This window comes from Bos indicus x Bos taurus, chromosome 13, assembly GCF_003369695.1.
Source record: "Bos indicus x Bos taurus breed Angus x Brahman F1 hybrid chromosome 13, Bos_hybrid_MaternalHap_v2.0, whole genome shotgun sequence".
NCBI lineage: Eukaryota > Metazoa > Chordata > Mammalia > Artiodactyla > Bovidae > Bos > Bos indicus x Bos taurus.
In genome coordinates this window covers 59,044,697-59,151,098 of record NC_040088.1, presented here as the reverse complement: position 1 = coordinate 59,151,098, position 106,402 = coordinate 59,044,697, and the positions used below count along the sequence as shown (strand labels likewise).

At 41.4% G+C, this 106,402-nt stretch overlaps 1 protein-coding gene across 1 annotated transcript; it reads right to left on the bottom strand.

Moving 5' to 3' along the window:
* Nucleotides 1–4,392: 4,392 nt before the first annotated feature.
* Nucleotides 4,393–105,362, bottom strand: C13H10orf67 (chromosome 13 C10orf67 homolog). Its single transcript, XM_027558127.1, has 17 exons — nucleotides 105,196–105,362; nucleotides 90,977–91,097; nucleotides 87,643–87,786; nucleotides 84,129–84,203; nucleotides 68,865–69,020; nucleotides 60,956–61,103; nucleotides 59,785–59,843; nucleotides 50,356–50,421; nucleotides 41,533–41,592; nucleotides 40,690–40,860; nucleotides 32,115–32,174; nucleotides 31,371–31,453; nucleotides 31,223–31,288; nucleotides 27,898–27,985; nucleotides 24,675–24,758; nucleotides 24,528–24,588; nucleotides 4,393–4,528 (listed from the first exon to the last, which is right to left on the bottom strand). Exons 1-17 carry the CDS (start codon nucleotides 105,360–105,362, stop codon nucleotides 4,437–4,439), a joined length of 1,701 nt encoding a protein of 566 aa, XP_027413928.1. The 3' UTR covers nucleotides 4,393–4,436.
* Nucleotides 105,363–106,402: the final 1,040 nt, after the last annotated feature.

Here is a 106,402-nt window from a genome sequence, read left to right as displayed (position 1 = left end):
TGAGAGGCACCCTTTCCCTGCCTCTCGTGGCACGCGGTGTGCTTCACCCCTGCCTTTGCCCCGGAAACCAAGGCGTCCCTGGGCACTTCTGCATTTGGCCACTCTGGGGACTTCTGTATCTCTTTTTACTTTGAGTGTAAGGACTAGACAAAGGTCTGGATTAGGAACACACCACGGACTCATTGAACCCTCCCTTGTTTTCTTCTCGTCCCCCAACCCATTGCCGCCAGAGAGGACTCTTTAGTCCCCCACCCCACTCCCAAGTGCTCCTAGAGAACGGTAGTTTCTTTCCCACTCCTATCATGGAGGAGCTGGCGCCTGAAACATTCTCCCCTTGAGAGTGAATTTTCCTGAATTATTTCTGGTTTTATCGATTTCTTTTCAGCAATTGCACAGGATCCCCTTTAGCTCCTCTCTTGTTTGGGCCACAGAATGTCCCCCAAATAGCTAGGTAATCACCTATCTTTGGAGTGCCAGCCTATGGAATTGGCTTCCTGGGAGAAGGCTAGCTAGTGGATGTTTCTAGAAGGAGTTTTATTATGAAACCCAGTTGGGCAAGCGTTGTGAAATGGATAGCAACAGTGTGTTGGCACTTGGATTTTCAAAAAGTGATGTGGACTCGAATTGGGACAGTCCTGGGGGTAAAAAATTATCTCCTGACCTTGGTCAGTGACATGCTAACTCCGAGTAAAATTTGTAAAAGAACCACTTCTCAAGGAAGGACTCTGGGCTGCACCACCACCCCCCCCCCAACACATGGCTAACACTGGTGCATAAATCTAAATATTGGGGTTCAACAGCATGTGTGGAAATAACAAATGTGAGATGCCTTTAAGCAATTATTTGGAAGTTTTTCCATACTTTTGAAAACATCCTTGATGCCTTGTTTCTTTGACGGCTGCTCAATAGACACTACGAGGGGCTGGCTGAGCTGTCCCCTCCCCAGCCTTCCTCTTGCGTGCAGTGCTTTCATCCAGCGCTTGAATTGTGTTGTCAAAATTTAGTAGAGGAAAGAGGAGGGGGGCATGAGAACTGGGGAGGGGTTCCTTGAAAAGTCTTGGAAATCGGTATTTTTGCAGGTGTAGAATGTGCCTAATAACCATAGCTAGTGCGTGCTCCCCAATGGCGAGGGTGTGACAGGGACAGCTGGCTCAGTTTTCAGCGTGAAAACACCCCCTCGGTGGACCAAACACAACGACACTGACCTTTCTGCAGGGGGAGCGGAGATGTGCCTTTGACTGAATTGGCCATAAAGACGTCTTGCTATGACTTTTGTTCCCCACGAAAGCAAAGAAATATTGCGTTTAATATGAGAAGTACTGTTCACAGCTTTTCTGTGCCCCTTAAGAAATATTACAGTGCTGATTTACTGGCCTTCTTCCTCTGAGTTGGCCTCAAGGCTGGAGGGTGGAGGGGTAGGGTTGGGGGGTGGGGGCGAGGACCGAGGAGGAGGCTGCAGAGGGAGTGCAGTAAATTGCCTGTTTCCAAAGTTCTCCCTTCGCAGCAGCAAATTTATCAATCTTTTCATCTGACAATACTTTGAAATATATCATTGTCATCCACAGTTGTTTGATAGATTATCTGCAGGCACACAGCCTTTTTCAAGGTCAAGTTGAAGATTCTTGTTTGCTGTTTAACTGGGTTGTTTAAAAACTCAGAACAATGCCTGCCTGTTAAATTTTCACTTGTTCTCATGGGGCATTCCAAAGCAAGTTTTCCTATTGACCGGATGTCGGGATATTTCATCCCTTTGAGCTTCTAAATTCAGCAACCAGGGCTTGGCAACGAAATCAACAGGAGAAGAAATAAAATTTAACCTTAGAATTTGCAGACACCAAGGAGATTGAACCATCTTTCACATCTCCTCAAAGTGTGTACTAATTTTGCTCTGCATGTTGCGGGCTGGTTATAGCCACACATCTATTCAACTTTCTGCCTTTATTCCAGTGGAAGCTGCACATACACTCCCCTAAAGTAGAAGCACAAAGAAATGGCGGCCACTCTGTCAGCACATAACCTGTTGCTCTAAGGACATTTTATAATAAAATCAGCCTCTAAATCATCATGTTTCATGGACATATTTATTTATGCTTTTAATGGAGACAGGCTTCACAGTTTCCACTATATCTGCGATGATTGATTTTTTTTTATTCAGCCAACTTTTATTTACCTTGCAAAAATGTTCTGGACCAATGTGATAAATTACAGATATGCAAATTTCTTTGAATGGTGTTGTAAGTGTGTCTAGCTGGAGCTGAATAACGCCTTGCAAGTCAGTCTGTGCGCGCTCAGGACCCCAGGGAGCTGATCAAAGCACCCATTCTCTTTCATCCCCGGTATTCTCCTCCAAACTATTTCGATACAATATGTTTCCATGATGCACTTAATGTGCTAGGGACATAGAACTCATTACAACCTAGCTAGTTCTGCCGACCTCTTTGTTCTGAGGCAGAAAGTCAAAGAAAAAAGGAAAAGCGCTGCCAGTTGCCAGCTTTCTGAAATGCTAAAGCATGCGTCATTTTTCACCAGGTCTCGTCTTAATATCCTCAGAAGACAAACTATGAAACCGGCCTCAGCCCTTTCTGGCATTAATTACGCTGCTGTCCAGCCGATCTGTTTTTCCTATTATATGCATTTCTCAGCAGGGATTTTTTTTTTTTTTTTTTTTGCAAGAGTAATGCAGCTGCAAGTTAAACTATGAATGCATTTTTATCACTGTGGAAAAAATAAGTGAAAAGGCTGCAGAACACACAACTGAAGTTTGTAAAAAGTTTCTGGTAGATAAGATTTAGGGTGGAACTTGGGAGGTTTGCACAACTTCTGTAAAACCTGAAATTGACTAAGAGCCTCACAAGCATTTACAATGTGCCCTCAGTGTTCTGTAGAGTCACTCATTGTGCCATGTGAAATTCCTCTTTGGTACCCAGATAAATCTTGAAGGTGAAACCTTTCGAGGTTTCTCTGAAAATTCTAAAGTGAAATAGTCCATCCTACACCCAAGCAGGAGGCTGCTTCCAAGGAATTTCCGTCCAGGATAACAGCCCAGAGAATATAAATTCTATTTCACTTCCTCCGCTTCTTGTAGGGTTGATTGGTTGGTGGAAATGGCTGGCAGCCAGTTCTGGGAAAGCTTCCAGACCTGACTCCGATTAACCCTCTCTGGTGAAACTCTGCTGGAAACCAACTCACCAGCAATTGCCATTAATCTACTTACTAATTAAGCCAATTCATTTCTAAAGGAGAAAAATTCCTTTCTTTAGCCAAACTGATGGGAGGAAATTTGAAAGAAGCGCCAAACTGTGTAACTGTAATTCAGCCAAGGACTGCTAAAACAAGGTGTTGATATATAGCAGCAGATTAAAACAAGTTTCTAGGGCAACACTCCTTTGGAGACGGTGGCATATAGTGCATAGTAGATGAAGCTCGAATAATGCTTCAGGGCGCTATGCCACCCTGTGTCCTCGCGTTGAAAATACCACGTCTCTCTCCAATTAAATCTGGTGCCTTTTACGCACAAATAAATCGCCTCTGTAGCTTTCTTTTGCACCAGAGTACATCAGCTTTATGTGATAGCCACCATAAATATATTTCTTGAGATTTAATAAACGTCTTTATAAATCTGTAAGCCAGAGCTTACGATCTTGAAACTGGGCTGCAGACCGGGCCTGACTTGTAGACAAGGGAACTGAAAGGGCTGGTTTGACCATTACGCACGGATGAAAAGCAAACCGGTCTTTCAGAAAATGGTGCCTGACATTCGGAAAGAAGAGATGCATGAATTTTCATCTTGATACTTACCAGGAAACACAACCCCAAAGAGTTTCCACAATTACTAAAGAATTGTTTACAGCGTTTAAGATATGTCTGGGAGCCCCGCGCCTATGTAAGAGTGGACCTCCTTGGAAGACATTTAAAATCTCCTTCGAGGTTTTCTGGTACGCCTTTATGGATCAGTTGGTGGATGAGTAGACAGCAAATCAGTTTGACTTAGCGTTACAGGGATTTCAGGTAGATTAGAGAGTGAATGACACAGGGTTAGTGCCTCAAGCTTTTAAGTTTTAATCAAAGTTCGTTCCTTCCCACCCTAAGGCGCTGGGGCGACCCGCTGAGCCCAGGGAGTGCCCGGATGGATGCGGCGGCGGCTCAGAGTCTGTGCGCCCCGCTCACCACGCACCAGCCAGCGGTTTCTTGAAGGGTTTGGAAAGGTGCGCACAAAGCGCGCACAGAGAGCGCACTTCGCGTTCTCTTCAAGTGCGATGCGCCAATGAGTATGCGGCATCTGAAGACGGAACAGTTAGGTTAGAAACACCTTGAAGACAGTGTCCCTCGTCAGGGAGGCAGGCCTTACGCCAGGGTGGTAAGGGCCCTCTTTCTGCGCCCCGCCCCCCCCCCCCCCCCCCCCGACCCCGCTCTGAGCAGCGCAGTGTTCTTTGCCGCTACTCGGGAGCATCCGTGTCGCTCTCTGTGGTGTTCTGGGGCGTCGACTGCTTCTCCTCCTGAGATTCTTCCTCCAGATTTTCTGACCTCACTAAACAGAGGGAGAGATGAAGAGAAGTGTAATTTGCTTTACTTACTGTATGTAAACCACTCCCCACACACTTTCACTCTTTGCCTCACTTTTAGTGGGTTCTCCAAGGCCTGGCCCCGGCTGGGGGCCCTTCTCAGTAAATTGGAGGGGAGGGTGGGACAGGTCATTCTGGCCGTCAGCTCCTCCAAGGCTTTTAAAGGAGCATGTGCCGGTGAAGTCTCCCCTGAGATAGTGTTCCTGCTGTCCCAGACTGAAGAAATGGTCTGAGGTGCCTGTGACCAGGGCCAGTAAATGATCTTCCCGGAGTTACCGCCCTAGAATTAGGAGCCGTTGTAAGAGAATAAAACAAGGCAAGGGGGGACTTGTGTTTGGGTTCAAGGCCTAGCTCAGGTTTACATTTCCATTTGTGTTTTCAATCTTTCCTTCTTATGAAATAGAAAATTTTGAGTAAGAAGGAAAGAAAATCAACTTGGGGGGGGTGGTTCTAAAGTTGGGGATGGGGAGGTTTTGCCCTCCCCAGCCCTCACCCCAGGCTGGGCTCTCTGCTCCCTAGGGAGGGACATTTACCTGGTGTGTAAATTGTGAGGAAAGCGTTGGGGGTCTGAGACAGGAAAGCCACAACATGGGATGTGATGTTCCAGCTTTGAAGGGGAACAAAGGCCCTGAGCTAATCCCAGTGAAAGCCAGGAGCGTGGAGAAGGCAACAAAGGCTTGCAGCCTGCGGTCACCGGTAGGTGTCAATGTGGACACTTACGGCCGGCGGGGCAGTGGGAGAGGGGAGCACAGAGCCGGGCTGTCATTCCAACGCTTAACATGAACAAAGATAAAAACGTGACAAGCTCAGCTTTCAATGGTTGGGAGGTTCAAAGTGGAGTGCTAGCGAGTGTATCTGGGTCAAGTCTTTTCTGAAGCAGGGCTCCTCTTTCTCTCCTCCCATTATCAGCCAGGGAAGTTCTGAGGCCTTTTTCCTGATAACTTTTCTTACTGATAGAATTCTTCAAAATAATGTCCGATTCTACCCACTGCCTAAGGTGAAGAGATGGAGTTTTCAAGACTTCCAGACCTCAGAAACCCAAGTGGCTGTATAAAGATTTATGAACTTGAACATCCTACCTTAACTTTCAGGATAAAGTTCATGGACTCTTGTATGCATTTCATGAAAAGAAATAACATTTTCTTTTGTGAAACTGTTCATACATGTAGATGAATCGACAGGTAACATAATTTAGAAAGTATTCATCCAACGAAGAAGTTTCATTAGTAAACCATTGAAGGGATAATGGAGACCTGGGAGAATTAAATATGCCTGCGGTTTCAGATTCCCTATTAGAAATCCAGCAGATAAGACATCAACCAGCAAATGAATCTCCTCTAGAATCTGGGAAAGATAATTGGGAATCCTCCACTAATGCAACTGATTAGCAAAGATCATCTTACAGAATGAATAAGTGGAAATGACAATTACAATAAACAAATTATGTTTATCCTAAGAACATGGACACATTGTGTTCCTTAAATTCTGGTACTAGAACCAAAATGCAAGCTTAAAAAAATGATCATATAATAAAATTCTGATTTTCCTTAGTTGAAGTAAGTCTCCTAAATAATAATTTTAAAAAAGGATGTAAATATCCTTAAAAGACTAATGACATTTCACAGGTAATGCAATTTAGAAAGAAACACTTCCATGTTTTCTTTTCCAACAATGTGCATTTTTGTAAACTGCTATAAATTGCAATTCAAAAGCACTGCTCTCACCATCCCCAATCATTTTTTATACTGATCAAATGAATGCAGATACTCCCATTTGGGAGGGGCGACATGACATTTCACTTGGCAGTTCTAAACAGGTCACAGACCTTTCACAGACCCTAAGGCAGTGGGAGGGAGTGCTTTACTAAACCGTGTAACCAAATCAAACCAATGGTTACCCCTTTTCAAAACCATTGGAATGGTCTGCACAATGCTATTCACATAGCAGCACAGAAACTGAAAGGATGGTCATCCAATGGAAATTTCTTTCCTTTTGTTTACACTTACAGAGCTCAAAAAGTATACTAGGAGGAAAACAATTAGATTTGCTATGATAAAAGTCATAAACACTTAACATGCGTTCTGGCTGGTGTAACTGGCATAGATATGGCCATCCATTGGTATGTATATATATGCACATGTATGTATGTATATGCATGTATATTTATTGGAGATGTCCCTTTGTTTGAAACCTTAGGCACAAAGACACAACATGGCTGCCCTCAAGATGACCTATTGCTTTCAAGTTGCTTGAACACATCAGAATTTCCATTGTTAAGGTTGATTAATTGAAACTGATAAGTTACCATGAATAAAGATTGTTTTTCTGTTTAATGTGGTGGGCCTGATTTGGTAAATGCCTCATTCATGTAGCTTTGCAGTGCAGCATATGGGCAAGAGTCATTCAGTATCACAAACATATACAATTTATTATGCTTGTATGGGCACAACCAAAAGGCCTTCCTATTTTAACGACAAACTTTCAATGAAAAATTCCATTTAAAGAGTCACTAGGAACATGATGTGGGATTTTGTCATTTATTCTTAAGAGTTTACATCTCTGAGTTTCTCTGAGTAGTTTTAAAACTATTGTATTTAAATACAGTTTTTAAAAAGGATGCAAATGTCCAAATTATACCTTAGCACTGGTCATTGGGAATACAGCAGAATTTATGTTAAATGTTAACAGACATACGAAGAGAAAGCACCTTTTCATCTGACGCTGGCTTGTGTGCTATGTAATTGATAAAGTGATCTTAAATGTTTCATTGAGGTGCCATCAACAGAAGTTTCCAAGTTTACAAAGAAAATGTGAAGGGTGTTAGCTTCCTAAAGTCTTTTTTCCCTTTAATAAATCAGAAGACAACATTTAAAAATAATTAGGGACTATCACATGAAAATACAGTGGATTTATTAATTTGCCCACAATTTCATTACTGTTAGCATCCTTTCCTTGAAAGTTGATGTCACTTTTCAGACTACATTAAAAACTGTCATGAGTATTTACCAATAAAGGTAAGTTTTAAAATTTTTTCTAGTGATGTTGTACAGAAACATTCATTTTTCATTTCAGCTGCTCACATAATCACCCGAAGGATAATAATGACAACAAAAATCTACGAGAGACTTGCTAATGAACTAAAGAAATGACTGTATCAAACCATCAAAGAGAGAGTTACCATATTCAGCCTTTAATGTCTTATCAAATAAATTCTCTGGTCATTCATGTCCATGAAACAGTTCAAGTTCACCCAACATTTCTCAATTAAATTAGATGCGTAATCTCAGTTCAGCTCTTCGGGAGAGTAATAAACCACATTGGTCACAGTTGACCACAGCTAGTATGTGATTCATAAAGGACTGGATGTCCATTGGAAAGCTAATCAGTGCACCGTCACTTGTAAAATTCCCTCCTGCATTTTGAAGCGATAATCTGTATCTAATTTTTAAAGAAAAATTTACTCTCCTTTCACTCTTCTGAGGCCAATTTCTTTTCTGGACCTGAATAGAGATTATTGGTGAACAGTACCAAATAGCTTTGGTATGTGTACAACAAAAACCCACCTCTTTGTAGAACATAACAAATTATGCAATGTTCACAGATGTGCTTTGCATTGTGCCTTTTGTGAGAAAATGAAGGCCCAAGTCAATTCCCACCCTCCTCTTTATGAAAGCCTGGGCTCCCCATGCAATCTGTCCTAATCCTGGGGAAAAAAATCATTATACCTAATATGGAAGCTTCAGATAGTTATCTGAAAAGGGATTTTTTTCATTTGCACTTTTGGTCTCTGTAATTTGCAGAAATATGAGTTTGAAGTTGCAAGCAAATTTGTTCCTAGAAACAAGCAGGGAAGATTAAAATATTAACTGCTCCTCTAACCCACATCTGATGTTTAGAGGAAATGCTGTGTTCACATGATCTCATGCTTGAATTTATAGGCCACCAAAGAAATAGAGTCATTTTCCAATTACAGTTTGAAAAAATTTACACACTGAAAATATTTTAAATCTTGTTTCTGTATTTTGGCTTTTTATGATTTTTATGGAGGAAGAGGTTAATCCTATTATCATGAGGTAGCCATTGCTGCAGGAACGGTGACAAATGCGGAGGGGCATTCTCAGGTCTACCCTGCTTCATGGGACCTCTGTAAATACAGGTATTACTTTTACTGAATGTGCTGGTCTTTGGGAGTCAGTCTTTCAAGCACTGAGGAGATTCTCTGCATCCTCAGTACCTAGCCCAAGGCTTTGTTTGTAGTACATGCTCACAGTTCCTCTATGATCCAGCAATTCCACTCCCCGGCATATATCTGGACAAAATAACAATTCAAAAAGATACATGCACCCAAATGTTCATAGTAGCACTATTCACAATTAGCCAAGACATGGAAGCAACCTCAGTGTCCATCAGCAGACGAGTGGATAAAGAAGACGTGGCACATATATACAATGGAATATTACTCAGCTATAAAAAAGAAGAATGAAATAATGCCATTTTCAGCAACATAGAAGGACCTAGAGACTATCATACTAAGTCAGTCAGACAAAGAAAGACAAATACCTTATGATATCACTTATATGTGGAATCCAAAGTTTGAATTTATTTCTAAGACAGAAACAGACTCACAGACATAGAGTGGTTACCAGAGGGGAAAGGAGGTGGAGGAGGGATAAATAGGAGTTTGGGATTAGCAGATACAAACTACTATATATTGGGTTGGCCAAAAATTTTGAGTTTTTCCATAATATCTTATGGAAAAACTCAAACAAACCTTTTGGCCAACACAATATAAAACAGATAAGCAATAAGGTCCTACTGTATAGCGCAGGGAACTGTATTCAATTTCCTGTAATAAACCATAATGGAAAAGAATATACATATATATGTATACACACATATACCTATATATATCTGAATTACTTCGCTATACACGAGAAACAACACTGTAAATCAACAATACTTCAATTAAAAAAATATAGTAGGTGCTCATAAAGTCTAGGGAAGGAATGAATAAATGAATGTATTAACAAAAAGAAGGTGAAACCTAGGAGGTTAAGTAGTGTGGGCCCTTGGCATCCACAGCCTTTCCCGTTGCCTCCCACGTTGACTGGTCTTGGTCACGAGACTTGCTCTTATGGAGCAAATGTGCCATCAGATTCAACAGACCTGTGTGTGCATTGGCACTTGCTCTTTTTTGCTGCTTCTGAGAACCCTGACACCACCATGAAAGCAAGACTAGGTTTGTCTAATCAATATGAGAAATATAAGGTATGATTGCCTCTGTCATCTCAGCAGACACCCAGCCTGATGGCCAGCTAACTGTGGGATATGAGCGAGCCCCAGCAAGAGCAGGCAGAAGACCTATGACCTAGGTGCAGGCATGTATAAAGTCACAGAAGGGTACAAGAGCATGGAATAGCAGGGAATAGCTATTCCAAACAAACAGTTGGTGGTTTGTTATGACTAGATTAGGCAGCTCATGTAGGAGAGAGGCAGGGATTATGCATGGTTTTATAAGCTAAACTGAAGAATTTAGTTCTATCCTAAAAACCACAGACATCTATTGACGGATTAAGCAGAGGAATAACAAAAGCGAATCAAAGAATGAAATCCTTAGTGACTCCAACACTCACTACTCAGAGCTGGTGGCAGAACTGAGTAATCAGGAGAGACTAGAAGGATGCTCTGAGAAGTAGGGGAGAACAAGAACAGGTTGGTGTTTTGGAGTAAAGAGGAGAGCATTTCACAAGTTAAGTGAGGCTCGGGGACTTCCCCGGTGGTCCAAGTGGCTAAGACTCCATACTCCCAATGCGGGGGGCCTGGATTCAATTGAATAACAACAAATGGTGGATAAATTGACAACACACTTCAATGACCCTGAGCAGAGGCCTCAAAGGCAAAGGCATAGTAACAACACGTGGAGGAAAAAATCACTGCTAACCCTGAACATCATAGCTTGCTAAACTACCCTAAGACAAACAGAATTTACGAAATTACTGAAGTAATGATACTTTTTAGTATGCACATACCCTAAAATGTACACATGCTGCTGCTAAGTCACTTCAGTCGTGTCCGACTCTGTGCGACCCCATAGACAGCAGCCCACCAGGCTCCCCAGTCCCTGGGATTCTCCAGGCAAGAACACTGGAGTGGGCTGCCATTTCCTTCTCCAATGCATGAAAGTGAAAAGTGAAAGTGAAGTCGCTCAGTCGTATCCAATTCTTAGCGACCCCATGGACTGCAGTGCACTAGGCTCCTCCATCCATGGGATTTTCCAGGCAAGACTACGGGAGTGGGGTGCCATTGCCTTCCCCGAAATGTACACGTACACAGGGCGTATTCAGCTTGTAATTTTCTGTTGTCTGAATATTTGAAATATTTCATAGAAAAAAAGTTTCTAAATTAAATAAGCCTATAAGCCTTCCCTCAATGCATTCTTACTAATATGAGAACACAAGTAATGATTACTTTATAATTTTTTGTCACTCTAGTTTACATTTGTGTAGAATGCAATAGTACAAAACTTACTTCTTCCTATGACCTATTTTTTTTTTCATGTGATTTTTTCATTCAAGATGAGGAACGTGCATTAAAGATGCTGAACCAGCCAGGAATGGGACAGGCTGAGGACTAGAGTCCTGTGATGCTTCTTTACACTGACTTACAAATATCTGCTTTTAGTTCTCAGTTTATTCCCTCAAACTCCAAACCTGGAGTTCCTCCTGCTGAAAGGAATATTCATATGGTATCTTTTACATGGTATGGACCAACAGAAGTAGAAGATATTAAGAGGAGATGGCAAGAATACACAGAAGAACTGTACATAAAAGAGCTTCACGACCCAGATAATCACGATGGTGTGATCACTCACCTAGAGCCAGACATCCTGGAATGTGAAGTCAAGTGGGCCTTAGAAAGCATCACTACGAACAAAGCTAGTGGAGGTGATGGAATTCCAATTGAGCTATTCCAAATCCTGAAAGATGATGCTGTGAAAGTGCTGCACTCAATATGCCAGCACATTTGGAAAACTCAGCAGTGGCCACAGGACTGGAAAAGGTCAGTTTTCATTCCAATCCCAAAGAAAGGCAATGCCAAAGAATGCTCAAACTACCGCACAATTGCTCTCATCTCACACGCTAGTAAAGTAATGCTCAAAATTCTCCAAGCCAGGCTTCAGCAGTATGTGAACCGTGAACTTCCTGATGTTCAAGCTGGTTTTAGAAAAGGCAGAGGAACCAGAAACCAAATTGCCAACATCCGCTGGATCATGGAAAAAGCAAGAGAGTTCCAGAAAAACATCTATTTCTGCTTTATTGACTATGCCAAAGCCTTTGACTGTGTGGATCACAATAAACTGTGGAAAATTCTGAAAGAGATGGGAATACCAGACCACCTGATCTGCCTCGAGAAATTTGTATGCAGGTCAGAAAGCAACAGTTAGAACTGGAAATGGAACAACAGACTGGTTCCAAATAGGAAAAGGAGTACATCAAGGCTGTATATTGTCACCCTGCTTATTTAACTTATATGCAGAGTACATCATGAGAAACGCTGGACTGGAAGAAACACAAGCTGGAATCAAGATTGCCAGGAGAAATATCAATAACCTCAGATATGCAGATGACACCACCCTTATGGCAGAAAGTGAAGAGGAACTAAAAAGCCTCTTGATGAAAGTGAAAGTGGAGAGTGAAAAAGTTGGCTTAAAGCTCAACATTTAGAAAACGAAGATCATGGCATCCGGTCCCATCACTTCATGGGAAATAGATGGGGAAACAGTGGAAACAGTGTCAGACTTTATTTTTCTGGGCTCCAAAATCACTGTAGATGGTGACTGCAGCCATGAAATTAAAAGACACTCCTTGGAAGGAAAGTTATGACCAACCTAGATAGCATATTCAAAAGCAGAGACACTACTTTGCCAACAAAGGTTCGTCTAGTCAAGGCTATGGTTTTTTTCTGTGGTCATGTATGGACATGAGAGTTGGACTGTGAAGAAGGCTGAGCGCCAAAGAATTGATGCTTTTGAACTGTGGTGTTGGAGAAGACTCTTGAGAGTCCCTTGGACTGCAAGGAGATCCAGCCAGTCCATTCTGAAGGCGATCAGGCCTGGGATTTCTTTGGAAGGAATGATGCTAAAGCTGAAACTCCAGTACTTTGGCCACCTCATGTGAAGAGTTGACTCATTGGAAAAGACTCTGATGCTGGGAGGGATTGGGGGCAAGAGGAGAAGGGGATGACAGAGGATGAGATGGCTGGATGGCATCACCGACTTGATGGACATGAGTTTGAATGAACTCCAGGAGTTGGTGATGGACACAGAGGCCTGGCGTGCTGCGATTCATGGGGTTGCAGAGAGTCGGACACAACTGAGCGACTGATCTGATCTGATCTGATCTGATCTTTCACATACAAATGAGAGAGTCATTTCCTAGGCAGGTTGATAAAAAGTCTAGGGGTCCCCAAGGACAGAGGGCTCTGGAATTCTCAAGGAAGAAGAAAGGACAAACTTTTTCCTCTACATTCCTTAGGATTATATAACAATAATGTATCCTTCCTGAGGACAGTCTCTGGACTAGACCTTCTGGCTAATCCTGTTATCTTCAGTTCAGTTCAGTTCAGTGGCTCAGTCATGTCTGACTCTTGCGATCCCATGAATCACAGCACACCATGCCTCCCTGTCCATCACCAACTCCTGGAGTTCATTCAAACTCATGTCCATCGAGTCAGTGATGCCATCCAGACATCTCATCCTCTGTCATCCCCTTCTCTTCCTGCCCCCAATCCCTCCCAGCATCAGAGTCTTTTCCAGTGAGTCAACTCTTCGCATGAGATGGCCAAAGTACTGCAGTTTCAGCTTCAGCATCAGTCCTTCCAATGAACACCCAGGACTGATATCCTTTAGGATGGACTGGTTGGATCTCCTTGCAGTCCAAGGGACTCACAAGAGTCTTCTCCAACACCACAGTTCAAAAGCATCAATTCTTTGGTGCTCAGCTTTCTTCACAGTCCAACTCTCACATCCATACATGACCACAGGAAAAACTATAACCTTGACTAGATGCACCTTTGTTGGCAAAGTAATGTCTCTGCTTTTGAATATGCTATCTAGGTTGGTCGTAACTTTCCTTCCAAGGAGTAAGCGTCTTTTAATTTCATGGCTGCAATCACCATCTGCGCTGATTTTGGAGCCCCAGAAAATAAAGTCTGACACTGTTTCCACTGTTTCCCCATCTATTTCCCATGAAGTGATGGGACCAGATGCCATGATCTTTGTTTTCTGAATGTTGAGCTTTAAGCCAACTTTTTCACTCTCCTCTTTCACTTTCATCAAGAGGCTCTTTAGTTCCTGTTCACTTTCTGCCTATAAGGGTGGTGTCATCTGCATATCTGAGGTTATTGATATTTCTCCTGGCAATCTTGATTCCAGCTTGTGCTTCTTCCAGCCCAGCGTTTCTCATGATGCACTCTGAATATAAGTTAAATCTTAAAATGTAAATTATGGGAGTAGGTCTGCTGAGGTCTCTACAAACTCCAGACATTCTTTTGATTCATTGTAATGACTAACTGGAGTATATAACTCCATTGCTAACACTAGCGAGGGGGTACTCTTTCTGCCCCCTTCTGATGCCTCTGTCAGAAGCTTTCTATATCTCCTTTATACTTTAATAAAACTTTATTACACAAAAGCTCTGAGCAATCAAGCCTTGTCTGTGGCCTCAGATTGAATTCTTCTCCTCCGGAGGCCAAGAATCCTGGCGTCTTTTCATGGTTCAGCAACAACCTTTCACAAAGATGGCACTCCCAGTTCACTTAAGAGTGTACTTGATATGTCCATGAATTTGTGTGAATCCATACATAATATCTTGCAACATTTTGCCATTTCTCTAACAGAAACATTACTAAATTTAAAATTTAATACCCACTCTACACTACCTAAAACCTTTCTCAATATTTTGTTAACCACCATAAAAGGCTTATATGGTTTATAATGACTCTTAAGTAGCTGGGCAGCAATGAGTCTCTGGGGTTTGGGATGAAATCAGTGGCCACAGGATCCAGAGAGGCAGCTGGAATCCAATTCATGGCCCAATAAATGAATAACACACCAGAAAGTATTCTTGCCTTATGCTTCATGTTTTGGAGACCTCTGAGTACCAGTTTGGGGCATAATTAGGTATATGCTTTGTGGCATTTATTCAGTGAAATTCTGCCTGTGCTTAGTCACTCACTCGTGTCTGACTCTGTGACCCCTTGGACTGTAGCCCACCAGGCACCTCTGTCCATGGGGATTCTCCAGGCAAGAATACTGAAGTGGGTTGCCATGCTATCCTCCAGGGGATCTTCCCAACCCAGGGATCGAGCCCAGTCTCCTGCATTGCAGGCAGATTCTTTACTGTCTGAGGAAATTCTGTCTACATATACTTAAAAGCAGGCTTCCCAGGTGATGCAGTGGTAAAGAATTCGCCTGCCAATACAGGGACACACCAGAGACTTGGGTTTGATCCTTGGGTTGGGAAGATCCCCTGGAGGAGGAAATGGCGATCCACTCTAGTATTCTTGCCTGGACAGTTCCATGGACAGGGGAGCCTGGTGGGCTACAGTCCATACTGTTGCAGAGTTGCATACAACTGAGTGAGCACACATGTTCCCTTGATATCTCCAATTTTCTTGAAGAGATCTCTAGGCTTTCCCATTCTATTGTTTTCCTCTATTTCTTTGCATTGTTCACTTAAGAAGGTTTATCTCCCCTTGCTATTCTTTGAAACTCTGCATTCAGATGGATATATCTTTCCCTTTCTTCTTTGCCTTTTGCTTTCAAAGCATGGATTATCCATTTTAATTTTTCACATGTCGCAATCCCCTATTTGATCAGTCGACAAAGCTTCAGTTAGAAAGAAAACTTTGGATTTTTGTGATTAATTCTCAAATCCAATTAGTCATCTTGACTCTTCCCTATGCCATTGAAAATTCTCTGTATTTGGAAAGGTATGTTAAGAGACACACTGTTGGTCTTCCAGACTTCAATTTGTCATTCAATATCTTAAATCTCATGCCTCAAATAGAAAGTATCAAAAAGAACAAAGGCATAAAGAGCAAAGAAAATTCCCAGGAAAAATGTAGTGAAGAGTCAGCCCAAATCTAAAAGACAAGGATGACATATATAACCTAGAAATAGAACATCTGAATTATAAGTAATTGGTGACAATAAGGGAAGTAGTAGAAAAGTTGGTGGCAGTGACATCATAAACATTAATAGATAGGTTAAAACATTATATTTAGTAAATCAGGTTAGTCCCTTTTTAACATTTTTAATAGACATCAGTTACATGTGAAGTGATGTTACATACCATCAGCTATGTATATTGCTTGTGTAGGAATGTATGTATGTAGCAATATTATAAAATATGCATTTGAATATGAATACATTACTAAATTATATTAATTACAGCTGAAGTCTAGAAAGAATATGTAAAACAATGCTAACACTTATGCCTAAAATGCTTTCCTTTTTATCTTTTAAGTTACTTCTCTTGTGTGATTTTTAAAATTATTTTTGTGTTTAAAACAAAAACGGGGGAAGTGAACTCCACTTTTGGTGCATACCACAATTACTTAAGAATGAAACACTTTTCAGGTCTAAAGTTTCAAAGGATGAAAAGAAATATTTAAAAAACCTATCCAATGTACTACAATTATTCTACCATTCTTTAAAAACCTTTAAGATCATCTTTTCCATGTTTCTTCACTAAAAGTCTCAGAGAATTAACAATACAATGTAATCTAGGTTTAAATTTGGGTTTCTCCTGCGTTTCAGATATTTATGTTTGAGGTTTCTCTTACCGACAAGCCACTTAAAGGGTCACTGTTACTTTGAGGTTTTATCAATGAGATTCGTGTCTTTGGGGCCCATTAGGAACATTTTCGAAGATTACAATGTCAATAGCACCTAATTACTGGACTGTGAGAAAGGTCTTCTTAAGTACATAAAATCCGTGGCTGTGCACAGTACACAATGGACTGCTCAGATCCCAAATTTTATCACAGCTAAGTAGCAAACAAATTAATAATGTTACCTGGGATCTCCTGGGATAATTACTACTGTGTAAAAAAGACTGCTTTGAAATTCTGCCAATAGTATCGTACCTCATTTTTAAAAATTTCTTTATATTCATGAAGATTTCTTTATCTCTTAAATTTTCTTTCTTGCAAGAGCAACTCTCTGCTTCACACTAGAATTTTTTGGAGTAAAGCTTGCAACATAACAAAGAGTAAATTTCAATTTGCTTGGGAAGTATATATGCTCTGATGTGATTTTAAGTTATGTTTTATGTTTTATTTTGCCCTTTTCAAAATGTCTACAGTATGATTTGATACTAATGACAAACATTATTCTTTCTTATGCATGGTGGACATAAGAATTAAAAGAGACACCAGTTCTTTTAAATCACTAGCCTACTTCTGAGAACATTATAATTCTCATGTAATGGGTTAAAAAGCAGGTTTGCCAGACTTTATTTTCAGAACCCAGGGATTATATTATCCAGAGGTCAGGAGGAAAAGTAGGGATGGGGTTAGCTAGGCAAGTCACCTCATTTAATCTTCATAACAAAGCTAGGAGTTAGAGTCACCACCTCCATTTTACACAGCAGAAGGAGCTGAGATGAAGTCACCCAGGCAGTAAGCGGCCGGAATGAGATGGGAACCAAAGCCTGTCCACCTGCAAAGCCTTTCTGCTACATCACGTTTTCCCTTTGTGTGTTGTTGAAAATGAGACCACACACTGTCATGCATGTGTCTTGGAGTAAGTCAGTATAATTGACTGGTGACAAACCTGGCCCCTGGGGCCACATAGTCTGAGTCTGGACCCAGCCTTTTTTGTAGAAATAATAATCTATTTATTTGCAGTCATAACCTTGGCAGCCTACTAGGCCCCTCTGTATCCAACTGTCTCCTTTATAGACTTGAGAAGGCAAGAGTGCTGACCTTACAGGGTTTTTGTGAGGGTTAGAGCTAAAACCTGAAAAGCATTTAGAATAGTTGGTTGTTGTTTAGTTGCTAAGTCATGTCCAACTCTTCGCTACCCCAGACTATAGCCCACCAGGCTCCTCTGTCCATGGGATTTCCCAGGCAAGAATGCTGGAGTGGGTTGCCATTTCCTTCTCCAGGGGATCTTTCTAATCCAGGAATCAAACCTGTGTCTCCTGCATTGGCAGGTGGATTCTTTACCACTGAGCCACCAGGGAAGCTCATTAGAATAGTACCTACACCCATTAAATGTTAGTTATCCATAATTTTCAGAAGTATCTTACTGTATAAATATACAATATAAAAACCTCTATCTTTAAAGCAACACTGAGGATTCTGGTAACAGGGAGGATAAGTATTCCATAGGGTATTTAAAATATTAATTTTCCATTTACGTAATTTAAAATACGGACCTCAATAACACAGTGACTTTAAAGGGCTCAGTTTGGCTTCTGTCACCAGATAGGTTACAGTCACCCTCATGTTATAGAAAGTAATGATTTGTCTATTGGTTCACATGAGTCATGTAGCTAAACACCTCCTAGACAATGAATTTGTGAATTAGTGCTTGAAAACACTGATAATGTACTGAACTATTTCCTAGGGGCCTGGAGGGGTTTCTCCACCTTCTAAAGCACCTGAGAAGCTTGGAGTGCCTTGTTTTGTGAAGACTGTTTGGCCTTTTGAACAACTAGTGTGCATATTGTTCCATCCCCATAACCATGAAAGACAGCTTTCCAATGAAAAAAAATTCATTTACTTTTCGAATTAGTAAATTCATAATTCAATTTCCTCCTGGCATTTATGTGTTCAGCTGAAGAAGCTGAAGTTGAACGGTTCTATGAAGACCTACAATACTTTTTAGAACCAACACCCAAAAAAGATGTCCTTTTCATTATAGGGGACTGGAATGCAAAAGTAGGAAGTCAAGAAACACCTGGAGTAACAGGCAAATTTGGCCTTGGAATATGGAATGAAGCAGGGCAAAGGCTAATAGAGTTTTGCCAAGTGAACACACTGGTCATAGCAAACACCCTCTTCCAACAACACAAGAGAAGATTCTACACAAGGACATCACCAGATGGTCAACATGGAAAAGAGATTGATTATATTCTTTGCAGCCAAAGATGGAGAAGCTCTATACAGTCAGCAAAAACAAGACAGGGAGCTGACTGTGGCTCAGATCATGAACTCCTTATTGCCAAATTCAGACTGAAATTGAAGAAAGTAGGGAAAACTACTAGACCATTCAGGTATGACCTAAATCAAATCCCTTATGATTATACAGTGGAAGTGAGAAATAGATTTAAGGGACTAGATCTGATAGAGTGCCTGATGAACTCTGGATGGAGGTTTGTGACATTGTACAGGAGACAGGGATCAAGACCACCCTCATGGAAAAGAAATGCAAAAAAGCAAAATGGCTGTCTGGGGAGGCCTTACAAATAGCTGTGAAAAGAGGAGAAGTGAAAAGCAAAGGAGAAAAGGAAAGATATAAGCATCTGAATGCAGAGTTCCAAAGAATAGCAAGAAGAGATAAGAAAGCCTTCCTCAGCGATCAATGCAAAGAAATAGAGGAAAAAAACAGAATGGGAAAGACTAGAGATCTCTTCAAGAAAATCAGAGATACCAAAGGAACATTTCATGCAAAGATGAGCTCGATAAAGGACAGAAATGGTATGGACCTAACAGAAGCAGAAGATATTAAGAAGAAGTGGCAAGAATACACAGAAGAACTGTACAAAAAAGATCTTCATGACCAAGATAATCATGATGGTATGATCACTGACCTAGAGCCAGACATCCTGGAATGTGAAGTCAAGTGGGCCTTAGGAAGCATCACTACAAACAAAGCTAGTGGAGGTGACGGAATTCCAGTTGAGCTATTCCAAATCCTGAAAGATGATGCTGTGAAAGTGCTGCGCTCAATATGCCAGCAAATTTGGAAAACTCAGCAGTGGCCACAGGACTGGAAAAGGTCAGTTTTCATTCCAATCCCAAAGAAAGGCAATGCCAAAGAATGCTCAAACTACCACACAATTGCACTCATCTCACACACTAGTAATGTAATGCTCAAAATTCTCCAAGCCAGGCTTCAGCAATATGTGAACCGTGAACTTCCAGATGTTCAAGCTGGTTTTAGAAAAGGCAGAGGAACCAGAAACCAAATTGCCAACATCTGCTAGATCATGGAAAAAGCAAGAGAGTTCCAGAAAAACATCTATTTCTGCTTTATTGACTATGCCAAAGCCTTTGACTGTGTGGATCACAATAAACTGTGGAAAATTCTGAAAGAGATGGGAATACCAGACCACCTGATCTGCCTCTTGAGAAACCTATATGCAGGTCAGGAAGCAACAGTTAGAACTGGAAATGGAACAACAGACTGGTTCCAAATATGAAAAGGAGTATGCCAAGGCTGTATATTGTCACCCTGCTTATTTAACTTATATGCAGAGTACATCATGAGAAATGCTGGGCTGGAAGAAGCACAAGCGGGAATCAAGATTGCCGGGAGAAATATCAATAACCTCAGATATGCAGATGACACCACCCTTATGGCAGAAAGTGAAGAGGAACTAAAAAGCCTCTTGATGAAAGTCAAAGAGGAGAGTGAAAAAGTTGGCTTAAAGCTCAACATTCAGAAAACGAAGATCATGGCATCTGGTCCCATCACTTCATGGGAAATAGATGGGGAAACAGTGGAAACAGTGTCAGACTTTACTTTCTGGGGCTCCAAAATCAGTGCAGATGGTGATTGCAGCCATGAAATCAAAAGACACTTACCTCTTGGAAGGAAAGTTATGACCAACTTAGATAGCATATTCAAAAGCAGAGACATTACTTTGCCAACAAAGGTTCGTCTAGTCAAGGCTATGGTTTTCCCAGTGGTCATGTATGGATGTGAGTGTTGGACTGTGAAGAAAGCTGAGTGCTGAAGAATTGATGCTTTTGAACTGTGGTGTTGGAGAAGACTCTTGAGAGTCCCTTGGACTGCAAGGAGATCCAACCAGTCCATCCTAAAGGGGATCAGCCCTGGGATTTCTTTGGAAGGAATGATACTAAAGCTGAAACTCCAATACTTTGGCCACCTCATGTGAAGAGCTGACTCATTAGAAAAGACCCTGATGCTGGGAGGGATTGGGGGCAGGAGGAGAAGGGGATGACAGAGGATGAGATGTCTGGATGGCATCACCGACTCGATGGACATGAGTTTGAGTGAACTCCTGGAGTTGGTGATGGACAGGGAGGCCTGGTGTGCTGCAATTCATGGGGTCACAAAGAGTCAGACACAACTGAGCGACTGAACTGAACTGAACTGAAGGCTCTAATTAAAATGTCAGGTAGAACAAAGATTGCAAATTTAACAATTTACATTTTAATGATAAATCATGAAAGTCTCTCTTCCCCAGGCTTCCCTGTCCTTCACCATCTCTTGGAGCTTGCTCAAACTCACGTCCATTGAGTCGGTGATGCCATCCAACCATCTCATCCTCTGTCTTCCCCTTCCCCTACTGCCTTCAATCTTTCCCAGTATCAGGGTCTTTTCCATTGAGTCAGCTCTTTGCATCAGTTGGCCAAAGTATGGTAGCTTCCACTTCAGATCAGTCTTTCCAGTGAATATTCCGGGTTGATTTCCTTTAAGATTGACTGGTTTGATCTCTTTGCAGTCCAAGGGACTCTCAAGAGTCTTCTCCAGCCCCACAGTTTCAAGGCATCAGTTCTTCCATGCTCAGCCTTTGGTGCTCAGTCCATATGATCACATGGACCTAAACCTTGCCTAACTCAATGAAACTATGAACCATGCCAAGTAGGGCCACCCAAGATGGATGGGTCATGGTGGGGAGTTCTGACAAAACATGGTCCACTGGAGAAGGAAATGGCAAACCACTTCAGCATTCTTGCCTTGAGAACCCCATGAACAGTATGAAAAGGCAAAAAGATATGACACTGAAAGATGACCCCCCTCCCAGGTTGGTAGGTGCCCAATATGCTACTGGAGAAGAGTGGAAAAATAGCTCCAGAAGGAATGAAGAGGCTGAGCCAAAGCGGAAACAATGCCCTTTTGTGGATGTGACTGGTGGTGGAAGTAAAGTCTCATGCGGTAAAGAACAATAGTGCATAGGAACCTGGAAAGTTAGGTTCATGAATCAAAGTAAATTAGAAGTGGTCAAGCAGGAGATGGCAAGAGTGAACATCAACATTTTAGAAGTCAGTGAACTAAAATGGACAGGAATGGGTGAATTTAACTCAAATGACCATTATATCTACTACTGTGGGCAAGAATCCTTTACAAGAAATGGAGTAGTCCCATAGTCAACAAAAGAGCCTGAAATGCAGTACTTGGGTGTAGTTTCAAAAACAGTAGAATGATCTTCAGAGAAGGCAATGGCAACCCACTCCAGTACTCTTGCCTGGAAAATCCCATGGATGGAGGGGCCTGGTAGGCTGCAGTCCATGGGGTCGCTAAGAATTGGATACGACTGAGCGACTTCACTTTCACTTTTCACTTTCATGCATTGGAGAAGGAAATGGCAACCCACTCCAGTGATCTTGCCTGGAGAATCCCAGGGACGGGGAGCCTGGTGGGCTGCCGTCTATGGGGCCACACAGAGTTGGACACGACTGAAGCGACTTAGCAGCAGCAGAATGATCTTGGTTCATTTCCAAGGCAAACCATTCAATATCACAGTAATTCAAGCCTGCTCCAACCACTAATGCTGAAGAAGCTGAAGTTGAACAGTTCTATGAAGACCTACAAGACCTTCTAGAACTAACACACAAAAAAAGATGTCCTTTTCATCATAGGGGACTGGAATGCAAAAGCAGGAAATCAAGAAATACCTGGAGTAACAGGCAAGTTTGGCCTTGGAGTACAAAATGAAGCAGGGCAAAGGCTGACAGAGTTTTGCCAAGAGAATGCACTGGTCGTAGAAAACACCCTCTTCCAACAACAGAAGAGATGACCTTACATATGGACATCACCAGATGGTCAATACCAAAATCAGATTGAGTATATTCTTTCTTCCCCATTATGATATTTTAGAAATAACTTACTGTAGGGATTGGAATTTCCAACAGTCTACAGATCTAGCCCTTTATTTAAATGCTGACATCTTTAGGGACTTCTCTGGTGGTCCAGTGGTTAGGACTCTGCGTTTCCACAGCAGGGACCTGGGTCTGATCCCTGGTGAGGGAACTAAGATCTCCAAGCCATATGGTGTGGCAAAAAAAAAAAAAAAAAAAAATGCCGATATCTTTAAAAGGTTGCCATGCTTTAAGCCAGCAGCCACTATAGAATCCAGTCTGGGTGTCGTCATTGTTCAGTCACTCAGTCATGTCCAACTCTGCAACCCCATGGACTGCAGCATGCCAGGCTTCCCTGTCCTTCACCTTTTTCTGGAGTTTGCTCAAACTCATGTCCATTGAGTCAATGATGCCATCCGACCATTTTAACCTCTGTCGCCCCCTACTCCTCCTTCCCTCAATCTTTTCCAGCATCTTTTCCAATGAGTTGGTTCTTTACATCTGGTGGCCAAAGTATTGGAGCTTCAGCTTTAACATCAGTCCTTCCAATGAATATTTAGGGTTGATTTCCTTTAGGATTGACTGATTTGATCTCCTTGCTGTCCAAGGGACTCTCCATAGTCTTCTCCAGCATCACAGTTCGAAAGCATCAATTCTTCAGCACTCAGCCTTCTTTATGGTCCAACTCTCACATCCATACATGACTACTGGAAAACCCATAGCTTTCACTATATGGACCTTTGTCAGCAAAGTGATGTCTCTGCTTTTGAATAAACTGTCTAGGTCTGTCATAGCTTTTCTTCTAAGGAGCAAGTGCCTTTTAATTTCATGGTTGCAGTTACTGTCTGTAGTGATTCTGGAGCTCAAGAAAATAGAAACTGTCACTGTTTTCATTTTTTTTCCCCCTATCTATTTGCCATGAAGTGATGGGACTGGATACCATGATCATAGTTTTTTTAATGTTGAGTTTTAAGCCAGCTTTTTCACTCTCCTCTTTTACCTGCATCAAGATGCTCTTTAGGTTCTCTTCACCTTCTGCTATTAGGGTGGTGTCATATGCATATCTGGGTGTTACTATGATCAAAAATGTCAGTCCAGGAAGCAGAGAGGACTGTGGCTGCCAAAAGATTCCCAGCACCCAGGCAGGCACCTCTGGAAAAGATACTACCTACATCTGTAAACACTACAGAAGTCTCTCCATTGCGTGGAGGCCCAGGAGAGAGGTTCCTTTCTCAATCTTGTTTTCAAAAAGTAGATGATTTTAAAATTAGGGTCTAGGATTTAAACTCATTTCACACACTTCCTCCCTGTATAAATATTCATGATAAAACTTTACTTTTAAAGATTCCAAGAAATGAAAATCAGAAATTACTGAACCTCTTGATTACTATCTATAATTCAAATGAAGAACATTGCATTTTGTTAATACATGTTCATTAGAGAAAAGCAAGCCTCCTAAAGACGTATAGAAACTTGTGAACAAAATGTACCTCCACCTCCCAAACAGTCCAATTTGAGGCCCTGCAAGGACTGATGGGAGATAAAAGAATGCTAGAAATGGTCAGATTTTTCTTCTATTATTAAACTGGAAACTAAGAATTTAACAGGAGCCTCAGGTTTGTTGGCAGTTAAAAAAAAAAAAGAAACAGGATTCCAACCGAGACAGTTTCTAGTTTTGATGTATGACTCTCATTTTCAATGAACAGAGATCAATATTCAGAAATACATATTAACATTCTTTTATTCATCGTATCAATGCATTAGTCTTATAAAGTGGCTGGGAAAAAAGCCATGCATTCACCCAGAAACCAAACATCTCAGTACGACAAAGGAAAGTGCTGCTAATCTGGATTCATTGCCCATCCTGTGTGTGTGCACTGTTTCTCCAACAATAAGGATTCTTACCTTGTGGTGAAAGTGGGAGGGAAATCTGATTGCTGCCTACATCTTCATACTTGATGTCTACCTGTAGGTAAAACGAGACGTTTAATTACTGACGCTGAATAATACTGACTGATTAAATGTTAAATAGGAAAAAAGTAATCTACCTACCGAAGGCGAATGATCAACACTTGTAGCAGATGTCGTCACTGTTGCCAAGTTCGTTTTGGATTGCACAAATAAAGGTTTAACTTTCTGAAAGACACAAAGGGTACGTACCATTGTTATCCGGGGGAAATCAAGATCAACTCAAATGGAGGTAGAATGCTCTTCAGTCCTTAGTTAACTGAGATATGAAAATTATGCTTCTAACTTAATTGCTCAAATATCACTGGGGAAATAATTTCCTTTAAACCCAAGGAATGTCAGACTCTTTGTGACCCTATGGACTGATACCTTCCAGGCTCCTCTGTCCATGGGATTTCCCAGGCAAGAATACTGGAGAGGGTTGCCATTTCCTCCTCCAGGAGATCTTCCTGATCCAGGGATTGAACCTGAGTCTCCTGCAACTCCTGCATTGCAGGTGGATTTTTTCCCCACTGAACCACAAGGAATGGATCCCTTCCTAATTCAGGCTACTTTGTGAGAAAATTCAAGCAAAAATGTTTTCCTCAATGTCTCTTGTGACTCTACTTTCTTTTGATTCTCCCTAAGCCATTTGGGATTCACTCCTTGTAACTAGCCAGGTATCACAAGGTCATCCCCAGCACCACTCAGTTCCTGGAAGCTACACAGTAGTGGTCCTGGTTCCCAGGAACTAAAGAATGAAAACACAAAAGCATCTCTTCTAGGAGTTCAGAAGCAGCAGCACAGAAGCAGAACGGCCACCAACATCATATACTGCACGGTAAATCATGACTTTAAAAATATGCTGGTGAAAATGACCAAAAGCACACCACGCATTATTATAAAAAAGAGGTCTGAGGTCTGTGGGTGCACCTGGGAATTTAAGTGACGTTTTCCCTATTCAAGGCTTCTCTCTTGTTGGTTTGTATGTATGCACACATATTTGCATGCATTTTTCTATCCCTCTACAGCCTGCTCCCACTCCCTTTTTGTTCCCCTCGACAAATAAACCATTTAAACGTTTATATGAGGACTCCCTTGGTGGCCCAGTGGTTAAGACCCTGAGCTCTCAATGCAAGAGGCCTGGGTTTGATCCCTGGTCAGGGAACTAGATCCCATATGTTGCAACTAAAGATCCTGCATGCTGCAACTAAGACCCAGCACAGCCAGATAAATAAATAAAAAGAAATATCTTTAAAATCATAATCTTTGGTTGAGAAGAGAAAAAAACAGAAGGAGAAGAGACTATTGTATATATAGACCAGTTTTGGAACACTTTGGGGGAGTCAATTATTAAAAATCCTTAGCAAGTTTCTCACATGTGTGCATGCTAAGTCGCTTCAGTCACGTATGACTCTTTGTGACCCCATGGACTATAGCCCATTAGGCTCCTCTGTCCATGGGATTCTTGAGGCAAGAATACTGGACTGGGTTGCCATGCCCTCCTCCGGGAGATTTTACCAACCCAGGAATCAAACCCATGTCTCTTATGTCTCCTGTATTGGCAGGCAGGCTTTTTTTTTTTTTTTTTTTTTACTACTAGTGCTACTTGCGAAGCACAGCAAGGTTTATTTTGCTATGTAAATTTAGCTAAAAATTAGAAATAATATCATCTTGCCAATGTTCTTAAGTTCTTTGATGTCTTGCAGCAACTTGGATTTTAAAAATCATCCTAAAGTGAAAATTGTGGAAAAAAATTTAAAAAGAAAGTGATTTTGGATTGTAAGCCTTTTGAAGCATGAAACCAAAATTTATATTTCTTGTGAAATATCTTTAAATATCTTTCTCACAAACCTTATTTGTCCCCAAAACACTTAGCATCACAGCAGTTTCTAAATGACATTTATAGTATGTTGTTTATTTTGTCTATGATATCACTTATACATAGAATCTTAAAAAATGATACAAATGAACTTATTTACAAAACAAATATAGACTCAGACATAGAAAACAAACATGATTACTAAAGGCGAGAGGCGGGGAGAGATAAATTAGAAGTTTGGGATTAAACAGATACTCACTAGCACATGTAAAATAAACAATAAAGACCTACTTATATTACAGGGAACAACTATAGTCAATATCTTGTAATAACTTATAATGTAAAAGAACCTGAAAAAGAACAATATATATACACTGTGTATATGTTCAGTTATATATATGTGTGTGTATATACATATATATACACACACGTGTATATACATATACACGTGTGTGTGTGTGCTCAGTTGCAAGTCATGTCCATCTCTTTGCGACCCCATGGACTGTAGCCTGCCAGGCTCCTTTGTCCATGGGATTTGCCAGGCAAGAATACTGAAATGGGTTGTCATGCCCTCCTCCAGGGCATCTTCCCCACCCAGGGATAGAACTTGAGTCTCCTATGTCTCCTGCATTGACAGGTGGATTCTTTACCACTGAGTCACCTGGGAAGCACCCCCCCACCACCACATATGTATATAAATAATAACTGAATCACTTTGCTGTACACCAGAAATTAACACAACATTGTAAATCAACTATACTTCAATTTTTAAAAAGTCTATTTTAGAATTGGGCTTTGTCTATAGGTTACTTCTAGTATGAAAATGAATGACCTGGTACTAGGAACAGATTCTTTAACCTCCTTTTTCCATTTGGAAGTGACTAGATATTTGGAGAAGGCAATGGCACCCCACTCCAGTACTCTTGCCTGGAAAATCCCATGGATGGAGGAGCCTGGTGCTGCAGTCCCTGGGGTCGCTGCGAGTTGGACACGACTGAGCGGCTTCGCTTTCACTTTTCACTTTCATCATTGGAGAAGGAAATGGCAACCCACTCCAGTGTTCTTGCCTGGAGAATCCCAGGGACTGGGGAGCCTGGTGGGCTGCTGTCTATGGGGTCGCACAGAGTCAGACATGACTAAAGTGACTTAGCAGTAGCAGCAGATATTTGGATCTTCAGCTGTGATTGTTCCTATGTTCCATCCATGCCCACAGTGGTCAGGTTAATAGATTCCTCCCAGGAGGAATGAGTCACCCTCCTCTAAAATTTTCACTTGCCTCCACTGTAGCTCAACCATATCGCATGGGAGCATCTGTTTACACATCTATTTCTCATACTACATTGAGCTCTTTGGGTTCAAACACTGTCTTATGTTATCAGCATCTAGCAGAGTGCCTCCTATACTATCTCCAGGGCTAAGAGCAGAGATTCTAAAAAAGCTAATTCAAAAAGGCATGTTATGGCTGCATCAAAGAGACAAAGTGCATCTACCCCAACATGTACTTACAACATAATTGAAGGATGTGTCAGCCAGCACTGCAAACTGACGAAATAATGTGTGCCTAGTAAACATCTCATTCTTAAGGACATGAAAGCTGAAATAAAACATGCAATGGAATTAAAATGAGCAGAAATCATAGGAAAGAGCAAATTGGTATTATGTTCATGTGAAGAGAAACTAGAATTTTCAATATAAGAGCAAAGAAATGCAAGTAAAAAAATTTAAATATTAATATAAACTTATCACTCTTTGGTTTCTAGAATTATATATTTTCAAGCCGTGAAAAGCAAATAAGGAGGAATAGCCTTATTAATACCAGATATTAACATATATCACAAAATAATAGCATAATAATATCCTGGAAAGGAAAAATAAATGGAATAGAATAGGAACACTGAAACAGATTCAGTAATATACTAGAACATAGTATGTGACCAAAGTGGCACCACAACCCACTCCAGAAAGAACTGGAATAAAGACCTAAATATGAGAGGTAAGTCAAGAAGGCTTGTTTATAAAAGTGGGAGAATATCTTAGTGAAGATGGAGAAAGATTTTCTAAATACATCTAAGGAAAAAATATTGATGGATAAAGATTAAGAATTTCTGTACAATAAAGGGCAACATACACAAAGTTCATAGACTGGGAAAAGGTATTTGTAACATCTAAAATTGATAAGGAATTGAAAATAAGAATACACAAATTTCACAAGCTGAGAAGAAAGCAAAAAGATGAAAAGAGTTCACAAAAGAGGGACATCCTTTAAAGGGAAAACATCAGATCAATACAAGCTTTTGAAAGTCAAATACCACCAGATATTAGAACTCAATCCTTGTATCTCTCCATTTTTCTCCAACACTTATTCTTAGCTAATCTCATTTAATCCCATGACTTTAAATACCATCTATACTAATGCACCCCAAATGCATGCCCCCAGCCTCAACTTTCTTCTGAGTTCCAGACTCATATATTCATCTGCCACTAGACATCTACCCTTAGGTTACTAAGAGGCATCTTGAATTTCACATATCAAAACTGATTTCCTGACAAAATGCGCTTGCTTGTTGAAGTTGAAGGCAACTTCATTTTTCCTGTTGTAAAAAATCTTTGCAATCAAACGACTTCTTTCTTTCCCCCCTTACTGCCAATCTTTCAATATCTCCTACTTTTAAAACATGCTGCTGCTGCTGCTAAGTCACTTCAATCGTGTCCGACTGTGCGACCCCATAGAGGACTTTCAAAACATATCCCACATTTAATCATTTCTCAACACCTCCATGTCTCCCATCCCAGTCAAATCACCATCATGTTTTGCCTAAAAGAGGCTTATTCTTTCTGGAGCTCCTAACTTTTCTCCCTGCCTTTCCTTTGGTTTCCCTATGGCCTTGTATCAATACAGAAGTCAGAATTATTCTTTCAAGACATCAGATCATTTGGGTCTTTCCTTAGTTCAAGACTCTCCAATGAGGTTTCAGGATACCAACTCATTATTCTGAATATTGATAAATAAAAAGGATCAAGCATTTATCTTGCCTTATCTCATCTGAAACTATATTTCAGGGTAACCAGTTAAGGGGAATGTTTTTCTTTGATAGCACTTAGCTAAGAAATGCAGAAGGAAAGATAATATTGAAGTATTAACAATTTGCCATCTTAATGAAATCTTGACTCATGGTTTGTGATTATTAATGGATGTTAAGATTATTTGGAGAAAGGTCAATTGGTAAACCTTGAAATTCATGATTCAGGCTGATAACATGATAAATAACAAAGTCAGACACTAAAGTGCCCTATGATGGGATGCGTAAGAATTACCTAGTAGTTCGTGTGAAGTAGTCTTGCCTAAAATGTTGAATCGGAATCTAATCAACTCTCTAGATTTAAGATGAGTTTGTAGGACGTACAGACTGAAGAACATGCTAAAAGGCACCATACACACACACACACATGTGTGTAAACAATTAGCCAAATCCAGAATGGGGGACATTCTACATAAGAAATGAACACATTTCTCTAGCAAATCAATGGATTGGAAAGAAAGGGGCTTATGTGGGATCATTATAGAAAAAAAAAAAGATTTAAAGGATGTAACTCCCAAATGCAGTGATCTACTTATTCCGAATCCTGATTTAAACAAACAACTATAAAAGATGCCCTTGAGATAATCAAGAAATTTGAATATGACTTGGTTAATAAGAAATACTAAAGGATTTATATTTCTAGGTTTATTAAGTGTGGTAATGACCTAGTAGGCATGTAAAAGAGACTTTCTTATCAGTTAAAACCAAGAGCTCCTGGGTCGGTGAACGTGTGGAGGTGTGAGGAGAGCAGCATTGCCCAGGAGCAGGAGTTGTGAGAGCCCTCCCACAAACTTTGCCCTGTGTATCTCTTCCAGGTGGCTGTTTCTGAGTTATATCCTTTTTAAATAAACTGGTAATATGAAGTCCCAGAGTGGACTTCCCTCAAGGCCGGAATGTTGGAGAAATTTATTCAGGGGACGTGGGTTCGATCCTTGGTCCGGGAAGATTCCACATGCCATGGGGCAACTAACCCTGTGTGCCACGACTACTGAGCCCATGTGCTGCAACTACGGAAGCCCAGGTATCTAGAACCCATGTTCTGCAACAAGAGCAGCTCAAGGCGCACCGCAACTAAGGAGTGGCCCCTGCCTGCGTCAACTAGAGAAAGCCCGTGCACAGCAACGGAGACCCAGCGCAGGGGAAAAAACGCAAACGAAAAACGAAGCTTCTAGTGATTTCCCATTGAGCAAAACCTCAAATGTTCTTCTCCGAGCTCTTCTACCACTCGCCCCTGCTCACGTCATTCCAGCCATCTGGTGTCCTCCCTGTTCTTGAACACATGAACCAAAGCTCATCCCAGCACTTCTGCATGTGAGGCTTCTTTGGGGGGAGTGGGGGGTCTCTTCTAAGCAACCAGACCTCACTCCCCCTCACTCACTCAGATCTCTATATCTGAAGATAACTATTATCATGTGCCAATAAGCAGGAAAACGTTTTAATAGGCCTATGGGGGAAGATGACTGTGTGGGTCCAATTAAACCAGTTATCAAGAGAGTCTGTCCATCCTGTTGATTATTTACATTTAAACACTGAGATCAGGAATAAAACAGAGTTTGGAATTTAGTTTTTATTTGAAGTGACTTTGACTACTCTTCTACTTTAGGTCAGTTATTTTGCATTTCTTATTTGAAGCATGTGATGGCATTTTATATTACTTAATACACAAGAAAAATGCTAGGCTCCCAATTTCCTTAAAAGATGGTTAGTCACCTTTTTTACAAATAGACTTTGTATATATCACCACACTATACCTGTTCCTGAGAATTAAGAATTTCTTTTCCCAGTTTTTGTTGATATGTTCTGATTCCTTTTTAATCCTGTAATAAATTTATAGATGGTTATATATATATAGTATGTATTAGCTGCAAATGAACAATTATGAATTATTATTACCAGTACCTTTCTGACTTCTTTTTCTCTTTCTCTAACTTAGACTTTAATACTTGTATTTGCTCTTCCAAAACACGTTTCTCTTCTTCAATCTTTCAACAGAAAATACATCACAAAGTTAATGATATGAATCCTGTTTGTACTGTTTTATCCATAAATCTGAAATGTTATTTCTATTGAATAGCATACCATCAAAAATAATTTGAGAGAACAATGAGTTACATTTACTTGCAAATTCCCATAAATTGGAAGAATGTAAGATCCCATGCCTCCATTTCCTGTAAATGATTCACTTCAAAGCAGCCACTGTGAGACAACATTACAAAGCAACCAAAATTCTTCCTCATCACCCCTCCCCTACTAGGTATCGCGTTTTCTAATCTCTTCATTATAGCGGCAGCTGCCCCAGTTACTGTATTTCCTCTATCAAAACTATCCTCAGGAAAGGATCTGACCAACTCAATAACATTAGAGCTATATGTTATTTCTCAGTATTGTCTATATTTTACAAGGGGATGAAGTTTTGGAAAGGAATGAATCACGGTAGAGTTATAGGCATGTCATGAAGATTTCTTGGGATGTGGCAGGGAGATACCCCAGAATCATACTATAGAGGCAATCAGGTGCTCTGTTTCTTCATTCAATTGATTCTTGGTATAGCTTTCGAAGTCACTGCTACTTTCTCAGAATAGTCAGCATCCATATGAACAACATTTAGGTTAATAAGAATGGTCACATTAGTCATAACTATACCTTAGCCACTGATAGTTGCATCTTTTCCCCATGCATCACAGCAGGTCCTGCATGTGTAGCCTGGAGAGAAAATAAACTAAGGTAAATATAACATTTCAAATCAAGGCATAAAGATGTGGTTTTTCTGTAGTTTAGAGAAAGGCAAATGAGAAAAATTATGCCAACACTAGTTCCACAGGGGTCTTGACTGCCTCAATTAATTTACAGGACTCAGGGTTTACACACTGCATTTGCAACTGGACAGTTACAACTGATTAAAACCAATGTTCCCACTATTGCTTTTTAAAAAATTTGTTTTTTTAATGCATTACTCTGAAATTGTATATGGGTCAAATTGTAACACTATGTATATATTTTTAAATAAGCAGGCAGTTATCACCCAGTGAAGTCACAAGCTTTAAAAAAAATTATTTTCCTCAACTATCTTTTGGATTACATCAAACAAATCCCAGTTATAGATATAAAAATGCTGCATTTCAAAATACTTAAGTAAATCACTTGTACTTTTTTGTTTTTTTAGACTGTAATGCATTATTTGCTCATTTATTTACTAATAAACTTTATTTTTAAATTTATTTACTTATTTGGCTATGCCAGATCTTTTGATCTATTGCCTGTCTTGAGGGGGTCAGTTCAGCCAAACAGGGTCTGCAGCCAGGTCTGCTGAATAAAGTGAAAGGAATCCAGCACTGCCCTGAGCAATGAGAAGAGCTTTAAAAGGAGAGGATGGCCAGGCAGGACCCTGAGGCGAGAGGCGCTAGTGCATGGTGAAGGCACAAGGTGACATGTGCCCAGGGGTGATGCCCAACATTCAATGTGAAACGGTATCTGGGTGATGCAAACTGTCCCTGTCACTCACCTTCAGCAACCTTGTCCATCTAAAAGGTGTCCTGTGAGTGGGTGGTTTTAGTAGCAACTGAAGAATTGGGTTGAGTTCAGAATCTGATTCAACAAAATGTGAACTGGAATGAGACAGAGTGCCCTGAAACTCAGGAACTGACTTGTTTCAGTAGGAGGAGGGGCCTAAACACAGCAGTGGCCATGAGAAGATGCCATGGGCATCAGTGGGAACCAGTGGACACCCTTCTGGCTCCCATAAAGCGAAGAATGTAGGCTTGAGCCAACTTTACTTACATTTGAAGGGACAGTGAGAATGTAGCTGACATTAGTTACTACATATAAAAAATGACAAAATTTGTAATTAACAGTCATAAAAGTTATAATTTTTTTGAGTGCCTACTATATGCCAGTATGTCACACATATTGCCATTTATTCTACATACTAACATTAATTTCATCATCCCTGTTACTTTAGATATTTAACGTGGAGAAAGCATGCACATTTAAAAAATATGAACAGCAGATAGTATATATGAACATAAACTCTCACTTCCCAGAAGCCAAAGGTTTTGTTTTCAGTTTTTCTCATTGTTATAAATAAGTAGTGGCCTTTATTGCTTTGGGCTCTCCACAAATAAAGATTAAGATTTAGAGCATTTGTTTACTATGTAGCACAGGGAACTATATTCACTATCTTGAAATAACCTGCAATGGAAGAATAATCTGAAAAAATACAGCTGAATCATTTTGCCATTCACCTGAAACTAACACAATACTGTAGTGTTATACTTTAATTTTATCAATTTTACTTCACAAATATTATTTTATTTTACAGTTTTACTTTACAAATTTACTTTTAATCAATTATACTTTAATTTTTAAAAGTAAATAAAAATAAAACCAATGGAAAAAATTTTAATTAAAAAAAATAATTTAGAGCATTCGAATCACCTGCTGGCTCTCTCTTTCCTCACACGCTCTATTTTTTATTTGCAAATGTTTAGCTCTTACTGTGGTTGCCTTTATTATGATTTCAATATATGAACGTCTATATCATGATCAATGAACCCTCTTCTGATAATTTCTGATTATCCCCTGGCTGACAGGTGAATTCTCAGCAGGACTTAATCCTGAATTTGACCCTAACCCTCTGCTGTTATCTTAGTCACTAAACTCTAACTCCTATTCCATCAGTCCCCACATCCCGCAGAGCTTTCTGGTGGTCCTAGAACTACCGAAATTATTGTTCCCTTAGTTGTCTCCACACCTTCCTGGAGAAAACTACCACCTACCATCACCAGCATAGTGACTCAGTCTCCCCAAGGCCCATGTGGCAGGAAAGGAACCAAAAACAAAACCGGAGGCACAGCAACACTAATTTAACAAAACAGTGAGAGTCTTCATTCTCATCAGCCTTCCTTGGCTTCCAATATGTGGGAATCACTCAAGTTATGGAAGGCATGCACTTTGGGGTCTCCCTCCACCTACCTGTTCTCAAAGAGCACAATCCACTTGAAAAGCCTCTCTGACCACGGCATAAGGAGTACACACTGCATACAGTGCCATCGGTTAACAGGGGACTGAAGAAACCGTAGGAATAAGAGCCCCAAGCTTTGGAGGGGCTGTATGCAAACGGATCTGCCGGCCACTGCAGGAGACACAGGTTGAATCTCTGGTCCAGGAAGATTCCACATGCTGCAGGGCAATTAGCCCTTGTGCCACAACTACTGAGCCCATGAGCTTTAGAACCTGCGCTCACCAAGAGAAGCCACCGCAATGAGAAGCTCAAAACTATCAGGTAGCCCCCACTTCCAGCAACTAGCGAAAGCCCACGCACGGTAGCAAAGACCCAGTGTGGCCAATAGTAAAAATAACTGAATAAATTAATTAATTAAGTGAAATAAAAAGAACCCACAGAAAGGAAAACAAACTGGCAAAGCAAAATAAGTTTCCACTGAGAAGGACATTTATATTTATTTCACTCTATCTGAAGTCATATCAGTAGTTGAAAGTTTATTTTAAAATTTGATTCTGTGTTTAAATTCGTGTACAGTAAAAATTAGTTCCAATTTTCAAGGCTCCCTTTTCCTGACTCTCATATAATGATCAACTCTGTAATAACTAGAGATAAAACCCTGCTAAAGCATATCTTATGTAAAGCAAATAATTATTCAATCTCTCCCAAAGACAATACTCTTAGCATCACAAAGATAGCTTCTCTTTTCATTAAAAAAAAAAAAAAGTACCGTGTGTAGACTAGCGTGTTTGCTCTCCAGTTCGAGCTGAACTTTCAGCTCTGCTATAGCACGTTATATTGAATCCTGACTCTGTCCACATTAAACTGTCATTTTGTTTTGCCAGCTGCTGGCATTCCACTTTCACTGGAATACATGTGCTGGTCTTTATGTGGTTACTTCATTGACAGGTACAAACACCGGACTGCTAAACAATAGATAGAGGTGAAAGTGAGTGATAATAGAAAGTAGATAACTTAGTAAGTAGGAAAATGTACATTAAATTATTACAAAGAAAACCAAACATTGTGACTAGAAAGAACTCATTAAAAATATTTCTCATATTCTCTTGAATTTACTTCAGGGAGATTCTTTACCATCTGAGTCACCAGGGCTCTTTGTGTGTGTGTGTATATATATATATAATTTATATACATATATATCTCCAGGGGATCTTCCTGACCCAGGAATCAAACCGGGTCTCCCACATTGGAGGCAGACGCTTTAACCTCTGAGCCACAGGGAAGCCCCTTATATATATATAAAACTAAAATCCATAAAATTAAGAAATAAGTTTTATTCATAACAGAAATCATGATTCTTAAATGTTTCCCATATTTAAGGATTTACAACAGGTTAAAAACCAACATTCAATAAATATAATCTAAATCTGGAATCAGTAGCCAAGGTTTCTATTAATAAGAACAGAAACACAATTATGTTTATGAGCTGTCATAAGATCAACCATATTCCTTATCATACCCCCTTTCTCCTTTTGTTCTCAAAGAGTCATTACATTCTTTAATTTCTCCCAATTTCCACAAACATCCATCCTCCTAAACTTGGGCCCTTCATTCTGGATTTAATACCGCCTTGAATCTCTTCTTTAAACCATCAAATATATTATCATCAAAACGATGTTTCTAACTCAGGAAGAAAGATGATCTTCTGTCTCTAAAATTTCATTCATCTTGACTTTCATATTATCATTTCTTTCTAGTTATCTTCTAAGCAAGCTACTATTTTTGAACACTAGGAATGTGCCAGTGTGTGGTGGGCAGCGCAGTGGGGGCGGAGGGGCATGGAAGGGAGAATGACGCAAGCATAGGAAGAGAAGAGGAAGAGCCTCTGAATAGACACAGCACGTCAAATGCTCAGGGGGTGAGACCCAAGTCTGGGCAGTCTCAGGACTCTGACCAAATGACCTGGTGTTCGAGACTGGCCCCGACCTCCAGGGAGAACTGAGGAGAAACCCACAGCTAAAACCCAGGAAAGTGGAATAAAGCAACAAGATGCAGTGAGGAGTCAGAAGACTGCCCTGGGAGGTCCTGAGTGACATTTCCTGTTACTACCAGGTGATATTATTAATTAATATTATTAATAGTTAATATTATTAATACATGTCAGGACCTAGTGTCTGCCCCATGGTTCAGAGTGTCTACAGAAGAATAAAAATTGATACAAATCTCTTTTTTCCCTGGTTTCCATAGCAATATCTTAGGGCTTTAAATTAAATTACACTAAGATATCATAAATTTTACAAGTAAAATGTTATCATTGTTCCCCAATGAAAATAAACAAGAAGCAAAGCATAAAACATTTCAAGTGATTTTTTAACAAAAAATTTTTTCATTTGTGCAAGAGACGTTGGAGATTATTTTCACCAAAATATTTTCAGTTCCAAATATACTATAAGTACTTAATTATCATCAAGCTACTTAGAATAATATAACACAAAAGTCAAAGCCACCTTTCGGCTGAACTTTAAATATGATATTTCTCCAATTTTTCCATTTTGGTCTCTGACAGCGGAATCTAAAGATGCATTCACTTTAGTGGCAAATGACAAATGTGATTTTAAAATAAAAACAATTGTAGTGTATAATTTCAGTTATCTCTGCATTTGAAAGTTATTTCTATTTGGGACTTCCCTGGTGCTCCAGTGGTCAGGACTCGGCACTTTCACTGCCATGACCCCCAGGTTCGGTCCCTGGTGGGGGAATTGAGATCCTGCAAGCCTCTTGGCATGGCCAGAAAAAAAAAAAAAAAAAGGAGTTATTCCTATTAGGAAACAAAGATTCAATATGATTAGGAAACATAATCAATGGGCTTCCCAGGTGGCTCCAGTGGTAAAGAACCTGCCTGACAAGGCAGGAGACATAAGAGACACCGGTTTGATCCCTGGGTTGGGAAGATTCTCTGGAGGAGGGCATGGCAACCCACTGCATTCTTGCCTGGAGAATCCCATGGACAGAGGAGTCTTGTGGGCTATAGTCTATAGGTTTGCAAAGAGTCAGACACGACTAAAGTGACTTAGCATGTAATCTATCAAAATACAGTAAATTCCCTCTGACAGCCTCTGAAGACTGTATGCGTGTTCAGGATGGTCCCAGCTCTGCATTACTCCACCACCTTGCGGAGGGGTGGGGGTACAGATCAACAAGGAGCAAAAATGCCAGCTTTTTCACATAGCTCTGCAGAACTATGAACTGCCTGCTTTATCAAGCCAAGCCCAGAGGAAAAAAATAACAAAATAATGAAACAATGAACAGATTGTATGATTTTCTTCTCTGATGGAGTTTATTTTCCACTTCACATTCAATTCAATCCAGAAAAATGAATGTATAGGAGAAGAATAGGGGAAAGATCTTCCTTTCATCCACCTTACCTAGAATACTCTATACCCATAATAATTCCATATTCCATAATCATAATAATTTTTAAAAATTACTAGCTTGCAAGATGACTATGGTCATACTTATAAAACTATTGCAAAGTACTTCACCGTGCAGTTCTTGAATTGTTTAAAGAATAGTGTTCCAGAGTTTTTATGAAAGTTTTTTTTATGCTGTCCAAATTGTTTTGTATCTAGTGAAGTTTACGGACGGGAACACGACTGACGGTCCCCTGTCCCACTTCCCACACGGAAAGGTCCTAATGCTTTCTGCAGATCCAAGCACACGCCATATGTTCCATCAGCACAGACAGGTGACCCCGTGGAAGCTCAGAAGTCTTCCAGAGAAGCATTTACTGGGCACAGCCTTAACTCACTAATTACCCTGGAGCAGGGCTGAGGGGGGGAAGCGAGGAACCCAGTTTTAACCTTGTTCTGTGAAACCTCAGTATTTGAAATGTTTTACAGCTATCAAAAAATAAACTTTACACAAAAACGCTGTCCAAACACAAATTTCGCGTTGTGAAATCTTTCATAAACGGAAATCAGACAGCAATGTTCCTATCACACTTTTCAGACTGGCTAAATACTCCGTTTATCACCGTGTGCGCCACTGAGTGAAGCACGTGTGCTGTTCCCACAGAATGACACAGATTTCAAAAAATAAGTATGATTAATTAGATAAGGTAAATGACTGATGTAAAATGTTCCTGCAGCAAGCCCTCCGTTCGGTCATCTACACATGCTCAAGATGATAAAACCCTTTAGAGACAATTTTTAAGAAGTCCAACTACTTCAGTATTGACAAAATATTCAAGAGTTCTGAGAAACAGGAAAATGATAACCAGAGTACATATATGGAGAATTCATCTACAGTGAAGAATATATTGCATGGGGAGGTGATGGAAGGGAACACTCACTATAATAGGATTATCATTAACAAAAGTGTATATGAAAGTAATAACAGTGTGCTAGAAAAATATATTTCACATTAAAAATCAAGTCAATTCCTAGGAAAATGCTAAGTCCAGCTTACGTCATCTCTCCCCTCCCCCAGTCCAATTTTTACTTACTGTTACACATTAACTTCTGAGTCTCTGCAGCTGACAAAATGTACTGTTAAGCTTCAGAAACATCTAGATAACAATCATTACGGTCAGAAGGAAAGCCTGGGACACTTAAGAGAAAATCCTCATGACACTTTCTCAGATATCCTTTCTCCTCATTGTGGTATACTTTTTCTTTTTTTGTCTGCCCTTCATGATACATTTTCTTTGGGGGAGAATGGGCAGTATTTTTGCCCCTTGTAGCTGGGACTTTGGAAGCTCAGTTTTGATCCGTAACCTGGGGACACTGGAGTGTCTAGTCTGCAGTGCTAGGATTGAGTTAGAGCCCTGGGCTTGCTGCAGGGACCAGGCTGCTCTGTCTGGGTTTCTGACCCTGCTCTGCGATTCTCCCACCATCATCTCAGAGCCTCAGACCACAGAGCCCTGGCATGCATCCTGATTTCACGGCAGCTCAGAGGTTTCTGGAACAGGCTCCCTAAGTCTTAGGCTTGAACTAGAGCCCCTCACCCAGTAAGGCTGGGCCCCCACCCAGGTTAGCAGGCAGCACTGCAAACTCAAGCCCAGCACTTGCTTTTGGCCTTTCTGTTTTTTTTTTTTTCTTGTGTGTGTGGGCTTCCCCCTGTCCTGCCTCCCTCAACCCCCACTGCCCAAAATACTTCCCAGACCTGGATTCCAAAAAAATCTTACTTCTGGAACCTAGTCGCTGGTCAGGCATGCACCATATTCTCTAAGTGTCATTCTCCTCATTGGGAAATTACATTGGTTTCCGGTTGTTGATACTTCCTAACTCTCTGCAGAGTGGAAGTGCTTGTAGAGGAGAGGGTTTTTCTCAGCTCCCGGGCTTTCCTTCCAAATGGAGCGACTCCCCACTAAGCGTCACACCTGCCTCCCTCCACCTCTGCTCCACTGCCCTCGTTCCCCTCCGCTGGGTTCAAGGGGTGAGCCTCCTGCTGCTGAGCGATGGAGACAGGTTGATGCCTTTTCCTGCCCCGTCTGGAGCCAGAATGACACAGTGAGCAAGATTCTACTCTGTCCTCCTGCCCTGAGTGTTGGAGCGGTAGACTCTGCCCTCTGTGAGAGGAGGAGGAAGAATGTGGGGACACACAGCAACAAGAGTCTGGGAAACCAAAATGTGCTAGTGGACAGACTATCTCCAGGAAATGCTGTACCTTGCAAGTACGTGGCACCAATCAGCATCTAAGCTTCCAAATGGTGTGAAAAAGGAGTTATGACCGGGTGCACGATTCACAGTGCCCACAGGATAGATCAGTTGCTCAGAGAAATGCAACTATTCCCATAACTAGGGGAGTACCCTGGCAGTCCAGTGGTTAGGATTCTGCACTTTTGCTGCTGAGGATGTGGGGTCAATCCCTGGTTGGGAAACTAAGATCCTGCAAGCCTCTGATAAGATACTGGGCAGTCATGAGTTCGAGATTTTACACCTTGAAAGTGCTTGTAAGGTGGCTTCTCTTACTAATTTAACAGAGATCCACGAAGGCTTGGTGACTAAGCCAAATAAACCACCAAGCTAAGCACAGAGGTGGCGTCCTCCTGGGTAAGGTACGGGGCCTGGTGAGGACACGCTGGTGTGGAAAGAGCAGCCAGAGCCTCCTGTCCAGACGCCCACAGAGGGGACAAGGAGAATCGACTGTTTGAGACACTGGCCTTGCTGCTGGACCAGAGGAGCAACGCTGAGGTTGCAGCGGTGCTAACAGCGCCCTCTGCAGGTGAGGGTGTCACGGGTTGTGAACCAGTCTCACCGTGGGTGGCTCCTCCTTTAAAGTCTTCTTTGAACTCTTGACCCTCTTGATCTTAGAAGGCGATGAACCGACGGAGGAAGAACGTGGCCTCAGAGTACTTACACCTGCACTCTTAGTCTGTGAGGGCCACTGGGATGAAGGGATCTCTTTCCCCTTGGTGCTTCTGGGGCTCTGGCACAGAAGAAGAACCATTCTGTTATTAACCATAATGTCATTCTCATTATTCCTGTTTCAGATTCACCTCCCTCTCTTTTGCTCCCTTGCCCTCCTCTCTTGAGCTAGAACCACAGGGTGGAAGTCTTCAGTCCCAAGGGGCCTAGATCTATTTTTGCTCCCAGTGCCACCATCCCTTATCCCCCAAGCCCAAACCCTGACTGATTTAGTCTGCGGGTGGGGCCTGTTTTTCCATCCCTCCCACTGATGCTCAAGTACTGAGACAAACATACCAACAGACCATTGATTTCTGAAAGTTCCTGGGGAGGTGGGATCTTTGTGGGGTGGGATGAGGCGGTAGCTTGAGGAGTGTTTCATATTCCTAAGAAGGCAGTGGGGGCAGGACTGGCAGGTGGAAGCCATGGGACAGGCATCGGAAGGGCCAGGGCACCAAGCCTGGGGGTCAGGACACCAGCGATGCCTCCCGCTCTCACTCTGCCCTTACTGCTCTAACCCCCCAGGTCCTCGTCTCCTACTCACATGCCTTGCCTCACTTTTAAGCATTTTCTCCTTCAAACTCAGATGCAAGAAAGTGAAAAGCCTCTGGATGGTGTGTATAGGTTCTTCAACTCAGATGCCCAAATATGAGATGAACAGAATAAAAGGAAAGAAATAAACTTAAATGCCAACCTTGGCAACTATGGCGTCATACTTTCTTCTCATTTCAAGGTCCTCTTTCTGCTTATTAACCTGTGAAATTAAAGACCCGTGTCATTTGTTATCATTGGCAAAGATGAAAAAAGAGAATTTGCGGTAAACCTTCCTTAAGCAATGAAAGAGTAGCATTTTAAACCATTTTGCTGCCCAAACTATTATGGGAATATAAGTCACCATATTGAATATAAATAAATTAGGAGAGAAAATAAATTCGCTCCCAGAAGAAAAAGTACTTTGTAATAGAGCTTATAGGAAAACATGTAATTGTTTGCTTATGTGTTTTTATTAACATTACTGTGTACCAGGCACTGCACTGTGTTGCTATTCAGCCACACTGTATTAGGCTCTTAGAACAAATAATACAGAGGAGGCTTGCTGGCTACAGTCCAGGGGATTCTCAAAGAGTCAGACACAAATAAAGCGACTTAGCATACACACAAACCCTGCCTTCAAGCATTTAGGTTCTAGCAGAAAATGAGTTTCTAAAATGCTTCAATTAAAAAAAAATTATATATACCAAAAATGTATGCAGTGCAAATATAAGTTAGAAGTAAAATTAATATGACCATCTGACTTGAGAAAGAGAACAACAGCCATAGTGTTAAAGCTCCCTGTGTAACTGTCACGATCCTATAACCAACTCCAAACCAGGAAACCACTATTCTGAATTTTGTGCTTAGAATTCCCTTTTATTTTCTTGACTAATGTTTTGTCAGGTTTATAGACATCACTTCATCCCATTGGTATCCTTAAACAATACACACATTTAGTTTTGCTTACTTTTAAACTTTTTCAAAAAATCATAATTTATGTGTTCTCCCTTAATGTGTTCACTTCATAGTTTCTGAGATTAACCCATGTTGATACTGGAAGCAGTTTATTCATATTTGCTGCTGTATACTATTCAAGAGTACGAGTACAGCATAATGTATTTATCCATTCCCTGTCAATGAACATTTGGGAAATCTCAGGTTTCTTCTTTTCTATATAATATGGCTTTAAATATTCTTGAACCTGTTCCCCTAGGCACATGTGCTAGGATCTCCTTGGTGATGTTATATGCCTAGGAACAGAACTTTGGGGCATATGTTAAGAGAATGATCAGCTTCAGCAGATAACCCAAATTTGTTTTCCAAAGTTTCTGCAACAACATACATATTCCCCAGCAGTTTATGAGAATTCTTTACATACTTAACAACATTTGGTACTGTTATATTATTCATGAGACCAAGTACATTTTCAGTCAATGTTCATTGGTCACTGGGTTTCTTCTTCGGTGAAGGGCCTGTTAAAAACTTCAGCCCAGATTTCTATTGGGTGGTCTTTTCCTTATTGATTTGAAGGAGTTATTCACATATTCTTGAAAACAGCTTTGTGAATACATAAATGGTGTGAATATTTTTGCAAATTTGTGGCTAGATCTTTAAATTTTCTTTGAGACGTCTTCTGATGAAAAGGGGCCCTTAATTCTCATGGGGTCGATTTTTTTTTAATTAATCAATTTATTTGGCTGCACCAGGTCTTAATAGGGGCACATGAGATCTTTAGTTGTGGCATGTAGGGTCTAGTTCCCTGATTAGGGGTTGAACTCGGGTCCCTGCATTGGAAGTGTGGAGTCCTAGCCACTGGACTACCAGGGAAGTCCCTGAAACTTTTAATTTTCCATTTACACCTTGTTTATTTTGTGTCTTGTTTAGGCAATAATTTCTACTTTGAGATTACACAATTTTCCTCTAAAATTAAAAGAAAATTTCCCTTTATATTTGAATCCTTAATTCATACAAAATGGATATGCATGGTATGAGGTAGGGAGCCAATTTTATTTTAGGCAACTGTTTAATCAATTGTCAAGCATCTTTAGTGAAAATTCAACCCTATTTGCATTGATCTGCGGTACTGACAGATACTATTTATGCATGTCTGGTTCTGCTACTGGGTTCTCAATTTCCTCCCAAAGCTCTGTCCATGTCCCAGGACCATGACGTCTTAATTACCTTAAATTTATATTAATAACTCACAGAAGTCTCTCCCTACTCCATCATGTCATTATTTCACCTTGTTTCTTAGCTATTCTTGACCCTTGTTCTTCCATATTAATTTCATTGTTTAAAATTGTATTTATTATTTATTTTTGGCTATGCTAGGTCTTCATTGCTGCTTGAGGGCTTTCTCTAGTTGCGGCAAGTAGGAGCTAGCTGCAGTGCGTGGGTTTCTCTTGTGGTGGCTTCTCTTGTTGCAGAGTTCCGGCTCTAGGTGCGCAGGCTTCAGCAGTTGCAGCTCCTGGGCTCTCGAGTTGTGGTGCATGGGCCTAGTTGCTACATGGCATGTGGGACCTTCCTGGACCAGAGATTGAACCTATGTCCCCTGCACTGGCAGGTCGGGGAAGTCCCTTCCATACTAATTTTAAAATAGGCCTGTCAATTCCATGAAAAGCCTTATAGTAATTTTGGCTGGAATTTTATTGCATATAGAGATCAGTTTGGTGAAAACTATTGCTAAGATAATCCAACTCTGTAGCTCACCTTTTCTGTTTTCTTTCAATATTTGGAAGAACAAAAGTTTTTAATTTTGATAAAATGCAGCTTACAGTATTTAAAGAAATCTCTGCCAAATTTGATATCACTAAGAGAAGGCAATGGCACCCCACTCCAGTACTCTTGCCTGGAAAATCCCATGGACGGAGGAGCCTGGTAGGCTGCAGTCCATGGGGTTGCTAAGAGTCAGACACGACTGAGCAACTTCACTTTCACTTTCCACTTTCATGCATTGGAGAAGGAAATGGCAACCCACTCCAGTGTTCTTGCCTGGAGAATCCCAGGGACGGGGGAGCCTGGTGGGCTGCCGTCTATGGGGTCGCACAGAGTCGGACACGACTGAAGCGACTTAGGAGGACTTAGGAGGAGGAGGAGGAAGATCCCTACTTGGCCTTGTTCTATTAATTTGTGGCTTTAACTATTACATTTATGCTCATGAATCATCTCAAGTAGATTTTTATATGAGATGTGAGGCAAGCATTAAGGTTCATTTTTTGCCTAGAAGTATCCAATTATACCGGCATCACTTGTTGAAAAGATTATCCTTTCCTGCTTGAATTGTCTTGGTACTTTTGTTAGATATCAGTTCATCATATAGGACCCAAAGAGTCTATTTCTTGGCTTTCTATTCTATTCCATCAATCTATATGTTTATCTATATACTAGTAGTATGTTATCTTGACTAGTGTGTCTTTACAGTAAGTCTTAAAATCAGGTTATGGGAGTTCTTTCTCTAGCTGTGCTCTTTTTCAAAATCATTTTAGCTAACCAAGGTCTGTGAATTTCCATATACATTTTTCGGGAGATTGTTGATTTAAAAAAAAAAAGGCCTACTGGGATTTTGATTAGGCTTGTATATACAAACCAATTCAGAGATAAGTTAAACAACATGGATCTTCTGAATCATGAACATGGTATGTTTCTCCATCTATTTAAGTCTTTAACTTCAGTATTTCATATGGTTTTGTACATAATTAATAAAATTTATCCATAACTATTTCATATTTTTATGTTATTGTAAATCGAGTTTTTTAAAGTTTCAGTTTTTGATTGTTCTTTGCTAGTATATAGAAACACATTATTTTGATCTTTGCATTCTTGCTAAATTCACTTTATAATTTTAGTAGGTTTTTGTAGATTCCTTAGGACTTCCTATATAAATTATTGTGGTTATCTGGGAATAAAAACAGTTGTACTTTTTCCTTTCCAATCTGTATGCCATTTATTTCTTTTTCTTGAATATTGTACTAGCTAGGACCTAAATAACAATGTCTAATGGAAGTTATAAGAACAGAGTCTTGTCTCATTTCTCACCTTAGACTTAAAACATTGCCTTTCATGAAATATACTAACAGTTATGTTTCATAGGTATTCATGATCAGCTTTAGAAGGTTTCCTTCTACTCCCAGTTTGCTGAGAGCTTTTATCATAAATGTATATTGGACTTTCTCAAATGCTTTATATATATATATTTGCCCTCTGGCTCCAACATTTTCCATTTTTACCATATGCAAAATACATTCATCCTCATTCAAGGCCTCAAAAAATCTCATCCTCTGAGAGCATCTGCTTGAGGTCAAGATCTCATTAAATAAATTAGGTTCAAGTGTAGATGAAGCTCCTTGAGTAACTTTATCTTGATCAGAAGACCCAGCAATTAAAGAGACAAGTTATCTGACCCCACAATCAACATACCATGGTGGGACATAAGATAACCACTAAAGATCCTCCCCTTGGGTCAAGGACTCATCTATTTCCATTGGAAATCTGTGATGGCTCCTAGGCACAGAAAATCAAACATGTATTTTATGAGTAAATGATTGGGTTACCAAAACATGACTTTTCCAGCTTAATGGCCAAACACTGGCATGTTACATGTAACAGACAGATTTGAAGCATGTCTCAGAGGGAACTTGGGCAACAAGGAACCGAGTATGAGATCAAGGCCACTGCAGAGATAAGTCAGTGCTGTGCCCTGACATCATAATTCCTTTCTATCTGAAGTCTGGATGGTTTCCTAGAAATAAGGTGCACTGAGATGAAACAGATGGAAAATTAGTTAAGGGTAAGAGTTCAATTATGGTAGTTTTCTGATAGGGACCTTTTTTTGTTAGCTTCAGGATAAATGAAAATTCAATATACAAAATCTACATATAAAAATCAGTAGCATTTCTATTCATGAACAACGAATTATCTGTGAGAGTAAAAAGAAAGGCATCTCATTTATAATATCACCAAAGGCAGTACAATATTTAGGAATAAATGTAACCAAGGGAGTGAAAGCTTACAAGACATTGATGAAAGAAATCAAAGAGCATACAAGTAAAGGGAAAAAAACTTCATGTTCATGGACTATAAGAATTAATGTTGTTAAAATGTCCATACTACTCAAAGCCATCTACATATTCAATATAATCTCTATTAAGATTTCAATGGCACTTTTCACATAAGTATAAAAAACAATCATAAAATTTATATGGAGCCACAAAGTACCCCCCAAATCAAAGCAATCCTAAGAAAGAAGAGCAAATCTAGAGGAATTATACCTCCTGATTTCAAACTATATTATAAAGCTATAGAGTCAAAACAGTATGGTAGTAGGATTAAAAACAGAGACAGAATGGAACAGAATCAAGAATATGGTCAACTAATACTTGATGAGGCAGCCAAGAAATTCCATGGAGAAAAGGCAATCTCTTCAATAAATGGTGCTGGGAAAATTGAATAGTCACATATAAAAGGATAGAACTAGACTTCTATCTTATACCACTCACAAAATTAACCCAGAATGGATGAAGACTTAAATGTAAGACAGGAAAACATAAAACTAGAAGAAAATATAGGGGAAAAGCTTCTTGCCATAGCTCTTGGCAATGGTGTTTTTTAAAATATGACTTCTAAAGCACAAGTGAAAAAATAAGCAATTTGGGACTACATTGAACTAAAAAACTTCTGCGCAGCAAAAGAAACAACCAACAAAATGAAAAGGCAAACTACAGAATGGGAGAAAATATATCAAATCATATATGTGACAAGAAGTTAATATTCACCATATAAAATGATCTCATACAACTCAATAGCAAAAACCCAAATAATCTAATTAAAAAATGCGCAGAAGATCTGGGTAGATATTTTTCCAAAGAAGATATTCAAATAGTCAACAGATACATGAAAAGGTGCTCAGCATCAATCATCAAGAAAATATGAATTGAAACCACAATGAGAGATCATCTCCCTCTTATTAGAATGGTTGTCACCAAAATGACAAGAGATAACAAGTGTTGGCAAGGATGTGGAGAAAAGGGGACTCTTGTGCACTTGTTGGTGGAATGTAAATTACTGCAGCTGCTGTGTGAAACAATACAGAGGTGTTTCTCAAAACAATTAAAAATAGAACTACCATATGATCCAGCATTTCCACTTCTGTATATTTATCCAGAGGAATCAAAACACTATCTTAAAAAGATATATGCAGTCCACGTTCACTGTTATTTACAATAGCCAAGACACAGAAGCAACCTAAGAGTCTGTCAATGGATGAACACATAAAGAAGATACGGTATATTTACATAACAGAATATTATGCTGCCATAAAAAGAAAGCAATCTTGCCATTTGAGACACTATGGCTGGACCTGGAGGGGATTTTTCTGAGTGAAATAAATCAGAGAGAGAAAGACAAATACTGCATGATCTCACTTATATGTGGAACCTTAAAAAACATAGATAATAACAACAAAAAAAGCCAAACTCATAGAGAGAACAGATTGGTGGTTGCCTGAGGTGGAGGGGAAAATGAGTGAAGGAGCTCAAAAGGTGCAAACTTCCGGTTATAAGATAAATAAGTCCTGGGGATGTAATGTACAGCATGGTGATTCTAGTTAACAATACTATGTTGTATATTTGAAAGTTGCTAAGAGAATAAATTAAGTTCTCATCACAAGAAAAAAAATGGTATAAGTTTATGTGATGATGGATATTAACTAAATAGACTTCTGGTGCTGATGATTTTACAATATATGCATATATCAAATCATTATGCTGTATTCCTGAAACCAATATTATGTTAAATGGCAATTATATCTCTATTGGAACAAAACAAGGATAAATAAAAACCACAGAGCACAGGAATCATAGAAAGATTCAAAACTATTTCATATTCTTCTTCTAAAGCTAATCCAAGGGTACATCATCCATACTTTATTGCTTACCTATACTTACCGATCCTGCCTTTTTACTACAAGCTCCTTGACTTTTAAACTAGGCTCTTAAAAGGTCAGAACATACACTGTATTGAAAACAGTAACAGACCAGGGAGGGTGAAAGTCTTTTAATTTTTGCATAGTGACTCTGGTCAACTCTACCTTCTCCCACTCCTCCATCTGGCCCCCGTTGCAAATCTCCATTTCTGGGGGAGGGGTGTGGGGGAAGCATGGTAGCAACAAAGTTCAGATAGCCACAAAGCCAGTCTCCCTCCAAGTGAGTAACAGAATCCCTTGGTGCGGGGGAGGGAGCGTCAAATAGTGACCTTGCTGGGCCCAAAGGTACGCCATGGAAACCCAATCATGAGAAGTGCACTCACTCTACTGAAAAAAATGACCCTGCAGAGACCAGTTCTGAACATGCTGGAGGTTCGTGTGCTGTCCTGAGGTTTGCAGTGCAAGATCTTGCTGCTTGGCAACAAGCATGGTGCTCAACTTCTAAACTTGTAAACAACAAAATAAAACAGTTGGTTCCCCCGTGGGCAATATAATAGCACTGGTTAACCACTTACAGTTCAAATAAAGAGGCAAAATAATTCACAAACTGTTGGGTCTGTTCCTAGCATAGGCATGAACTCACTGATGAAGTAGTTCAGTTTCGTTTCTACTTCTGCTAACAGACTGACAGTTTAACATTTGCTTCTCATTTTCCATTTTAATGACAATGTACACATTTAGTTGGTTGTTTTCAGAAGCAACTCCGGAACTTGGGGTGGGGCGAATGACAGAAGAAGAAGAGGGTGAGACAGAAATTGACCAAGTATATTCAATTCATGAAGATGATTTTTATATACCAGGTATTTAAAAGCAAAGAGTTCACACTTCTATATTTTAAATGGATAAGCAACAAGGACCTACTGTAGAGCACATGGAACTCTGCTCAATGTTATATGGCAGCCTGGATGGAAGGAGGTTTCGGGGGAGAAAGGGTACAGGTATATGTAGGGCTGAGTCCCTTTGCTGTTCTCCTGAAACTATCACAGCATTATTTGTTAATCGGCTATACCCCAAAACAAAATAAAAATTTTAGAAAAACAGCAAAGAGTCCAAACCAACACACTTGTTAACACATGGTTTCTGTAGATTACTAGCCATAATTATTTTTTTCCTTGCCTGCATTCCCAAGTTGGTTTCATAGAAGGCTTTATTGTAATCCCAGAGCATTGTTTTGCATTAATTTCTATGACAAGGCACCCCAAACACATGGTGCTGAGAGCAACAAAACAGAGTTAGGGGAACAGTCATGACTTGGCACAAAGTGTGACAAGCTGTAGAAAAGGGAACGTTTCAATATCTGAAGTGGCGCTGATTTCCTATGAACAACCTTTTCTCTTCTAAACAGTATCATATTCTTTTCAAGCACATTTAGAACGCAAGTCAAGCTGTGTTTTATTTCTGATTATAATAAACACAGTCAGTTTACTGTAACAAAGGCAGAGTAGTGGTGATCAGTCTGAAAGCCAGAGTAAGACACCATAAGCTGGGGGGGGTGGTGAGGTGGGGGAGCCTGGGGGTGGGGGTGGGCAGTCAACTGATAAAATAAAAGACCAGCCGTCTGGAAAGTTCTCTTAAAAGAACATAAAAAGGCAGTGTTTTCTTATGAGACAAACACAGAATGCCAAAATATCTGGCTGGGCTGTTTTTTGTTGTCACTTATGGCAATTTGTAACTAAAAATAGCAAATCCTTCAAAATATTGGGCTCTCATATTTGTTTTTTTAATCCCTAAAATAAAATACAAAAATTCTGTACACTGCTTTAAATTGTAATACTGTTTCCTGTATAAGACTCTTCTACATAGTAAGCATATTTATTATAACACTATTGCAATTGTTTTCTACAAAACAATCATTAAAAATGTTTATAACTATGCATGCATTTAGACTGTTGATAAAAGTGAAATAAAATGTTCACAGCAAACAGTTAAAAATAAAGTTTATAAAACTTTCATGATCAAATTCCTGGATTCAAATTTATTAAGAAATAATGTAAATCCCCTTACCATATCTTGAACTAATGATTTTTCAAGCTCAAGCTCACTTATTAATCTGTCTCTGCCATCAATTAGCTGAAAGAGAAGAATATTACATTCTGATTAAAGATAACAAAACATCTGAGATTCCCCTTTCAAATTTAGTGAAAGATCTTGATTCCAAACGTGAGAAAAATGGATCCCAATATGATCAAAGCAAAAATTAAATGGCCACAGATTACCATGTAATAATAACATACTATTATATAATTATTTCTTAACTATATAAGCAGGCAAAACACAGACAGAGAATGCCAGTTCATTTATTTACAACCTTTCTCACCCTACTCCCCCCGCAAAATGTGACATCAATATATAATAAAGTAAGTCTGTCTATCAAAAAGAACAATTCTGCTTTACCCTTTATATGAACCATTTCTCTTATTTTAGGTTTTGGTGTTGTATTTATATACATATCAAGCCATATTCATATCAATTGAAAACAACCATCAAAGTATATACTGTAGGGCCTTTGGACCAACTTGACTTGCCTCAGTATTTTATATGACAGTGTGTGTGCGCTATATAACACTGACAAAATTCAACCCTTCATTCTGACATCCATTCAATTCAATTACTTCATATATTCACTAATCTAATAAACATGTATGGAACACCTTTGAGATGCCAGACATTTTGTTAGGCTGTGGAGGTACAGAAGTGAAGTAGAACAATTCCCTTCCCTAAAGTACCTACAGTATGCTAGGAGAACAATGTGAAAAAATGACTGTAATATGTAAGAAAAAAGTTAATACATAAACTCTTCAGAGTCAAAAAGCCTAAACATCCACATAACTTGGTAATCCTGTAATTATAAACAGATAAGTTCTCCCTGGTGTTAATGGCACAGAAGGGCTATTTGACAAAGGTCTTGAAGGATCTGTAGAAGTTCAACAAGTTGGAGAAAGAAAAAGGCCAAGAAAATGGTAATAAAGACAGCAAAGTAACCACAGCGAAGCCTGAAGTAATGTAGGAACCAGGGAAGGTTTGGTGTTTGTGGACCCAGGGTGCATACAGACAAGAATATCAGGAAATGAAGGGAGACAGAAATTCAGGGTGATATTACGAGGGGCCTAACCTTGATTAGGAAGGGAGGGCAGACTGGCGTAACGTACAGAATGAGAGTTGGTTCAAAAGAGAGCTCTGCTGCTTACGCTGTGTGGGTAAAGTAATTCTATGCTTCAGGTCTTTTTTCTTGCTTTTATGTAATTCTATGCTTCAAGTCTGTTTTCTCATCTAAAAATTAAGATAATAACACCTACTTAGAAGAGCTCTTCTGGAAAGAATTTGAGACAGCAAATGTGAAAGGGCCTAGTGGCTCCCAGCACATCAAAATCATGTAGAACACTTTGAGACAGTCTGATGTTATGTTAAAGACAACAGGAAAGCAAGCACTGAAGGTTGTAGCATGTAGGTGAGACAGGGTGTTAGATAACCATGGAGGCAGTGTGGAAGCTAGACTTGAAGGAGAAGAGAGTGGAGATAGGAAAATGAAGTAGGAGTCTATACAGATGAGCAAACAATGGGGTCGCAACCAACTCTGTGACAACGCTATTGTAGAGAAAAGGGACAAGAGGTAAATTTTGGGAAGAAAGTCTCTAGACCTAGTGACCAACAGTTTTAAGGTACAAAGCACAGAGTGGATGGAAATTACCTGGCAGTCCAGTGGTTAAGACTTGGCCCTCAGGTTCAAACCCTGGTCAGGAAAGTAGGATCCCTCCCACAAGTCACACAGAGCAGCCAAAAAAAAAAATGAAGAAGAAGAAAGCAGAGAAGGACCCTTGATCTGTCAGTGGGTCCTCTGGGACAGATGTCAATGTCATTCATTTAAGTGGGAAGCACAGCTGAGTCCAGATTTGAGGAGTAAGAAGATCAAGTTTTGACACTGACTTTGATGAACATGTAAGGATTATTTTTTTCCAGCAGACATTTTTGAGGGCTCATATAAAAGTAATAAAGGATAAGATGTAGTTCTTGACCTCAAGGATTGAGGGCAAGATGAATCTCACTGTGAACTTATCAACAGCAGCAGTGTGAAGAAGAGGCCAGTAGATACATAGACAAGTTTACTTTAGTTGACATTTGAAGAGTGAATGGTAATGGCTTCAGGGGTGACCAGAGTCAAGGAACACCACCCAGAATGATGGCTTGGCTGTGTATACAGGCTAGTGAGGGATGCTTAGAGGCATGAGAGAGGGAGAAAGAGAGAGAGTTTGATCGATGAAGAAAGGTCTCAGAAGAGAAGGAAGGAGAAGATGGAGTCAGGCAAGTAAGTGGAAGGATGGGTCAGGGCAAAGAGGAAGGTCCCCTCTTCGGATGAGAAGGAATAGAGGTTAGGCTAAGTGACAAGGTGAGCAAGAGAGTGCAAAGGTGAAAAAGTCCACATGTCTACTGTTTCTCTGTGAATTAGAGAATAGCATAGATGAATGGAACTAGGGAAAGTAGCAATGATGGGAAGAGAGGCACTGGGTGGTTAGAAAGGGTGCTGGTTACAGATATGAATGACTATATATAAAATGGATAGATATCTAGGTCCTACTGAATAGCACGGGAAACTATATTCCATATCCTGCAATAAACCACAATGGAAAAGAATATGAAAAAGAATATATATATGTATAGATGAATCACTTTGCTGTAGAGCAGAAACTAACATAACATTGCAATCCAACTGTACTTGAATAAATTAATAAAATGTGTTTTTGTCAAAGGGTGCTAATTAGATCCAAGTAAAAGGAAGAGTAGGAGGAGGGAGCAGTGAGTTAAAAATCTGAGTTAAAAATCCCATAACCATCGTGCAATGTCACCTAAAGGCAAGGATCTGTTTGTCTCCAATGGCAGGGTTGGGGAAAGTTGGGTCTGGGTACATGAGAGCCTCAGAAGGGGAGGTGGTGGTAGTGTTGAAGATGTGAAAGGCTGAACAGCAGGTTTAGAGAAAGTAAAGGAATGAGAAATGGAAGGAAAGGAAAAGATTTTTTGTTGAGTCATTATACCTTGGTCTGAAAAGAAGTGTCATTAAGTTTCCAACAGGCGTCAATAACTGGCAAACACCAAAGCCACTGGCCCCAAGCCTTCCTGCCTCCTTGGGTCTCTTATCAGTGATCTCTTCTCTCTATTGTATTTTTACCCACTCATTCTTCTTCCCACTGATGTCATTTAAAAATGCTCTAGCTTCATCTTTAAAAAAATTCCTTCCTTAACCCCACATCCCCCTCCAACCACTCTCTGACCTCTCTTTGGCCATCCACAATCAAACTTCTAGAAAGGTGCCCATGCACACTGTCTCCACGTCTGCATTCACTCCATTCCTCAGTTACTACCATGTTCCAGTAAAATGACCTCATTAATTACCAGGGTAACTGGAAAGGACCCTGATGCTGGGAGAGATTTAAGGCAGGAGAAGGGGACAACAGAGAACGAGATGGTTGGATGGCATCACTGACTCAATGGACATGAGTTTGAGCAAACTCTGGGAGTTGGTGATGGACAGGGAGGCCTGGCGTGCTGCAGTTCGTGGGGTTGTAAAGAGTTGGACACAACTGAGTGACTGAACGGAACTGAATTACCAGGGTTTTAATTGCCAAAGCTAATTGTCCAATCCTTCGTTTCTAGTCTTTTGCACACCTGGCCTCTGGGAAGTGCTGGAATGGATCCTCTCTTCTTGAGCCTTTTGCTTTGTTGTTGTTGTTCAGTCGCTAAGTTGTGTCCAGCTCTTTGCAACCCCCATGGACTGCACCAGGCCAGGCTTCCCTGTCCTTCACTATCTCCCAGAGTTTACTTAGTTTGCTCAAAGTCATGTCCACCAACTCCAACCATCTCATTCTCTGCCACCCTCTTCTCCTCCTGCCCTCAATCTTTCCCATTATCAGAGTCTTTTCCAATGAGTTGGCTCTTCACATCAGGTGGCCAAAGTATTGGCGCTTCAACTTCAGCATCAGTCCTTGCAATGAATATTCAGAGTTGATTTCCTTTAGGATTGACTGGTTGGATCTCCTTGCAGCCCAAGGGACTCTCAAGCCTCTTGCTTGGTTTCTGTGAAATCCACTCTCTGCTGCTCTACCACTGTACTCATTTTCGTCTGAGTGTCAGCCGTCCACTTCTCTTCCTTTATCTCTCCCACTTTCAATCTTATCAAAGACCATGGCTTTTATTGCCTAATCATCTCTTGAATTCATCTACCCCCTTCTTCATCCCCGTGTCACTGTCTTCTTCCTGTTTCAGGACTTTCTATTAAGTTATCCCGGTTTATGCAAGAAATCTTTTAATTGGTGTCTCTCTGGCCCTGGGTTTTCCTTTCTTCCATTCGTCCTTTCTCTGAAACACGAATCCCATCCTGCCCGAGTGTCCAAGATGCCCCTTTCACTCAGGAGGCAACTCACACTCCCCCCGAAATGCATAACAATCCTCAGCCACGTGCCCTGCTTCTAGCCACCCCTGTTCCCACACATCCTCCCGCCGTAATCAGTCACGTACCCATCCCATACACATGTTCTGGCTCTTCCCACTACTCTCCCTTTCATCCTTTCCTGGAAAACTCTAACCTTTCTTCTGAGGGCCAGTTTGGTGCCCTTCCTCTGAACTTCCCTGATCTCTTATGATCCAGGCTGGCTGTGCCCCCAACTATCCCTATAGCAACCAACACTGCCCTGTATCCTGACACTGCCACACCTGGGATATAATCTCTGACTGCTGGTCTGTCCCCTCTCAGAAGGAAATTCATCTTGTAGCCACAGCTGAAACAGATTCAGCTGTCATTCGACTACTAAAATTTAAACATAAAAGCTGCTGAATCTTAACAGTGTTTCAGTCCCATTTTCAACTCACTTTTAATTGTATCCAGGGATGAAAGTCTTCCCGGGTAGCTCAGTGGTAAAAGAATCTGCCTGCCAAGCAGGAGGCACAGGAGATGCCAGTTTGATCCTTGGGTTGGGAAGATTTCCTGGAGGAGGAAATGGCAATCCACTCTAGGATTATTGCCTGGAAAACCCCATGGACATAGGAGCTTGGTGGGCTACAGTCCATGGAGTCACAAAGAGTCAGACACGCTTGTAAGCAGAGAGAGGGCTGCACAGGCGAACATCTAGCTTATCCAAAGCCTTCTGAGCTGCTCCTTTACACTCTTCTGGTTTCTGTTTACTCCTTCCTCACACCCCAGACACCCCCCTCTTCCTGTACTCACACAAATCTCACCACGTAGTCTCACTAGATCCCACCTCCTACTCCAGCCACACCAGAGTTCCATGGGGGTAACTTACACTTTACGCATTCATAATCTGTATGCAGCCTTCCACCCTCCTGCATGTATGCATGCTAAGTTACTTCAGTCGTGTCCAACTCTTTGCAACCCCAAGGACTGTAGCCTATCAGGCTCCTCTGTCCATGGGATTCTCCAGGCAAGATTACTGGAGTGAGTAGCCATTCTCTTCTCCAGGGAATCTTCCTGACTCAGGGATCAAACCCAGGTCTCCTGCATTGCGGGCAGATTCTTTACCGTGTGAACCACCAGGGAAACCCTAAACACCTGGAATCAGTTCAAGAGAAGGAGTAGGAGATAGGTCTGGAAAAATTTGTGAAGTATTTCTAGAACCTTCCAGGTCGATTTTCAGTTCAGTCACTCAGGCATGTCCAACTCTTAGGGACCTCATGGACTGCAGCATGCCAGGCTTCCCTGTCCATCACCAACTCCCAGAGCATGCTCCAACTCATGTCCATCGAGTCAGTGATGCCATCCAACCATCTCATCCTCTAGTCCCCTTCTCCTCCCGCCTTCAATCTTTCCCAGCACCAGGGTCTTTTCCATTGAGTCAGTTCTTCACATCATGTGGCCAAAGTATTGGAGTTTTAGCTTCAGCATCAGTCCTTCCAATGAATATTCAGGACTGATTTCCTTTAGGATTGACTGGCTGGATCTCCTTGCAGTCCAAGGGACTCTCAAGAGTCTTCTTCAACACCACAGTTCAAAAGCATCAATTCTTTGATGCTCACCTATCTTTATTGTCCAACTCTCATATTCATACGAGACTCTTCCCTGGTGGCTCAGACGGTAAAGCATCTGCCTACAATGTGGGAAACCCGGGTTCGATCCCTGGGTTGGGAAGATCCTCTGGAGAAGGAAATGGCAACCCGCTCCAATACTCTTGCCTGGAAAATCCCATGGATGGAGAGCGTGGTAGGCTACAATCCATGGGGTCACAAAGAGTCGGAAACAACTGAGCGAACTCACTTTCTTTCTTTCTTTCACATTCATACATGACTACTGGAAAAACCACAGCTTTGACTAGATGGACCTTTGTCGGCAAAATAATGTCTCTGCTTTTTAATATGCTGTCTAGGTTGGTCATAGCTTTTCTTTCAAGGAGCAAGCTTCTTTTAATTTCACGGCTGCAGTCACTATCTGCAGTGATTTTGGAGCCCAAGAAAATAAAGCTTCTCAGTTTTCATTGTTTACCATGTACATATGTCTATTACAGCACCATCACACTCCCTATGGTTATCGTCTCTCTCTAGACTTGATCTCTTTCACAACAAGCCCGTGTGTGTGTGTGTGTGTGTGTGTGTGTGTGTATGTGTATGTGTGTATAAAATTTCTGCATCTCAGCAGTGCCTGGCACTAAAAGGCATCTAATGAACATTGCTGAATCAATTGATTTTATGAAGGATATTGGAAACAAACCAGTAAATATTAGCTCTCATTTTGGTCAGCAACTGCTGGTCTGCTTTCCAATTGACAAAGCCTTTTGATGTACATTATCTCATTCTATCCACACAGTAAGTCTGTGAGACTCAGGAAGAAGGAGAATGAGAAACTGGTCCAAGTAACTACAGTTGTCATAAATGGAACAGAGACCCAAGGGTCTAGATTTTTCCTGCTCAAAACCAAATCGTATAATATCATATATGAAATGAATCGCCAGTCCAGGTTCGATGCATGATACAGGATGCTTGGGGCTGGTGCACTGGGATGACCCAGAGAGATGTACGGGGAGGGAGGTGGGAGGGGGGTTCAAGATGGGGAACACGTGTATACCCGTGGCGGATTCATGTTGATGTATGGCAAAACCAATACAATATTGTAAAGTAATTACCCAATTAAAATAAATAAATTTATAATAAAAAAAACAAATCATGTCTACATTCAACATCTGTGTGGAGGCCTAGTGTATGTAAAGAAAAAAAAGAAGAGAGACAGGAAAAAAAATATGATCAAACAAACTACAGATTTGCTATATTTGTCTAGAACAAAATTGTCAAATAAAAATATGTGTCATATATATAACTGAATTTTAAACAGCTTTCTTAAAAAGGTAAAAAAAGGTGATATTAACTTTAATAATATATTTTATTTATACCAATAGCTATGCAAAATAGCTTAAATATATAATAATCAATATTAAAAATCACTAGCAAAATATTTCACATTCCTTACAGCACCTAAGTCTTCGAAATCCAGTGTGTATTTTTCACTTAGAGCACATCTCAATTTGAAGGCTAAAATTTTATGGCAGATACTTGATCTGCATTTAGATTTCATAAAATTTACAAATAGAAATGTACATTCACATGCTCAGATTATTCAAAATATACATAAAAGTTTTTCACTAACTGAAACAAATATCAGTATTTTATATTGAAATTTAAAAATTAAAAGTAAACATAATTTAAAATTCATTTTCTCAGTTGCACTAGACATAGGCTTTCAATAGCCACACGTGGCTAACCCTGGGCAGTGCAGCTCTAGAGAATGAAGGCAGTGTTTAATATGACCAGCCACTCCGTGAGGCTGTTTCTTTCTAATTGATGCCTCAATGGTGAGACTTTTTAAAAATTTCCTTGAACTTTTCCCAGAGAAGAGTAGGCTTGTCTGACTCATCTTTACCAGTGACAGCACAGACTGAGACCCTGGAGAAATATTTACATAAACTGAGATGATGCCCTTGGAGGTTATTAAGTAAAACTAGAAAGCTGAGATTTCATTTTTAGCCTTAAAAGTTGATGCCAAGAAGGTTAAACTGATCTCTTCTTATACTCTCATTATCTCTGTAAGAATGACACTTCTACCCTCACCATTGAAAACAGGCTCAAGCACCAGAAAATGACTTTATGTTGTGAAAACCTGTGATCGATTCAGTGATCATAGGAAACATCTCCCAACTCTGACCCATCACAGTGTGCATTTCTTTAGAAAATAGTTCTTGGGACTTCCCTGGCAGCCCAGTGATTAAGACTCCACACTGCCAATCCAGGGAGCTCAAATTCGAACCCTGGTAGGGGAAATAAGATATCTCATGCCATGTGGCCAAAAAATAAAAATCAGTTCTTGGAAGCAATTTTATCTAAAACCGAAGAATAGGACTTCCCTAGTGGTTGAGTGGTTAAGACTCCACCCTTCCCCTGCAGGGGTGTGAGTTTAATCCTTGGTCTGAGGACTAAGATCCTGTATGTGCACAGCACCACCGAAAGTAAATAAGTACATAAATAAAATTTAAAAAAGTCTTTTTAATGAAAAATAAAACCTAAGAATACCAGAAGTGCAAAATCTAGGTTGAAATCTGAATCTTAAGCTTTATGAGCTCTGGATATGAGGCCAGCATGACTGAGGAACTCAATTTTTAATTTTATCTAACTTTAATTTTCATTTAAAAATTGATACTCGATTCAGTTTGTGGAAAATTTTATTTGGAATAATTTGAGGATGTAAATTCACATTTTTATCTGTAAATTTTATGAACTCTATCTAGAGATACATTCTTATTCTATGAAATCACTCAAAGAATATTTTTAAATGTACCAGTGCTCAGCACTGGGAAAAGATCAGAGACCAGTGCTGTCTTTGGGTTATAGGGCCTTTGGCAGTGCAAACTGACCATCACAGAAGAGGGTTTTGAGAGCTGAGAAAGCTGAAAGCAGGAGCCCCTAACCTGGGTGTGGAGGGCAGGAATTGCCGTGGTTCTGAGACATCGGATGCCCCAGGAAATCTTGATCTTTATGATATCAAAAGCATTCCCTGCTCTAAATACAGATTTTCTGCAAAATACAAACCCAGTTCATTCACATACAGAGAAATGGAAATAAAACAACATCTGGTATGAAAATAGGCTGCCCATTCCTAATATAATTTTTCCACAAGCATATCTTTGGACTCCCTGTGTCATATGATTTTTCAATTCCTTACAGTCAACAAGGTAGACACTCAGTTACGCCAAATAAAAGAAAACATTAGTTCATTTTCAAGATGGAATCCTTTCTCATTACTAGAGAAATCATCCCAAACAACACTAAATACAGGAATCGACTTTTCTCGACATCACAAGACAAGGCGGGGGCATAGTGTTATTTCATTAATTATGCTGATATTTCCATTGAAAAGAGTCATTCATCAATGTAAAAAAGTTACAGTACCTTTTGAATAGTTTTATGATCCTTTTCTGCCATCTCTTTCAGACTTATAATTTCATCTTCTGTAAACAAAAGGAGAGAGAGGCCAACCATGAAATTACAAGCTTATGGCCCTGTATTCAATCTGCCTGCTTCAGGGCAGGCTATACACCGCTGGCAGGCATGGTGGACGCAAGTCCTAGCAGGACTATGACCTTCACAACTGCCCTTGACATTCACAGCCTTCTTCCTGCTGTTCAGACGGCTGGTCAGATAGGGATTAAGAACTAAGTTCAAGATCCAAGTGTGGCTGAAGGCTGAAAGCTTTTCATCGAGTCTAGCAAGGGACATTTTTGCTGTTAGTCGCAGCCAATACAAACTGCTTTAGCAGGTGGCACTTTATGGACTGGGTAAGAACTACCAAAACCTGGAGACGCATTATTACACCACATCAGGAGAGAAATGACGATACACTGGCATGGTACAACTTACATCCAAGAAACACTGCCCCATATCTGATTTTATTAATGTTTTGCTACAAACTCTATATTGCCTACTCAAAGGGCAAAACTTCAATGTTTCACTACAAACTTTATATTGCCTACTCAAGGGCAACCATAAATACAATGATAGCAGTGCCTGTAAATGCTTTAAAGCAATCCAACCTCAATGATTTAAATGCAATGTTTACCAATGTTTATGGTATGTAAGAAGGGGGTATAGGGCCAACAAATGGAAATTTATACTTAAAATCTGTGCCAAAAATTGAAGATAAAGTAGTAAGTAGGAGCATATTTTCCTGAAGGGCCAATTCTGTTTCTTCACAAAGCACACTTCAGTATATATGCTGAAATATGAAAATGTTAGAAATTTTAGGTTTTAGATAAAGCACATGAAATTTGTTTAATAGTTATAATATTTCTAAGTGATATTGAGCACTGATGAGCACATTTTTCAAAGGCCAATGCTTGGATTTGAAAACAGCCACCCTGAGTTAAAAAGGCACGGCCAGGGGAGTATGACCAATTTCTGTCCCAAGAAAAGAATGAAAATTAGAAGTGGCTAACAAGCTGATATTTTAAATGTAAATATGGTTTGGTAACAAACACATGTTTGAAAAAGACAAGCGTGGCCATGAATTTTATAAACATGCCCAATGTATAGAGTTTTCTCAAAAACGACTCTAAAATGTTACCTAATACTGAATTTTCTTTTACATTGAGCTGGATTTCTTCTTCGAGTTCTGAAATGACTTGAAGCAGTCTCTCATTTTCCGTTTTGAACTCCAAATTTTCCTTTTCTAGAGTTGTTCTCAGAGGGCTGCTCTCTTTGGTAAAAGAATCCTAAGAGAGGGAGAATTCCATATTTCTAAGCAGGGAGCCAAGGATTTAAATATGCAAGACGAGACAATACAGATACAGAAGAGCTATCATATAATTTTCTGAATTCTATTACACACTTATAATATGAATAGTAAAAAGGGAAGGAGAGTAAAATAGAGCTTGCTGGAAGAAAGGCTGCAGTACCTTCTGTACAAAGACCACAGCACATGGGGACAGTTTATTGACAGGAATAATGCATATCATACTGTTTGTGTGCCCTCATCATTCAGGTCAATTCATCATGGAGGCTGCGTCCGGGGAGGCAGCTGGGGCCCCTCCACCCACACTTCCCTCTGTGTGCGTCTGAAGTGCTGCGGTAACCAGGCAGGCTGGGGAGCCCGCGGACCGGCAGCAGCGCCGGGGAGAGGGGGTGCGGGCGGGGGCGGGGGCGGGGGCGGGGGCGGGGGGGCAGAGTGCACGGCTAAGGAGGGGGGCTTGTTGCCTTTGTGGCATTTCCCAGTGTCAGCGCTGCCAGTGTCAAGAGGAGCACACCGCATGTCAAAGTGGTGACGTTTCCAGGCTGGGAGCCGCATGGAGCCCATCAGGCACACGGATATCCACACAGTTGGGTTTTCTGCTTGGTGGAGGAGCCACCCAGAGGCAATTCATATTCTGAACATTAACGTGGCTTTGCATGCCTGTCACACTGGGACTGTGCAGGCGTTGAATGCTATTGAAGACTTCGGTTTAAATCTCTATGCAAACAGTGATTACCTTGTAAGAAGGTTTCAGGATAACTTACAACAAAAGACTTTAAAGTTATAGTTTTGGTAAAGCAAACTCATTTACATTTTTATTATGTGCGTCTTTTGTTTAAATCTTGCCATGTCCATTACGGGAGACGCTTTTTCTTACGCAATAGAAGCTTATTGGGACAGCGACTCTTCTTTTCTTCTTCTCGTCTGTTTTCAAAGCTATTGAAAACATCTGACTATACTTGCTTATGGCTGTCTAGATTTTACTTGCTGCACTTCTTTTTAAAATTAAGATGTAATGAGTTGGAGAAGCTGATGCAGAACTTTGTATTTCATGACGGTAAAATATTAAACTGATTATGCAATCTCAAACTAGTAAAGAACATGCTTGAAAGTCATTGTATTATTACATTAAAAGAGACAGAAGTATTTATATGCCTTTGTTCAAAATCAATATGGACACTAGAAATACTTTTAAACTTTAACTTTCAGATGAATTATAAGCTATTCTTTTAGTAGCAATCCCATGATTGCAAATACATAAGAATAAAATCTTCTCTTAAAAACAAAATCATTCCTCCCAAAAAGTCATTCCTCCCAATATAACTAGTGTCCTTTTGAAAGTACACTTTTATTTAACCTTAGAGATAACTGAAAGTAAATTATCAAAAAAAAAGGTTTCCTCCGTGGTCATTATAATGGTTCAAAAGAAAAATATGTAGCTATTATGTTTTATAGTACATGAATAAACTCTTGAAAAACAACAAGGGACTTTTTAATGAAGTCAGTTATACCAGACTTAATATTTATAATGATGACATTAAATTTTGCACTAAGCCCATTTGTGAATCTTCATGATTTTGATTCACCATTCCACTTAAATTATTTAAGCCCAATTCATTCTTAACTCATGAGACCTAACAAATTTAATAACTAATAACAGTATTTTCTTAATAAGAAAGAATCCCAGTCATTATTTTCTTGTCCCACATGGTTCAACTTGAGAACATCAACCAATGAATTTCTAGACTGAAAAAGCTTTTTAAAAAGCAAACAGCGTTTGCCTTAATTGGCTTAAATGTACATTTCCTAACAGTGGCAGAAAATGAACATCCATTGTGGATTACATGAGCATCCATTATAATAAACTAAACGAGAACTATTTGAATAATCAGATGAAGTGTAAAATTTACAAGAGGTGGCAGCTAGCACCTAAATGGGTTTTCTAAAAATCTCCCAGAAAAGCAGGAAAACAAGGCTACACTTGCAGCTCAAGGGTTTCCTCCCTCCCACAAATCCATGGACAGCCCCAGTTCCTGAGAGGTCAACCTTTAGCTCTGTCCCCACCATCTGTCAGCTGCAGGAACTGCAAGTAATTAACTATTCAGATTCCCACAGCAACGAGGACACTCATTAGCAAAATGAACAAAGGGATAGTTCTGGGCGGCTGCGGTCATCTGTTACACTCTGAGTGGCAGGTTTTGTGGTGGTGTTTCTCCTACCATCTGCCCACACCACTAGCTTGGGCTCACTGAAACCACGAGACTTCTTTAAAACAAGCTGTGTTAATAAACCGAAGTTAAGAAGGATGGAGATCATTAAAAGGTGGTTAACTAGTTAAAGCTATTTAAAGCTACATTATTGCCCAAGACAGCCTGCAGTGCGATCCACGGTCACTCTGGGATTTAAAATTTATAAAGGAACTTGTCAAGTTAGAGTTCTTCTATCATGCAGTGGACGCTAGGACTTCCAAGTGCCGGCTTACATGCTATTTCTCTTGTGAACAGCCACAGGATGTGCAGTATTCCTGTCCGAGGCCTCAGAATCCCAAACAGTAGTGAAAGAACCATTTCTGGAAATGGGTGTTCTCCAGAGCCTCACTACTCCAAACGTGGTCCAAGGACCAGGAGCCTCGGCATCACCTGGGAGCTTTTTGAAAATGCAGAATCTCCGGCCCCAATTCAGACCTGTCTGAATCTATATCTTAACAGGAGCTGCAGGTGACCCATACACACAAAAAGTCAATAAAGGCTGAGAAGCACTGTTTGGGGCACCGCAGGTGCCTTCCCAGCAGTCTCCCTTTTGCCACACTGGCGTCTCAATCCGGCAGGCTCCGCGTACAGTGCTTGGACATCTCAATTTGATGCTGGGGGTGGGGGGTCGGGGTTTCTGCTGCATGCCCATGCTGTGTGACAGTCACAGAGACGAGCAGGTGCTTTCCCAGTGAGTGACAGCCAAGAAAGTGGCCCACTGGGGCAGTGCAGCCCTGCAGAGCTGCCGCTCTTGAATGACGGCTCTGTTTCAAAACTGTCAGCAACAAACAGTCATGTTTATGTGTTGGTGGTGGCGGGGGTGGGTAGGCATGATAGTTGCAGAGCTCATGCATGTTGGGGTAAGAAAGAAAAATGAAGTCTTTTCGAAACAACTCTAACTGCAGTTGAAGCACACAGGCGTGTGCGTGGGTACACAGACACACTACCCTGAGCAGCTAGCTCCTTTAGCAATTCTTGAGTGGATTTATCAGCATATAGCACGGCAAGCTGAAAACTATAGCAGAGTACCATTAACTCATTGAGGGGGTTCACAGAGCCTGAAAAGACACTCAGCCCTTGAATGTGTTTGTGTGTGTTAGTCGCTCAGGCATGTCTGATGCTTTTTGGCCCCGTGGACTGTGGCCTGCCAGCCTCCTCCATCCATGGTATTTTCCAGGCAAGAATACTGGAGTGGATTACGATTTCCTTCTCCAGGGGATCTTCCCAACCCAGAGACTGAACGTGGGTTTCCTGCATTGCAGGCAGACTCTTTACCATCTGAGACACCAAGTGAAGCCCTCTTGGGGAAAACTCAACATTAAGGGTGTTCTGACCTGGAGAGATGAGGCTTCTGTAACTTGACGAGATTCCTTTTTCTGATTTCCATCTTGTCATAAATATAAGCTAAGCTAGATGTTTACTAAACCTTCCTTTCCTTGTCATTCTTAGATTTTACTCTAAAACAATCTGGAGAGAGATTATGAGACTAGTAACGATGAAGTGATTTATGTGATCAGACTATGAGGAAGAACAAACTAGAGTGTTCCCTTATTGTTTATTCAATTTTCTTATTTCAAGTTGTTTTTGTGAGTTATTTCAACTGCTGCTTTGAGAATTTCTAATTGTTTCTCCAAATTTGGTTTTCCAAATATAATTTCAGCTACTTGCTGTATTGAGCTTTTTATACCGCTAGAGGGAGCAGTCGTATTAGATGAAATTTCAAATTTAGGGCTTCTCTGGTGGCTCAGCAGAGAAGGCAATGGCACCCCACTCCAGTACTCTTGACTGGAAAATCCCATGGACTGGAGCCTACCAGGCTCCTCCGTCCATAGCGTCGCAAGGAGTTGGACAAGACTGAGCGACTTCACTTTCACTTTTCACTTTCATGCATTGGAGAAGGAAATGGCAACCCACTCCAATATTCTTGCCTGGAGAATCCCAGAGACAGAGGAGCCTAGTGGGCTGCCGTCTATGGGGTCGCACAGAGTCGGACACGGTTGAAGCAACTTAGCAGCAGCAGTAGCAGCTGGTGGCTCAGATGGTAAAGAATCCACCTGCAGTGCGGGAGACCCAGTCAGATCCCTGGGTCCGGAAGATCCCTTGGAGAAGGAAATGGCAACCCACTCTAGTATTCTTGCCTGGAAAATCCCATGGATGGAGGAGCCTGGCAGGCTACAGTCTATGGGGTCACAAAGAGTTGGCCATGACTGAATGACTTCACTTCACCTAGAACTTGAGTGGCATGGAGTTCTAGGAAAGCTAGCTCTTAGAAGATTTTTTAAGAGAAATTTCAGATTTTTTTTTTATAACCTGCTTTTGCAGTGTTCATTTCCATCCTATCGAAAGGTACACTAGCCCTGCTCTGCGTTGCCCTAGCGTGGGTACTGCTGCATGCCCTAGCATGGTGCCCTAGGATTGCACTAGGGTCCTCTGGTGCTGGGGAAAATGTATACACTCAGTTAATCAGGAGTCTCACCTTCCTCAATTCTTAAGTTGTTTACAGCAATACTGATGTGGTGTCCATGGAGACAAATTACAGTGAAACAACCAAGGTCTTCTGCTGGAGAAGACTCTTGAGAGTCCCTTGGATGGCAGAGAGACCAAACCAGTCAATCTTAAAGGAAATCAACCCTGAATATTCAATGGAAGGACTGATGCTGAAGGTGAAGCTCCAATACTTTGGCCATGTGATACAAAACGCTGACTTACTGGAAGAGACCCTGATGCGGGGAAAGACTGAGGGCAGAGGAGAAGGGGGTGATGGAGGATGAGATAGTTGGATGGCATCACTGACTCAATGAACATGAGTCTGAGTAAACTCTGGGAGACGGTGAAGGATAGGCGTGCTGCAGTCCATGGGGTCACAAAGAGTTGGACACGACTGAGCGACTGAACAACCACCACCACCAAGGTCTTCAGAATGTTACCAGATGCAGAGAATACCTGCTTATACCACAGCAGTGTGGACCCTCCCACTTCTTGTGGTCCTCACCAAGCCCCGCCCACCTCATCTTGTTCTTTACCCAGGATGTCCAGGCAGACCAGTTAACAGGCTGAGGACAATCGGAGGTGTAAACACACCAAGAAAGACCTCGTGTTAGAAGCTCAATTACAAAACTGGGATATTTTCCAACAGTGCATTTCATGGAATGTAAACCAGATGGTAGTAAGGACTTGTGTATTTCCCCATCATGATAACTAGAATTTATATGCATGCCTTTCTTCAGAGAACTCACAGTGATTCACGTTCACAACAATTCCCCCTCATAACACTGTTGGCTAGGCAGAGATCACTTTTCATTTCACAAGTGGGAAATAATTGGATCAAAATTATCTTGCTAATCAATGCTGGATATCGTTAGTCAAGGGCAGGAGTAAAAGCCAAAACTATTACAACTTTTCTGTTAAATTTTCTACTAATAATTCTATTAAATTATTTTCTCCAAAAAACTAAGAGTAAATGTAGATACAAGATAAGAAAAGTAAATGCAAAAATTGGATGTGTCTCTTCCTCCAAGGCGATCAGAATATGTAAAAAGAAATAATATTCAATTATATTAGATCTATGATAAGAACACTTAATACTAAATTGCTTAGAAGATGCTCTGTTTTTTTTTAGAACATAGAGAATTCTTTTTTTTTTTGTAGAACATAGAGAATTCTAATAGATTAAACAAAGTATTCTTTCCCCAGTTAGTAAACAAAGTCCTTTAGAATGGTGCATGTTCAATTCCTTATCTTTTCTAACTTTGGGGGTTTTAAGTAAGAATACTAGTGTGGGACTTAGATAAACTAAGGACTGCACTTAAATAGCCCAGCAACCTGGAACCTGGAAGTGTTTCTTCCTAGCATTCACATTTGATGTGTTACTTCTCAGAGTTCTCCCATATATATATATACACACACACACATACATATATATATACACACACACACACACACACACGAGTCAATATTTATGTGTGTCTACACAGGGATCACTATATACTTAGTGATGTACACTTAGTGACCAGGGCATCCCTGATAGCTCAGGTAAAGAATCTACCTGTAATGCAGGAGAATCTGGTTTGATTCCTAGGTCAGGAAGATCCTCTGGAGAAGGGATGGGCTACCCACTCCAGTATTCTTGGGCTTCCTTCGTGGCTTAGCTGGTAAAGAATCTGCCTGCAATGCGGGAGACCTAGGTTCGACCCCTGGGTTGGGAAGATCCCCTGGAGAAGGGCAAGGCTACCCATTCCAGTATTCTGGCCTAGAGAATTCCATGGACTATATAGTCCAAGGGGTTGCAAAGAGTCACACACGACTGAGCAACTTTCACTTTCATACACAGGGATCACTATACACTTAATTATAATAATTATGTATGTTATATTGATTTATATATATACTGTAATACCATAATCCATTATAATAATATAATGTACATAGAAGAAATATATGTTATATAAGAGTGTATATATTTGGTTGGCCAAAATGTTAATTTGGGTTTTCCATAACATTCTATGGAAAAACCCCAACTTTTTTTGGCCAACCCTATATATATGTGTGTGTGTGTGTGTGTGTGTGTGTGTGTATACGTATATATATATGTATATTGCAACCTTTAATTCTTACTCGATACAGAGGAGGAAGCTACACCTCCTTATGTGGGACTCTGGATTCAGATGGACCTTGGTTTTCATGCCTCGTCAGCATTTACCAGCTGCATGTTATGGGTAAGTCTGTGCTTCCTCATTGGTAAACTGAGCTCTGAGGTAAGGAAGTACCCCTGCCAGCTGACACTCAGCAGGTTGTGATTCTCTGGCTTCTCTGGTCACCTCTTCTACTCAAACAATCTACTTCTTGCTCTTAGAACCTAATATGAAACCCCCTCTATGGCTATTTGAGTTGATTTGAGATTAAAACAAACTTGTGTTCAGGGTCCACAATTTCAAGATCCTTCTCATTCATCTCCTCAACAGGTAGCTAAGCTCTCCTTTCTGCTTTCTCTCTCTCCCCACTTTTGTTCTCTTCAGACCTTGGAGCAATAAAGCAGTTCCTGGCTCCCACTACAACAGGGAGAACAGGGCGAAACTCCTCTGAGAACTTTCCTTCTTGACATTTCTATGGAAGGTCATCCTATTACAAGCTGGTTTCTTGAAAGCCTCTGACTTGAGATTGTTTTGTGTCTTTCAGATTAACTGGACTGAAAAAAAAGGGTGGGACTCTTCTGTATTAAAACAAAAATGTATTTACATGCTTTTCTAGGGTGGGAGATAGGTTATTTTATTTCCCTTACAAATAAAAATTGAGAACAATTATACTGCTCCTATTTATAATTATTATGGGTTTTCTAGACTATGTTATTGAGCAAAAAAAGAGTTGAACTCTTATTTTGTGAAGAAGATACCCAAGATACATCCACTGTAGTCCCTTTATTCCAAACCCAAGCTTTCAGACAGCTGTAACTTCATTTACATATATTAACATAAATTATTCTTTGCTGTGAAACTTACAACTCTTTGAAATCCATATTCTTCATATTGGTCTAGTTCTTCTCTTAATTCCTTAATGACTTCTTCTTTCTCCCTCAGTCTTTTTAACAAAATGTTCATTTTGACAGTCATTGCATCATGCAGGGATGTCTTCTCTTCTTCTACCTCAAAGTATTGCTGGGGGGAGAGAGATACTAGTCAGATACTATGCTAGCACCAGCAGAAAGCATTTCATGTTTTATTTAAGCTCCTGTCTTGTAAAGTTGTTTTATTTTTGCAACTTGCATGCAAGCTTTAGTAAATTATGATATTTATATTGACCAATCACTAAAAGTGTCAATGGCATCACAGCACACTCTTATCCTATAAGAGACAAAGCACAGTGTCTTACACTGACTGTCAGTCTGCCAATAATAAAAATAGTAAGCCTTAGCAGTACATCTACATCATGACTGTGAATGTCCTACTTCGATATTCTTCTAGAAAGGAAACTAGTAAAAATTTTGACTATGTAAAACAGAAAAGAAATGTACTTCAATGGTGCAACTAATTCCCTCAATGGTTTGGAATGGAGAGGTGGAAAAAAAGTAGAACCATTTCTTGAACCTATTTTAAGTACTGAGGTGCTAGCCTATTCACAGTCAGGACTCTGAAGAATTGTGTCACAAAATCAAAGCAAGGAAAATGCTATAAAATGGATGCTGCTATTTACTTCCAACATATAAAAATCTCATTTTCAACACAGACATGCAAAAGCATTTTGTCCATTTTGGACTCTTTTGGGAATTATAGAAGCATTTTTTATTTTCATTATCTGTTACTAATATATGTGGACACATGGACTTACAATAAACATAGTAAAACTTAATCATATCTGCTAATATACATAATATTGTATTTAAAAGAGTTAAATTTAAAAACTACAATTGTTCTAATATTATATAATGAATACTGGCAGACTGAGAAGAATAATATTATGTCCGGGTAGCATTTAAGAGTCAAGCTAGGGCATCCCTAGTGGCTCAGTGGTAAAGAATCTGCCTGTCAATGCAGGAGACACGGGTTCCATCTCTGGTCTGGGACAGTCCCACATGCTGCGGAGCAACTGAGCTGGGCTCTAGAGTCCAGGAGTCACAACGACTGAGCCCATGTGCTACAACTAATGAAGCCCACACACCCAAGAGCCCATGTTGCACAACAGGAGAAGGCACTGCTGTGAGAAGCCCGCACAGCACAACTAGAGTAGCCCCTGCTCACCAAACTGGAGAAAAGCCTGCACAGCACACCCCAAAATAACTGACAGTCTATACCACACTAATCAAAAAAATCAGTAAATGAACATGCGGTAGAGTTTGAAAGAGTGAAAATAGAACAACCATATGACAGTATTCGGTTTTTAATTGGGTGATTCTAGAGAACAGTATTGAGTATGTAGGTCTGTTCTTCACATCTACTCTGTTTTATGTCTCCAGCTTAAATGCTCTGCAGAGGTTAAGACACTTACCCCACTGGTGCCCTGAGTGTAAGTTCCTGGGCATCTCAAATTCAACAGGTCCAAATAGAGGTCCCCATCTTCACTCTCCTCCTCTTTGCCTCTCCCATTAACATCAGCCCAAGCCAGAAACCCACTTTCTGTCATTTTAAGCACCTTCTATTCCCTCACTAACTCACCAAAATCTGTTCAATGCACTTCTAAGTCACTCCCGAACCTACCCTCTCCTTCTCTGATCCACCGCCTTGACGTTATCACCAAAATTTGGGCCTGCCAATCTACTGACATCAGGCTTCCCTGGTGGCTCAAATGGTAAAGAATCTGCCTGCAATTCTTTAGGAGACCTGGGTCTGATCACTGGTCAGGAAGATCCCCTGGAGGAGGGCATGGCAACCCACTCCAGTATTCTTGCCTGGAGAATCCCATGGACAGAGGAGCCTGGAAGGCTACACTCCAGGGGGTTGCAAAGAGTTGGACATGACTGAGCGACTTAGCACACCCAATCTGCTGACACCAGGTTGTGGTAAAGGAAGGTTCAGTGTTTATTACTAAGTGCCAAGCAAGGAATCCAGCACAGTTAATGCTCAAAAGCCTGAACTCCCCCAATGGGTTTTGACAGTTTTTTAAAAAATGTATTTATTTGTTTGACAATGCTGTGTACAGTTTGTGGGCTCTTAGTTCCCCAACCTGGGACTGAACCCTGACCCCTAGCAGTGAAAGCAGAGAGCCCTAACCACTGGACTGCCAGGGAATTCCCCAGCAAGGTATTTTTAAAGGCCAGGTGAGGGAGGGGAGCCCCAGGGTGTGCGATCAGCTTGTGCAAAATTCTCAGATTGGTTGATGGTGAGGTAACTGGGAGGTGTCACAGGGGTTAATATTATTATTCCTTAGGATCCAGGAGGCCGGCAGGCTGTGTGCTCATGGTCATTAAGTAGTTAACAGGTCCCATTTGGTGAAGGTTTTAGAATCTGTTTAACAGCTCAGGAAGTGTGCATCAGATACTGCTATCTGGGTGCTGCAGAGATGAGGTGCAGCAGAGGACATGGGGGAGGGGGTCTGTTCCAGAAAGGCCCCATAGGGTCCCGTTCGGTTACATCAGGCTCTGTCTTGTTCACTTGCACTGTTGCACTAGCTCTTAACTCACTTCCTTCTTCTTCTTTTATTTTTTTTTAAATACCTAATTTTTAAAAATTAATTTTTTTTGGAGTGTAGTTGCTTTACAATGTTGTGTTAGTTTCTGCTGTACAGCAAAGTGAATTAGCTATACAAATACATATATCCCCTTTTGGGGGGGGGATTTCCTTCTCATTTAGGTCACTATGGGCTTCCCTTGTGGCTCAGTGGGTAAAAATCCGCCTGCAATGTGGGAGACCTGGGTTCAATCCCTGGGTTGCGAAGAGCCCCTGGAGAAGGGAAAGGCTACCCACTCCAGTATTCTGGCCTGGAGAATCCCACTCACTGTATAGTCCATGGGGTCGCAAAGAGTCAGACATGACTGAGTGACTTTCACTTAGGTTACCACAGAGCACTGAGATGAATCGGGAGATTGGGGTTGGACATATATACACTAGTGATACATGCACAAAATAGATAACTAATGAGAATCTACTGTAGAGCACAGGGACTCCCCTGACTCTTCTTTTGTCCTCTCCAACCAATCTGCACCCTGTGACTGAACTGATCTTTCTAAAATGCAGTCCTCCTTGTCCTCACAGGCTTAAGTCTAACTCCCTTAGCACGATGGATAAAATAGCATCCCTGACTTTTGCTGAGCCCTTCCCTCACCAGACTGGGAATTTTATCAGTGCTGATACTCAGCACGCAATTTCTCAGAAGTACTGTGGGACCACAGGTCTCCACGCATTTGGAATTTCTAGGCTGCCTATTAAGCTCTTACTTGTCAATCTCCTGAATGGCATTAGAATAGGTTGGCTTGGGTCTGCAGATGAATCTGCCACTTAGTAGTAGCTTTGTTGCCTTGAACAAGTTTCTTAAGTTCCCTGGGTTTGTTTTATCATCTGTAAAACGGGAAATGTTGAATTTGATTTACCAGTAATTTGTTGAGGATTTTTGCATCTCAATCAGGCAACAATTCACCTGTGTGTGTGTGTGAGTGCGCATGTGCTCAGTTGCTTCAGATGTGTCCCACTCTTTGTGACCCATGGACTATAGTTCCTCTGTCCATGGGATTCTCCAGACAAGAATACTGGAATGGGTTGCCAAGCCCTCCTCCAGGGAATCTCCCAAACCCACGGATCAAACCCAACCACACTGAAGGCAGATTCTTTACCATCTGCGTCACCAGGGCGTGTGATGTGACTGAATTGTAGTGCTTCCTATAGCACGTGTGCACGCGTGCTCAGCTGTGTACGACTCTTTGAGACCCCATGTACTATGGCCCACCAGGCTCCTCCTCTGTCCATGGAATTTTCCAGGCAAGAATACTGGAATGGGTTGCTATTTCCCTCTCCAGGGTATCTTCCCGACCCAGGGATCAAACCCACGTCTCCTGGGTCTCTTGCACTGGCAGGTGAGTTCTTTACCACTGTGCCACCGGGGAGGCCCTAACAAAGATGCTTTTGATGAACTGGCTGAGTCATCTCCTTGATAACATGACAAAAACCGCTGGGAGCTCATTTCAAATCCCACCATGGTACTTCCCTGGTGGTCCAGTGGTGATGAATCTGCCTTGCAATGTAGGAGATATGGGTTCAATCCCTGGTTGGGGAATGAAGGTTCCATATGCCTTGGGGCAACTGAGCCTGCGTGCTACAACTACCAAAGCCCACGTGCTCTGCAGCCCAGGAGCAGCAAATGGAGCCCATGTGCACCACCACTAAAGACTCCAGTGTGCTGCAAAGAAAGATTCTGCAAGCCACAACAAAAACCAGACACAGCCAAATAAATAGAGATTAAAAACAAAATTCCCACCAGGGGGCTTCCCTATGGCTGGGCTTTCCCAGTGGTTCAGTGGTAGGGAGTCCACCTGCCAATGCAGGACACATGGGTTCAGTCTCTGATCCAGGAATATCCCACGTGTCGAGGGGCAGCTAAGCCCGTGCGCCACAACTACGGAAGCCTGTGTGCCCTGAAGCCTGTGCTCCACACGAGAAACCACCTCAACGAGAGGCCTGGGTATCACAACTAGAGAGCAGCCCCCGCTCGCCCAAACTAAAGTCTGAGCAGCAACAGAGACCCAGTACAACCAAAAACAAAAATAAATAAGAGCATTTAAAAATCCCACCAGAAACTGTGCTGTGATGCTGTACACACTCAGCATCACTGGGGCCAGCCTGCCTTTAGGATGTGCTCAGCCCCTCTGGACTTCAGGGTGGGGGTGGGGGTGGGGTGAAGGGAGGGAGGGCACAGTTCTTTAAAAGAACAGAAAGTTTCACTTTTGGACATTTCATAAAGTAATTGTAAGGCCCAAACACACTGAATTCATTTCTCTTCATCTCCAGGAATGTTTCTGATGTTTTATGAGTACTGAATGAGTTGGGCTTAAGAGGAGGTAAGCAGAAAGCAGTTGTTTTTTTTTCACCACCCCTTCAAATCTGATATCCTGCCTCATGTTTCAACCTCTTAGAAGAACTCTCAGGAAAGTGCCATGGCTTTTTTTTTTAAACTCTTAGATAGTAATAACCATGTTGAATAAAAGAAAGAAAGTAATGAAGAAAGGAAAGAAGGGCAAGCCCAAAAAACACCCTCAAAGTCCCAAATCCCTATCCAGCCTACTCTTACACATCAAATCTGAACTTTCCCAGCTCTGGCCTCCCTTAGACTTGCAGCCCAAAAGGGAGGAGAGGGGTTGAGCCTGGGTCCCTTTTCTAGTATTCACAGATTTAGTCAAACATCAGCTTAGATATTGCTGTGAGGGTATTTTTCATATGAGATTAATATTTACATTATTAGACTTTGAGTAAAGCAGATTACTCTCCATATGGTGGGTGGGCCTCATCCAATCAGTTGAAGACCCTGGGAGAAAGATGAGATTCCCAGGGAAGACGGAATTCTCAGAGTGTCTTCAGACTCGAGCTGTAACATCAGTTCTTCTCCAGCCTGTCAGTCTACTTTTCAGATTTCAGATTTGCCAGCCTCTACAACCACAGGAGTCAATTTCTTAAATCTCCATCTCTTTCTCTTCATACACCCTATTGGTTCTCTATCTCTTAATATAATTTCTATTAATTAATTTCTCCTAATACAGTATCTACATCTAAACAACATTCATTCACACCAATACCTTCCTCTCCAGCCCAACACCACAGCACTGATGATGGCTTGTCTCCTTTCCATAGTACAGCCCCTTCCTCTGGCAGTAAGAAAGCCTGTGGTGCTCAATGCGCTGACATCTGTTCCATCCTCCCTTCATGACTGCAATGCACCCTGAGAACTTGGCTCTGATGCAGGGAACAGTGAAGGGGAAGGATGCAGGGGTGTGTCTTTGGTATTTTAATTCACAATGGCAAGAAAATTCTATTTTGGACTTTCATTCTTTTGGTCTTACAAGAAAATTTAATATTTTTCCTTTGGCAGTTGAAAGTAAGGAGTTCATATTCAAATCTGGGACATAACTGTTGGTTGTTTTATTATTAGAATAATTTTATGATGTTATTCGACCTCATAGGCACAACCTCTTGACAGATAATATTGGTCAACACAGCTGGATATAATCTGGGGTGAGAAACAGACCAGGAGGTAAATTCTCAGTATGGGGAGCAAAGTGACCTTGGAGTTTAATGTAAATGAGGCACTCTTCTAACCCAGTGCTGAGTCTTCCAGGGCACCAGTGGTCTCAGGATGACCAGAGGAGCGGGGGATGGTACTGAGGGGTCTGCATCATGAAGGTGGGAGCAGGGCTTTCCTCCCCCCATCCCCCAAGGCTCAGACACACGCCTAGTTGATCACAGGCTAAGTGGTTAAGTTCAATGTGTTAAGAGAAGAAAAAAAACCCAAGGAATGATGTTTCCTTCCATGTGGAGTGACGCCTCCATTTATCTGATTAAAGCCTGAGCAGAAGGAACATGGTCACATCTTGGCAGTCTCCTGCCCCCTGCCCTTCTCTTTGGGGAGCCGATGCTCTGCCCTGGCAGACAGAGACTGCCCCAGCCCAATTCTGCCTGTGAGGGGAGTTAATCTGCCAGATTCTGGGTTTTGGTACCACGTAGTCTGTTTTATCAGTGAAGCAGATGACCTCCGTCTGCTGGCTCCCTGACTTTATTTCACCAGGTCCAGAACCTGAGGGGGGAGGACAAGTATTATTTATCAAGTCCCATAAATACTCCAGAAACAGTCGTCTCTCAGGTTTGCAAATCTAAAGCAGGTCATGAAAGCTGCTTGTGGAGCAGAGAGGAGGAATAAACATGGAGATTGGGGTTGACATATACACACACATAAAATACATAGATATATAAAATAGATAACTAGTAAGAATCTACTGTATAGCACAGGGAACTCTACTCAGTACTCTGCAATGGCCTGTATGAGGAAAGAATCCAAAAAGGAGTGGATACATGTATATGTATAATATAACAGATTCACTTTGCTGCACAGCAGAAAGTAAAACAACACTCTAAATCATCTATACTCCAGTAAAAATTAATTCACAAAAAAAAGCTGCTTAGAATTCTATGATGATTATTTGATGTCTTCGAGATAAAATATAAGTTCCATGGACTTCCCTGGATGTCCAGTGGCTAAAACTTTGCCTTCCAATGCAGGGTCTATGGGTTTGATCCCTGGTCGGGGAGCTGAGATCCCACATGCCTCACGGCCAAAAAACCAAAACACAAAACAAAAGCCATATTGTGTCACAAATTCAATAAAGACTTAAAAAAAAATTCCATGGGTTCCCTTTGCTATATCAGCTCTCACCACTTCCTCAGCCTCTTATACCAAAGGACTAGCAGTTCCCTGGCTGTGCCCTGAACCTTAATTGCCTCTATGATGTCAAGTGGGCCACGTCCCTATCTTTTCCCCATTTTCCCTACGCTTGTCAAAATTTCATCATCCTTTGCTGGGGGCCCAGTGCAACCTGCCCTAAAATGTGCCTCCATGGCATATTGATTATTTTGAATTAAAGTTACTTAAGAAATGTTCAATGCAAGAGGGACACTCTGACCCTTCTTTCTGTCTCCCTGAAAGCAGAAAATCAACCTCGCATAAGAAAGGTGCTCTCCCAGCATCTGGAGGTAGAAGGACACCCTAATCACAAGGGTGCCCACATCCTGCTGCTCACACTCAGGGACGCAAGGGGGTGATCACTCAGGAGAAAGGGGAGAGTTAAGGGGGAAGATGCTTTGTACAGCTTGTGTCATAGTGAGTATGGGATGACCTATTTTGCAACTCTTTTCTTTATAGTCTTTATTTTCTTGTCATTTCATCTAAGCAGTTTTCTCTCTCACTGTCTTTTCAACAAAAGCCTCACTCAGGCCATTGCATTACTGGCGATCCAAGAGGATGCGCCCTGCCCTTGGCAGAAGCCCATCTTGGTTTCATAAATCAAAGTCTGGAAAATTTCATCCCCTCCAAACACCAAAATATTGGTATCTTATTGCATTATGAATTTTTAAAAAATAATCTGAAATAAAAATTATTTAACACCTGGATAGTATTTGCTGCATCAAAATTTGGAATCTAAAGTTAGTGCTCTCATTAGAACGGGATCTTCTATACCTCTGCCATCCTCCAAAAGTGGAAGACAATGACAACACAGCAAGGCTTCTATTGTAAGAATACATACTACCTCTCTTCAGAGACTTTTAATTATAATTTTACTATTTCACCATTTTAACAGACTCATGTTTAACATAATAGCCTTGAAATGGATTTGGGTAATTCTTCCTTGAACCTTCATCCATATTTCAGGAAGTATGGAAGAAGACAAACCTGAAATGCTGTCCCTGAAATAAGCACTGCTACTTGCTATCCATAGGAGCGTTGTAGTCCTGAAAAGTGAACTAAGAGTTGTTTGCAACGATCTCTCCAAAGTTACCAAAACAGATGTGATTATTTGATAAGGAAGATATCATGGGAGAATATTTGAAGTCAACTTATAATGATTTTCATTCCAGGAGATGGCAGCTTAGCCAGAGGGGAGAAGACACGAGATAGTAGGGTCTTATCCAGATATTCGAGTGAGGACACGTGGAAGAGGAGGGTTAGTTCATCCACCTTTCCTTCTGAACGCTGATCACAGTCACACCAAAAAGGAAGGCACTGGGATAAAAACTTAGGTATTAAAATTTACATTTTCCTGCAATCCATTTGAGTCTAACGAGTCTTTTTTGTCTTTCTGCAGAAATATAAAAGCACATGAAGCACTTTGCATAGTGCCTGGGACATAGTAAATAAGTCACTGAGTGATAGCTGCTTTCACTGTCATTAATTATGTGCCCTGGGAAAAGGAGGACGTTTCCCCAAGCATTGCCACTCACAGTTCAGCTCCATCACCAGCGCCACCTAAGACAAAGGACTGCAGCCCCACCATGTCAGAGTCAAAGAGATCAGGTCTGTGCAGAACGACATGTGTAGGTACGCAGGGCTCCCTCCGCTCCTCTGTATCCTTCTCCAAAGTCCCCTCAACACTCAGTTCCCTAAGGCTCTCTATCTAGCCCGAATTTTCCTCCAGAAGAAAAAATACCCAATAAGAAAGTAGTGACTTCATCCCTTAGCCCTTTGTATACAACCCCATAACTTATTTATTTTTGCCCAAACTCTTAAAAATGTAATATGCCTCAGTTTATCAGTTTACATGAGGAAAACATCAAAAACCAAGAGAAAAGGCAGAGATATTCAATAAATGATGTTGGAAAAATTGCTTATTTATTTGAAAGCTAGTGGCAGTCTCCCAAGCTTTTATTCCTCCAGTCTCTCTAAAGGGTTTTATTTGCTTCTAAATCCCTCAGTGTCTGAGGGACCTAAAGTAATGTGTTTTCCTATCCGAATCAGAGCTGATACATTTCCAGGACCAAAAGAAGCTAAATAAGGTGCAAGTTTTAACAAAACATTTTCTTTTATCTGAAAATAAGGTACTATAATAGCACACAAGAACTTGTTTTAATAGTTAAATAGATTTTTTTTTTTTTTTTTAATTCTTGTCCCTAAGGACGGGAGGCTTCTCCAGTCCCCTGGGGCTAGCTCGGCTTCCAGAGCTGGAGGGACGCCCCCACCCGCCTCCATCCCCGGGGACCACACCCTCCAGCTGCTGGCCCAGGGCTTCGAGTTGTGCACACCAGCAGGAGGGTCATTAAATAGATTTAAAACCTTGTTCCACAGCTGAAAAAGCACTTGGACCTGTATCCTGAACTGGTCTCCAGAGGGCAGCAGAGAGTCATTCACATTAACAAAAGTTCCCTCTTAACCACAAGTGTGTGTATCCAGGCTGTTTTTCCAACTCTTCTTTCTTATGACTAAGCCTTAACAAACTGGGTGGCCAGGATTTGGAAAGCTGTCTGAGGTCATGGATCAAAGTGATGCCAACAAGCCAAAGCAAAGATTCAAAGAATCACTTTCATATCTTTAAAATAATTCTTTAATTAGATAAACCAACGAACCACAATTAATACACTGTTGACTAAGCATATTTAACCAGCACATGTTTATGAAACACTGATGCATATAAAGCATCTAATCCTTTCAGGGCTTTCTATTCCTAGACATACAAAAGGTATATAGAAAAGAGTAATAGTCACTTATTCTGCCATATATTTTTTTAGCATTTGATGCACACTAAAAATTTATTCAGTTCAGTTCAGTCCCTCAGCTGTGTCCGACTCTTTGCGATCCGATGAATCGCAGCACACCAGGCCTCCCTGTCCATCACCAACTCCCAGAGTTCACTCAGACTCACGTCCATTGAGTCAGTGATGCCATCCAGCCATCTCATCCTCTGTCGTCCCCTTCTCCTCCTGCCCCCAATCCCTCCCAGCATCAAGAGTCTTTTCCAATGAGTCAACTCTTCGCATGAGGTGGCCAAAGTACTGGAGTTTCAGCTTCAGCATCATTCCTTCCAAAGAAATCCCAGGGCTGATCTCCTTCAGAATGGACTGGTTGGATCTCCTTGCAGTCCAAGGGACTCTCAAGAGTCTTCTCCAACACCACAGTTCAAAAGCATCAATTCTTTGGCACTCAGCTTTCTTCAGAGTCCAACTCTCACATCCATACATGACCACTGGAAAAACCATAGCCTTAACTAAATGGACCTTTGTTGGCAAAGTAATGTCTCTGCTTTTGAATACGCTATCTAGGTTGGTCATAAGTTTTCTTCCAAGGAGTAAGCGTCTTTTAATTTCATGGCTGCAGTCACCATCTGCAGTGATTTTGGAGCCCAGAAAAATAAAGTCTGACACTGTTTCCCCATCTATTTCCCATGAAGTGATGGGACTGGATGCCATGATCTTCGTTTTCTGAATGTTGAGCTTTAAGCCAACTTTTTCACTCTCCTCTTTCACTTTCATCAAGAGGCTTTTTAGTTCCTCTTCACTTTCTGCCATAAGGGTGGTGTCATCTGCATATCTGAGGTTATTGATATTTCTCCTGGCAATCTTGGTTCCAGCTTGTGCTTCTTCCAGCCCAGCATTTCTCATGATGTGCTCTGCATATAAATTAAATAAGCAGGGTGACAGTATACAGCCTTGACGTACTCCTTTTCCTATCTGGAACCAGTCTGTTGTTCCATGTCCAGTTCTAACTGTTGCTTCCTGACCTGCATATAGGTTTCTCAAGAGGCAGGTCAGGTGGTCTGGTATTCCCATCTCTTTCAGAATTTTCCAGTTTATTGTGATCCACACAGTCAAAGGCTTTGGCATAGTCAATAAAGCAGAAATAGATGTTTTTCTGGAACTAAAAGTTTATTAGTGACCCAGAAATTGTTAAAGACACAAAGACTTATAAAAGCACGGTCCTGGAGAAGGAAATGGCAACCCACTCCAGTATTCTTGCCTGGGAATTCCCATGGACAGAGGACCCTGGTGGGCTATAGTCCATGGGGTCACAAAGAGTCCTACACGACTTAGTGACTGAGCATGCACGCATATATACATGTATATATAACTGAATCACTTTTCTGTATACCAGACCGTAACACAACACTGTATAGCAGCTATACTTTAATAAATATAATCAAGTAAATATCTTAAAAAAAATAAAAGCAAGTTTCAAAAAACATCAGGACTTCACTGCTGGTGCTGTGAATAGGAATCCACCTGCCAATGTAGGGGATGTGGATTCCATTTCTCGTCTAGGAAGATTCCACATGTAGAGGGGCAACTAAGCCCGTGTGCCAAAACTACTAAGCTTACAGACCCCAACCACCGACCCTGAGCACCCGAGAGCCCATGCTCTGGACCAGGAGAAGCCATCACAATGAGAAGCCCGCATACTGAAAGTAGAAAGCAGTCCCCTGCAACTAGAGAAAGCCCAAGTGTATAAGGAAGACGCAGCACAGCCAAAAATAAATAACTAAAATTAAAAAGAAAAAAAAAAAACTTAAAAAACATTATGTTTAAAAAAGCATGTTATTCTGACTTTTACTTTGTAAACAACAACAAATCTGGATACGATAGGTAAAATGCTTCTATGAGCTGACAAAGTAAGGAATAGTTAGGCCAAAATTAAGTGAATGCAGGCATCCAGAGAAGTGTGTGGAACACTGAAGGTGGCCTGGACTCCAGGGCATTGCTAAACCAGGTAAAAATTTAAACTTTGGTTTACATGTCTTTAGAGGACACAGAGAAAAGGCATCCCAAAGGCCCCCTCCAAATGGGGATTCCAACAACAGGAGACCACCTCATGAAGGCTGAGACGCCAAAGGGCGATCACTTCAGGGTGAGAACGACTTAGGAGCAACCACCTTGGACCCTCTACCGCCTCCCACCCGAGGGAAAGTGAAATCGCCTCCTATCTGGAAACTTGGCTCAAAGTATGGAGGAGGGAAGAAAATCTCTTCTGAGTTTGTTAAGTTGAGGTGGCCCACATTCGTACATCTGGGTGGTCTAAAAATAATGCCTCAAGTTGAAAATTAGGTTAAGGTGGTCACAGACACAGGAGTCTCACAGAAGCAAACAGAAATCTTCTCTGTAGAGACTCACCTCTATTCCAGGCCTAAAAGAGTTTCCATAGAAATATAAGTTTGCAATCAAACACCGTGAAACCCGAAAGTAAAGGACATATCATGAGCGACAGCCAGTACTTATCAGACCCTCAAAGATGGAAGACGTGGAATATCGATCACATACGTTCAAATATATGCATAGAAATAGAAGGATGAGCTAAGGTATAGAGCAAGAACCATTAAAAAGTAACCAAACAAGCCAAACACAGGACTTTGTTTCATAAAAAACACAGTAAGTGATATTTTAAAACTTAATCAAGGAACTTCCCTGGCGATCCAGTGGTAAAGAATCCGCCTTCCAGCGCAGCAGACCAGGGTTCAGTGCTTGGCTGGCGAACTAAGATTCCATCTGCCACAGGGCAACTAGAGTCCCTGCAAGTCACAAGGGAAGAGCCTGAGCACCACAATGGAAACCAGAGCAGTGCCCTCCCCCCTCCAAAAAAAAAAAAAAACTCAATGAAAACAGACAATAAGGTGATACTAATAAAAACATGCAGTAGGGTTAGTGGGATTAAAATATTTGAGAGCAGTAAGATACATATTAAGACTTTATTCTAACAAAGTTTTAAGTTTAAAGGAAAGACAAATGCCCTAACAAATAATACTTCACTGTATCTGACTCAAAAAGAATACAGAACCCAAATTGTCTCATAATCAGTTAAGGAAATTGAATGGGGACTTCAAAATATGTCAATATATCCATCAAACAATGCCTCTAGGCCCAGGTGGCTTTCCTGGCAGTTTAAAATATTTAAGGAAGAAAGAGTTCTAATTTTACACAGATGCTGCCAAGGATGCAGATAATATCCTGCAATTCATTTTGTGAAGCTACCATAATCCTGATACCCAAACCCAATAAGAACAGCATAAAAAAAGAAAAGTATAGCTCACCACACTGATGAACACAGATTTAAAATATCGTAAGCAAAATATGAACACACTAAGTTCAGAAACAAATTTGAGAGACAAACAAAAGGACATTATGATCAAGTTGGGCTTATACAAAGAAAGAAAGGTTGACTTAACATTCAAATAAAAATTAAGTAATTAATTTTACCACACCAAGAGATTAAGAGATTAAAAAAAAATATGGCCCTTCAATAGATTCATAAAACCCCACATTTTACAAAATTAAAATGCATTTGTGATTTTTTTCAAGTCATATAGTAAAATACATAGCCTGAAAGTTCCTATAGCAAGTGTTGTGTGTAATGTTGAAATGCTATATTCATTCCCTGTAAGATCAGATAGAAAATAAGGATGTAAAAATAGAAAAGAAGGATGCTTGCTGTCATCCCTTTTATTTAACATTTTATTAAGTGCTCCAACAGTGCAGTTGGCAGAGATGAATGAATAAGTGAAGAAATGGTAGGAGAAAATTGTAGCAGACCAAAATTTGCCATCCCCAAAATGTGTCCCTTTGACATGAGGATTAATTGGGCTAATTATTTTTAAGAAACAGAAAACTCGGAAAGTTTCTCTTGTTACTTTCCCCTTCACTGCCTAAGGAATTTAGATAAAGGGCCTGTTTCCATATTTTGTAAAAAAATATAGACAAGGTGTGGTGGGGGAAACTTGGCAGGGCCTAGAGATCAGGGTCCTCTCTGTGTCTCATTGTCTCGGCAGGCCCAGCAAACATTTGTTTACCAAACATTTGCTTTTCCATCTTCATTTCCTTCCTCTCCAACCCCCTTTATAAAAAATTATTTATTTTTGCTTGCACTGGGTCTTCAGTGCTGTTCTCGGGCTTTCTCTAGTTGCGGCAAGCGGGACTACTCTTGGTTGCAACACTCAGGTTTCTTATTGTAGTGACTTATTTTGCTGCAGAGCACAGGCTCCAGGGCACTCAGGCTTCAGTACATCAGCACGCAGGCTTAGCAGCTGCAGTGTGCGGCTACAGAGCACGTGGGCTTCAGCAGCTGTGGCTCAGGGGCTTACTTGCTCCATGGCGTGTGGGATCTTCCCAATCCAGGGAACCTGTGTTCCCTGCACTGGCAGGCAGATTCCTATCTACTGTGTCACCTGGGAAGTTCCCACTTCCTCCCCTTTGAAGTCCCAGACTAGAGAATCTGTGTGCCACAACAAAAGATCCTGCATGTTGCAATAAGACCCGATGCAGCCAAATACATAAATAACAATGTTTCTTTATGGAAATATACGGCAATGAAAGACAAGATGATAGTTATAAAGACTAAAAGAATCTCAAGGTCCTCACTAAGATGAAAACATAATAATGGGAAATGATGAATTTCCCCATCATGTAGGAGAGGGATGCTCAGTTTCTGACAGATAGAAGTGTCCCCATCATTAGAGAAGTTATTCCACTGAGGATCCGAGACCGTTCCCTGGCATTTACTACAGACCTGATGAACTTTCTCTTGAGACTCCCTTACCTCCTTCTGCCGAACTGCATGCTCACCAAGCAAACTGGATCACTTTCCCAGGTGTGCTAGATACTCCACTGGAAGTTTCCAGTCTCTGGAGTGTTCTGTCACCATCAAGTGGTCAATTTAAAGTGAGCATGGACAGTCAAGGACCTGATCCCTTTTTGGTGACCTGAAGATCAAGGACTCAGATCTTGAAAGCTAAAAAATGCTGACTGGCAATCCATGATGAGCTCCATACTGGGCACTCCCAGGATACCAAGTTGCTCTCGCCCCTGACAGCCCTCAAAACTCACCTGGTACATCCCTTTGATAGTGCCTATGGCATCGGCCAGCTGCTGATTGTAGCATTTTCGTAAGCTCTCTCCATTCTGCAAATGAAAAATAAATACAGAGAGTACCATGATGTATTCCCAAATATAATTATCAGACCTACAAGGGGAGGAGGGTGGGGGGGACTAAGTATCCACCATTCAAATCATCACGTTCTCTTGAAATTTCACTATATAATCATCTCCCTTAGGCTTCCACCTAAAACAACACATTTCATTTTCACTTACACTTAACCAAAGCAATAGAGAGTGTGTATGGATAAAAGAAACACAGTGAATGTGACCATGTTCTCTCATCTTCATATCACAGATTTTTAGTGTCTTAGTTGTTGTAGTTGTTTAGTTGCTAAGTCCTTTCTGACTCCTTTGCGACCCCATGGACTGTAGCCTGCCAGGCTCCTCTGTCCATGGGATTCTCCAGGCAAGAAGACTGGAGTAGGTTACCATTTCCTACTCCAGGGGGATCTTTCTGACCCAGGCATGCAACCCACATCTTCCTGCATCGCCTGAATTGGCAGGCAGATTCTTTACTACTGAGCCACCTGAGAAGCCGACATATATACACTGCTAAGTCACTTCAGTCGAGTCCGACTCTGTGTGACCCCAGAGACGGCAGCCCACCAGGCTCCCCCGTCCCTGGGATTCTCCAGGCAAGAACACTGGAGTGGGTTGCCATTTCCTTCTCCACATATATACACTACTCTGTATAAAACAGATCACTAATGAGAACCTACTGTATAGCACAGGCAGCTCTACTTAAAGTTTTGTGTTGACCTAAATGGGAAGGAAATCTGAAAAAGGGGATATATATGTGTGTGTGTGTGTGTGTGTCTGTATACACACATAACTGACTCAATTTGCTGCACAGCAGAAACTAACACAGCATTGTTAAGCAACTATACTCCAATAAAAATTTAATTAGAAAATAATTAAATAAAATAGTGAAGTATATTTGGAATCCATATCCTCTTTTGGTCCTGGTCCTTTTTCGATGAACCATGCTCATGAAAAGAAATCTAGGGCCACTAATCCTCAAACTAGAGTCATTTTCTGATTCAGTTCAGTTCAGTTCAGTTCAGTTGCTCAGTCATGTCCGACTCTTTGCAACCCCATGAATCACAGCACACCAAGCCTACCTGTCCATCACCAACTCCCGGAGTTCATTCAAACTCATGTGCATCAAGTCGGTGATGCCATCCAGCCATCTCATCCTTTGTCGTCCCCTTCTCCTCCTGCCCCTAATCCCTCCCAGCATCAGGGTCTTTTTCCAATGAGTCAACTCTTTGCGTGAGGTGGCCAAAGTATTAGAGTTTCAGCCTCAGCATCAGTCCTTCCAATGAACACCAAGGACTGGTCTCCTTTAGGAGGGACTGGTTGGATCTCCTTGCAGTCCAAGGGACTCTCAAGAGTCTTCTCCAACACCACACTTCAAAAGCACCAATTCTTTGGTGCTCAGCTTTCTTCACAGTCCAACTCTCACATCCATACATGACCACTGGAAAAACCATAGCCTTGACTAGATGGACCTTTGTTGGCAGTAATGTCTCTGCTTTTGAATATGTTATCTAGGTTGGTCATAAGTTTTCTTCTAAGGAGTAAGCGTCTTTTAATTTCATGGCTGCAGTCACCATCTGCAGTGATTTTGGAGCCTAAGAAAATAAAGTCTGACACTGTTTCCACTGTTTCCTCATCTATTTCCCATGAAGCGATGGGACCAGATGTCATGATCTTCGTTTTCTGAATGTTGAGCTTCAAGCCAACTTTTTCACTCTCCACTTTCACTTTCATCAAGAGGCTTTTTAGTTCCTCTTCACTTTCTGCCATGAGGGTGGTGTCATCTCCACATCTGAGGTTATTGATATTTCTTCCGGCAATCTTGATTCCAGCTTGTGCTTCTTCCAGCCCAGCGTTTCTCATGATGTGCTCTGCATATAAGTTAAATAAACAGGGTGACAGTATACAGCCTTGACGTACTCCTTTTCCTATCTGGAACCAGTCTGTTGTTCCATGTCCAGTTCTAACTGTTGCTTCCTGACCTGCATATAGGTTTCTCAAGAGGCAGGTCAGGTGGTCTGGTATTCCCATCTCTTTCAGAATTTTCCACAGTTTATTGTGATCCACACAGTCAAAGGCTTTGGCATAGTCAATAAAGCAGAAATAGATTTTCTGATTAATCAAATTATTTAATCCTATCTGTTATGCATAAAATATACTCTTGATTCTGTTACCAATTTTGCTTCCAACATGGAGTGTAAACAATCAGTGGGCTTCAGAATCAGACAGAACTGGATTTCAATGTCACTGTGCAACTTACCATCTTTCTGATTTTAAGCAAGGACTTAACCTGCCTGACTTTAAGCAAGCTTAAATTTTAAGCAAGTTTCCTTATCTGTAAGGTAGGGATAACAGGATTTCCACTTGAGGATTGTTGGGAGACTTAAAGAGGAAATGCATTAAAAGTTACTCTGGAGACTTCCCCGGTGGTCCAGTGGTTAAGACTTCACCTTAAATATAAGGGGTGTGGGTCTGATCCCTGGTCAGAGAGCTAAGATCCCATATGCCTTGGGGCCAACCCCCTCCCCGTCAAGAAACAAAAGCAATATTGCAACAAATTCAATAGAGACTTTTAAAAATGGTCCATATTAAAAAAATACTTAAAAAAAAATTGTGAGGCCAACAACACGTGGGTATTTTGTTTCACAGCAGAAAAGCAACACTAATGTCCATTTTTAATCACAGATAAATATGCTAACATGATCAAAGATTTTGGGGAATTCCTCAGAATAGCAGAGTTTTCATGTCTTTGGCTTCTACAGAGCCATTAAAGCACAAATAAGTTCATATAAAATTTCAGTTAAAGGCTGGAACTCAAGCATGAAACTGTCTGACCTAGAACCTAAACCCCAGTGGTTTCTTAACCAGTGACACTGAGCAGGTGAATTAACCTTTCTGTGCCTTGGTTTCCTCAGCTGTATCTGTATAATACAGATCTCATCTGTATAATAATTGTATGTACTTCATCAGGTTAGTTGTGAGGCTTAAATGAGTTTGTACACAGACTACATATAAACGTTCCTGCACGTGGTAAAGTTGTAGGTGCCACACAGCTTTATGTAACTATCACGTGCTATGCTTAGTCACTCAGTCATGTCCGACTCTTTGTGACCAGGTTGTAGCCCGCCAGGCTCCTCTGTCCATGGGGATTCTCCAGGCAAGAATACTGGAGTGAGTTGCCATTTCCCTCTCCAGGGGATCTTCCCAACCCAGGGATTAAACCCAGGTCTCCCACATTGCAGGCAGATTCTCAACCATCTGAGCCACTAGGGAAGCCCTGTAAGTATCATTAGAGATAACATATGTAAATTAAATTACCCTCATAAGTTGCCAAGCTAAAAACTGTAGTGCCTACACAACTAAACACAAAATTAATCCACAAAATTAATTACTTTTAAAACAGAGGAAATGAGAGAACTTCTACCTGTTGGTAATGTTTTTCAGCGGCCATGATCCTGTCATGTAGAGTAGTGAAGAGTCTGTAAGATTCCTCTTTAAGACGGTCCTCAAACTTCAGTTGCATCAATTGCTTGAGGAACCCAAAATCCACCTGTAGGGATTTAGTAATCTAAAAGTGGAAAAAACATCGGTCATTATAGAGCTTAAGGGCACTCTGTGTAAAGATTCCAACACCTGGCCTGGTTCTGGGCAGGTAACTTGGGCACCTGGTCAGGGGCCTGTCCTGAATCTAAGATTACATCTCCAGAGTCGTGTACATTGGGGAACTCCAGTTAATCTGCAGAACTAACAGATGCTGATGGAGGAAGGGAAAGGAGGCTTCCAGCAGTTTCCTCCCATAGTAGTATTAGTTGCTCAGTCACATCTGACTCTTTGCAACCCTATGGACTGTAACCTGCCAGGCTCCTCTGTCCATGGAATTCTCCAGGCAAGAATACTGGAGTGGGTTGCCATTCCCTCCTCCAGGGGAATCTTCCCGACCCAGGGATCGAAAGACCCAGGTCTCCTACATTGTAGGCAGATTCTTTACCATCTGAGCCACCAGGGAGAATAAGTTATCCCTTGGGACTTCCCTGGCAGTCCAGTGGTTAAGACTTCTCACTCACTCCCACTGCAGGAGCCACTGGTTCTATCCCTGGTCTGGGAAATAAGAACCCCCATGCCACAGAACACAGTAAAAAAAAAAAATGACAATACATTGGGAAGTGTGTGGGAAAAGAGACACCCTCCGAAGTGGGAGTGTAATTGGTATAATTTTTATGCAGGGCAATTTGGCAACATCCTCCAAAATGACTAATGCATGCATCCTCTGACTCAGACGTTTCACTTTTAAGAATTTACACCCTAGATTTACTGGCATGTGAGTATGTACAGAATTATTCATCTTGATAAGAGATCTGAAATGACCAAAATGTCCATCAGGAGGGGATAGCTAAATAAATGATGCCAGTTTGTGGTATGATGTACTTGTAAAATCGATGAAGAAGCTCTTTATGCACCAATGTATATAACTGATTTCCAAGTTATGTTACTAAGTGAGAAAACAGAAGTGAAATACTATTTACAGTAGTATACCACCCTATGTCACTGTTTTGTTGGCTAGGACTTTTAATAATAAGTCTTAATATCTGATGTCTATGAAACATTCTGTTACTTTACAATCAAAAAAAGCACCAAGGCTTTGCTGTATAAAAGAAAGAAACACAACACTGTAAATCAACTACACTTCAATAAAATTTTATTTTTTTTACTTATTTTATTTTTTAAAAAGCTTATTTGGCTGCACTGGGTCTTTAGTTGCGGCACGTGGGATCTAGTTCCCTGATCAGGGATTGAACTTGGACCTTCGGCATTGGGAGCTTGGAGTCCCAGCCAGTGGACCACCACAGAAATATCACTTCAATAAAATTTTTAAAAATTAAAAAAAGCTTTTTTTTAAGTCCCAAAGGAAATATGATAGAATATTGAGATTTGGGGCTTCCCAGGTGGCATTATTGGTAAAGAACTGGCCTGCCAATGCAGGAGACATTAAGAAATGAGGGTTTGATCCCTGGGTCAGGAAGTTGCCTTGGAGGAGGGCATGGCAACCCGCTCTTGTATTCTTGTCTGGAGAAACCCATAAACAGAGGAGTCTGGCAAGCTACAGAGTTGCTCACACAGGGGATCGCACAGAGTGAGACGTGACTGAAGCGACTTAGCATGGACATATGCATCAAGATTTGACAACGGTGTATGGTGGTATAGGGGAGCAAAACTTGCCATCACAAACTGTTTGTTTGGCAAGAGTATTTATTTAGGCTGACTATTTTTAAGGACCGAAAGACTCAGGAAGAACCCATAAACTTTCCCTTAACTTCCTAAAAGATGGAGGACCTGCTTCAGGAAGGGAGTCAGCATCATAGATACCTGTATTATAACATGAACTAGGTATGCAGACAGAGGATGAGATGGTTGGATGGCATCACTGATTCAGTGGACATGAACTTGGGCAAACTCTGGGAGACAGTGAAGGACAGGGAAGCCTGGCATGCTGCAGTCCATGGGGTCAAGAACAGCTGGACACAACTTGGAAACTGACAAACAACCGGTGTGTAGACAGATGGGAACCCAGCAAAGTGAGCTAAAGTTTCTGTGTCCCACTGTCTCTGCAGGCCCGGCGAACATGAGTTGACAGACATTTGCTTTCCCATCTTCATGTGAATTGCCTTCCTCTCCTTGAAGTCCCATACCATTACCCTCAACGCCCTCTTCTGTCTTTACCTGAAGGTGAGACCTTTGGCTATTTAGACAACTTACTCAATTTTCCTCGGTCTCCCCCATGTATATGGTATTTAAGTTTTTGTTGGATTTTCTGTTAATCTGTCTCAGGTCAACTCAATTTTTAGCTTAGCCAGAAGAATTGAGAGGGATAGAGGAAAATTTCTTCCTCCCTGACAATGGGTGACATAGTTATTCATTGTATTATTCTCGACATCTTTCTATATGCCAAAAACATTTTATAAAACTTTTCAAGTATCCTAAACAGAAAATGTTCACAGATGGCAAAAGAATTACAGAGAGAGTATGAAAACATTTCCCCAAATAAGTTAACATAAGGACTTCCCTGGTGGCCCTGTGGTTAGGACTCTAGCTTCCACTGTCAGAACCCAGGCTTAGTTTCTCTCTGGTCGGGGAACTAAGATCCTGCAAGCCATGCAGTGCAGGGAGAAAAAAAAAGTTAACATACATGAAATAAATAGGATGCAAATAGAAGTAGTGTGTGTGTGTTAAGTTGCTTCAGTTGTGTCTGACTCTTTGCACCCCTATGGACTGTAGCCCGCCAGGCTCCTTTGTCCATGGGATTCTCCAGGGAAAAGTACTGGAGTGGGTTACCATTTCCTCCTCCAGGGGATCTTCTCAACCCAGGGATCGACCACACATATCTTATGTCTCCTGCGTAGGCAGGCAGGTTCTTTACCACTAGGGCCACCTGGGAAGCCCCAAATAGAAGTAGTGTGTATGCTGTATGCTCAGTCACTTCAGTTGTCTCCGACTCTTTGTGACCTGATGGACTGTAGCCTGCTAAGCTCCTCTGTCCATGGGATTCTTCAGACAAGAACACTGGAGTGGGTAGCCATGCCCTGAAGTAGTTGTTTATACTAATAATTAAAAAAAAACACACACACAACTGTTATCCACCTCAGTTTATAGAAGATGCTAATATTTTAAAAATGTTAATCATTTCACTTTTGTCAAGGAAAGAAACATGAAGGCAAATAATACAAATTATCTCAGGAGTTTCTAAATAAATTCAGATTTACCTGCACTAGATTTTGTGTAGCTAAGCTCAACTCTTTCAATGGCAGAATCTCACTGGAATCTGTTTGAGTGGCATGGTCTGTGCTGAAAAAGCCAACCTTCAAATCATCTGAAATGGTAAATCTGAAAAATAAAAGAGGGGGGGAGATTAAATGTGCTTTACATAATAGATATTACCTTAAAGATATATTTAGTCATATATATTCGGAGAAGGCAATGGCGACCCACTCCAGTACTCTTGCCTGGAAAATCCCAAGGGCGGAGGAGCCTGGTAGGCTACAGTCCACGGGGTCGCTAAGAGTCAGACACGACTGAGCAACTTCACTTTCACTTTTCACTTTCATGCATTGGGGAAGAAAATAGCAACCCACTCCAGTGTTCTTGCCTGGAGAATCCCAGGGACGGGGGAGCCTGGTGGGCTGCCGTCTCTGGGGTCGCACAGAGTCGGACACGACTGAAGCGACTTAGCAGCAGCAGCAGTGATATATATTTACACATATTTTGTGCAAATCATATTTTAAAGATTCAAAGGATTGGTGAAATGAGAAAACCACTTAATTATCTGCTCATGATTTTGGGTTTTCCCTAGGTCTCTGTTGGATTATCAGATTCTCTGAACTATTTCACATTGCTACACTGATCTGACTTCCATTTTCTGAGTCATGACCAATTTTATGAGTCTCCTTTTAAAATCTCATCCACTTTTATGTATGCTGCTGCTTGAGGTCATTGTAAATCATGTGTGGGCATAGCAAGCAAAGTTCCTTTTAGGTAGAGGTTCTGAAAATGTGGTCTGGGAACTCCTGGAGTTTCCAGAACACTCAGGTAATCCACAGGTCAAAATTATTTTCATAATATTATTAAGATTGGATTTATCTTTTCTCCTATCATTCTCTCACAAGTGTTCAGTGGAGTTCCAGAGGCTATAGGTTATGTGCCTGGATGACAGATGAATGCAGAAGCAGAGAGGAGAATTCAGCTATTTCCCATTAAGCCAGGCATTGAAAAGATTTGCAAAAATGTAAATGATACTATTCTCATTACAGATTCTGTCTTAAAAAGAGTTCAATTTTCTTTAAAATATATTACTTATACTAATACAGAATAGGTTTATCATTATTTTAAATGTTTCTCCTTTAAAATTTCTAATATGGTAACTATGAATAAATAAAACATAAACTAAAGATCTTTGAGGGCCTCAATAATTTTTAAGACTGTAAAGGGATCCCGAAACCAAAAAAAAAAAAAATTGAGAACTACTTCTCTAAGATAATCACACCACTCTATTGTATTTGGCTTTAAACTCAGTTCCCCCCGAAAAAAATCAAAGCGGAAAGAAGTATTTTGTAAAATCCTCCTACAGACTTTTAATGATGGACATCTCAAACCGTAACAAGAAGGCCAAGTTTCTGGATGTCCTTTGTTTGTCAATTTGACCAAACTTACCACAAGCATTGGTTTCTAAAATGTCAGCTAAAAAAAGAGAGCCATGAAAGCCTAAGGAACATTCCCAGGCTTTTCAATGCAGCCTCTGTAGAGAGAGTATCCACGTATCTACCCTCTCTTCTCTGCTGACCAGGTGGAGCAGACTGTGATGGAGGGGTACCCCATGGCAATCTCCCTCTTTTTACTGCTGGCAGAGCCTCAGACTTACCTCCTACAGAACTCAGGGAAGGGTGAGAAAATTCCCAGTATCAAGGGCAACACTTGTGTGGTCTCAGCCCACCGCAGTGATCCCAATCTTCTGGGCAGGTATTTTAGGAGTGGGAGTGGGACTCGGTTCTGAGGAGTGTGATAGGACAAAAGGCCTGTCAGGGGCATGTTAAGCTTTTTACACAGGAGCACCTGGGGAGAGGTCCCTCTGTGACTCTGGACACTGCCACGTGTAGAAATGAGGCCAGGAACTGGCACAGTTGTCTGGTGACCACAAGGGGGTCAGCCAGAGGGCAAAGCCAGTGCATAGATGATGCACTTTTAAAAAGATGGACACAGGCACTTCCCTGGCGGTCCAGTGGTTAAAACCCCAGGCTTCCAATGCAAGGGAAGTAGCCTCCGTCTCTGGTTGGGAAACTAATATCCTGCATGCCTAGTGGTGTGACCAAAAACAAAACAAAGCAACATGTTGGGAGACTGGATAAATTGAACAAATATGTAAATGTACTGAAGATGACAGAAGTCAAGTTCTCTAGTCCCAGAAATGAAATTTACAAACATAAAAAAAGAAGTAGAATAGGATATACCCTGAGACAATGTAATGGAACTGGAAGTTTGGGTATGAAGGCATGGTTTTATAACTATGTACATAGATAGACAGTGATAGGTACAAATATGTGTGTACATACTTATGGACATTTGTTTCTAGTTCTGTCCAGCGTGAGAACCTAGAAGCGATGACACCCCAGTAGCAATGAACACACCAAAAACACAGATGTTGATTTTTTAAATAGCATTCTGCATTAAAAGGAACCAGGGCTTCTTGGGAAAATGGCTGGTTTCAAAGCTGGGAGAACAAAAACATAAAACGAGCCTGGAACATCTTGTTTTTCCAAAAAGTTGGGAAAGAGTGAAAAAAAAAATGATAGAGACAGAAACTAGACTGAAGAGATTCCCACTGGTCATATCTGGGACAATTTGAGCATCAAAATAAATGATGAAAGTATCAGATTACAGCCTATTGAATAAAACAGGAATCTAGCAGTCCAAATGAGAATGAGACGCTCTAGTAAACACAGAAGAGAATGGTGAAAATAGAGAATCACCAGTGGGCAGCCACTACAGAGGTGATGGATTAGGGTGGGAGTTATCAATAGCAGCTGGGGTTAAGCTTAGCTAAAAGGCTACAGCTCGTCAGTGGAAGTTTGATTAGGAAAAGGAAATTTTGTTGACAAATTGAACAACACTACTATATAATTCAGCAGTCTCACTTCTGAGTATATATCCAGAGGAAGCAAAATCACTATCCCAAGGAGCTACCTGCACGCTCATGTTCACTGCGACGTTATTCACAATAGCCAGGGGTCCACTGACAGATGAATGAATAAGGAGAACGTAGTGGACTTCCCTGGTAGTCCAGTGGACAAGACTCCATGCTCCCAATGCAGGGGGCCAGGGTCCAGTCCCTGGTCAGGGAACTAGATCCCACATGCCACAACTGAAAGATCTCATATGCCTCAACTATAGATCCCTCAGGCCTCAGTGAAGATCGAAGATCCCTCGAGCCTCAGCTAAGTCCTGGTGCAACCAAATAGACAGACAAATAAAAAATAAACATCAAAAAATAGAAAATGTAGTGTGTGCATATGTGTGTACAATGAAAAGTCATGAAAAAAGAAAATGAGTTCCTGTTATTTTCAATAACACAGATGAACCTTGAGGCCGTTACATAAGTGAAATAAAGGCAGACTGAGAAAGACAACTGTTTGATTGCACTCATATGTGGAATCTAAAAAAGTCAAACTCATAGAAACAGAGAGTACAGAGACCATTGCCACAGGCTGAGGGTAAAGGAAATGGGGAGATACTAGTCAAAGGGTAAAAACTTTCAGTTATAAGATGAATAAGTACTGGGATATAATGTACAACATGACGATTACAGTTAATAATACTGTATTGTACACTTGAAAGTTGCTAAGAGAGTCAATTTGAAATGTTTTCATACACACAAATGTAACTATGAGAGATGATGAATGTGTCAACTAACCTTATTGTGATCGTTATTTACAATATAAAAATGTGCCAAATCTTCACATTGTACACCTCAGACTTACAGTGTTCTGCGTCAGTTATATCTCAATAAAGTTGGAGGCAGAGGAGGAAGAGGAAATTTTGTAATACTTAGGCCCTACAGGTGGTGCTAATGGTAAAGAGCCTGCCTGCCAATGTTGGAGATGTAAGAGACATGGGTTTGATCTCTGGGTCCGGAAGATCCCCTGGAAGAGGGCACGGCAGCCCACTCCAGTACTCTTGCCTGGAGAATGCCATGGACAGAGGAGTGTGGTGGGCTACAGTCCACAGGGTCGCTAAGAGTCTGACACAACTGAAGCAACTTACTATACACGCTCACACTCCCTACACACAAAATAGTAATTTATTATAAAGGGAAGCATGGTGGATTTATGGCAGATCTGGGAGACACCAACCCAGCAAGGTCAAGGTTAAAGCACCAATGAGGGAATAGACTGGATGACACGCACTGGCTCAACTGATGCCCTGAGAATACGCAGCTTCATTTCTGTGGCATTCCTGCCAAGAACGCATGGCCTGAGTCTGGTTACAAGGAAACAGAAGACGGACCCAGGTAGCGTTGGTCATGCTACAGAAGGTCTGTACTTTTTTAAAAAAGTGTCAAGGACATGAACAGTGGGGAGAGGCTGAGGAACTCTTCCTGCTGGACGAGTCTGAGGCGACTGGATAGCTAAAGACAACACACACTGCTAGATAGGATCCTGGACCAGAAAGGAAAAAAAAAGTAATTGCTGGTACTCTTGGCCCAGCTTGAAAGGAGGCTGCGATAGGGCTGTGCAGTGTGGATCTGCTGATTTGAGAGTGTGTGCTGGTCATGCAGGAAGAAGTATCCATTTTAGGAAAAACACACTTGAATGCTTAGGAAATTCACACTTAATGGGAAACATGTCTGTAACACGCTCTCAGAAGGTTCTAAAAAGACTGATGATAATGAATGTCTGGGTGAGTGTGAGAGTGTGTGTGTGTGTGTGTGTGTGTGTGTGTGTGTGTACAGAGGCAGGGGGTGAGGAGGAAGAAGAGAGAAAACACATGGGAAAATGTTGGGAACTGAATCTAGGTGAGGAGTTCTTAGTTCTGTTCTGACAACTTTTCTGTATATTTGAAATTATTTAAAGTAAACTATTTTTTAAAAGTCAGACACCACCTTCAAGCAAGCTCAGATTCTGCCAATTTCACTCGGTAAGAACTGTCAGTATTTTAGGCATAAATCTCTAGAAACTCTTATCAATGGAGCAGGCATGAGCTTAAATCTGCATCACAACCATCCCCCTGTTTACTGTGCTTTTTCTGGAACTTTCCATAACTGGCTCCCAACATCTGTTTTTGTCTTTAGGTAGAGATTCTATTTAAGGTAGTGGTTTGAACCATTTCAAGGAGTTACTCTGTTTTCCTGGGTATCTCCCTTGTATACAGAAGGAATAGATGTTATTAAACTTCTTTTTTTTTTTCTCCAGTTAATCTGTCTTTTATTATGGGGGGAGGGGGGCTCAGCCAAGAATGCAGAAATGGTAGGAGAGATATTCTTCTTCTCCTCCACTCAGCACATGGGACCGTCTTTCCCACAGCCGTAGGTCCAAGAAGCTTGGTAAAAATGCAAGAGGCGCCTCTCACTATTACACCTAATAACCCACCCCTGAAATCATTGCTTCCTTTCCCAGAAACTTTATGACCTACTGGCTTGGAGGTCTTAGTTCCCAAAGGGAGATTGCTTCTACTGGGAAGCACAACCATGGTTCTACTGAATTAGACGAGAGTGAATTGAACTGGCACCTGGCCACTGTGTAATCCCTACACCACTAAACCAAAGACAGAGAAAGGGGGCACAGTACTGGTTGAAGTGATCAATTCTGATCATTAAGAAAGCAGGTTGTTGGTACACAGTGGAGTCTAGGACTACGTCTGGAACTCAGGAGATTCTCTGGAGTGACTCTGAGCATTTCCACATTCAATAGTAAAGATTAATGTAAAAATACAACCAATTCCCCCGAAAAGGCAGGGCTTTTGAGGTCTCAGAACCTTCAGGAATGACTATTTGAATTTCCCAGCTACATAAAGAAACTTGGCCTGCCTGTATCTTTCACCAAGTTCACCATGGACACTCAACAAGTCATGCCCACGGACCAGCTCTGGCCGGCACCCTCTGGCAAGTGTCTCTACCACCAGCCACATCCTCTCCCAAGAGGTCTTAATCTCAGCGTTTGGTGGGAGTGGGGGACCTTTTAAATTCTTAGTTCTGTCCACATTTACTCTTCTGCCCTCAGGGTCACAGCTACATTTGCTATTGTAATGCTGCTTAGAGGTTTTTTTTAAACTGAACTAAAAATCCTTGTTAATATTTAATAAGAAACAAGAAATAGGACTTCCCTGGTGGCACAGTGGATATCTGTCTGCCAATGCAGGGGACATGAGTTCGATCCCTGGTCCGAGAAGATTCCACATGTGGCAGACTGACTAAGCTCCTGTGCTACGACTGCTGAGCCTGTGCTTTAGAGTCCAGGAGCCACAGCTACTGGGCCTGTGTGCCTAGACCCCGGGCTCCACAACAAGAGAAGCCATTGCGATGAAAGGCCGATGGATCTCAAAGAATAGCCCCCGCCGACCACAACTAGAGAAAGCAGTGCAAAGCACCCAAGACCCAGCACAGCCAAAAACAAATAAATAACAACATTAAAGAAACAAGAAATATTTGTTCCTTGTTCAAACACTGGTGAGGTTTCTATCTCCTGTTTGAACCCGGAGTGCTGCATCAATAAGATAAATACAAACATGACCTAAACTTAAAACTGTTTTCTTTCTGCAATGCCTCCCACTTAACAGACCTCCATGATTCATCGTTCCAGCTGAGAAATGCAATTCCTCCCCTTCCCTAGCACCAAGCAGCTCCTATTTATTATTCAGCTTCATCTTTCAATAAGCTTGACCATGTATGGTCTTTCCTTCCTTCCCATTTTAAGCTAAAGATCTAGGGTGGATGGTAAGTTATGAATGTGAGCAGGTTTTATGATAAATATACAATGTTACATGTCAGTTATATCTCAAAGCTGGGAAAAGAAGAGAAGTGCAAAAAAAAATCACCCCCAATACACGTATCTTTAGGATATGATTTAGAAACTTAGAATAATGTTTTCAGTTATTCCCTCTGGTGCCATAATATTACAGTAATACAGTCTGATATTTTAAAACCAGTTTGAAGAATTTTATAGATACCTCCTCCACGTGGTAAAAATAAAATTAGTGCCTATTTATTGTGTGAAACAGAAAACCATAGGCTCAAAATGGCATTACTTATTCTAAAGTGCATGATACCAAATCCAGAATTAATACCTGACTTAATTTGGGTTTCAACCTTCCCCAGAAATGTTAACCTTAATTAGCCAGCACCAAGAAGATAATCTGGAGAAGGCAATGGCACCCCACTCCAGTACTCTTGCCGGGAAAATCCCATGGATGGAGGAGCCTGGTAGGCTGCAGTCCATGGGGTCGCAAGGAGTCAAACACGACTGAGCGACTTCACTTTCACTTTTCACTTTGATGCATTGGAGAAGGAAATGGCAACCCACTCCAGTGTTCTTGCCTGGAGAATCCCAGGGACAGGGGAGCCTGTTGGGCTGCCGTCTATGGGGTCGCACAGAGTCGGACACGACTGAAGCGACTTAGCAGCAGCAGCAGCAGCAGCAGCAAGAAGATAATCCGTCGTGCAGGCCCTCTCCACTCTGTACCCAGAGGAAGAAGAGGCAATCTGCATGATAAAACCCCTGCCTTGCCCTTTCCCCTGCAAGGATAAATCCTGGCCTAAAAACAATGCTTTTTTTTCTTCCTGCCTTTTTTCCTTTATGCTAACATCTCCTTTGTCCCACCCTTTCCCTTATAAAAACCTCCCATTTTGTACAGCCCCCTTGGAGCACCCTTATAATTGCTGGACAGGATGCTGTCCAATTCATGAATCACCTAACAAAGCCAATCAGATCTTCAAATCTACTCAGTTGAATTTTGTTTTTTAACAACTGAATGCTTAACTTGTCCCCTGTGCTTAGTCAAGGCATCTGTCTTAATACACACAATCTTTTCTCAGGTTATCTACCTTTCTTTGTTTTGAGGATATGGAAGCTGAGGCTCAAAGATTGTAAGTAATTCATCTAAAAATCACAAGCCTGTAAATTCCCTGGCGGTTCAGGGGTTAGGACTCTACATTCTCATGGCCAAGGGCACTGGTTCGATCCCTGGTTGGGCAACCAAGGTATCACAAGCTACACAGTGCAGCCAAAATGAAAAAATCATAAGCCTGAAGTGAGAGTCTTATCCTCCATCCCTTGTGAGAACAGGTCTATGGTCTACTATCCCTAACTGGTCCTAACCTTCTGAATGACTGATTCAGAAAGTTCTGACTCATTCAGAATCCAAGTGAAACATGAAAGTTCATTCTTCAGCTTCCCCTTAAATTCCAAATGTCTCTAATTTTAGATGACAACCCCTCTGCCTAGAATGGAAACCCACATCACAACAAACTAGCTAAGTGGTTCCTACACAGTCCTTATTTATAGCCTCAGCAATTTGATTTCTGAATAATAGCTTGGTTGTTATGCATAAAATACAGTCTCACAAAAATAGCAATTACAGGTTCTTTTTTTAAATAAATGAGATACAAAATTAACATATTAACTTATTACAGAAAACAGATCCATGAATACTTATTAACAGAAGGCAGTGACACTTCTCACTAAATCCTAGAATAGTCTATCTTAACAAATGCTCATTAATGAATTAGTCAAAGACAGTGGCATTAAGTGCACTAAATTTTCACAATGGTGTATTGCTCAGTTTAAATTTTTTATTTATTTTCAGCCATACTATTAGGTATGTAGGATTTTGGTTCCTCCATCAGGGATCAAACCCGCACCCACTGCACTGGAAGCTCAGTCTTAACCACAGGACCATTAGGGACTTCCCTGCTCAATTTCAAACAAGGAAAAAAAACCAAAACAAAACCAAAGCACTCTTGCTTCCACTTTTTTCCTCTTGAAAGAAGGAAAGTTTGAGGTGTCCCAAGGTTCACAAGTTTGAGGTGTCCCAAGGTTCACACACTTCTTTTCAGTCATTTCCTGGGTGATCTCACCAAGTCTCCCATTTGTAGATGCATCTGTGTGCCAATTACTCCCACACTGGTATATCCAACCTGGCTGGACCTCTCTTCCCTAAATATGATGCTTTAGCATAAGGTGGTTTTGAGTCAATTGTTTTGAGAAACTGCAGACACAGAAGAAACCCTGGAAGCAGAGTAGAAGTTATCTGTTTGTAAGAGAAATTTACATTTATAAAGGAAATCTCCACTTATAAGTGTCTTCCTCTCCTACCAGGAAGATGACTCTAATTCACAAGAGAATCTTACTAATGGAGAAGGCACCCATTCAAATCTGCATAACAAACCTTACGCTTGTTTACTGCTCTTCTTGGTAACCCCCCATAACTGTCTTCCCTCCACTCAACATCTTTTGTCTTTAGCGAAGATGGTATTCAAGGTGGTGGTTTGGGCCATCTTAGAATTTTAGTCATTTTTCCTAGGTAACTCCTACGTACACATGAGATATGCATGTTAATAAACTTTTTAAGTGTCTTAGCCAAGAATTGAGAAGAATACAGGGTAAATTATTGTTATTGCCCTAAGGACTCATACAACCAAAGAGCCTAGATGGATGACTAAGAGTTACTTCCAAGATATTATGTCCAAAAGTAAGCTTCTGAGGGACTTCCCTTGTGGTCCAATGGTTAAGATTCTGAGCTCCCAATGCAGGGGGCACAGGTTTGAGCCCTGGTCAGGGAAATAGATCCTGCATGCCACAACTAAGCCCTGGTGCAGCCAAATTAGGGGGGAAAAAAAAGTAAGCTTATGATATTCCCCACAAAGCTATTCGTCTCAATCTTCTTCATCCCAGCTCATGGCATTTCCATTCTTCCGGTTAGTAGTTCAAAAAATCAGAATCTTACGCGCTCTGTGTCTATCAGTTCTACTTTCAGCATAAATCTAGAATCTGACTAGTCTCACGACCTCCAACCACTGCTACCATCACAGTCATTTTCCACGAGGCTTATTGTCGTAGTCCCCTAACTGGTTTCCCTCTTTCTGCCCGTCCTCACTCAGTTGTGTCTGACTTGGCCACCCCATGGGCTGCAGCACACCCATCCCAGAGCTTGCTCAAACTCATGTCCATCGAGTCGGTGATGCCATCTAACCATCTCATTCTCTGTGTCCCCTTCTCCTCCCACCTTCAATCTTTCCCAGCATCAGGGTCTTTTCCAATGAGTCAGTTCTTTGCATCAGGTGGCCAAAGTACTGGAGTTTCAGCTTCAGCATCAGTCCTTCCAATGAATATTCAGGACTGATTGCCTTTAGGATGGACTGGTTGGATCTCCTTGCAGTCCAAGAGACTCTCAAGAGTCTTCTCCAACACCACAGTTCAAAAGCATCAATTTGATGCTCAGCTTTCTTTATAATCCAACTCTCACATCCATACATGACTACTGGAAAAACCATAGCTTTGACTAGATGGACCTTTGTTGGCAAAGTAATGTCTCTGCTTTTTAATATGCTGTCTAGGTTGGTCATAGCTTTTCTTCCAAGGAGCAAGCATCTTTAAATCTCATGGCTGCAGTCACCATCTGCAGTGATTTTGGAATCCAAGAAAATAAAGTCTCTCACTGTTTCCATTGTTTCCCCTCATTAGAGTCTAATATCAAAACAATAGCCAGAATAATTTGGTTGACAGATAAACCAGATAATGTGATTCCTCTGCTCCATTCCCCTCATATCTTCCCATCTTTGCAGTGTGTTTTATAATTTTATAGATATAGATATGTGCACGCTCAGTTGCTCAGTCGTGTCTGACTCTTCGCGACTTCATGGACTGTAGCCTACCAGGCTCCTCTGTCCATGGAATTTTCCGGGCAAGAATACTGGAGTGGGTTGGCATTTCTTACTCCAGGGAATCTTCCTGACTCATTGGATTCTTTACCAACTGCACCTCCTGGGAAGCCCTATATGTATATATATACCATATACATATATTGGTCTTCATCCATGCTTCTTGCCTCACAGCAGCCCAAACCCTTGGAATTTCCTAAGCGACAAGCACAATGAGAGAATCTTTTATTGTAATGTTTGGTCTGCTGTCCTCATTTTCTGAAATAGGGGAAAAGGTGAACTGGGTGTCTTTGGCTATTCAAGAGAAGCCCCTTTCAACCACACCCGCTTTTATGTTAATGAAGTGACTTTTGAAAAGCCCCTGAGGATGGAGGTGGTTGCCAGGGGAACCAACCAGGAGAGGGATAGAACTTCCAATCGCACCTCCCCCAACCTCACTGCCAGAGAGGGCTGGAGGTTGAATCAATCACAAAAAGTCAATGATTTGGTCAATTTTGCCCGTGTAATAAAGAGTTTATAAAAATCCCTGAATTATAGGGTTTAGAGAACTTCCAGGTTGGTAAACAAGAATGAATTCATGGGGTGTACCCCAAATTCCACAGGGACAGAATCCCCTGTGCCCCAGACCCTTCTAGACCTCACCCTATGTATCTCTTCCTCTGGCTGTTCATTCATGTCCTTTAATAGTCTTCGTAATAAACCAGTAGGCAAGTAAGTAAACTGGTTTCTTGAGTTCTATGAGCCACTGTAGCAAATTAACTGAACTCCAGGAACCTCTGAGCTAGCCCTGCTTGTCAAAAGCACAGGTGACAACCTGGACTTGCAATTAGCCTCTCAAGGAGGACAGGGACAGTCTTGTGGGGCTGAGCCCTTAACCTGTGAATGTGACACTCTCTCCAGGTAAACTGCAGGACACAAGAACAGACCAGGATTACCAGTGGGGAGAGGGAAAAAGGGAGGGGCAAGATAGGGGTAGGGGATTAAGCAGTGTACTACAAACTATCCGGTCCCATCACTTCATGGCAAATAGACAGGGAAACAATGGAAACAGTGAGAGATTTTCTTTTTGGGGGGTTCCAAAATCACTGCAGATGGTGACTGCAGCCATGAAACTAAAAGACACTTGCTCCTTGGAAGAAAAGCTCTGACCAACCTAGACAGCATATTAAAAAGCAAAGACATTACTTTACCACCAAAGATCCCTCTAGTCAAAGCTATGGTTTTTCCAGTAGTCATGTATGGATGTGAGAGTTGGATTATAAAGAAAGCTGAGAATTGAATAATTCATGCTTTTGAACTGTGGTGTTGGAGAAGACTCTTGAGAGTCCCTTTGACTGCAAGGAGATCCAACCAGTCCATCCTAAAGGAGATCAGTCCTGGGTGTTCATTGGAAGGACTGATGTTGAAGCTGAAACTCTAATACTTTGGCCACCTGACGCAAAGAACCGACTCATTGGAAAAGACCCTGATGCTGGGAAAGACTGAAGGAGGGAAGAGAAAGGGACGACAGAGGATAAGATGGTTAGATGGCATCACCAACTCGATGGGCATGAATTTGAGCAAGCTTTGGGAGTTGGTGATGGACAGGGAAGCCTGGTGTGCTGCAATCCATGGGATCACAAAGAGTTGGATACAACTGAGCGACTGGACTGAACTGATGTAAGCTACAAGGATATACTGTACAACATGGGGAATACAGCCAACATTTTATAATAACTATAAACGGTGTATAACCTTTAAAAATTAGGAGTAACTCTATTGTTCACCTGTGACTTACAATACATAATATTGTACAGCAACCATATTTTAAGTAAAATACATAAATAAGCAAACTACAAGACACACCCAATCACTGTCCGCTGAGAATTAGAGAATTGCTTGGGGGTGTTGGAACAACCACATCTGACCACCTCATTCAAGGTCAGTGCTGCAGTCCTTACAGTGATCTAGGTTCCACACCATGAGCACCATCCACCTCTGAGCTCTCCTCCATCACTCTTCTCCAGCCACACCAGCCTCATTGCTGGTCCCGTGACACCTATGCCCACTCTCCTTTACTTCTTGTCCTCTGCCTGGAACACTTGCTCCCTGATAGAGCAGAAAGGTCCCTCTCTCAAGTCTGCAGTTCTTCTTCCCAAAGTCATTTCCAAGAAGTCTTCCTTGAACACAGAATCTAAAATTATAGCCCTGTAAGACTTACCTGGTGGTCCAGAGGTTAAGACTCAGCACTTCCAATGCAGGAGGCTGGGTTCCATCCTTGGTAGATCCCCACACTCCACATGGTATGACCAAAAAAATAGAATTACAACCCTCTTCTCCACTCCACACGTTATTTCTTCTGCTCTGTTTCCTCCTTAGCACTCACCACCACTTAACTGACTTTATTACTGAGTCGGCTTATTTATCGCTGGTTTCCTGCCTAGGATGTAAACTTCAGAAAGGACAGGCTTCTGTCGGTTTGTTGACTGGTGCCTCCCCAGTGCCTGATTCTCTCCTCACCCCAAGACTGCAGCTTCTCTCACGCACACCAGATACCAGAGCACCAACAGCTGGCCTGGGTCCTGCCGATGAAGAGAAACTCACAGGGGCATCCACAGCTCCTTTATTCAGACAACAAGCACTGACTGAGCCCCAGGCACTGCCAGTTTGGCTGCTGAGCACAGCCAGTGCATTTTGCTGGAGAAGCTCCCCACCAGGAACACCAAGGAATCCACGGTAGGAAGTCATCTCTCTTAGTCAACAACTAGAGCAGTTCAACACCGTGCCCACCATCCCCTACCGCCAATATGTGCTTTCACACCACCAATCAACCGGGTTCTGAGTGCATCCCCATCTCTTTTCACAAAGGCACTCACTTAACACAGTTCAGCGGGGGCAGCTGGGCTGGCAGCACCATCTCACTGCGTCAGTCCCCACCACGGGGCTCTGCGCCCTTCATCCTACCCTAGAGAGACGCCAGTTGCAGGGCTGGTGTCTCAGCCAGCCCACCTGGCACCACGAGGGTCCCTGTCTTAGGGCACCTAGAGCAGTTAACCTAGTGAGGGCCATTTACGGGATTTCAAAAGGTTTTTAGAAAGAAAAATACCTCCCTCCCAGTTCCCCCACCCCAAGCATCAGGTCTACATTATCCAAATAAAACTGGGACAGAGGAGGGCAAAGGATTATAAGATGAAAAAACTGTCCAAAAGGGTCAAAAACAAGATAATTATATTGGCAAACACTTGCACGATACTATGTACCCTATTTGTATGTCGATCTTCCAGATTGACTCATTGAATGTTCGCTATGAACTATGAAGGAGGCGCTGTGCACCACCATCTTGGCTGTTTTCCTGAAAAGATAAGGCGGCACAGAGAAGTTGACTAACTCGCCCAAGTCTTGGGCCCTTGGAGTGTCAGGAGGATTTGAACCCAGGCAGTCTGGCCCCAGAGTCCGTGCTTGGTACACGGTAGTATATTTAGATATCAAAACAGCTGCCTGGGGGCTTGGAGCTAGAGAACCCGGGAGCGGTGGAGCGCCGGCAGGGGCACGGGCCCGGGCGCTGCAGGTCGCGCCGGTCACCTGGGACTGAGCCGAAATTGTTCAAGAGTGGACTCGAGATTCCTGATAATCCTCCAGCACTCCTCGGTCTCGGGCGCCGAGTCGCCACAGACCTCCATGGGAGACGCGGAGGTGGCCGCTAGGCCATGCGCCGCCCGCGGAGTCCAGAACCCGGCGTCCGTTGCCATGGCGACTCCCGGGCAACCGGCCTTGCGCCAGAATCCCGGGGCGCTGGCGCGGCTGGAAGCCTGGGGTCAGCCGGGCCGGGAGTCGCCCGACTGTCGTTTCCACTGCCCACCTGGTTCAGGACTTCCTGTCCTGGACGTGTATGGACCAGGCCGCCGCTGACGTGTCCCCAGGAAAGCTGGACTCCTGAAGATAACACGGCGGCAGCCCACCACTCTCCGAACCCTCTGTGCCTTCTCCTGTGCGAAAGCTCAGAGCTCAGCCTCCTGCAAGGCCCATGCACTAAGGGGCGTGGATTCCTGAGCTGTGTTTCTGCGTCAACAACCCTCTGCAGGCTACTTTCAACGGTGCTGCACAGTCTTCGTTTTAGTGACCTTCCGCCCACTGCTAAAGGTCAAACCTCCAGGAGGATGGAAAATAGTGCACCTGGCTAATAAGGACGCCCTTTACATAATGAGCCCTGGGTTCTCAGAGCAATCCCATAATAAGAGGGAAACAGGCAGTTGATGAATTGCCTATACCTACCACTTGCCCATAAACGTAGGCTTTTGTGGACAAAAATTTATTTACAGAAACTAAAAGGGTTAAAATTCATATTTAACGTAAAGTGTCAGAACCAATGCATTGTTTTAAACTATACCGTATTTATTATTTCCTTGGTCTCGTCTTGGGGAATGTGGGATCCATCTTGGTTCCCAAGCAAGGATCCAGACGTGTCCCTTGCACTGGCAATGGGGAAGCTTAACCAGGTAAGGCCCACCAGGTAAGTCACTAAGTTATAAGGTGTTGTGTGGAATTCATTATTACTGTTTCTACAATAATAAGAGAAGTTCCTTAGAGTGAAATTGTTGCTATCCTTTATTTTAAATTATGTACCACCCTGATATGATAGCAAACATATTTCTGATATCATCTACATGTCATTGCCTGGTCTTCAGTTCAGTTCAGTGGCTCGGTCGTGTCTGACTCTTCGTGACCCCATGGACCACAGCACACCAGGCCTCCCTGTCCATTACCAACTCCCAGAGTCTGCTCAAACTCA

Excerpts from the sequence above, each read along its gene's own strand:
- C13H10orf67 (XM_027558127.1), bottom strand. The coding sequence starts at position 105,362 with ATGGCAACGGACGCCGGGTTCTGGACTCCGCGGGCGGCGCATGGCCTA. Across the intron at positions 91,098-105,195 it reads CAATTTCGGCTCAGTCCCAG|ATTTACCATTTCAGATGATT; the intron begins GTGACCGGCGCG and ends TTTATTTTTCAG. Across the intron at positions 41,593-50,355 it reads AATCATTAGTTCAAGATATG|GTTAATAAGCAGAAAGAGGA; the intron begins GTAAGGGGATTT and ends TTAATTTCACAG.